The sequence below is a fragment of the Pyxicephalus adspersus genome, chromosome 1 (genome assembly GCF_032062135.1).
Source record: "Pyxicephalus adspersus chromosome 1, UCB_Pads_2.0, whole genome shotgun sequence".
NCBI classification, from domain to species: domain Eukaryota; kingdom Metazoa; phylum Chordata; class Amphibia; order Anura; family Pyxicephalidae; genus Pyxicephalus; species Pyxicephalus adspersus.
In genome coordinates this window covers 64,848,339-64,971,920 of record NC_092858.1, presented here as the reverse complement: position 1 = coordinate 64,971,920, position 123,582 = coordinate 64,848,339, and the positions used below count along the sequence as shown (strand labels likewise).

The 123,582-nt window shown below is 36.7% G+C and overlaps 1 protein-coding gene across 4 annotated transcripts; it reads right to left on the bottom strand.

The window, feature by feature from the left end:
• Nucleotides 1–25,870: 25,870 nt before the first annotated feature.
• On the bottom strand, nucleotides 25,871–103,105 carry ARHGEF7 (Rho guanine nucleotide exchange factor 7). 4 transcript variants are annotated; one of them, XM_072412064.1, is made up of 22 exons: nucleotides 102,724–103,102; nucleotides 89,133–89,216; nucleotides 81,646–81,730; nucleotides 79,090–79,220; nucleotides 77,365–77,566; nucleotides 74,780–74,868; nucleotides 67,096–67,190; nucleotides 66,093–66,188; nucleotides 63,898–64,020; nucleotides 57,396–57,534; nucleotides 55,785–55,844; nucleotides 54,977–55,123; nucleotides 54,190–54,276; nucleotides 52,759–52,837; nucleotides 51,917–52,056; nucleotides 50,058–50,282; nucleotides 47,796–47,889; nucleotides 46,079–46,168; nucleotides 43,354–43,530; nucleotides 30,981–31,080; nucleotides 28,904–28,958; nucleotides 25,871–28,080 (listed from the first exon to the last, which is right to left on the bottom strand). In XM_072412064.1, the coding sequence occupies exons 1-22, from the start codon at nucleotides 102,886–102,888 to the stop codon at nucleotides 27,958–27,960; spliced, it is 2,586 nt and encodes an 861-aa protein (XP_072268165.1). In that variant the 5' UTR covers nucleotides 102,889–103,102; the 3' UTR covers nucleotides 25,871–27,957. The 4 variants fall into 4 exon arrangements, with proteins under 4 accessions (XP_072268165.1, XP_072268173.1, XP_072268180.1 ...); XM_072412072.1 differs by lacking the exon at nucleotides 43,354–43,530 and having other exon boundaries at nucleotides 102,724–103,099; XM_072412079.1 differs by lacking the exons at nucleotides 25,871–28,080; nucleotides 28,904–28,958; nucleotides 30,981–31,080 and adding an exon at nucleotides 35,764–37,286.
• Nucleotides 103,106–123,582: the final 20,477 nt, after the last annotated feature.

Genomic DNA, 123,582 nt, shown 5'->3' with positions numbered 1-123,582 from the left:
GCCTGTTACCAATCCTAGGGGCCTAGCACTTATGGCCTGTTACCAATCCTAGGTGCCTAGCAGTTGCCAGAAGTCACTGAGAAGGGGTAAATGTTTTTTGCTGCTAATATGAGCTAAGCCTAACTTGTTATACCACATTCATTATACTATTACAGTACTACAAAGGATTACACTCTAAAACTTAGAACACTAGTAAATTGGGTCACAATACACGACATAGGACAGCTGTGGCAAAATACATAGAATAGAAAAATTGGATATACCAACGGGGCAGGCATTACAAAGTTGTAACAAATAATTAGGAGAAGGTAGAACACTGAAACAATAAGAGGTTACTGGATAACCGTGGCATAAACAACTGGGAGCACTAAATTTGCCGTGTTTTGCCACACCCCCTTTTTTACCACCCGGCTACAGCTTCCTACCACCCGGCTGAAAAAAAAATTCTGGGGAGAACACTGAATGGTATCAGTGACACTGCTCTCTCTTGGTTTACTTCCTGTCTGACTGCTCCTTTCAAGTTTTTTTGGTACTTCCTCCTCTCTAACTCTCCTACCTGTTGGTGTTACCCAAGGGTCAGTTCTTGGACCGGTTCTCTTCTCTCTGTACACCTCCTCACTCGGGTAGTCTCATCTCCTCCTTTGGCTTACAGTACCATCTGTATGCTGATGACAATAAAATCTATTTGTCCACCCCTGACTTGTCTCCCTCAGTCCTGGATAAGGTCTCATGCTGCCTGTTGGCCATATCATCATGTATGTCTGACAGATTTCTGAAACTCAACCTGGATAAAACCGAACTCATCTCCCCCCCCTAAAATTCCAAATCTCCCCGACATTTTCTTAATGATTAACAACACAGTCATTCGTCCCTCCCCTCAGGCACGTTGTCTAGGCATCAACATCGATTCTGCCCTCCCTTTTACCCCCCATATTCAAAACAATTCCAGGTCCTGTCACTTTCACCTGTGCATCATCTCCAAAATCTACCCCTACCTGTCTCCAGAGACCACCAAACTCCTTGTACACGCTTTTACCATCTCTCCTATGGACTACTGCAACCTCTTCCTCTCTGGTATTCCAATCTCATTCATCCTTCCCACCGCTCTTCTTCTGCTGCCTCTCTTTTTAGTTCCCTTCATTGGCTTCCATTTCACCTGAGAATCAAATTCAAGCTCCTGTTCTTTGCCTTCAAATCCCTACACAGCTATTGTCCAACCTACCTTTCTGACCTGGTGGAAAAATACTCCCCTTGGCCGCTCTCTTCGCTCCTCCAATGACCTACTACTGACTTTCTCACTCATAACCTCATCACATGCACGGCTCCAAGACTTTTCTAGGGCTGCCTCAACTCTCTGCAATGGTCTTCCTCGTCCTATTCGGCTTGCTCCCACCTTCTGCTCCTTTAATAGAGCATAGCAAAAAATAGAAAATCCAATTTGGGACTTTAAAGGCCAAAATAACTGATAAAAAAATCAATACAACTTGTATTTAAATACAAAAAGACATTAAAGAATTACATAAAAACATGCACCATACTATTGAGTATCTCCTGCATGGGCACCCACTACTATATTCCTAATGTCGACGCGTTATGCGGAAACTATGTCTGCTTCTTCAAGACAGACAGGGAGGATCTATAGTGTGAACACATACTCATATCATAAGTATTTACAAATATATTGTTTCCATTGTAAAACACATAATTACATGGGATAGTAATGGTTATATGGGATGCTCATAATGGTACATGTATCTCTTTAAATTGCAATTGATGGACACAGAAGGACACCAGAGATGGGCCACTCCAAGAAGTTCTTTATATAATCATGGTTGATTTAGATGAACAAAAATCAGAGAGGGAACACCTTTTCTAAACACATAATTAGAATTATTATAATTTGTAATTAAATAATTTAATTGTAAGTGATTATTAAAAAAAATAATTTAGGTGATCAAATAAATTAAAAATAAATAAATAATACATTCTGGGTTAGTTGATATGTGAATCATTTATTAAAATTGTATATTAAAGATAACATTTAAAAAGATTATATATATATATATATATATATATATAAAACAAAAAATAAAATAAATGAAAATCTAAGTGCTTATCAAATAAAAAAATAAAGGGATGTATTACTGTGATAGTTTTTTTTTTTAAAACAATATAGTTATATAATTACTGTGCATATAATAATAACTAATATGTGTTTTTAATTTAAAAAGATTATATATATAAAAAACAAATGTAAAACTAAGTGCTTTTCAAATAAATAAAGTGATTTATTAACTTCCTCTATAAGGTATTATTTAGGAAATGAAAATATGGAAGGACTTTATAATTATATGAAAAGGCATGAATCTTTAGCAGGATTCATTCTCATATATAATTTAGAGCAGGGGTAGGAAAACTCCGGCCTTTAGGCCAGATGCGGCTGAGCCAGTAGTCCGTTCTGGCCCAATGGCCCCCTGGTCGATGCAGCCTAATCCCGGCCAGCAGAGGTCAGCAACCCACGGCTCTGGAGCCGCATGCGGGGGTAAGGGGCATTCCCTCCCCTTCATATGTATTGAGGATGAAGGAGAGGGATTTCCTTTCAGGAGTGTTCCCTCTCCTCCGTATGCATTGTGGAGGAGAGGGATTTCCTTTCAGAGGCGTTCCCCCTTCTCCGTATGCATTGCGGAGGGGAGGGATTTCCTGGTGGGGGGCAGAGCCATCAGCGCGGGACTCGAGAGAGAGAGTCTGGCCTAGTGTGCCTTCTTGACCTCCTAAAATGGCCTAGTAGGCAAAAAAAGTTTTCTGACCTCTGCTTTAGAGAGATTTACCAAGTATTCCATTGTATGCAATCTTTATAACTGCTTAGAAAATGGTTGTATAATATACATTATTGCACTGCACTTATGTAACCATGTAGCAATATATCCTGGTATATGTCAAACTGCTACCCAACTGTTTCTCTTTGCTTATTAAACATTTTCTACGCCTAATATGTTTTTTCAACTTGCAAGTAATCTGTATACAAGCTGTGACTTGGCAAAGGGGTCATCTTGGAGGGAAGACATATTTATCCTTGTTTCCTCTCCTATAGGAGAGATTAACCAGCAACAGGTCTGCTCGGATTCCAGACCTGGGTTTTGCATGTCACTCAGAAGTGTTCTGATCCAGGCCAGAGTATACTGCACAGCTGTGAGCAGCAGGTAAAAAGGGAAGGACCTTCCTCGGTAGTTCTCTCTGACCCGGGGCACAGGGAAGCTGCCTGTGAGAGCCATTGTTGTACTACATGTGAGTAAAGGTTGCTGGAACGTTTGTGTTGAGTTGGCTGAGTTAGCCACCAACTGGTAGAGAGGAATCAGCTTATCATGGTTATGTCAAACTGTTATCATTGATATATATTAATTATGTTCATACCTATTGGAATGTGACTTATGCAAATCATGTCTGATAACCTTGATATGTCCATTTTTTCTTCTTTTACAACATTTCTTCCTATTCCCTATTTCTATTCCAATTAATTATTCTACAAATCTATTTTTATTTTGTCTCCCTCCCCACTCTTAGCCCGCCTTACGAGGGTGCTCTTTGGTACGGATGCCCAGGCTGGGGTATGCTGGACCATAGTCTACCCGATCCACCCTCCCCTTATTTGGACACAGGAAATTATCCGGTGCCCTGAACTTACTTACCCCCAATGCTAGACAAATGAAGGCGGTCTATAGAAGAGGTTTTTCATTTATCCACACCCATGGGGAGGTGTTTTTTTTCACGTGATTTTGTAGATTAAAAATCAGTGACCAAGCCCCCCCTTGAGGGTTAAACACTAAAACAAATGGTGCCTTATTAGGCCTTATACGCACACGTGCTTTTGCGCTCGTGGGTCACCTGTCTGACTCATAGTATATTAAGTATTGGCGGAAACCCTTTGCCCTCATGGGATCTACGGCGCGTGTGCACATGCCCATCTTTATCTATATTCACCAGATTAACCCATGTATGAGCAGGACGCCAGTAAGACCAGTCCATTTGGCTGGCTGCTGACGTCAGGCCTTTGTCCACCGTCCACCAACGTTAAACACTGCATAATCTAACAACTAATCTGCAACTACCCCAAACCTCATTATGTTCTACACACGCCCGCGCTTTTGCACTCATGCGTTACATGTTTGACTCGCACACTATCAAGGGCCGAAGTCCTTCACCCTATCAGCCTCATATTATCTACAGTGCACACGCATGGGATCCTGCGCATCCACCAACATAAGCAAGTGAGCCTCTTTTCTTCTATATTAAACTTTTTTTATATGTATGTTTCAGTTAAACATTTTTACCTATATGTATAATCTATATTGTAACAAAGACATTAAGTAAATCCTTTAATTTTAATTTTATCTTTTTATGTATCAGACAACATGGAGCTTGTATTGTATCCTATTTTTATGCATTATCATTTACAAATATTAATAGGGCATGAAAGTAATAACCTTTATAGTCTTAGGGAGCAAGTTTGTAGAACCTCCAGTTTTTTATTATATATTTTTTGTACACACACATATACAAAATATGTACACATACACATATATTTATATTTATCTTTTTTGACAAATGGCATCTTTTATTTTACAAAATCTTTTTGCTGCTCTTTTTTTGTTTTTGTTTGTTATATGACCAATGTATATGTTTAACTTGCTTATATTTTACTATAAGCCATATTTTCTGAAATGTCCCATTTTTCAATAAACTCTTTATTAAGTATTCCATTTTGGCTGAGATAGGCCTGTTTTCTTATGTGGTTTCTAGCAAGTCTACAGAACTGTCTGTACAGAATGTTACATTACCGTTTTGGATGGTGGCTAGCATTGTTATGCAGATACGAATTACCTGCTATCTCTTTATAATGAGCTTTGGATATAATTTTTCCTTCCCATTCATGAAGGAAAAAATAATTTATCAGGGTCTGTGACAAAAATAAATAAAATATATTACCAAATGTATTATTGCTACATTATTACACAAAATCCATTTTGGGGTTAGAAGTATTGTCCCAAATGATCACATTATTAATACATCTTCTGTAATATATTAAACTTTCTGCAAAGAGATTATTTTTCATTTTGTGTCTCAGCACATAAAACATGATCATAAAAGATAAAACAAGCACCATATGTTAATATAGAATTTTGTTGTGAATACCATCCATGCTTCATGTAAAATAGTAATTTTCTATATCTGCCTAAAAACCTATTATTAAAGTAGCACTTTTACAACTACTCCAAACCCCAACGTGTTATTCTTTAATACATTTACTTAAAATACATAAATTAAAAAGAAAAATGAGAAGTCAGTGTTAAAGTGACTTGCTATAAACAGGTTTCCCATAAATGTCTATATTTTTGTGTCATCAACATATCAACATACCAGCATGCAGCATGCTTTATTTAAAGGATGTTTACAACCAATTTACTATACATCAGATACATAGGGAAGGTAAAAACACCTGTACCCTAGGGTAAATAGCTACAATTGGCTAGATATGGTACTTGTGATGTAGGCTGTGATGGATATAAATTTAGTGAGACCCATATGTAGATAGAAAAGATACTCAGGTGAGAGAAAAACAGTGCAATGTTTGTCCTGAGTGGAAGAAGATGCGATCTGAAGCAGTCACAAATATAGTATCTTATGCGAACATCCAAACAGTGTCATAAAAGTTGCCTAGGACTACAGAGAAAGAAAATGGTAATACTATGTGTGTATCAGTGAATGAAGTGTCTCTTTATAGACTAAAGCAAATTCACAAGCCAAAGCTCTCATGTGAATGTCAAAAGAGACACTACCAATGAAGCCTGAATCCAGTTCTCATAGGATCCACCACTTGTGTCGGGGTTCTAGAGCAGCACTCACAGCGCAGAAACTCCATCGAGAGTTCATCTGCAGTCACAGGTGATTGAAAGCACTCGCGTGCTTCCTATAAACTGTGACTGCAAGTTCCCACGCTCCCCGGGCTGTACTTATCAATGATAGCCCATAGACAATGACACAAAGAAAAGCTTTGTGTTCAAAATTAGCTATGTAAAATAGACAGTATAGACCTGATTTATTAAACCTCTCCAAGGCTGGAGAGGATACACATACTCCTAGAAGTGGCAACTTCCGGTCTTGTCACGTAGGATTTCCCTTATAGGGAGCTCCATTTACATAAGGAACCCCATTCTATTACGGACTGATAAGGCAGAGAGGAATGAAGGCATAGACTATTTGGTTAATTACAAGTGGAGAACTGATAAATCCCGAGCAACAATCGATGATGTATAAAAACGTTTAAGTCAGATGATACTCTGTGTGCATATTTAAATAATTTTCCAGATACCCATTATTATTTAAAGGAAGTTGGGATTAGAATGATGAACATATTGAGTCAAGATATTAAGATATTTTGATTCCTGCCTCTAAGAAATACCGTATTTTTCGCCGTATAAGACGCTCCGGAATATAAGACGCACCCAATTTTAAAGGAGGAAAATCTAGAAAAAAAGATTCTGAAAGATTATTCCCCTTCTGATCACTCATGTGCCATTCATACCGGTATTCCCCTTCTGATCACCCATGTGCCATTCAAATTCCCTTTCTGATCACTCTGTGTCATTCAAACTCCCCTTCTGATCACTCGGTCATTCAAATTCCCCTTCTGATCACTCTGTGCTTTTTTTCCACTGTACGGCAGTTAGGACAGGGAACAGCAGGTGGCGCTGTGCCGGCTTCTTTCGCTTTGCTTTACAGACAGGAGAGAACACGATGCTGGCAGAGGAGAGAAGAGAGACACGCTGCAGCCTGAGACACACGCAGGATCGGGTATCGGGTGAGTATAATATTTTAATTATTTTTTTTAACACATTTGTCGTATAGGACGCACTAACTTTTTCCCCCCAGTTTTGGGGAAGAAAAAGTGCGTCTTATACGGCAAAAAATACGGTAGTCTCTTTGTCACTGTCCTTTTCGCTTTATACCAACTCTTGTGCGTGTAGAATTGGGTATACCTTTGAAGTAAAACCCCAAAAGGAGTGTCTAGTTTTGTGACAAATTATTTTATTTGTGTATTTTAGATTGGAGTAATTTTAATGTTAGCAAATAAAACATGTTTTATTATATTATATATGTTTTTTTCTTTTTGTTTTTATTAAGTAATAGCTAAAAAAAGTGCCAAAAACTGTGGCATTCCACAAAATTTTCTTTGGTCATTAAAGAGTTACAAGATGTTGCAGAAGAGCTCAGTCCTTAAGATCACCCACAACCTCAGCCGTGTTTAGCAAAAGATTTCTTCTGCAAGTCATGCAAAGCATGGGGTGGCTGTGTCTGGAACTATGAACAGCTGTTAATTTTTAGTTACAACTATTGATGGTGCCAGTAAAGTGACAATACTGATATTTTACTGCAGATGGATGAACATCATTGGCTTATGAAGGAAACTCTTATGCCATTTTGCTGATATCTAGGATTTCAAAATGTTACAAAGTGTAGTTAGAAAAATAGAGAGCCCAGGCTTATTTGAGTATCTAACTACATAAGTAATAAAAATTCTAACTAAAAATAAAGGGATGTTTTGGTCACTTCCAAAAACGTTGTGAGGAATATATCACAGCACTTTACTATTCTTTTTACTATTGCTATTAATACTATTCTTCTATGTATTCTCTTGTTTTTATTATTTAGTAGTATTTTCTTTTTTGTATTGAAAAAAAGTGTTCCCAAGCAGCACCAATTCAAGACTACCTCTAGACATTACATTTAGCATCCCACATGTAGATTTCAAAAATCCACATGGCAATGCTGCCAAATCCTACTGCCTGTTGAATAAAGGATAACGAACTGACCCATTTGGTCCAATGTAACTATATTGTAAAAATAGCCTTCAGAAACCACAAGTCTGAACCCAGTTTTGGAAACTTTTACAGGTTAATCTACATAAAAAGAAATATTAGATTATTCCTGTTTATTATTATTGTATCTCTATTATCTTGATAAAGGTACAGTACCCCAAAATAACAGCCCATAGCTTACTGCTAGAAATGTGGAAAGCTTTCAGTTTTTTTTTTATTAAAAATTGTAATTAGCAACAGTCATTAGAAGATTACTTTTAATAAAATAGTACCATTACCTAAGTGTTTCATGTATAATACATTTATGAACTAACAAGCTAATGCATCTTAGTAGTAATTAGTTATTTATAAAAAAAAATATGAAAACTGCATGGACACTAGATAAAATCTTAGCCAGACATAATATGCCATTGTAGCACAAGATGTATGTATTGTTAAATATTCTGTTTAAATGAATGGTTATTAAAATGTTAATGGTTGATTTAAAATGCATTTAAACTACATTAACAAAAGCTAAACAAAAATTGGTTGTAGTTTTGTTTTATAGCCACAAGAGGCTGCTGTTGTCCATATATTTGAGGGAGGCTTTTAGGAAGTATATGGTAGTGTAAAACATCACAGTTCACACACTTAATAAGGTGCTAGCAGAAAAATAAATCTTTCCTTTTCAGTAAGGTTTTAGCCGTGGTCTATAAATAGTAGATCTAATATACAAATGTTTCACAGAACAACAAATAGAAATAGGAAGAACATATGAAAACAATTACAAATACAAATGCTAGAATATAAAAGCTGAAATGATGATTAACACTTATTTGAGTGATATAAGGGATAGATTTATAACAATACAAAATATGCATAGTGATTTTTGTTTATACTATACTCCTTACCTAATATACCCCTTAAGTATTTACTACTTTATCTTCTGATATTTTGTCCCAGTGTCAGAGCAGACACAATGGGCCAGATTTAATTAAAGCTCTCCAAGGCAGGAGAGGATACACTTTTATCAGTGAAGCTGGGTGATCCAGCAAACCTGGAATAGATTTCTTAACCACCTAGCCGTTAAGCCCGACCTTCGTACAGGCAAAAAAAAACGGCTAGGATGGTTAACCCCGAGATTTTTCCCATTCATACTTACCTGGTCCCCCTGTGCTCATCCAGCGTCGTTTTCGTATTCCAGCGTCGTCCTCCGTCCAGCGTCGTCCGTCGATCTCCCTCTCCATTCATGAAAAACAGTGGATCACTTTTGGTACAGAAATCTAGACCTCAGTGTAACGCTCAGGAGGTTAAAATATTTTGCTATTTGCTATCAAATGTTTTGAATCCTGGACAATGAGCCTGATTTAATAAAGCTCTCCAAGACTGAGGAGGATACACTTTCATCAGTGAAGCCGGGTGGTCCAGAAAACCTGGAATGGATCTGAAAACTTTTTCTAACAAATAGCAAATTATTTTTAAGGAACCCATTCCATGTTTGCTGGATCACCCTGGTTCACTGTTTTTTCCAGTCTTGAGAGGCTTTATTAAATCAGGCTCAATGAGGCTATTTTACTAAGACATTAAGATACTTCAATCAAAAATTGTGTGAATATTAACATCAATTATTTACATGTGGTTAGGTTAAATGGTCCCTTCCCAAAAAAGAAAAAAAAAAATGGCCTGAAATGGCCTGATTGTGAGGTCCTTTGGGGGGACCATACTAGTGACATAATATGTTGGTACTCTAAACATTCAGGTAGTTCTCGGGTTAAGGACAACCAACATGCGGAGGACTCCTAGATCTGGGCTTCCCTGCTCAATCTGTGCAGGACGAAGGCTTGAAGGGGGGAGGGGGGCGGATTGCATGACTTGCAGAAGAAATCTATTGCTAAACACAGCTGATGTTGGGGTTGATCTTAAGAGAGAAGTTGATCTGTAACATCTTGTAACTATTTATTGACCAAGACAAACTCTGCAGTTGTTTCTGTTTGCATATCAAAGCACAACTTGCTCCAGAAGTTAATGAATGTCTAGGCTCTATAAATTTTTCGGGGTTTTTTTTTGCTTTGTTTGTGATTAGCTCACATTGAGGATTTTATACAGTAACTGACACCACGCTGCCTAATAATATGTTGAGACAATTATCTGTCCTAATTGCATGTATTAAAATAATGTACCTGTTCCAACTTACATACAAACTCCACTTAAGAAAACACCTACAGTCCCTATCTCGTATGGAACCTGGGGACTACCTGTACAAGATAATAATGATGGGACAATTTTAGATATAAACACGAGACAACATCTTTCTCTCTTTTCTCTTCTGATTCTGGTAATTCATGCAGAGGAAGAAAAAAAAAGCCAGCCAGTATATTGGTTGGGGACAATGGGTATGTTTGCTGCCCTGTAGAGAGGGTTTCTCACATTTACCATTGATACATATATACACACACACATAAACATATTTTTATGGAGAACAGTAGGGTCATCTCTGATATTTGGAAACACACATGGCATATGGACAAACATAGCCTTAAGGGAAATGTTATATACTATACAAACTGAATAATATCCAATATATATATATATATATATAAACACCAGACCAATGTGGCCTTATACTATAATATCAAGAATTTGATCTCACCTGGCTGCCTCACTTAGTTTGCTGACGGCCAACTTTTCCCTGACAATGTGTTTTGTGTTGTGCACAGCATGTTTACATGTGACTTTGCTAAAAAAAAAAAAAAAAAATTAAAATAAAGTATAAAAGTTACATCTTAACAGCAATGTTAAATGTAATAATGACTAAAAAAAAAATTAAAATAAAGTATAAAAGTTACATCTTAACAGCAATGTTAAATGTAATAATGACTTTGTAATTTGTTCTCGGCTGAAGCTGTGGTACATGTAATTCTGTGTGTGTGCTCTGTTGTTAGTGAAATTGATATGCTCATTTATCTCACTAGGTGGAGTATTAAAAAAAAAAAAAAAAAAAACATTAAATGGAATTAAGTCAAATATTTTTCAAATTCTGCTAAAATGCCACATTTACCACACAAATTCAAGCAGGGAAAACGGGGGTGGGTATGGTGGGTGCATGAATGGCAACCAACTTTGTTGGTCAAAGCAAATACCGGTACTTAAAAAATGCTAAAATTAAGCCTAGTCACCAAAAACTCATAAAAGCTTGTACATGTAATTTAAAAAATGTTAAAATTGGAACTTTAATTAAAACATAACCTGGATATCCTGTCAAGAAGTTCTTTGTTTAAGCACTACTTGTTACAGGGGGACAAAAATATTTTTTTGGCATATTTTAGTTTAGTTTCTCTGTAAGGAAGTGGACAATTCTAAAGATTTCCCACGTGAAAACACCATAAAAATATCTTTTGATATAACGGAAAGCTTTAAAAAATATAAGTCTATGAAACTATTGAAAGTCTATAAGTCTATGAAAGCAGGCTGACACTTAGTCATTTTTGGAAGCTTGCAATTGTTGACTAAAAATGTAAACTCAAAAAAAAAATATATATATATATATATATTAGTAGAGTGAAATATATGATGCCAAATTTAGAGGATAATTTGCATCATCAACTTTACCCTTGCCTGGAAAAGGGATTACAGGGCCTGGAAGGGTGCATGAATAATTGTATTGCTGCAAATTTGCAGCTTTTTATTTGGGATCCAGGACTGGAGTGAGCAGAATGGAATGGAATGGATGGGTGGGCCAGGCCAGAAGATAAGTATGGTTGTGGTGCACCTGGCTATTGATAAAAAACATTTATCTTTGAATGAGGGGGAAGTTGCAGCTTGAGGCCAGGTGGTTCAGGTGCATAGGCTGTGTGGCCTGTGTGTTGGGAGATCGCAGAAGGTCTCTCTATGTTTAGGTATGTGGGACCTAGAGCTCTGAAATCTGTAGAGATTTTGTGTTATGGACTTTTTCTTTCCATGTTGTGATGACACTTATCCCCTTATTGAGGGAAAACCCATTTTTTTGTGTTGATGATTTTTGTGAATGTGTGCAGAGCGCCCTGAAATCTGAACTTGAGCCTGAAAAACCTCTATGCAGCCAGTGTATTTGGAGCTAATCTCCCACAATATTTAAATATCCCTGCCTGTTTTAGTTTTAGATAGCATTGGGACTTGCTGGAAATCACTGTTTTGTTTTTGTTACGTTTACATCCCACTGGAGACATTTCTCTTCATTTCCTGTCCAGGAAACAGTAAGTGATAGAAAGTATCGCCAAGTGATGTTAAATTCCTTTTAGATAGATGTCATAGAAACAGGTGTCTTACTGTTCTAGTGACAATATTCCCCAGGACAAACTCTGTTATTGAATCTCCCCCATAGGGGCACAGACAACACTCAAAACCAGACAGGAGTTCCAACACATAAGTGTTTCAAGTAATTTAAGGATGATGTTGACCTTACCATTTTTCCCCAACAGCTTAAAGCATACCTAAACTCAACATTTTTAATTTACATAAAAGGGTAGTGCAGCACGACCCCTTTAGGTCTTGATCGTCGCAGCACAGAGCCTTCCAGGATACCTACATCATGCATCCCGAGAGGCTCTGGTTGCTCATGTATGTGCAGAAGGGAAAGAGATGCCGATCATGCGCAGTGAGATCAGATCTCCTTTTTTTTCCTTTTACAGCGGCTACATCACCCAATAACGGAAGAGAAGACAGAAAAAGGGGAGGGATTGAGGGAGCTGCAGGATTAAAGGTAAGTGTACATTTTTTACTTTAGTTCCGTTTTACCTATATTATGTAACTAAAATATAAACAAACCAAAGGAAACAATAGAGTCACAAGAACAAGATTTTAAATTTTAAGACTTAAAAAAAAAACTTATTATGCAGATAATTTACAAATTGAGGACATTTCATATCTCTGTTGCTCTGCTACAGAGTAGGCATTCTACAAGGGTTTTGTATAATCTGGTAAACCATTAAATCATGACCAAATAAATGTATTTGTGTAAATAGTACATACAGTATTTCTGAAAAGCTTGTACTGAAAATTGTCTGTACACAAAGTACATAAAATCCTACAACTGTATTTACTGGAATGCTACACAAAACAGTTATCAATGACTTAGAAGACAATATCAATATCATCAGTATCATTTTCAGTAGATGGAACTTTTTCATCTGAAGAAAAAAGCTATATTAACATCAAAGACCTAATTCTCTTTATTGCCTGCTTTTTACTTTGCTCCAATATAGGTAAAATCCACAAAAAAACTCCCCGTATTTTTCTGCTCCAGTTATTACTCTTGTCCTAACATTCATTTGCTGTTTAGTAGGCCCTTATAAAATGTTATGTACCACATTTGTTTGACATAATTTTACTTTTCACAAAACTTGCACCTTTTTCACATATATGGTAAATATTTGAACTAGAAAATAAATCAGTAAATATTTACAGACACACACATATACATTATATATATATCAAATTAAATCAAATATATTCAATTCTTCCAGTCTTGTTATGTTGGTAATACAATCTTGAGGCCTTTTTTTACATTTTTGTTGATATATATTGTTATATAAATATATGATATATTGTTGATGTATGATATCCTTATTTTTTGCCGTATGTTGACGTATTTACCAAAAATAAAAGATTATAATATTTCAGCTTCTGATTGGTATATGAGAATACTTACATGTAAGGCTTATACCTCTTCACAGGGCATGTACATGTTTTAAACCTGCTGAAAACCACCGGAATTGGCTAGTTAGGGTTTAATAAGCAAAACAGAAAGGAAAGTTAACTGCCATTGGTTCAAGAGTTTATTTGATATACCTTGGAGCCATGCAGGTAAAGCAGTTCTCTATTAAACCATTCTTAGTCACCACATTTTCACAGGTAATTCTAGCAAATCACAACATGTTGACATACACACCAGACAAGCTATCTTTATCTCAAGCCTCATAACGCTTAGGAATTAAAAGCTATCAATAATTTTCACACGTATGGAAGAACAAGGTATTCAAATATAAGTTACCATTTGACTGTGAGAAGTCAATATGTTTGACATTACCCTAACCTGAAAATTAGATAAGTAAGCTTCCTAAACCAAATGCTATACTTTGCTGCTAAATATTTTAGCACTTTTCACTTTACAGTCCAGTAGATTCTGGAATTATTACCTGAAAAAAATTAAATATCTATAAGAGAAGTAAAATGTAGTAATGTGGCAATATATTCATTTTGCATGCATTCTACTTTCCTAAAGTTTAAGAGCTTTAGGAGGGTAAAATACATCAATGCATTCAATATGCCCGTTTTCACACACAACATGACAATCCACAATGTCAAGCAGAGAAAAGTAAATATATTTTTAATTCATAAAATTTTAACATAAAATATATCATATGAACAAATGATTTGCATTCACAAGCCTGTCAAATAAGGCAGAAAAATGTGAGAATGTGTAAAGAACAGTAGTAAGCAGATTCTGGATACTTTAGTATGATTCATGAAAACAGATTTTTTTTGATAGGTGGCAGATATTCACAACATGATTTCTCTCTACATTACTAACAGTAGGTTTTTAATAGTACAATAGTATTGAATTATCATATAACACAAACATATGTTAAAACAGGATAATACTATAAATAAAATTCAATAAAAACTACTTATTTAAAATCTTGATATCCAAAAATCGATCGCTTCTATGTATTCAATTATACCTTAAAACATCCAGCAACCCTTGACAATTTAATAGTTGTACCTTTTACATTGCAAATGAAAAAAGGTATTAGATTCAATAATAATGTACTAGCTTTACATCATTTATAAATTGCTGGTAAACCAAATGCAGAATACAGTTTCCATTAGCACCATCTCCAAGAAAGTTATAAAAGTAATCAAACAGCCACAGCAGGTAGATAAACATGCACTAGAATTAACATGAGATATTTCTAATCTAAGGACTACCACCACCTCTGAAAACATCAATGCATTGATTCTCTTACAGTTTAGCAACAAACACACAACAGCAAAAGTATGCCAAAACAATGTTGCACATTGGATAAAGAAGTAGTGCAAAAATATTACATCAGCTCAAAATTATATTAAACTATATATAAACTGCAATAGATTTAAACAGCATTTTAAAGAATCAGTTATTACCAAAACTATTGCATTCACGAAATGCTGAGTATGTGTAATGTGGAACATTTCTTCAAGGTATGTGAAAAAAAACCATCAGGAAATAGAATTAAAATAATAATATATTAAGTATAACTCACATGGTCCACTCTAGTCCTCAGCTCAGTGTGCAAACACCAGACTATCCTAGGCTGAGGGATCTAGGTAAAATAATCCTTTCCCCTGGTTCTTTGTAATACAAGGAGCTTGTGGCTGCAAGTGCTGTCTTGTCCAGTTGTGTAGCAGAGATTGCTCTGAAGCTGCTGGAGCTCTTGTGCATGACAAACATGTAGCATCATTCCATTTCCAGCAGCTGGCAGTAGTCTTTCTAGATACAGTGATGAGCACAGCTTGAGGTCTTCACTAATTAACCAAATATTGTATAGCAGCAACACATCAACTGCTAAACCCCAGGCTTCAAATGAAAGAAAAGTGCAATTTCATCACCAAAGAGAAAGCCCTTGTAGGATTGTTCTAACAGAGCTCCTTCCTCTAGTTCTTCACTGTACTACAATGCCATAGGACTGGCTTTTCCCCTTTAGAAAGAACATGAATATATTATAATCCAAACAAAAGAGTAGGTTATTGTTTATAAATTACCAGCCTTCCCTGCAACAAAGGCTATTTTCATAAGAAAACTCAATTTCATTTCAGCTCCAATTTGATTACTAGCTAAAGAAAAGAAGTCTATGCAGAAACCTCAAAGGATTTTTATTCATACTATTCAATGGGCTTTATTGCTTCCTTTTGAAACCTGACGCAGGAAGCACTTGGAGTAAGAGAGGAAAAAAAAAAACTGACAAAAAATATGGCACCGCTATTTTGTACCATAACAGAGCTGAAGAGGGCCAATGATTTTTCAGTCATCCTCCAATGTACTTCAGAACAGTAAAGGCTAGAATTAATGATAGGCCAGTTACAGGAGCCAAGCTTAGTTTTCACAATACATGTCAAATCTAAATGATCACTATACATTGAAAAGAACCAAAAGGGTCTGCAGCTGATTGATTCATGGCTTTGAAAAGAAAAGGCCTGAAGAGTTTATTACACTACAATTTACTGTGAATTATCATAAAAAATGAGACTCAATATCACAGTGGCTCGCCTCCAAAATAACATTCTAAGCCAGAGCCACAGGAGGTTACCTGTTACTTAGTTAACTTCTATTAAGTGCTATATTTTTTCTCTAACACTGGTTATAGATTAAAAGAAAAGTATACAGTGGCTTAGTTAGGTCATCGGGCTGGACATAGAAGGACAGATCTTTTAGGGAAATACATAACCCTTGTTAATTACTTGCATTTCCATAGCATTGTAAATTACGCAGTGCTATACAGAGTCCATAGTCATGTCACTGTCTCTCAGTGGAACTTACAATTTGAAAACCCTAGCATACATTTGTATTTATAGTACAAGGCTTTTTTTGAGGGAAGACAATAAACCTAACTGCAATTTTTGATATCTGGTAGGAAACCAATGTGCCTGGAAGAACAGTCATACAAACACAGGGAAAACGCATAGTGATGTCATTGTCCCTCAAAGTAGATCACAGTCTAATGTCCCTAGCAAAGTTGTACAGCATTATCAGTCTAAAACTAATTTTGGGGGAAAGCCAATTAAGGTAACCACATGATTTTTAGATTTGGGAGGAAACTCAAGTGCCCAGATAAAACAACATACACAGGGACAACCTACAATCTCCATGCAGATAGTGTCCAGGCCACAATTTAAACCTGAGACACAACACTACCAGAGGCCAGAGTGCTAGCCATTGAGCCGCCATGCCACTCCCTAAGTTGCTTTGTAAAATCGGCCCCTCTGCATACTCAGCAAAACTTTTGCCATTTTTTTCTTTGGAGAATATTTGATTTTTACAGCATACTAAACATTTTATTTGAGCTTACATAAATTTAATGTTATTCAAACTCTGCCAACGACAGAGTGATTCCCAAACTGGTTTAATTGTTTTGTTTGAAGATGTAACACTAGATTTAAAAGTGTGTTGGATGAGAAACGTGGGTAAACAGGCATTGTGGACACATGCTAGTTATAATAACAACAACATAATGCTTAAATAATGACAAAGCAAATGTTTTCAGCCCAAGCTTTTTACTGTCCTTATAAAACAAAGGACAGCTATTACTGCACATCCTGGTTCAGAACAAGTAAGTACAAACATGCAGATAAACTTGGGTTACAGGTTAGGTTAAGGTTAGTTTAAAGTTAATTTTAATATGTTTTGGTTTAAGGGTTGTAAACTGATATATAAACATTGTTTAGGATAAAAGCAATTGGCTAAAAAAAATGTATAATGTTGTCTGTATGTATGAGCATCTGTACACAAAATCATACACATATTCTTTTCAAAACATTTTATACATGAATGTATGCATAAAGAGTATTGTATTTCAGATTACTTTTATTTTATGGAATAATAACAATGAGGTTTTATATATTCCAGAATTTTATTATTGTGTGCTGTTAATTAAAGAGTGATTCAATTACCTGCAGAGTCATATTACTTTTCAGAGCGCATTTATCACCATGTTGATCTTAATTTTAAATATAAATCAGACAATCATTTCTGCCTCCTATGCTCTTTGTATTTATTCAAGAATATTTAACAGTAGACAAAAGGTGACTTATTCATTATTCATCCCAAACAAGGCAAGTGTGGCAATTTGAAAAGCCTGACATTTGAGCTTTTTGCCAACACTAGCAAAATTATATCCTTCCTATTGTAAATCAATGAAGTAGAATCATTCTGTTCAATAGAAATAAATTGCCTTGTCACTTTAATAAGGCCACCTTATATACAACCTTCAACCAGTGCCATTGTGCAGAGAAAGGGTGCTTCCTTTGCTTCAGCTGCCTTAGATCTCAGTTGGCTCTCCAATTAAATGAACATCATCTAAGTCTTTCACTTCACTTTTTTTATTGAGCACCAGTGTCAGAATGTCACAGACATAACTTGCTCTCAGGCTGTGCACGCATCACAGAGGATTAACTTCCCTAATCATCCAAAGTCTTCCAATACAAAAAGTATCGTAAGTTATATTCAAAAGTATATTTATGGTGATCAATTTGTGTTATTCCAGGTATTAAAGGACCAGGCAGCAGGGTGATATTTCAGGTACATGATTGGATGTTAAAACATCTCTTACTGTTCTAACTATACTGAAAAAGCCTTAATTGGGCGACAAGATCTTCCCAATTCATGTAGCCCACACTGTCTCAATTTTCATATTTACAGTTTTGGGTGGAAAGACCATTACTCCATAAGCAAGAAACAGACAATTAGGTGTAGGAAAAGGTGGATGGATATGAACCATACACACACAATATATATGGTATATATACTACCACCTTGGCTTAAAACCTAAAAATGATACTGTTCACTCAACTTTAAAAAATGGTTCTCATCCCTACTTATTCCCTTGAATAGGAAAAGTTTGAATAGGAACGTTTTGAGTTCATGCCCAAACAAAAACCTATATTTTTGAGAGATGTTCATGTGGGTACTGCACCCACAAAGTATAACTACCTCACTCTTACATGAATAGTAATTTCTCCAGGCACCAAATTTACTACATATGAAACAACTGCCAGTTTACCTGGGATAAGGCTTTTAAATTCCAATTAAACCTTTGAGTAAAATCACCTAAATTCATTCAGTGTTCATGAAAACTAAAGGAATGGTCTCTCTGGGACAGTCAAACATGTGCTGAGTCAGAGCTTGAGGTTTCCAGTAAGAAAAAATAATGAACCCTGCTGTATCAAGTGTTCTAAATCTATATCAGCAGGGGGTTTTTGTACCTCTGCAAGGGGACCTCTGTTTCACATACTGCAAACAGCACTTCTTCAACTGTTCTGCATACTGCTATGGGTTTCTGTGGCTGCTTTCTAAAGTAAAACAACATTAAGATATTTAAACCTAATTCTTCCTGAGTCTATTCCTCATTTTCACAGCCTTTACTGTGACGAATCCCTGGCATATGTGGAGACTTAAGCTGCGTACACACGTGCAATTTTTGTCGTTGGAAATGATCTTTCACGATCCTTTCCAACGACAAGGGACTACCCGATGCATGAACGGTGCTGTACATACAGCACCGTTCATGCTGTATGGAGAGGGAGGGGGAGAGCGACGGAGCTGCACCCTGCTGCGCGCTCTCCCCCTTCCCTTTCATTAGGATCGGTTGTCGTCCATCGTCCGTGGATCCGGCAGGACGGTCGTTCGGACGATAGACGACTCCGACTGTACACACGGCAGATTTTCGCCCGATATTTGGCCGATGCCGATTATAGGGCGATAAAAATCTGCCGTGTGTACGTAGCTTAAGCCTATTTTCCTCCAGAAGAAAAGGGTGTCCATTTGTCCTTTGTAATAACCGTAAAGTCAATACCTTTGTGGTAAGTTTTCTATATGGATCATATCTATTTTTACATGGTGGTCATATTCCTTCTTCAATTCCACTTCTGTTCAATTCAGTTTTTTTCGGAGTTGATCTCTTCCATGTCCCAGTTTAGTTGCTCTTTTCTGCATTCAAGTTCCACAGCTTTCCTTTTTGTGAACTGACACCCATAACTATACTGCATAATCCAGATGAGGTTTGTCTAAACTTGGGCCTGTCATGTGAATCCAGTATGGATATGCCTTAAACCTAGGTAAGAACAAACCCACAACCTTGTTCCTCTAAGGTCTTCCAGGAATCATAGAAGCTTGTTTGTGACCCTAAGGCTACACATGTCAGATGAAAGTATTTTGGTATTGTTTTCAGCGACAGATGAACAAATTAGTACATAGCCCATTTTGTTCTATGTGGAGGGGAGGATGAGCAAGCACCACCCTGTATTCTCTTCCATTTAAATACTCAGCGGTCATTCTTGATCTGTTGCTCATTGATCTGGCAGGAAAGATCAATCAACAACATTGGGAGAGCATTGTACACTTGTCAAATTTTTGCCTAAGATGAGCATAGCCATTTATCTTGGGTGAAAAAAAAAATTGATATGTGAACGCACCCCAAGTGGAACTGGTAAACCACAACAAAAAAGGCATCAAACAGGTAAGGGCAATGCTGTTGTTGTTAAAGTGTATGCCTGATCTGCAGATCAAGATGGTATATAGCTGACAATAAGCAAATGTTCCTAAGCATTCACATAAGTGGTTCTCCTTCTTTCCTGCAGCACTAGTAAAGTGGGGAAGGAAGACTAAGCAGTCTTCCTAAGCAGACTAAATTCAAACTAGTATAGTGTGGACCTAGACATGAACGTCTACATTCATTTGGCCATTTTGATTGCTAAGTACAATTTCCAGGAAATTGTTCGAATTTAAAACAGCTTAAACGGCAAATTGCAGTGGGGAAATTGATTATATTTTTTTTGTGACTTTGTGAAAGTAAATGTGCTGGTTATTTAAAATACCACCATTGAACTTTAGAGTTAATGTTTTTAAATGTTTATATTTTAAAAAAGATTAAAAAAAGGATTCATAGTATCGCTGACTAATAACATTTGGTTTGCTTTGGGATAATATTTTTTTTTTCATGTTTTTATAAAAATTCAAACAGTACCACATCTTAGAAGGATAATCTGTAAAATACAACACAAAAGATAAATCTACTTTAAAATGTCTTTCTTCTTTATCACACAGGCTAAAATGCATGTTTTTTCTACATGTAAGCACACTGACCTCTAAAAGCCCTTACAATGAGCATTGTGGAAATCAGAAGGGAACCATGGAACAATGAAAGAAGGTAGTCTGGTCCACTAAATCACATATTCCTTCAAATCATGACTGGCTGGGTGTGTGCTTTACTAAACTGGGAATGAGAAGATGTGTGATACAGCATACCTGGAAAGGATCTCATCCAGGATTAAAAACATTTGCTAACAAATAGCAAATTACGTTAGGAAATCCATTCTAGGTTTGCTGGGTCACCAAGGTTCACTGAAGAAAGTGTATTCTCCCCAACCTTGGAGAGCTTAAATAAATCAGGCCCTATGTCTCTGTTTTAATTGTACAGGGGGGACCTATGCAGTGTTAGATAGTTAATGTATGATCAGTGTATTTATTGCAAATACTAATTGTGTTCATAGAAACTGTTGATTTAAAGCAGTGAAATTAAACTGTGGTCAGTGTAACATTATTTTTGAAACCTGTGTACATTTTAGACCAAACTGCAGGTATCATTAAGTTATGTTGTATATTGCTTTTAAAACGTGTGACCAAGTTGTTTATTCAAACTGTGTACAGATACGGAAATGGTAATCATTCTGTGCCAACATGACCTTACTCGCTCTCTGAGGTGGGCAGGCATATTGTGCTGATGTGAATGCTCGAACTAATAACTTTCTCCAGGGGTGACTTGGGATAGAAAAATTCTATATTCTATGCAGACTTTTTATTACAGGCAGCAAATGGAAACACATTTTAATAATTGCAATTCATTCACTAGTCATCCATAAACATAAATATTGTGAATTTTACAGCTTTAAACTGTTGCATGATGGGTGGTATTTTTTCTAAAACACCTATATTATTATTTTTTTTTACAGTAGACTTTCTTGTAGCATGCAAATACAAAGCAACTAACATACATTTTGCAGTTCGGAGCTGTCTGTAGTTACTAGCTGCAATAATTGTTTTATATGGATTTATGAGAGTGAACTGGAATGATTTAGCCCAATCTGTTTAGTTACTGAGCCATTTTGGCACTTGACGTGACAAATATAAAAAAATAAAGCAATAGGTTGAAGTGTCCTTTACTAATTGTTACCAGTCTGAGAGCTGTAACATTGGTGCTCTAGATCAGCAGTAACAAAAGTAATATTCTAATAAATTCTTACATTCTGAATGACAATTTTCACATTTATATATACGTACTAAATTCAGAACTGTACTAGAGAAGGAAAAACAAGGGAGGTGCAGCGTACCATCAGTGTGGTCTTAAGTTCTATGAGGCGAGCTGTACGCTTCAGTATTGTTTCCACCATTACAACAGTCACCCCGCTCTGCTAATACGGATTTTCATCCAATTGTTTTATTTTATTTATTTCTCAGATGCTCTTTTAGGGGAGTATGATCTTAACTGTGTATTTTCTTCAATGGTTATATTTAATGGCATCAAATAGTCTGACTTTGATAACTATCATTTCTTGTTTGGTCTAAGATTCTAATGAAATAAACCCATAATGAGTGAGAAAAGGCAAACTAATATTTTGCATTTCTTTAGTAATACTAAAGATAATGTAACTAATGATAATTTTATTATTACTTCACTGAACCGTGAGCTGATCAATAAATCAGAGACTCCACAGTCCCTGTCAGGCACTATTAGGAAGATTGTTATTTTACAAATGTATTTATCTTTTTTTAAAAAATTCATATTATGGTCCGCAGGCTTTAAAATTATGAATTTAGTGGTCCATGAGGTCAGAAAGGTTGGCGACCGCTGCTCTGGATTCCTTTATAATTTTCTCTTACACAGACAGCATTTCCCTTTTGAGACAGGAGTGCACTTTTGAGATTGGCCAACAGATAGCAGAGTAAAGTCATTTTTTATTATAGGAACTGAAAGGATCCTCCTAGAGAGATACGACCATTGCTCAGCCAATTTCAGTAACTGTAAACAGTTTTCTTGTATGGGAGTATTCTGTACACCGATGGTTTATTGATATTACTAAAAATGTAATTTCCTGCCCAATGACCACAGCAGTATGTCCTAATAAATTACTGAGACAGGTATGTGGTTATTGCAGGAAGACCCACCTGCTTAGGAAAAAAGATTAGTTGATGAAAGTTGTACGGATCTGCCTGAGAATTCCAGTACAAACAGTAGGACTCTGCAAAGAAGTTTAGGAAAATCTTTGAAATTTATGTAACTGAAAAAGGGACACATGTATTTTCTAGTAGAAGTATATGTAGGCCTGTGTTCGTAGTTGCAGTTTAGTGTAGATAGCTCTATACATTTAGCTGCAGCGTGTGTATAGATCTCTATCCTTCATAATATATGTGAATCAAGCTGACTTCTAACTTTGTAAAAATGAATGTACACGTTTATTGCTCGCCATACAACCTCAGTTTTTGTCTAGTTTTGTTGCATTAGAACTTTGAAATAAAATATTTGGTTTGATATATACAATATACCACTTTACAGGTACAAAATATTTTTTATGGCACAATACTTTAGAGAAAAAAAAACTGAATAAATGTATGCACAGGTATTCACTACCTAAAGTCATTACTTTGTATAGCCACCTTTTTGTGCAATCACTCATGCATCACTCTTCCTTTAATGCTGATTAGTTTTCCTGTCCAAGGAGAAAACATCCCCAGAGTAATGCTGCAATTATTCTTCACTGTGTTAATGGTGTTCTTGGGGTGAGCGGAAATGTTAACACACATGGCATTTCCCATCATGGCCAAAGTTTAGTCTCATGTGACCAGAGAAACTTCTTCCATGTGAGTTCTGGTGGATGGTCTTCTCATGACAGGTTTGTAGTGGTAAGCTAAGAGATATGATGAGTCAGAATCCCAATTTTATAAAAAAAAAAACACAAAATGTAGGTGACTAAAAATGTGTATAAAACATTATTGAACAGGTACTCTTTAAAATCAATTCTAGTTGAAAAGAAGAAAAAAAAAAACCTTTATTTGATTATATATTAAAATTGAAATATTAGGAACAAAAGTCACACCACCATTAGGCTTGTTTCAATTGAGCTTAATTACCTGCAATCAAATTTCACTGCCTGAAAGCAGTGATGATTATCCAAATGGAGAATATAAAAGCAATCTTCATTAAATATTATAATTTGCTGAATGATGGCAAGGAATAAGGTGTGAGAGGCACGTCACATGTTGGGACCATGCTTTTTCATGAGTGCAAAAAGGTTATTAACTACACTTTTAATTCACCTGGAAAGTCCTTCCTTATGGAAGCTGCACATGGAATAGGTGTTACTGTTGTTTTATATTCTCCACGACAAGACCATCTGGACTTACCATTGGTATACATATTGAATAAGTATTGATATAATTCAATAATTGTGAATTCCAGGCAGTTTTGACAGGATTTTGAAGACCTTATTTACCATGTGGATCAAACCTGGGCTCCTATTCATACCTTGCTGCCAATGTCATACACCATCAATTTACTGAAGTAAAAGTATACTGAATACACTTGCATTTTGCATTCGTGACAAAGCACAGTCAACATGCAAAATAAATATGGTGTCTCACGCAACTAATTTACCTGCCATCATACAGCAGAATATAATACCATTTAATGCAGACTATGTATAATACATATTCTCCATTTGCATAATAATCACCTCTTTCAGGCAGTGAAATTGGATTGCAGGCATTAAGGACAAATAAAAAAAAGCCGAATGGTCGTTGGTGGTGTGACTATTGTTCCTAATATTTAAACTTTAACACACTGTCAAATAAAGCTTTTTTTTTTTATATAATTTTTTTCGTTTGCAACTAGAACTGATTTGAAAGAGTGTCTGTTCAAGAATGCCTTTGCAGGTATCACTTTTAGTCACCTAAATTTTGTGTTCATTTGCAGGTTTTTAGTGGTTCCATAATAAAAATTGGTATAATAAATTATAGTCAGAGGCAGGGGAAACTAATTTATAAAAAGGTGGACCCTGATAATTCATTGAATATACCAGATCTTATTCAGTGCTTTTAAAACAAATGGGCTGAATGTATATGCAACATTACAATTTTTCAGTTTTCACTTTGTTTTAAAGAGGAACTCAAAAACTAGTCTTTCCACTTATTATTCTAATCTTACTTACTTGCACCAAAATGTCAGTCTTGCCTGGTGGCACAGGCTGGGTCAGCTTGTATCCATAAAAAATATAATGATTTATGAAGTGTTTAGAAGTGGCCAGCTTCTGACTGGCAAGTTTACGTTTTCTTCCTCTCCTGACCTTCTCCTCCACCCACTCCCTCTTCCACCCCTCCCTCACTAGCTGGAGCCCTCTGCAAGGAGAGCTCACAAGCTGAAAAGAAGCAGGAAGCAGCTGCAGACTGAGCAGTCGCACTTGATTGACATGAGAGTCCCAGGAGGAAAGGAAAGAAAATCTGCATATTTAGGGCAGTGGGAGTGGATTAGAAACTCCCACCAAGGATGTCATTTCCCAGATTGCAGTTCACCACCTAGGCAATGGAGAGACCTGGGGGTGTGGCTAGAACACGTTTTTCATGTTTAAAGGGCAAAGCAAGCTGAAAAAAAAAGTATTCCGATGATTATAACTTTGGCTTATGTTATCCATAAGCTGAAGTTGATTTTGTGAGCATAGGTACGCTTTATTATAGATAACAGGGCCTTTTTTATTTTCATTACAGTTCAAAAATGTTAAATATATTGTTAGGGCCATTATATAAAATGCAAATGGAGATCTATTTTAATTCCAGGTGCAACAAAATAGGACAAACTACTAGATGATGAAGAATACTTCTGAAAGGCACTGTACACCTGTGCCATCTAAATGGTGCTTGTACACAAAGTCCTAGAGAAGGTATGTTCCCAAACCCTTGCAGCCTCCATTAAATATCGCTAATACGTGTAAATGTCATAGCTGATCCAAAGTGAAGAGAGTTGTGATGAGTAAGTTATTCTGACAGTATACCCTACACAAACCATTTAGGAAACCATTTTAGGAATTCTACTTTTCAGCCTTTTGTGGCCATGTTCATTTTTATCTTAAAATGACAAGACTACATACACCAGTGAATGGTAAACTCTTCTTTACAGGTTGTACTGACACAAAATAAAGCTTCAAACCAGAATTCCAAATTACTGAGCACAATGTAAAAATAATAAATAAAAAAACAAACAAGAACACCTTTATTATTGAAATAAAAGGCTACATGTAAGGTTATATATCAAGGGAACACCTCTCATCATTTTCTTTAAACTATTAACAGAATCTCATCACCAGGTTTTTCAATTCAAGAAAAAATATTCCATCCAACTTGGTCACAGTTTAAAATAAAAAAAGAAATAAAACCTTAAGCCAGTGGCACTGCCACTGGTTTTTTACTTTTAAACACATTTTTTTTTACAATCTGAGTAATTCTCTATATGGCTTTCGATGTACTGAGATAAGAACTTTTTGTAGCATTACATCTCTGCATACAGTCATATTGATTTACTTTAGGCAGCTTGGATATCTACCGTAGTAGAGAAAAACATCCTGAGAATGAAAGAAGTTGATTTTATAAACAATTTGAGCAGCCATATCTGATGTTATTTAATAGCAAACAAAAATTATATTTTCAAAAAGAAATGGATTGTCATTTCTAATTATAAGCAGAGTGGTACAGAGTAGTTTGCCTCCGTTTCCTTTCAATGCAAGATCCTGTACCCTTCTATAATTTGTGGCCAGTGAACCGAGGGGCAAGGTGACAGACACTCTAAATGGAACATGTATAAGTTGTACCGGTATTTTCTGCACTCTACTAAAACTGTGGAATAAAAAGTACACTTGTGTGTCATAAAATACATGTACTGAAAAAAATACCCTAAAAAAGTTAGTTAAGAGTCTATTTTAACAATGTACTCTGCCAAACTAAACTGTAAAGTAATGTTTTTTTCTGCAGTAAATAAAATGGGATGAAACAGGAGGTAGAGGTGCTGCAGCAAGACTACTCCAGAAGACCTAAATTTAACCTAGAGAAATATATTATTAAAGACTCTGGCACAAGTAATTAAGCAAGGCATTCCATACTAGTATCTCACCTTATAATATAATTCTAAAATATAATTCACTGTACTTCCCTTCAATCTACAAAGGTATCCTGTACTTGGTGTCCCCCATATTCACAGATTAGGTAGTACATGTAGTCTTACAAAATCCAGCCTATTGCCTGGATGTGTAGGAAGCCATGCGCTAGAAGTGGCTCCAGATGCTTTAATATTGCATGGGTATGGATTGGAAACAAAGGTTTAAAGTTGTTCAGATATCACAAAATATGTAATATGTGACATGATATGTTATGAAAACAGTCGAATACGGATAACTACAGTACTTAACAAAGGGAAAATGTGCTCCAATTGAAAATCAGGTTATAGCTCATTTTTAATTGGATTCAGGGGAAAAATCATCTTGCAAATATCCATTGGGATTAGATATAAACTGGAACAAAAAAAAAATACATATAGATATATACAATTTTAAATGCCCCCCAAAACATTAACGGAAAACAAAATAAATATATTTATATATAATTATATATATATTTGTATAAACACAGGTCATAAGTTGTTAGTGACATGTTTAACATTGAGAGAATTTGGACTCCCTTGGTTTGCCTGTCCCATGTTGTTGGGATATAAATAAGGCAATAAAATTAAATACACGGCCCTACTATGCAAACATGTAATGGGAAACATAGTCTGTTTATCTACTATCAATGTTTTTTTTTCTATTTGTGTAAAGGTAGACTTGATTTTCAGAAATATGTACACTTGACTGTTATGCAAAGTAACAAAAACAAGTAGAAAGAGGATTTAGTGCCTTTTACATAAGCTTTGAAAACATTATATACATAAAAGGTGGAATACAGGTCTCTACCAGTTTAAAACACACCGGTATTTAAAAAGAAAAAAAAGTCAGACTCTTAGCAGCTGTTCTTTCTGCAAAATGAGGTAATTATTATGTATAGTTGATACAGTTTGGATTTGGTACTATTCAACATTTCCCAAATTTACACCTTGCAACTGATGAAAGGGGTGTGTATAGACAACTAAGTTTAAATTTTGTACAGTACAGCTGAGAGTCATATTACAATCCAGTTTCATCTTAAACTGCAGTGCTTCTGCTTTCACATGGACACGCATGTAACCCAAGTCCAAATATTTTTGATCCCTGGTATGGAATAAGGAAGACACTGAGTGCAGCATTACAAATTGGTTTCATCCCACGAAGGGTCATTCATATTCTTTAGGACTTTTCTGATGAGCTTCTCAAGTTCCTTTCTAGCTCGCTGTTCTTCCTCTAAAGATTTCTTCATTTTTTTGCTGTCCTGTTAATTGATTTAAGAAACAATTTGCAATTTAAAACATTGGCTGTATATGTGCTTTTTTCAAACAAGGATGTTCTCACACAAATTGTTACGTAACTGAAATACATACATTTATCATAATTTTGCCATACTTGATACAATCTGAATTAAGCAACAATGTCTTGTCATAGTGGATAGAAATTATTTTGGTCATTAAAGTGGACCCTTGAGCTCATTGTTAGAAATCTTAAAGACTGCACTCATATGTGTGGCAAGCTTAAGGCGCTCTTATTTACAAGAAATGAGTGAACATAGAAATGAGAGCTATATTAGAGAAAAGCTGTTGCAGCTTTTAAAAAAACCTTTTATTTTTTATTAGATTGCAAAAAAAGTCATCTAAAAAGAAATAGCAAATGATAGAAAGAGAATGTCTTAAAATGCAGATTTTTGCAGGACCACTGTCACATTCCTTGCATACCAGCATAATGCACATATTAGATCTTTTTAGAAATGAATTGTATAGCTTTTATATACAGACAGGTTGCTGCTGCTGATCACTTTCTAAAACAAATATGCTGATTACCATATTTATTTCTTGGCTTAAGTATCCAGAACAAGATGATCAAGGGTTCAGTCTTCTTGCCGCATTGTTCAGTGTCAGTGAATGAAAGTACTAAGTCAGAGAGTCAACATTTCAGGAGAAGGCTGTTGTGAATATTTATCTGACAGCTTTTCTTTAACCCAACTGATATAAACTGCTACCATACTATGGGGATTCGGGTTATCAAGTTAATAAACTATAAAAGCAATAAAAAGGTGTAAAACTGTATTAAAGCATACAGACCTGTTTTAGTTCTTGAACTTCATCTTTTAGTGCATACACTGTGTCAACAAGACTCCTTGAAAAGAAGCATATATTGCACATTAGTAATAAAATCTCTGAAACTTTTTAATGTTTTACAAAGGCAACATTTTTTAAAACTACAATTGAAAAAGGTTTTGCATAAGAACATACACCTATTTTATCTTTCAATATTTTTATTGAAATTTACAAGTGAAGTTACAAATAGATAAAACATTAAAAACAAGATAATAACAAAATTATAACGAGGGACAAAATATGATGTGTGTAAGCAACTTAACAATGATTTTCAAATCAAACAATGCCTGGACCATATAATTTCTATAGTCCTGGTATATCTAAAAAGGTGAAACATCTTGGAGTCAAATAAGTAGGTAACGTGATATACCATCTACAATCATTAGTAAAAGGCAAAGCCGTACACAGCTAAATTTAAACAGTAATTAAACCAAGCCAGCGTCCCCGTTATGAAACAAAGACATGAACAAACATAGAACGAATAGACTACAAGGAAGGGGAAGGGGGGGAGAAAGAGGAAGTTGATCGGGCAATTAACACTAGTGTGGTATATCCCATTAGGTTAGCTGAAACCGTAAATTACTTATTGTTAAATACAATCCAAGGCTCCCCATATATCTTTGAATTTGTCCAACAAGTTCTTTAGGGTGTGAGTTAGTCTATCATTGACCATAATCCAGTTCAATTTTGCATACACCTATTTTAATTACTAAATCAACACAGTTATCCCACACCAACTGAATTAGAACAAGAACAAGTAATTGTTCTACATGGTACTGCATCTGCTACATTTAGTTGCAATGACTGCAATAAATTTAATAATTCAATAGCAATCTTTCACATAGCCAGAACATTTTTTCCTCAGAATTCTTTTAGAAAAAAAAAAACATGCCATCAATATTAGGTACATATATAGAATTTACCTAGCTGTAAGTAAATTCTTTGAATTTACTGGAACTTTGTGAGGCCTTTAGGCTTTAAACACAGAATCTCTATTGGTTTTAATACTAAACATTAAATTACATGATGAGGTATTAACATTAGATTTGGTAATAAAAGATCTGGTAATAAAACAGCTTCTTGTAAAAAAAAAAAAAAAAAAAAAAATCACAACATAATAAAGCAAAAGTTTAAGAATTAAAAAATGTTATAATGGTGTTCAATGATTAACAATTAAAACCAATGACTGTACCGTCAAATAGGCAAAACTGAAAATCTGTCCAACATAAATATCAATGCTGCCCAGTGAAGATGTGTCCTTTGGCAAGCAACTTACAATCACACCTAATATGTATACTTCCAAGGAAACTAATTTTAGAAACCAACAATGAAAATAATACAGGTTAATTATGCTTATTGCATGAAGACAAATTGCTCCAGTATGCAGCAATCAACTGATTTTTTTCATTTCATTTGACCAATCTATCTAACCTTTTAGGTCGAATTCCCAAAAGTTCAGGACAGGTTAGTATAGAGCTGTTTTCTACAAATACACACAAGAAAACATGCTCAGGAAACATTATAGAAGTCAGCGCAAGCGGATACTGTTAGCTGCTTTATTATATGAAGCTAAAAGAAATATCTGGAGAAACTCTTAAAATTTTGCTTACCTGTAGGTTACTACAGATGTCCTATCATTTAACTGAATGATGCACTGTGCTTGATCACTAATCTACTGGCTACTAACTGGTTGTCTTTCTCAATAATACCCTATCCCTCCTTTATCCATAGTACAGAGTAAACTATTCAGCTGTAGCTGAGCAGCCTAACTGTACACAGATAAACACATCTCCTGAAAAAATCCTGAATGTACAGGTTCTTGAAAATTGTTGCTTTTAGAAAGAGTTGAGAGCACTTTACACAAACAGTTTTAAAGTATACCTAATTTTATTTAATGTGAACTAATAGAACCCTAAGGTGAAATGTTGGGTCATTTACAAACTGTGGGAATCTGACCAGGTGGCGCTGCGCCCTTGTCACTTAGTTCAAATGTATAAAGAGCAATATCAAAACCTCATTGTTTTAAAACAGCCGTACTCACTTTTCTTCTATAACGGTCTGGCCATTACTTCTTGTTTCTTCTACAATTATTTTCTCCTCTTCTGGAAGTAAAACCTGAGGAGCCAATTCTTTGCGTGAACCTGACAGTAGGAAAATAAGAATGACAGGTGAACAATGCGTTCGAGAAAGAAAGAAAAAAAAACATATCTATGTTTTATGAGACACAGCCATCTTCTTTGCCAAAATGCCTCTGGTATTAGAAATATGTGAAAACACAGGATGATGAGAAAAAAAATATTACGACTATACAAAAATATGGTGCATGTAATACCTTAGGGCATCAGTAGACAGGAGTAAATTGTACACACAATTTCCAAAATAATAGGCATGAGTTTAAATTAAAAAAAAAATATTGCAAAATGGGAAAAATTGTGCTGTCATTCCACTTTTATTTCCTAACATATACCTTTTGCTGTACTGAATGACAAATTTTACAAATGTATTTACAACACTCAAACGTTTTACAGTAAAGACTTACCTAAAACAGGAATTGTAAGGAAACACAAAATGTGAAACAGAAAAACAACATTGTTACAATTTGTAAAGCTGGCTCTGGTAACATGGACACACATTTACCAACATAAAGGAGAAAGTCTCCGACAGAAATGATGGTGAAGCTGTAGCATGCAGGACAACCTCATCAACGCTGAAGAGACCAAAGTGTTGTTTAAGGTTACCCCTAAAAGCTTAGTCAGTTCCAAGTGAACTTTCTATGAATGGGATCAATGCATCTCCGCTTTTCTGTTTGCAGACATCAAAAAACCTACAAGAATAATGTAGCAATCTCTAGGGCAATGCAAACAAGTATCATTATTAAGCTTTCAGAATCTTTAGAATTCTAATTTTTCCAATTAAGAATGGGCAAAGTTTAGAACTTCTGTTTGTGTGCGAGAAATTTTTTGTTTCCTATAGAAAAAAAAAATCTCTTTAAAATGAAGGAAAATCCCACATTTACCTTTGGTCACCAGAACAGAATGAAATTCCTTACTTTTCCTGTTGTGGTTCAGGGACACATAACTAATGCTTTACGGTAAAAAAGAGAGATCCTCGTTAGATTAGGCTCTTGTGTGCAGCTGCCACACATTCAGTTTAAGGAGGATACCCCATTTACAAGCCTTTCCAATTGTCTTCCCTTAAAATAACTGCATTTACAGGATTAGACCAATATCATATTAAAAGGTTCAAAAACTGGGTGAAAGTTTGAATTCACGTGTAAAATTTTCGAGTAAAATTCCTTTAGATGGTCTCTTCCGTTTCGTTTAATGATATTTAAAGAAAAAATTCAACATGAAATCATATGTTTATTTAGACAACACAGATTAGGGAGCAATGATAACCAGCTAAAATTGGGTCCTAGCAATCTAGTATAAGTGACCTACTAAAAGGATATTGCTGCATAGCTGCTGCAAATGACTGTTCTTCGTGCAATTCCATAAAGTTCAATTCATGGAGCCAAACACATTTCCATCAGTCTGGATTTAACACTAGAGATAAAGATCTTCAGTTTTATTAGCTGGAAAGAACAAAGGGTATTTAAAGGAAATCACAAAAACATTCTAAGGATTAAAAGCAACACCCTTTTGCAGTTGTGGAACGCACTGCTAACATTCGCCATATGTTTTAAATTATTTGTCATGATCATTAAAAAGTCAAGTTGTGTTATGTTTCACTGCAGTTGCAGTAAATAATTGTGTAATCAACCTGCAAGTGAACCTCCCCTTCTGTGATATAAATGGCAGATACAAAATTAAAAAGTCCCTGATATAGCAATTGATTCAAAGGGTGCTGCAACCCTTACAGTACACAAATATCAGTGTGGATGATGTTGGAAAGCTGAATTGGCCATACACAGAATAACGTGTCTTTTCATGATGTTTTAAAGCAAAATAGTTTAATATCTGCTCCACCTTAAAGTCCAACTTTTTATTTCAATTATCTAAATACATTTCAGATCATATCAAAGCAAAATACTGTGCAAAGTCTTAAAATTTGTTTTTTTAAGAGTAGCCACAGATTATCATACTATACAACCTGCACTCTCTGACTGGGCTGATATAATCATATGAATTTACTGTACCCATTGAGGTGTATGAACAGCTTTCCAATTTAAAAATTGCAGAAATTGACAACCAGTCGTCCCCACATCTACAAGAGGCAGTATTCCTTTCCTAATCTATTTAATACAGGGATGGTATCCTGTTGTTGCATCAAGCATTGTAAGAGTAACCTATTTTTGGTGAAATCTTCTTTTTGTTAAGTCTGGTGTTGGCAGTTTAAATCCCCCCCCCCCCCCTTCCTTGATTGGATGGATATGTTCTCTAATCCTTTTTTATCTTATGCACAGTTTCACACTTTCCAAGAAGGAAAGTTCGACCCCTACCTCCAGAGTAAGGCCCTTGTTCACTTTCCAGATGCTAAACCAGTCAGAACTGAAATCAGCAGGAAACATGAGCTTTACTGACAGCAGATGTATAGAGATGACCCAGTGAGGAGCATGTCAGACTATTGCACTGTTTACCCACATAGAGCAAGGGTCTAACTCAGTATTTGCAAGCAGTGGGCAAGCTTCTCTATTAAGCTATAACAGCTTCAAAACTAAAATAAACAGTAGAATGAAGAACAATGAACAATTAGTGGTTGCTAAGCAATCTGGGGATGCATTATGAGGAATGAAGTTGGGGGACAGTTGAACTAATGCTGGATTTGCTTAAGAGACAATCATGAACAAAAATGATTAATTGGAAAATGAAGATCAAGCTGCACTACAAAGTATAAGATATTGCAAACCTTTAGTTTTGAAGTACCTGTAATGTATTTGGCAAAATTAAATAGATTGGACTTTAAAGAAAAATTTTAGAGGTCTATCTATAAAGCAGCAAATCTGACATTTACAGAAACATTCCCTGGTGGAGAATCTTCTAGATCGACAAAAATGTCCAGTAATTTTCTTTAAATAAAACCAGCAAATTCAAATACTACATAGGAACATTTCATTTTTAATGTTCCTGTCATGCAATGTTATTTGAGTTCTGATATTTAAGAAGTTCAACAAGATAAATGTATTGCTAAAGGGGCTAGGCACTGGTTCATGAAAGAACAGGTCAGGATTACTGGAATAACTTGCATTAACATACTTAGGAGAGGTGCATGCTCCATTATTGTCACCTAAATCATTTGGAAAGTCATTGACCTGAATAAGGTTTTGGAACACCTTTGAAGTGCATTTTTTAGGTAACATAATAAAAGAATAAGGTTGCAGCTCCCAGATTTTTATCCTAATAAGGTTCTTTAAAGTAGGCCTTTGAGCACAAAAATATGTGAGCCACCTTTGTTGCACTGTTCTGTGAATTCCATAAAAGTGAGTGGAGTGGGATTCTTTAAAAAATGTAGCGTAACACATTTGAAAATGAATGGCAATGCTGTTTACAGCAATGCATGTTGGCATATTGCCACATACATCAATATGCCAATTTAACCTTAGGTTGGCTACAAACCAGTAGGTGCATTTCTTTTAGCTCATTGCATGTCATAAATGTTATGTGGAAATTTGGGAGCTAAAAAAAGAGTTTAGGTATTAAAGGGAGTGTAAGTGTTAAGGCCTGCTACAATTTGGATAAAACATCTATACCATAAATTGTTGACAATGCAAAAAGTTACCTACTGGTGAGCCTAATCTGAGGGGAAAAAAGTATCTATATGTGCAGGCTCTGGGGACTGTCCTCATTTTCCCTTTCTTTACTACACTTACACAAAACAAATGAACACACAACAAATGTACACACATGCGTTTTTGGGATTGTGACTCATCAATGAAAAAAAAGAGAGCCTCAGAACCTTCTTTAACAAAAAGTAATAAATAAGTCAGTTTGCTTATTTTAACCTGACAGAATCCACAACTAATTTTTAAGCAAATAGATGGTGCTTCATATCATAAGGAGGTGTAAGGTGTTTTTTTTTTTTTTTTTTACAAGTGAATGTGATTAGAAAGCCCGATATGCTTTTTAAACTTGATTTGATGATAAATACATTATCTCTAATAGAAATTCATAGAAATTATTTAAAACAGTTTTAAACCCAAATTTTTTTAAATCATAAAATTGACCAAAACTTACTTTAACAAATTACAGAACTTTCTGGTATGCAGTGCGCTCTTTATAAAACAGGGAATCAGACATTTCTGCAGGTCCATGTGTTTGAATGGCAGTATTTTATTTTCAACAGGGAATGTCTGATTGCCAGTTTTATAAACAGAGCCCAAGATGTGTTCTTTTTGCCTACTGTTTAATGAATGTTATGATAATGTAAACATTTTTTCTGTGATTGCAATAATTACCTTGCAGGACTTTCTAACTTTATACCAAGAACTGCATATTAAAATATATCTCTAATGAGATCACTTTTAATTGTAAAAAAAAAAATAGGTGACAGATGTTCTATCTATTTATTAATATTATTTTATTAGGTTTTGATCCAAACTAAGGGGATCTACCTTCTCATTTTCCTGATTACTATGGAAATCCCACATTACTATATAATGTAAATGCAATTCTTTATTTACACCTGTCACCAGTTTATGTTAGACATACGCTTTTAATGAAAGTGTAAATTAATAAGACAGCCAAAAAAAAACTCTGAGTTCCAGTTTAAGTAATGGCAAATTTATCTTTATGCCCATTTAGAATGGTTCTGCTTCTACCTGGTGAGGTTTGCCAAACTAGGTGTTATTCCTAAAAAAAAAACACAGTTTAATAAATGTTTAGGCATTTCGGAGGATCAACAATGAATATATTCTGAATATACTCAAATATAAACAAATCCAAATTGAAACTGAGGCACTTATTTTACCTGAGAATACAAGCAACTGCTTTGACTCAAGTATAAACATAGGGCACAAAATGCGACTGTCCCTGCCGACATTCAAAACAGTAAACAATAGAAAAAACAACTTAAATAAAACCATGGTATGTTATTTTTAAAACTGTTTCTTAGGGGGAAAATTAAAATGACCGGGGCTCAGTCTGAAGATCTGTCTTTACCAGTAGATGGCGCTAACCGCTTTTAAATCAAAATGGCAGGATTTTGTTACACACTTTACACAAGGAAACCGTACCACTTACTGGTGTGTCTGGAGTATAAACCAAGAATACTTTTCTAATGAAATTTTGAGGGCAAAAAAAATCTCCATACACAAAATACTGTAGTGTATGCTGTCAAATACTAAATGTGTTATAATTCAAGTTTAACAGCAAAGACTCAATGTATCCTATTTCTGTTTGATTTGAAAGAAAGTAGGGTTATTCACTAAAGGAATAGAGAATGTTCACTCAAATGTGATTGGGTTCTCTAAGTGAAGACATGTTCACCTTCCAATATTCGTTTTACTATTGTAAACAACCATTACACCTTTAGTAAATAATTTGTTTCTGCAGATTTCATAAAAGATTACATACTGAAAAAAAGTAGAGGAAGAGCTTCATGGATATTTAACTAGTAGGTTTTTCATAAAGGTGACCTCTGATATGTGTACTCAAAAACAAAAAACTGCATTAAATAAAAATGAAAGAATGTCAAGTTCTATAAACCTAGGTGAACTAGGAGTTTACAAAGTAAAACTCTTTCTTTATAAAAACCTGAATGAATGTAGAATAACTTTTAATAGAAACCAGACAAAAGTGTTCTGTGATAACACAATACATTAAAGTGGCATTTACTCCCCACAAGCAATAATTCACTTTTGAAGGCACAGACTAGCAAATGCAAAATTTATTTCAACTGTACATGACAAAAACGCATTCTCTCTGACGTCGCTTATTTATATAAAACAATACTTCGGCTTCATACTGAACCACAAGGCATATGAATACTGTACAATACAACATTCAGAAATACATGTGTATTTTTTTTTTAATCTGTTGTCTTAAGAAGGCAATGTCCCACTAGACATGGCTTTTCCTTTCTGCAGATGAGATGCAGAAGTTATACCACTGAACACTAAGTAATGTGCTTGCCTCAGATAACAAAACACTCAACACAGAGATGACCACTTTATAAAGCATGAGAAATACAGTGCAACAAAGATCATTTCGTTCAGGCAGAAAACGATTTAGACCATTCTCTAACCACTATTTGGATCCGATGCCCTTGGTCTCAAAGCAGATATATGTACATGTATATATGTATATTTCTATATGTATATATGTTACAGAACTGTATAAAGAATTGCTCACTTAACTCCCACAAAAATAGAACCACTGCAGATTTTAAGACCATTCATATACTTAAGTTCCTAAAACAAAAAAAAACAAAAAAACATGTTTATATAATAATTTAGGAACAGTTTACAGTAATAAAAAATGCACAGATCATATTTTGTTTTCAGGAAGAACCAAAAGAACCTATTTATTAGGGTAGTGCAATAAACTGTAACCCATAGAACATGATAAATAGAAGGATTTTGCTTTGCTGCTATGGCTTCCTTATATTGCTCTTTATTTTATAGAATAAGCTGAACAAATGTCCCCTCATCATGACTTGAAAGTATAAGAACATACCATCAACTGCATATGTATAAATATACCATAAAAAGCTAAAATTTAAAGTAAGCAGCTTATTACACTGTTGAGCTACATATATGTTTTACCTGTGAAATATTTAAAATTCTGTGGTCAGGTCTGTGATCCAAAAAAATAGAATCGCCAGATGTTCTACCTCCATTGCAGCATTAGCACAGCTTGGTCAAGAACACTGGTCAATATAGCCAGTTGATTGGACAATTAAGGAGAGGTAGCATGTTGATATCGGTCAGACTGCTTTCTTCCCTTACCAGCATGTTTATGTAAGCAAACAATTTACTCATTGACAACAGTTTACTTGTCTCACGGTTAAGTATAGGCCTCACCTTTCTGTTGCTGGATAAAATCTATTAAAATTGGTTTCCAGTGACAGTAGGGTGAACTAGCATTATGCACATAGAGCTGTTCAGGTCTGTGGGAAGGGAAGGAAGAGAGGGAGGATGCTAAAAAATTACGGCATTTGTCCATGGTCAGTTGTTTATTGATTCACTGAGAAAAGACAAATGATGCCAAGAGACTACTATACACATAACAGCAGGTACTTGCAGCTTGGCCTCATACATGATTATCTTACTATTTCAGTGTAATTTATTTTTTTTAAATCACACAATGATGCAGTTTTACTACTTTCAGTATAATGGGTAAAATGGCCAAGTGAATGAGTCAAATTATTGGATTTTTTTTTTTTGGGGGGGGGGGGGATAATGAAAAAAATGTTAAGCTTTTTGGATTTCTGAGTTTAAAACAGCTTAAAAAAGAAAGCATAAACTTTAAACATATGTAAAGGATTTGTTCATGTTTAGTGAATATGTCCTTTACTTAACACGTTACTTAACACTCTAATCCCAGGCACAGCGGGATCATGAAGATGATTGCAATGCAGAGGAAGTCGTGTATTTAACATTGAAGGCTGCATTCAAAGGGGTTTGGGATACTTATGTGCATCTCCATAATACATATGTATTTCCGCATTTGTTAGCCCTTTTAAGACCATGCAAATAAAGAAAATTATCTTTACTTTACAGTACTGTTGTAGGATGACATGACGGTTTGAGATAACTTAGGAAAGATCAGATATTTTTGACGTGCTTAATACATGTTTAAACAGATAACAGGTAAACAAATAATATTAAGCAGATGGTAAATAGAGTCTTTGCATGTTGCATGATATCTGCTCAATTATTTGTACCTTTTTTTTTTTTTTTTTTTAGTAAAGAGAAATTTTATTAAAGCGGAACTAAACTCAGTGGATGGTAAGCTTCTGCCATAATCAGCAAGTATGCATAGCATACTTGCCGACTATGGCACATACTTACCATGTGCCCTCGCCTGCAGTGACCTATCATCCCTCTATACTAGGGAGCCCCCATCTTCAACTCTAACTTCAATGGAGACGATGATCCCCCATGCTGGTTGGATGATGTGTGTGCAGGAGTTACATTATCTCCAGCGGCTTCCGGTGTGTGTGCAACAATTTTGCACAGAGCCATGTTCCATGTTCTGCTACATGCCGTATGCAGAAACAATAGGTCACCAGAAGGTAGGGAGTTAGTTTTTTGGAAATGTTGCACTAGGTAGGACTGAACAGTAAAGAGATTCCTTCCAGCTACTCCAAATGTCCACACAGCATGTCTCTTTTGTCAAATAGTACTAAAAAAGACTTTTTTTTTTTTTTTTTTGTTTTGCCAGTTTAGGTCGCTTTAAGCTTAATTTTAGTGCACATGATCACAATATAAGCTTTTTTTGTAAAGTATAAAAGGTGTTATTGTGCTGAGCATATAGATACCAAATATCAAGCCACCACACAATAGTGTCAAACTAGTTGTTAAAGTTTTAAAAAAAATTTAAGTTTAAAGAGTTACCAAAAGTAAAAGCACTGGATGTATTCCTCTAATAGGAGCTTAGAACAAGTATATACCTAATAAATGCTGCTTAAGGTATTGTATGTGCTGAATTCAAATCTTTAAACAAGTGTGCTCTGCTGAACTGTGCCCAAGTAGACTAAGCACAAACTGTTTTAAATCTGCAATTTTCTTGGCCACAGCCAACCAGGGTCCAATAGCTGTGAACCTGGTAGAACCCAGTACAGAGTGCGCCCAGGTTCACACAATAGAGAAGACATCAATAAATGAATCTCTGCTATACCCACCAGCTATCCTGATGTACCAAGCTGTTCACTACTACATGTAGGTTGAAGAGTTTACATACATTTTCTGTATCAAAATAGTACTAATTTTGGAAAGCATTGGCAAGTATGTAAAGCACAGTCACTGTGACTACTACACACCTGAAGTGTGGAAATCCTGTTGAAACAAAAGTAAATGAATTTGGAGTACTGCTAACAATATATATTTACATTTAGGTTTGTAAAAGTACCAACCAGTTAAAAGTATACCCCGGTGTTAGGAAGGTTCATAAAAGTTACAAAGAAGGTAATTTGTATAGCTTTTCTACTGATTCCCAAGTATAGGCATTGTTTATTTTTTGTCTGCAAACCTATTACAACTAATAAGAAAAAACAAACACCTGGATAAGCAAAGGTCCCATTTGAAAATTTCCAAAACTGTACAGCATGTTTTTGTAATTAGATGGTGTTTATGATGTGTACAAGATTCAAGAGTAAAAATACTACAAGAAATCTTTGCCGGAGATAACAGGAGGGGAGGGAGATGATTCTGAAGAAATTATGGGCAAAATAGACCCCTGCACTTCCATATTATTCCCAATGTATTTTATTTTTTTTAGGGGGGTGGGGGGTAAGTGCGGTGGGCAGAGGGTTGGTTAGCATAATCCCTGGACCTTGCCTTTAAACAACAACCTAATTAGGAAGAGATAATGCCTTATGTTCTCTGTACCTAATGTTCTCTGTACTCTGGAAAAGTATCCCTTTATATTCCTCCTTGACTTAGCAAGAAAGAAACATCTCCCACACCCCATGCACAGGACTGATATTAATAGTCATATCTAGGTTCTAGAGCAATCTAAATAAATGCAAATATTCACTCTGGGACATGATGGCTGCATTTGCATTGTGTATGCTGGGGTTTTTATTTAAGACCACTACGAGTAGCTGGGGTGCAAAATGGCATGTAACTGTCCTATGGTATGCAATTTACTTTTGGCAATTTGGTCCCTGGTGTTCCAGTAATTCAATAAATAAAAAAAGTACATTAAAAAAAAACAATTGGCAGTATTTTATTATTATGTTATTATTATGACATTATTTTATTATTTGTTGTAAAAATTCCCATCATGAGAATTTGCTAATGCGTTTTCAATTTAAAAACATTATAATTCTATATAGGGATTAATGCTTTTCAGGGAAACACACACATTAGACTATAAAATACTTAGTAAAATGATAAAGGTCCCTTAAAATTGACTGTACAAGGGGTTTCACATCCAACAAACATATCCCTTATAGCAAATGTTAGCATTGCTTTGACAACCTCTGCCTCAGCTGTATAGGCTGCTCCCAGTTATCCTAATTACTGTCTCAAGACCGTCCATTCCTGCTAACAAGCTGAGACAAGCATTTATAAAAAAACAAAAAAGAAAAAAAGAAAATCCGTAAAAAAAGAAAATCCTGCCAACTGGAACTGTCATCAATATCAAAAACTTGTAACGGTTTCAAAACCCATCTTAAAAACAAAAAAAAATGTGGGAAGAGAAAACCTTTAAACTTTCAATGTTATATTCATCTGCAAATTATTTTGCACTAACTGAAAGTTTAAAAAATTGCAACATGAAAAAATGAAACTCTGTAATTGAAATATATATTTTTAACAGAAATATAAATACAGGTTATAGAGAAATACCTTAGAAGCTCAATTCAAACAATTTCTTTTCTGTTTTAGACGTTATAATACTTTTGTCAATTTTTAAGGCGGTGACTGTTTAGGAAATGTTACCACCCTTTCCACCCTTGTGACAGTTTGGTTGGCACAAGGACGGGAAAACTAGAGAGAATATATTGTGAAATATACTGAGAAGTATTGTGAAAATATGGGCCTATTCCTTCTGAACTTGATTGACTATTTTTTTTCTTTCTCTACATATTACATTTCCTGTAGTCTCTGCCATGGGCTGAAGAATAGTACTAATTACTCTAAAAAGTATATTTAAAAAAAACTAAATTCATACTAAATACGTAATTTAACAAAAGTCTGTTTATTATGTGCAAACTGGGATGGGCGAATATACTGTATTCGAGAGTAAAGTGTTCACACAGGTTTATGTTTGCTTCAAACAGGCAAAACTAAACATTTGGCAGCCAATCTCACTCACTGTTGTTGAGGGCAAAAAAAGTCACCAAAAAGGTATCATTAGTAGTGATCTGTCTTCATTTATATCATTCTGCAGAGTAAGCACTTTGGTTTGTCTCAAACTGATGCTACTGATAACTTTATGCAAGTTTGTATACTCATCATAAAATGTCAGCAATCATTCAGGATGAAGACAAACTACAACTAAAGCTGTCCACCCTGGCAGGATTCCATGTAAGTAGATGTTAGTCCTAAACACGAATCAATGATCAAACAATCATGGATTCTCAATAGATGACTATCCACTGTGCAGGGGTACCATTAGGGTTATACATGGCACAAGGCAAGTTAAAAATCTTGGAACCATTTCAGCAGAGAGTGCATATAGATCTAGAAAATCTTCTTGTTTCTGCCATGTCATTTGTGATAATAATAACAATAAAAATGATAATAGAGCAGTTTACAAAAGGAAATATAGAAACCTGCCCCCCTTGCCTTGCAAAGCCTGCCATGAAAAAATACCAGGAGGCTCTCGTGGGAAATTGAGTATGTTCCGTTTAGTTGGCGTTTGAAGGAAACAGATTGGCACCATCCCTGGCCTTTTTAATTTTTATTTACACCCCACTCCAAAATGCCCTTTTTTGTTTTTTGCACCTGTACCTTAAAATATAAAAATAATTTAAATACTTCCAAATAATTTATGTCAATTTGCAAATATGAAAGAAAAAAATGTTCGACAGCAGCCAAATAACAAGACATAAAATTGTTTCTGTGTGCTACCTATAAAGTATATGTACACCTGACGTACTTGTGCCATGTTACTTTAACACACAGCTGTGCAAATGCTGCCCAATGTGTCATGTTAGGTGAGCAGCAGGATCTTTCTACACAACAATCTTTTCTGCGTAACTAAGGATTTATGAATTATTTCTATACAAAGTTATATATTCACAAAAAAAATCCCCACAAATCTGTATGGTTTCAATTTCTTTAAATTACAAAAATGCACATAAAATCTATCACTTCAAAAGAAACATCAAAGACAGATTGCTCAATCTGCCAGTGTAAAAAAAATCCTCACATTATGTTACATAAAACCAATATAGGAACTCAATGCAGGCATTGTGAAGAGTGTGAGGTATATTTCCAATGTACACTTTACCTTCGTGAAATGAGTGTGTGTGTATGTATACATGAATGTATGTATGTATGTATGTATGTATGTATGTATGTATACATACATATACACACACACACACACATACATACATACATACATACATACATACAAGCACATACTTTTTTCCTTTTTTGTTCGACTTAAAAAGGAACCTGGATTCACACATATAAAGAACCAGAATGATCTCAGTTTTTAAAACAATCACATTAAAAGGAGACAGAAAACACAAGTAAACATCTAAGAAAAGTAGGTTGTGGTATAACAAGCATTTTGTTAAGAAAAAGAGTTTAGAAGTGCATTAGTTCTGGTGAGAGATATATGAGCAACAGCTCTTACGAGAAGTAGACCCCATTCTGTAACTATGGGCTGTCCATATACTGTCATAGTCAGAGTCTTCGGAGAGGTCTGAAGGCTCCAAACGAGAAAGACTACTGCGACGACCCAAGGAGTCTAGACTTGATTGGTCATCATCAGCCAAGACGTGATTATGCATCAGATCAGTGCCTTGCCATGCTAAGGATGATGTATGGGTGAAATGAAATGGCAAATGGGTAGGCAAATATGAAAGGAAAGAACAAAAAAGGAATAGAACAGGACAGGAAAAAGCCACAACCAAAACAGTAACATGAAACAAAACAAAAAGCAAAAGGAGGGGTGATGGGAAGAGAGGGGAAAAAAAGAAAATATTGTTAAAAAAAGGAGAACAAAGCTTTGCAGATTTCATTAGTTACTTGTTCATGAGAAAAGACAGTTCCAGCAGGAAGAAGCATAGACTATTTTGACGGGTGAATGCATTTTGTAAACTTGCAGTGACTGAGGCTCTGAAATGCATTCTGGGTAAAGGATCATGCCTAGTCTAGGGGGTTCCGTTTCATAATCAAGTTTCTAATGGTTCTTCAGCAGTATGCGTTATAATAGCACGGGAAAGTGCAATGAAACAAGCATTGTTTTTTTAATGATGAATGAACATATAAGATCTTTACTGTAAAAAAGACTTTACTGTAAGTAAGGCAAGCGTTTTATTCACTTTGATGTCAGTATTCCTGTCAGTACAGTTCAGTACAGATAGATGAAAAAGAAAAAAACAATGTACCAATCACTTACACACAGTACTACATATTTCATGATTTAGACAATATCACATACAAAAATATTCATATGTAAATGACTGGTAGATTAAACTGCACGAATATTGAGGAAGATCATATATCTGTCCTTTGTAACAATGTAGAAACAGTGTAATAATGTACCAACCCTTGTCATTGTCTTAGGAAAACAGTGAAATTTGATATGCTAAATGTTCCCCTTCTGCAAACTGGAAGCCATATTTATTGGGGGGGGGGGTAAGGCCATAGCACTATATTGTTACTAAATGCCTTCCTCTACTGTCCATAGGCAATAGACTGATTGTGTTACTTGCTTCATAGCTGATCTGCAAGCTGGCACTTTTGGCAATTTCCAATTAGGAAAAAGCATGAATGCTAATATGATTTGAATTTAATGTTTTTGAGAGAACTACTGTAAGAAGGTGGCACCAGAAACAGGTGTAACAGGTTGAAAAGACATCTCAGCCATCAAGGAGCAGGATCAAAGGTATAAAACATGAAGGGTAGAAGCATAATGGAAAAGCTTGAATTAAATATGGACGCTTTTTTTTCTGTGGCTGACAAAATTATTAGTCAAACTTAAAAACAGCATATGCAAAGCACATAGAAAAGCTGTTTAAGGCGGTGACAGTTAAGCAAATCAGAGGGCAGTAGTGACATAAGAGACAGTACTGTATATGAAAATCTAATGAAGTGGGATCCATTTCCCTAACAGTATCACAACAGACATCTCTGCTTACCTGCTGCAAAACAGTACTGAAAAACAAACACTTCCATCCTACCAGCCATAAGAAATAAACAGATGTGTTTAAAACACTTACCACTGAGTCTTTAAGAATGGTACTGTACAAGTTATATATACATTTATGTAGGAAGATTTATTCACATGAAATACCCCCTCCCCCCATCCCAAAAACAACAAGTCACCCTTTAAGCCATCCTCTCTCTCTAATCGCATCTCATCATCCTGACATAACCCTAATCACCATCCTCTAATCTTTCCTCTCAAACCCTTGCATCACTATGCAAGTCCTTCCTCTTTCTTGGTTCAACTAATCCCTCTAGCTACTGAGTTTTTGGACCAAATCACCCTAGAGTTTACCTACCTGATCTATCGAGATCTATTATTCTTGACCTGATTCACAGTTATACCCTCCACACTCCTCTCTTGCATATAAAGCCATCATTTTACAATATGCATTCTTGTGCATTATAGTAACCTTCGTATATCTCCCACTCTTCTGTCCTAAACATGCTGGCTGTAACATACTTTCCAAAAACGGTGAGCCTTTTCTTTCCTTCACATACTACCCACTAGAAATAGTCGTTTCCTATTTTTTGGAATCCTGAACCATATCTGTTCTGGAAAGGGCACACTTTGCTAGACAAGGAATAAAAATACATGCATATCAAATAAAATCAATATACTATATTTATTCAACACAAAATGGGCAACAGTTATTTATAAAACATGGCATGTGTATTATGATCTTGACAGTTCATGATTAGCAAATTTGGGGGATTTCAATGCATCATAAGTGTAATATCATCTGTAGCACAGTGGTCAAAAAACGTAGGCCAGGCTCCTATAATTTGCTGTGGATGCTGGTGTCAATTTAGGTTAAAATAATCAAATTATTGTTGCAAAATTAAACTTTAAAACATGAAAAAATGTATCAGTCTTAATAGGTAGAGCAAAATGTGGAAGAGTTTTCTCAGCTGCTATTTTATTTCAGTAATATACTTACACACAAATCCACACATGAGCTCACATTATCAAGAAGCTGTAATTATTTTTTTAAGCAATCAAATTTTACAGTACAACAATCCTTAATAATTTAAATAAAACCAAAAAGCAAACAGAACACCACAGCAAGTAACACTGTAAAATACAAAATGTTAGATCACATCTAAAGTTTCACCTGACAAGTAAGCGAGACAAAAATAACACTTACTGGAATTTAAGGTTTGGCGTGTTTTGGCACTTGTACAATAGGCTTCAATAACCTTTAATATCTGGGCATCTTCTTCTAGTGCTGCTGTGCCTGATAAACACAAATCCTTTTTAGCAAAATAATATATTCATTTTACAGATAGACTCTCTAAAATACTTTAGCACTTTGTACTTTTAAAGAAATTTTTAAGGAAATTACTGGGTACGCAAAATACAGGAGACACTGCTAGATTAACCCTGGAGAAAGATAGCACAAAAATGGTATGGTAATACATTTTCTCCCACCTGTTTGCATGAGTTTCCTCTGGACATGGTGGTTCCCTTTTCACAACTGGTCTTGAACAAATGGTAGGGAGATTGGACTGTGGAAGCCCCTAAGGAACATCAGGGCTGATATCGGACGAGAATCTGGCATGTGTACAGCGCTCGTCGTCCGTCATTTATGGATCCGTCCTGGCGGATCCATGGAGGATGAATGATTGTAATGGAAGTTAAGGAAAGAGCAGAGGGGGGGCATTCCGTTGGTATCACCCCCTTCCCTCTCTATAGAGCAAAACGGCGCTGTATATACAGTGCTTGTTCATTCATCGTTCAGTCTTTTGTCGGAATTTTTGAACATGTGTACGCAGCCTTTGGCCTCATGACATTTCCAGATAAAGTATTTAAGATTACTTTATCTTAAGGAGACATAAGGTTTAAAGAACCATTGTCAATAAATGGTAAAACTATTAGCGGCTATGGAAGTATGACTCCTTGAACAGATGGCATTTGTATAAGCCTACATCAAGTAAACAGTTGGGTGATTCAGTCTCTTCAAGTGTTGGATCTGCCAGACAACATTTTGTTCTCCAGAAATACATAAGTAAAAAGGAGAAAAAAAACTCCAACTGCCTTGCCACAAGACAACAAACAGATTTTCTTGGAATTTCCTGGAGTTTTACCTGTGTATACGGTCAAAGCCCAATTCTCTGCTGTTACTCCCTGACAACACAGGGCTTTAAGCCCATTTAGCCTTACTACCAACTGGCAGGACTTGCAGAGGTCTACACCTCACAGTTGCAGGGCACCGTTCTACTTTAGGATTGAGGATTTCTATTTTTCTAAGTTAGAATGTAGTTTTGGCTGGTGTGGGGTTCTATCAAGCTAACAGACAAACCATAAATGGTTCCCTGGACAAAACAAGGATTATTTTTTAAGCATCCTTCTGTGATAACAAACAGGTCAAGCTTTCTTGATTACAATACACAAACTGCTTTGTCTGTCAGAGTAATCTATATATCTCTGCATTTAATATAATAAACAAAATAAAATAGTAAAAATGATTTAAAAATTACTCAAGAAAGAATAACTTTCCTCTTAAACACATGAAGTTATCCTATTTAGCCTCTTGCCCTGATCTAAATTAAATCCCCCCCGATGCATACTGGTTACTGCCACTCCACTGTTTATATTGGGTACTGTCTTAGCCTCACCTGAGGATTACAGCCCCATAGGCTTACATGGCTTCCCAACATATGTCCCAAGGCATGTAAATGTGAAGAAAGTCCCATTAAATTTGAAGCAGTAAAACACAGGTGCAACCAGGACAGGACTGTGGCCCAACAAGTATGCACCTGAGGAAGAGTTGGGATGGGTTAGTTCAGGTCAGGGCTAATTAGGTTGACTGCTGAACATGGGTCAATACGAAGGTTCTTTCAAAAGTCAATCCAAAAACTTACTTTTTCTGAGTGCAAATTCTTCATCAGATGGTTTCCTTTCAGGCTTACGCTTAGGAAGTAATTTTTTCATTGTTTTGGGACTTTTACTGAGATCCTGTTAAAAACAAAACTGTTTGAAACATCTTAACAAAAAAACACCTCACATGAGCCCTCCTTATAAGCTTTAGAATATTCAGGTATACACAGACTAGAAGGCTAAAACAATGATGGTGGTGAATGAAACACAGAATTTTTTCTTCTGCTTAACCTCTTTAGCCACCAAGAGCATTGTGAGTAAGTGTTAGAAGGTATACTACAATGAGTCAGCTACACAAAGGCAGCCTCATGCTCACTGGGGTTTGGTGAATACTGCAAGTGATGGATAAGCACAAAGATAGCATATCAAATTCAAGGATAAATTTAATTCAACTATTAAGGAATAAAGGTAGGAGAGATGAGGAGTGAGGGTCTTTATTAGGGATGGGGCTTGACACATTTTGTTTACCATATGTGGAAAACAAGTTGTCTTTTCAGACAGGGAGGAGACCTCTGTAAAGGTGATATAGTCACAGTGTGCAGAGATATACTCTACAGCATAACATGCCATTCCAAAGGGGACAAAGGTAGGTTTACCCCTTACCTTAAGAATACAAGACATCCTCTAATTCAGAGGGAAACAAAGAAACAAAAACAAAACAATGAACACGTTGGCTGGCAGCTACTGAAGGTATTTATTCTTTTATGTAAATCACAGTCACAATTCAAGTAGTAAAAGGATACATTTATTCAGATCCCTTCCCAAAGGGAAAACAACATGGGTCACTATATAAGGACTTCCCTTCTTTTCATGTTCTGGTGACAACTCAAAATTTTGGATTAATCCTCCTGTACAGTACTGTCAAGAATGACTACTGGATAAATAAATTCTGAATCGATCACTTTCCCACTTTATCAAAACTTAAACAGTTTGGGGTTTGGAATTTTTTAATTTTATGTTTATAATTTATTGAAAAAGGACGCACCGGGTTTAAAAGACAACTTTAAACAATACTAGGTTGGGGTGGAGTGTAAATGCTTATACCACCCCAGAATGACCAGTCACAGTTGTGAAATTCCTATGCCACAGCTCCACCGAATACATTATTGCTTTCTATTTAGTTTAAAAATATTTGAATAATGTTCAAAAAAATGTTTTCTTTAGGCACACAGCTGCTGGTAATGCATCCAAGTCCTGATAATACTTGGCTGTTACTACCCCAGCCAGAAAGAACCTTCTAAAGCTGTTTAGGAATTCTATTAATATCATTAGCAGTACGACCATAAAATGTATAGTAATGTACATATGTCATCTTATCAATATAAATTACATTTGACAATTACAGTTTACAGGTGGTGTATACTATGGGAAAGGTACTGCAAGGTTTCTTTGAGCAACCAGGGAAGCATATTTAGGCTAATCTTTTAGCTTGTTGAAAGCAAGGAGTTGACCAATTTTGGTTACTACGTCAGTACCTATAGGCAGCATAATGGCTCAAAGGTTAGCACTTTGCCCTTTCCAGCATTAGATCCCAGGTTTGAATCAGACAGGACACTATGTGCATGGAATTTACAGGTTCTCCTTGTGTTTGAATGGGTTTTCTCCCACATTCCAAAAACATGCAATTAGGTTAATTTGCCACCCCCGGACTATACCTTGGACTGTGGTAATGACATAGGATATTGATGGAGATATTAGATTGTAAGCCCCTTTGAGGGACAGCTAGTGACATGGCCCTACACTGAAAAAATTATTGTTTAGTTTTGAAGAATCCAATCAAATAGCTATACTACCAGCAAATAAATCCTCCTAATCAGTTATCAGATGAAAGTATAAAAAGAACCCTTTAACATTCACTAATGTTACATAAAGTGTAAATTCAGGGAAGAGTAAAATAAGCAAAAACTCAAAAACATTCATCCAGACAGCTTTGAGATAAATAAAATCCAGTCAACCATTTCAGCTGTGTACTATCATGTTAACTACATAACTTCTGATCAACTGAGTAGTTACAGACAGGTAATCTAGGTAGATGCAGAAAAAGAAGCTGAAATGTCACATTCATGTGCAGTGTTGGTAGAGGCTGTGACTCAATACTGGCAAAGACAACTACAAGTCATTTTACAGGCTACAGTTTTCACCTATGTATTTAGCTGTCATTTTGCATTGACAAAGAGTCAATGACAGGTGGTCTTCATAAAGCTGAAAGTTTTTTTAACCCTTTTTTTACTCCTATTTTTTCTTACCTCTTTGTAACAGAGTGCTGCAGATGGTCGGAGTGGAGGGGCAGGGCGCAAGCAACTCAAGCTCCAAGGTTTTGATGTTTTTGGTGGTTCAAGTGGACTCCAGCTGATGGTACTGTGCGGCGTTCCATGGTGCGAGAGGTGTGGCAGTGTGTGATATGCAGGGGTGTGAGGTGCTGGCTTGAAGTCTGAATGCTTACTTGATGGGGTAACTGGATGAGAGGGAAGCTGGATACAAAAAAAAAAAAAAAATTTAGAAACAAGTGCTTAATGGGCTGAAAAAAAAAAAAAAAAAAAATTTAGAAACAAGTGCTTAATGGGCTGAAAAAAAATTTAGCTGTCTGTAAAAAAAAAAAAAGAAGTTTAATATCCTAACTATGCCTAATATCCTAACTATATTGGATGATTTATGATCAGTGACAACACCTACCAACTGGAAGAGCTAAAGAAGTGGGTGAAGAAAGGACAAGCTCAAATTGCATAGAAAAAGGTTAGGATTAATGAAAAATTTCCACCACCTTACTGGATGTACTTGGGTTTTGATGCATGGTATCTAATACTTTGTAGCATGGACAGCATTGTAATACTGAAATAATTCTGAACACCAGGTTTTGACCTATTAGAATGGACACATGTAAATGTAACCTTTTCTCTGTGGATTAACAAATACAATATGTTAAATGTTAATGTTCACCCAGAATTGAGTTAACAAAGAAAAGATCACTAAGCATGCGTTTAACCAAAATGTAATACCATTAAATATAATGTCAATATATTTCTGATAATTATAAGAACTTTATTTTCTCTTTGAAAAACAAATCTATTCTAATATTTAGACTGTTTTAGGCTAAAAGAACCCTGATCTCACATTGTGGTCTGCAAGCAGACATCAACAGTTAAAAAAACCAACCTAAGGTTGAGCATTCACATGCACAGGATACACAGCAGTAGAGCGTTGCTCAGAGAATACCAGATGCCTGCCATTACATACAGTACATCTTTCAGGATAAAGAAAGGAAGTTTGTAGTTGAAGCAGAATTATGCACACAATTAAAAAAATACATACAATGTAATAAAGTTATTCTAGGAACTCTAATTTGGCAACTATTGCTTTTCTAACCATGACAGTTACACGGTCAAACTTGATGGTCTCTTCCACTGGCTAAATTTGAAGAAAATAGCTGTGCAAGCACATTTCAGCCATAAACCAGATCTTCTTTCCAGCACTTTGTTTCTTTACACTTGTATATAAACTTATCAGTCTAACTGGTACTAGAATTTGCTGTGTTTAATTTGTTTGCTTACTTGGATTTATTGATTTACTAGCCCATCTTAGACAAGACTATCCACATGGTGACAACACTGTGTAATTTTAATTCAAAATAAAAAGTGGTGTCATCTTGTTAAAGAAAGTATAATAAAATGGTTTGATATGTGTTGCTCCTGTCAGTAGATCCATGTTATAAAGGAGATTTAGAGAAACACTTTACGGGTTGAGGTTTTGAGGTTGGGGTGCACCTCAACAACATTTCAGAATGCCAGACTACAATTAAAAATGCACATTGCTTGTTTAGAAGCTCTGTGTGTGCCCAGGTTTTTTGAACACACATTTTTTCATATAAAGATTTTTAAACCTACTGTGTGCATAGACATTGAAAATGGGTTCTACAATAAAAGCGAAGGAAATAAAAGAGAAGGAAAAAAAACTGAAAATACAAAGAAATAACATCTGGAACTAAACATTTGGTGCATAACTTAAGGTAAGTGCACAATCACTGCTGTTTTACACAATTATAATAAACACAGGATAACAGTTTAGAAAGATACAGTGATATTTTAGAAGGTTAAAGGGGGTTGCTTACAGTATGACAGGGCACAGAGTGAGGCTTTATTGTGGGATTGGTCATAGAGGTAAACTTAGTTTGTCGGTGTAGATGGTCCACCCATTCCAGTAGATCTTGCTGATTATTACATGACACAATTATCCTTTCAATCATGTTACCTACAAATAAAGGGAAAACATTTAAAGTTTTCAGATATAGCAAAAAAAACATTATTCTACCCAAGATGATCAAAAATGCTTCAAAAGAGGCTTGCATACCTTACCTGTTATACCTATCTTATCTCAGTCTGACATACGTGTTGGCCCTGTAGGCTATTACAAAATGTCCTAGAAACATACCTGTCTGTCCTAGTTCATTGCATTATTGGGCGTTATATAATGTGCAAATGTTGCTTCATTGTGTTAAGGCAGCCGAATTCAAAAAAACAAGCTACTAATGTACCAGCAGAACACACACAAACCAAAACGTCCCATGAACTAACATTTTTGCATTGCAGTGCATAGTAGAACATTACCATGAACCCTGTTGTGTTGCCAATGCATCTCTGTTGATTAATGCGTTGAGGTGCAATTCACAAGGGATAGAACCGCAACAAACGTAACATGCACAAACATGTGTTAAGTTAAAGTGCATTTCTGCAATGCACAGGAATCAGCAGGACACATGTGAAAATTTCCTAGGTCTTGATTTTATTAAACAACTGTACAGCGAGGTAATATACTAAACAATTTAAACAAGTATGATAACGGTATTATCATCCACAGCTAAGAAGTTATTAGCATGAAATGAAGACCTTTTCAATTTACAAATTTCACAAATTTTAAGGGGATTTGCTTAAATAACAAAGAGTAAAAAGTTACCAGAAATTTCATAGGCATTCTTATGATTTTCATTATCTTCCAACTTTGTGATGCATGTTCCTGTTAGAGGAAGTTTGCCCTGGGGGAAAGAAAATTAACTTTACACTACAGAAAATTCCATCTATCAGTTAAACCTATTTATTTGCGCCAAATGACTCTGCACCTTCCCTTTAAGACAAAATTCAGGCTTGGTGATTGACTACCCCTGCATTATTGGAAAAGTATAGCTAGCTTTATAAACTTACTGTAAATTGAACCTGTTAGTTTGTATAGGAAAACACAGGCACACTTTAAAATCTAACAGAGGATTAGTAAAAATCAGATCTTCTACTTTTTGTTTATTTAGTGTGGGACTTACTCCAAGGAAAGAGGTGTGTGCTTGACCAGAAAAAAACATTGTTTTACCATTGTGCAGTGGTTAGAAGAGTGGTGGTAGGGGTTAGGGCCCTTTAGGTCTGATCCCATGGAAGTTACTGTACAACTGCTAAAAATGTAACGCTGGCCCTGGGTGAAAGGCGGAAGAAAAGTGTACTGTAAATCACTGCTTACTGCATATGGGGTGACTAAAATGTGCAAGAGATTTAGAACTAGAATTTTGTTTTAGATTATATGAATGCCTGTGTGTGAGCCATTTGGTGCACAGATGCCAGAAGAATGCACTTTAGGAAGAAGGCAGGCCAGCAAAAGAGTGACAAATGATCTACTGCGAACATCTTGGTGCCAGAAAGGGTGGGACAGTTTCAGAGGTCTGGTTAAACCAATGCCTGGTCAGGTTAGTACCGCTTTGGCCGCAACAAAGAAAACCTACACTTCCACAATCCAAGTGTATTGGGCAATTTGCACAAGCAACAAAGTGGCACAGATGTGGAGAGAGGAGGATTAGAGCTACATCATTAAGAATAATAATCCTAAAATCCTTATTTTACAAAATACAACATTTAGTTCTTATAATACAAGTAGCCATTGAGCACACAATATTAGAGTCTATAGGGTCTATTTGTCAGTTACACAACTTTCAACCTCCTTTCATACAGTTTTCAAATAGGAAAATGTACGATTGTGGGGTAAAAGTTGCATATTGTTAGTGAAAACATGAAAAATTTATACTCCACACCAAGTAATTGTTTAAGCATGCTCAAACATTCCCGGGGTTTGGGTGCCACTAACAAATATGGCTGCAAGATTTTAGTGTCACCACAACATCAGACCAACACAAATCATGTTTCTAAAGCCCAACTATAAAGATTCATGTGATGTTTTAGAATGCTAAACAGGCCAATCATAATTCAAAGCTAGCCATTTCAAGGAACAGTCACTGCAGGTAGATTAAAAATAAGCAGTAAACTTCTGGCAATAGTGAAATTAAAAGCCTTACGTCAATTCATCAAATTGAATTACTTTAACAGGCAAGAAGTACAAACCTCTACATACCTGATAGATAAAACCGCTCATTCTTGGGCTTGCAGACAGCATTAATAACACATTGGGAAAGAGTAGAAGATACCGTTCATTCTTCTCCTGGTAGATGAATTGAAAACAAGACAGTATGTTATTTCTTATCAATATATTAACAACACTTTAACAATATTTAACAACAACAATCTTACATACCAGCACAAGCAGCTCTAGGTGTGTGCAAGTGGTACCAAAAGTCTATGGAGGCGGCAAACTGCCTTTGAATGCTACATGTAATGTTGAGAAAACTCAAACCAAGCAACCATTAACATTTCTTTGCATTTAAACTGTCCGAATAATTTCACCTAAGTTTTAGATATTAATACTACGATAATACATTTTTGGTATGAATCTACAGAATTATAGGGTGGCAGCTATTATGATTTCCTTTTTAATAATGTCAGAATACAAAATTTGAATAATGGATGCTGAGCCTCCACGTCATTTATTAAATGTGGCTATCAACAGTTGGCGTATTTAATTCTCAAATACACAGCTGGAGTGTAGTTCATGCCACAACCAAAACAAAGCACAATACACTAAAAGTGAGAAGCATGGAAAGAATTTAAAGACATTTTTTGCCTTACCTAACAGATGCTTTGCACTATATAAATTGTAGTACCAGTAAATACTTGAATTAAAACATTTAAAGCTAAGTTAATAGGATTAAATGTAATAATAGTCCAGTTTACAAAAATAATCTTTAAAACAGAAAAAAATGTAAATTTAAATTTTAAGGGTCTTAATTAGGTTCAATAGTTACCTCATTTCCTGCACATTGTATCAATACTTGTGACATATAAAGAACAGTGCCTAGTGTCTTGATATCTTCCCCTTCCCAGCCACGAATAGCTTCATTCAGAATCTGAAGTTCCAACTCCTTTCTTTTCCTCACTTCTTGGCACTGTGCCTGAAAGCATAAAACTTTTGAGTCAAAATTCATGCTCACAATCGCATTCCATATTACCAGATATAGTTCTGGTAACTGCAAATATACAATATGGGTTTACTGAAGTAAAAATTAAGAATTCTCAAGTTTGGATCAAGGAAACCAATTCAATAACTAGTTAATAGGAGCATATACCTCTTTCCAATAATGTAGCAGTTTTGGATATTTTTAAAACATATGAATGGATAGGATTCAATATGGTACATCAAGGGAAATCCCTGATGGAAAAGTGATATATTCCTAAAGAAGTCCATGTACAGTCATGATAAAAAAGAAAGTACACCATCTTTATTCAATGGTTGTGTGTATCAGAACGTAATTAAAAAATGTTTGCTAACTGTAACTCATCACAAGATCTAGCCCATTTGCTGGATGCAGGTTCAAAGCTCTTGAGAGTTGTATTGAAGCATGGCCCTGTGATATTTTCAGGAAGCCCTAAACAGGTCCTGTTTATTACCAATTTTAAAAATTCCCATACCTTTTCCTCAGTATGTGTGCAAAACAATGTTCCAAAAATGATCAGGCAAATTCACAAATACAAAAGGTATTATGTTGGATACAACCATCGTCAGAATACCAGGATTAACAGAAAGGAATTCAAACAACCACAAATGGTAATTACCGACAGGTTCTTGAAAGCAGTCATTGATTTCTGTATGTCCGGTCTATCTGGGTGATAATCCTAAAATGGAAAGACTCCAGTCAGTTCTCCTCAAATCTTTGAAAAGATTTTATAAAAATATTTTACATTTAGAAACAAAATGTAAAAAAGCTTTTGGAACTTTTGAAATGACTCTGTTTCGCCCCTTCCCGGCCACACCTCCATTAATGACTGGTGCTAGGTATGGGCTTGTTTTTGTAAAAGAAATCTACATAGGTTAATTTACATAGATCAGTGGACAACTTACATTAGTATGGAAGCTCTAGTGTCCACACATGACCTGAGTATACCACAGTTATCCTATCTATTACCCACTTTTCCCACCATTTTAAAACAACAAAGAGGAAAGTGGTTGGATATCCCAGCACCGCTTTAAAACAAAACGTGGGTTTAGCAGGTTCTAGCATTGGAACCACCTGCTGTCAGTACAAATCAGACAGACTTTAAGCCCTGGAGCTAAAAACTATTAAGTCTTGGGCTTGTATTTTCTGATCTTGGCACAGAGTGCCCCATATGCCTTTCCACCGATAGTTTATTTGTGAACACAAGTTTTACAGTCATGTGCTTTTGTCTGCAAGTGCACTAATGTGGATAAAATCTCCTTAACCAGCTTTTTATTGTTAATTCTAACAAAATTGAAGAATTATGTGGCCAAATATTTTATAAGCACAAATCAGCTAAACAAACATTAATACAGTGCATTTAGCATTAGCTTTAGAATTTTTTTATCAGTCAGACAGAACATTGTATACTACTGTGTTTCCCTGAAAATAAGACCTACCCCAAAAGTAAGCCCTAGCATGCTAATCATGCAAGGGTGAAATATAAGCCCTCCCCCGAAAGTAAGCCCTATTGGCTTCTTCGGAGGGTGTGGTCACGTGGTACACGGAGGGATACCAAGAGGAAGGAGGGAGCAGAGAGAGAGAGAGCAGGAGATTTCAAAAGCACTGGAGCAAGGGGTGAAGAAATCGCAGGGTTAATTAACCTACAGTACTCTGGTGTGACACTAGCAGAGGTTGGTGTATTTTGTTTTGCTTTTACTCAGATTTAACATGTAACTCTATGAGTCACATGTTCATTGTCAGCACATTTTCTTGTTATGTTGCACTTGTTTGCTTATGAAGCTGTGTTTCTTTTCATTACTCATTTATGTCAATTCTTATTCATGACTTCTTGTATATAACAGAAGAAATCTGTGATTTTGACAGGTCAGAGGTAACACAGAGGTATCTTTCTGTAGTAATATTGGTTACAGGTTTTGGTAAATACAGATTTTTGTACATGAATAAATATAGATTTTTTGTGAGAAAAAAAAGACATCCCCTGAAAATAAGCCCTAATGAGATTTTCAGAGGTAAAATAAATATAAGACACTGTCTTATTTTTGGGGAAACACGGTATTAGCCAGTAATACTGTTGCATTTTTTCTTTGATCGTAGCAGTGAATAATGTCAGGGGCAGCAGTTTAACAACGGTGGAATTGCAAAATGGAGATCCTTTTATTCATTACTGCAGAGTAAAAAAACTTCAGCTAATCTGATGTTACAAAAAAATAAAAATTGCATGTAATACCTCCATATGTCGTTCTAACTCTTTAAGTAATGTTGGATATTTGTCCAGGCGCATAAATGGCTTACTCAGACCAGTCGTTAACACAAGAATACCAGGACTGTTGGCACCTTTCATCTCCATGAATTCCCCAAGCTCTTCACTAAAATTATAGATAGAGAAGAAAAATATTAAAATATTTGTCAGCACAGGTTACAAACACTCTGTCATTCTCTCTTTTAAAGCAGTTTCATTTTTCTGAATACTTCCTTTCAATTTATTGTAAATCTGCAGAAAAAATGTCATTTTCCTATGATCAATTAAAAACAACAAAACATCAAATTACTTCAATGCATCTTAATAAAATACAGCAAGGAAGGACACCTCAAACTCACCTAAAATTCAAAGGTTATATGTATCAAGAAATAATTTTAAAAATCATCTAGTCTTTAGCAGTGTCTAGTTTTTTTAATCTCATATCAAGTGTTAAAACACACAGCAGACTTCACCATATTATTTATTTACCAAAAAAAGAAATCAAAATTGAGTATCCATGTGACAAGAACCCCCATGATTAATTAGTTGCAGATCCACCTTTAGTAGCAATAACTTGAATTAATAGTTATCTTTTTGACTTTTTTAGGTTTCTCACATGGCTGTGGAAGAATTATGCCCCACAAAATATTGCTTTAGTTTATGAAGATCTTTGTTTATGCACAGCGACTTTAAGATTCCAGCACAGCATATTTTAATCGGGTGGAGGTCTGGACTTCTTTTTCAACTATTCTGTTGTAAATTTGCAGGTGTGCTTGGGATCATTATCCTGCTCTATATCACCCAATTTCACCCAAGCTGTAGCTGTGTTTTTTAAAGAAACACTATTTTTGTTATAGTAAAAGCTAATTAGCTAAACAGGGATTTTCAACAAAACCTATACCCATTCAGACATAGCAGCTAAAATAACATATTAGATCATGTACAAAATAGCAGTTTAGTAAATGCAGATCAGCAGCATGAAAAATTTACTGCTTTAAAGTGTGATGCTGTGTGAACAACAACATTGCTAGCTCCCAATGCCGCCATAGCACAAGAAGTCCTAGACTTCAGCAAGCAGTACAGCCCACAGACTTCCGAATCATCTTAACAAAGGGCCTTCACATGCAGAAGCCTGGATTGCAGGACTGGTCAGAACAGAAAATAAACAAGATAAAAAACATCTTTTGATTTAGATAGAATGTAAAGTCCGTGTATGTTTAATAAATAAAACACACCGACAATCCATACGTTGCAAATCATCCTATAGATTACATTAAATATTGCTTAATGCATTTTGACAACTAGTCAGGTGGGAAACACTGCCCTATAACAAAGTGCCAGAACAAGGTGCTTCAATACAGCATTACCAGATATTTTAATAAAATTTAATAAAAAGATTAGGAATTATTTTTGATATTACATGAAGGTTAAGATGTAAATTTTAAAATAGGTGATTGGGTTACATACTACTCTTTAGGTTAGATTTGTCAACCAGGAATAATTTAGGCACTTCTGTGATACTGCACCAGTTACCAAACTATTTTTTAATGTTATTGCAATTTTTAATTGTTATTTAATGTAATTATTAATTGTTTTTGTTAATAAGTGTTTTTACTACTTTGTATATTAATACAAATGTTTGCTTTTTTTTTGTTCAGTAAGAGATATGTGTCTATTTTGGAAGCATTTCATTTTTTGTTAAACAGAGGGAAGCAAGATATGTGGACAAAGCAGCATCCATAAACCAAGAGCTTGAGGCACTAATTGGTAAGACTTTCTAATAAAGTAGTATGTATTAGGAAAATCCACCACTACCGTGCAAGCAGAAGTATTAGTACTCTGTTGGCACCATTTTATCAGTTTGCAAACGTTTACTGAATAAAGCTACATACATGTCAGGTGATTCCCGCCCGATAATCACCACAGGGCTGATATCAAGAATATGGCGTGTGTACAGCGCTCGTCCGACGTCATTCATAGATCCTCCCTGGTGTGAAGAGGAGAGAGCGCAGCGGGGTGCCGTTCTCTGTTCTGTATGTACAGCACTCATTCATGCATCATTTAGTCTTTTGTCATTGGAAAGGATCATGAATCTAACGCATGTACGTAGCCTAAGGCTGTAGATTGTGTATACACATTACCTTTTAGTAGAAGAACATGCCAAGTATACTATGATGGTATTGTGGAATCTTTTGTAAGTGAAGCAAGTAGTAGGAGGAAGGAAATTGAAATCAATGTCTAAAAGCAAAGGGGAAATTACAGATTCCCCAGTGTGTTGATTGGGTATTGAGTATAAATTTCAAGTCGCACCACAAAAGGACAAAATATTCTTTCTTGATTTTGATTCTTGTAAAAAATGCCAGACTATCTCCTTTGTAACTAGCTTGCAGACAATGCAATATATGGATGCAAAACATGGAAAAAAGTACACATGTAACAAGCAAACCACCTACAAAAAAAGGAAAAGTTCCTTTGACCACCATAGAGAATTTTGTCAGCAATTCCATTTTTTTGCATCACCACAAAGAATGGTCTAATTATGATAATATTTCAGCCGATAATTACTGATGTCAGGAAGGTGCAGCTGTGCTCCGTCACCCGTTTATTTAAAAATGTGTCTTTGGTTTAACTACCATTTGTGCTTTAACTTTCATAGACCTAAAATGCATATCAGTTCTTTAACAAGTCAGGTAATAGTGTAACTATGATGGGTCTGATGGGCTATGCTCTCCAGCTCCTGCAAGTCTAATCTGCTACAACTGATCCATTTACTTACAAATAACCTACAATTTTGCCCAATACATTTGGTGTTAAACCAACAGTTTGTTTAGCACAGCTGACAGGAAGTGTGTAACACACAAAATAAAGGAAAAATATAAGGACAATACTTTGTACAGTACCATACACACAGCAGTATAATTCATCTTTTTGGAAACCTATTTGAATCCAGCTCACAGTTTATGATTAGAAAATTTGTTGGTGAAAATAAAATAGGTGGGTGAACATGCAAGATTGTTAAAGGAAAATAAACTGACATCTGTGCTATTTCTGCACAATAATTGGTTTTAATACAATTAATAAATTGCTTTCATAGTTGTACAAGTTTTTGCACATACCTACAAAGTCCATTATATTAGCAATTTACAAATTTTCTTTAAATTTATTTCAAGGCTATGCAGGCTTCATGAAATATTTGTTGTAAATGTGTATTAGTGAAGGTATGGATTACTCAACAACCGTATGCCATCACAGTTGAAAACACATAAGTAGATAAATTGATCAGAAGAACACAGCACATTAGCCTGGGAATGACTCCCAGAAGACATGATGTAGGATAAGGACATCTGTTATTCCAGGGGCAAGAGAAGGCCTTACACAAAGTAAATGTGTTAAGCAACTTGCACAAAATAATTTTACACAAATTTTATGTACAACTCACACTTTTGAAGCCGACTGCTGCTTGTAGTAGATGGAGCAGGAACTTTCAGAGCTAACAGGCCTCAGGATGGCACACAAGCACCGCATTGTACAGAGAGAACCAACGCACAATGCTGCAACAGAATATGAGCAGTTTGTTTTGTGTCCTGATAGAAGGCTGGGGCTCCTTTCTCTAGAATCTGATGGGAGGATGACATCACCTCTCCAGCACAAGCTTGGGGAAGGCAGCGAGCAGGAGACACAAAGAATTCTCTGCCTTGCTTATCCATGCTCCAGTTACTCCACAAACATGCTGTGCAATTAACTCACTACACATAATATGTATGAAAAGAAGGTAAAACATAGCTTGCCATTCAGGGTCTTATTAACTTTAGCATAAGTGCCAAAAAGATAAGCTATTTTAGTGGTAACCACTTTAACATATAGAAGTAAAGCTTCCTGACAATTATGTGTTGACCCAATAATCATCAGGCAACAGACTTGAATATAAAAATCGACAAAGAATAGATTGTAATATTTACAATAAGATGCCAATTTATTTTTTGTTGCACAGCCTTCCAAATATAAACATTGTAGACATTAAATAGGTGCAGCCTAATAAAAATCAAAATGCAGCATTAACAAATATCAACTGTGTATGATTGCAAATCACATACAGAAAAAACGCTAACATTGGCTGTAATATGAGCACTATTACTTTGACAAGCATTGGCCAATACCTCCAATTTTCCAACCCTGTATTCAATCATCCAAAATAAAAAAGATGATTGGGAAAATGTGAATGCCGAATACCAAGAAGCAACTGGGGACTGATATAGATGTCCCAAAGTGCCCCAGTATCCTCATTTACTGTAGCATACTGTAATGCAAATTGATTTGTGCCCCTTAAAGCTGCAGGGAGTTCAACTACATCCCTATAATACTGGCGAGGGAAGAGCCTGAATCACCAGACCTCTAAAATCTAATCCCTTTCTCTTTGACCCCTAGACCTAGCAAATTAATTATATTTGCTTTCTGAAATTTTCTTTTTTATTATGGATACACAGATTTGATTGTAACTAATACATTTTAATGCGTTTTTTTTTTTTTTCTTTTTTTTTTTTTCAATGTTCATTTCTAAATCATAAAATATTCCTAAACCACTTTGGGAAAAAATGAGAATAATACGACTTGTGATAGACAACTAGATCACAACCACTGTTTGAGAAGGTGGAATGTAAAAGAATATTGTTAAGAGAGATTGGAAAGCATTTACCTAGCCTGATGTCACAATACCCGAGTGTTACATATTTAGGGTTTTTCTAACAACATATGTACTTCCCAGATACTTTGATATTGTTTGCACAGCATAAATTTACATTTATAATGTAAAAGAATTATAAATACAGTGGGGTTTCAAATGTCAGACCCCCACTACATATTTTTTCATATTTTTTTGATTCACTTATTTACAGAGATCAAAATCCGGTCTATAGATATCTACTGTTTGCAATCATAAGTAATACACATTCATTCATTAGGGTCATTAAAGGGGGCTTAAGTAATAAAACTTCTTCAGCACTATAAAAAATAGCAATAAATTAGAATAGTTCAAAAGAACTTTAAATTAACCATTTTTAATATATAACACACATCATCTCTGGTATGTAAGGGGCCTAGACATGTATCTCCATATAGCTTTATAACCAAATATGTGAAGTTGCAGATCTATGGCACTGACCCTATTAACTGCTAGTCTCAGGAAATTGGGAGAGAAATTTAGTTATGCCGCTACTGTACTGCTCACTGTTGCTTGCTTGGGACTCTGAGACAAAGAAACAAAGACATAACTATATCAATGCCTGCCTTCACACAGAGACACTGTATAGAACAAGGAATGATTTGCCAGGGTGTCTAGTTTTTAACCCTCCTTTTTAATTTTGAGGACAGCTACTAAAATAAATTTTGTCCTAAATATTAGTAATGAAAACATTGACAAAAACAACCTTTTGTTCAGAAAAAAAAATGTATTTTCTTTAACTTTTACATCAGTGCAGGGGTCTTTCATTTGCAGCAAATTACTGCTTTGCAGATTTTTGGTATTTTAGCTATTGGGCTTTAACCTCCCCAGCAGTAACCCCGAGTGTGACTCGAGGTAGAAAAAAAGATGGTAGGAGCGGTAACCCCGAGTCACACTTGGGGTAGGTAAACCTATGGGAAAGATAGTAAATACTGCGCTTACCCGATCCACCGACGTTGTTCTTCCATGTTCCTGGCGACGTCGGTACGAGCAGTTGTTCAGTTCAGGGCGGGGCGAGAAATTCGAAACCGTTTGTATTGCATTCAATACAAAATAACTGTACTGAATGCAATACAGTGGATTTTTTATGTGTAAAAGCATTACATTGTTTTTTATGAACATTTATTTTACAGTATATTATAAAAGTATAATATTTAATTTTTTACATTTTTTAAATTTTTTAAATGAAAAAATAAAATACTTTTTTTGTTTAATTTATTATTTTTACATGATTTTGTGTTTCAAACTTTATTATACTCAAACTATTATACTGTAAAAAAAAAAAAAATTCACAAAAAACAAATGTACCCCTTTTAGACATATTAAACCGGAGAGAAATGAACCGCTCAGGAGGTTAAATATTTTCAGGAGACCATTTAGCCCAGCTTTTCCTAGCTCTTCCCAAAGAACAGTCAAATTTATAGGGCACTGCCACCCAAGGAAAAACGATTTGTTTGGTTTTCTAAAAAATCACGATAACAGGTTTAAGATGTACCACAGATTACAAAGGCCTCTGCAATAGCCAATTACGAAAAAATGACTGCTGAAACTGGGACTTTGTGAGCACAGGAGAATATAAAAATATTAAGCAGTCATACCAAGTATAAATAATGATTTGAACACACATGCAAGTATGGTATTTCTATTGCATTTAAAATTTTAGTCTCAAGCACAGTTTCTGCTCTACCAGAAGGTAGATTAAAAATACACTTCTAATAAAATACACCTTTCAATTTCAGTGTGATCAAAAAACATGTTTATATCAAGCCTTACCTATGTTGTGTGAGGATATTTACAGCTGATGGGTGATTGGCACAATAAGCCATATAAAGATTCTTCATCTTCGGCATGAGGTTCATAAAGCATCCTCCAACTCGCTGCTGACCTTCAGGCAATCTAAAGTGAAAGTCCAATATGAGTAATATTATTACACAGATTAAAACAATGTTTCATAGCAATTTGTTGAATTTGCAGGTATTAGGCAAAGAAGTTGCACAAAGACCAATACTAGCCATTTTAAATAGCTTTTAATCATACACAAAGGCAACCTATCATCAACAGTTCGTAAATTTTTTTATCTTTACAGGAGGAATAATGGAAGGTTACATTAACCTAGTCATCTTTGTGCTAAGTGGTTAAGAGTGTATGAAGTCACTTGCGAGTTGATTTTAAGTTTAGCCAGCATAAAAGGGTGGATTAAGATTTAGAGTTAAGGGTCTGGTTAACAGACTGGGCTTAGAGATATAATGACTATACAGTCAATTATATTTTTTTAGGGGTATAATTATTACATATTATATTTGCACTAAAATCCACATTTTCCCCGTTTCATTTAGATGATTAACAGCATCCTTAAAAAAAGGCAATATTCTACTAGAACTATCAATTGTATAACTCTAAATCCAATGTATTAGGAATTTCCACAGTTCAGTAAGTATGCCCATGGAAATAAGTGACACGAGATTACAAAGCCAGATGACTGTCAGACAACCACTAGTATTAAGAAGGAAGACAATTGTTTTAAATTGTGCCATGTCTATTCTAAATACTATGTAAAGTCACTGCAAATTCTCAGTTAAGGTCTACTGGCTTCAATTATGTGAAACTACTTAGATGCTGACTTAGTGGTCACAGGCTGCCGAATTCGGAAACTTACTGGTAAAATAATTCAACATCCACAATATGTAAAACATTTTTCTGGGAAAAAAAAGGTTTATACTCAGGGAAAACTTTTTATTCTCCTAGTTTTTAACAAGGATTAGCAAGTTCATCAGGTTTCCATAGCAGTCTACATCTAGGCTGGGAAGACCACTATTTCTGCCCTGATAACTACTGTTCCCTGTATCTTTGAAATATAAACTTTTATATGAGTAGGGAACCTGTTCTGGCGTCAGATCTCATGTCAAGTATGCACAAGATCCAACAGAGATTCTAAAGCACCATCAACCAATACTTTTTTTTTAGATTTCAGCTATATACAACTTTAAAGTTAAAAAAATGTTACTAAAGTTAAGTAAAAGTTACTAAAAAACTAAGTAATGCTAAAATAATTTTTTCAAACACCAGTGTTGAAGCTTTATAAAGGTAGCAATATGGAAGTAAAGAATTACATTTACATTGCAAACACCAGGCAACAAATGTATACTAGACAGGCAACACAACTCAACACAACACAACACAACACACACTATGCATGGGCACATAATTTTTTATACAAACAAAAAAGAAGTCCAAGAAAAATGCTGAGACACAATTTCTGTGTTATATATAACTTACTGTGAAAAAACCCAGGCTTCAACCACATAATACGCTTTTTCAAAAAATGCAAATTAACCAAATGCAACTTGGTCACATACAAAGTGAGACCCTTACAATCATGGTGCACAATGTACTCCAATGTATACTGATCATTAGCATAGCCTGTTTTTGGATGGCTTTATTCACAGCTGCAGTAGAAAACTTGTTACATTTGCTGTGTGGATTTCATGGTCAAGTCACACATAAAATGATTACAATCATAAAGGAGTTCCAAAATAATTTGTCACAGAACAGAGTGTGTGCTGTGCACAACATGAACAGGGACAGCTCTCTAATGTTTTTTGTGGTTTAAACTAAAGTTTTCATTCTATAGCGCAAAATACATCTGTTGCTAGGGGGTTCCTTGATCAATGAGGAATATGTGTTTGTATTTAGCTAACACCAATTATATTTTGTGTATTTGGCCAGCAATATACCAGGCATTCTTTCCGTTGAATACCATATCTGCACTGTAATGTACTGTGTGTAAGCTGTAGATAAAATGATTATAGAAGGGGTTCACTAAAGACCTGAAAGTTATTTCAAGGGTACCCTATTTTATTAAGGTTGAGAAAGGCTGCTTTAGAAGAACTAAGCCAAACCCTAAGTTTTCCTACTGAAACTAGCACATGGTTCACTTGGCACAGATAAAAAATAAATAAAAAACATACTTGGTACATTCTTCCAGTGACTGAACCAACATCTGCTGGAAGGTGCAAATGTCCTCCAGATTTCCCATCAAGTAAGAGATACTAGTTGGACTAAGCCTTAAAGAAAAAGAAAAATACACAAACATCATTGCATTGGAGAACATATATACATAGGAGAAGTATAATTATGTATTATTGTAAAGCTTGTTATATATTTTCAGCTGGGGTACAATCTTTATTGATGCAGAGGTTCTCCAGGAGGTAGGAAGAGAAAAGAGAGAAAAAAAAAAAGCGTAAAATGGGAGAGATCCGTATAATTATTACATTTGGAAAATATGACTGCTATTCCAGGTAGAATATTCACATCTGAGAGGTTAGAGAATGCTCATTCTGATTTCTCAGCTTGTGGAAAATATACACTGACCAGTTACTTTATTAGGTAAGCCTTGTTAGTATTGGGTAGGGCCCCCTTTTGACTTCATAGCTAAAATATTTTTCATGGAATAGATTGAACAAGATATTGGAAACATTCCAGTATCAACAACAACACAGGGATTTTGGGTTATATTGACATGATAACTGTTTGCTGCACACTTGAAAATATGCACTTATGAGGTTCTGACTGGTTTTTGTGGAGCAGAAATAAATTCCTATTTTTATAGACCTTGATCAAAAAGCCTAATATTAGTTCAAATTCCTTAATTAAAAAAACAAAGTTAAAACCAAAATGTAAAACTGGAACGAAAAATTTAGGAGGCAAATTTAATGCAAAATGAAGAAAAATATTACCAATGGATTTGTAAACGGGCCTTACATTACATAGTTGTCATTACAAAGGAGATTGTACTATACAGCGTATAGTCAGCTTCAGTTATTTTTAAGTAGGTAAAACAATTTGAGATAAATTTATTTGAAGTATTCCACTCCATATACAATTTAGTATAGTAAAGCGTAAAAAGAAAAATAATTTATTCAACACCTACAACTTTAACCTAAGCAAAAGGTTATAGATCAGAAATCTTACCGTTCGCTGGATTGTAAATGGCGAAGGTAATTAGATAACAAAGTCTGGATCTCCTTGGAGTATTCATTCTCAGTTTCTAAAATGTTTTGTAGCACCTACAAAAATCAAAATAGATTTATTAGATGTGTCAAAAAATCATGTTAAGGTTATCACTTGACAAAAGTGGTATATCAATTTTTTTTTTACTTTCACTGTGTAAAAATGCTAATAGATTCTGCATGCATTTTACTATGCCACATGTAAGAGGTTTTCCATCCTGTCCTCTAGTCAGGATCCACACACACAGTTCTAGTTTCCTTGCCATGTTGATCTGTCAATTTTGTTGCTGAGAATGATCACAAAAGTTTGTTTCCAGTGACAAAAATTGCAGGTGTGTACACAGCCCAAGACATCGCTGCAGAATCAAGAAGTAAGGTGACAGCTCTTTGGCCTTTGTTTGTGGGCTAGTACATACAGGCATCATTACATACAGTGCAAGGCTCCTAAACTTGCACTAAAGGGAATGAAGAGGTCAGACTGGGGCTGGCCAGGCAGTAAAACTTACAAAAAGTCTACAGGGTACAGATTAAGTGCAGCAGAGAAGAACGGACTACTGAGCGGGTGAGGTCTAAGTTAAAACGGACCTATCTCCAAAATTTTTACTTTGAATAAAAAAGGTAGACAATTCTTTTATATAAAGCAAAAGTGCGAGATCTGGTAATTTAGTGACAGAATGCAGAAGATGGCGGTGCCCGATGCTTCCTGCACTGGGAGGAAGGAAGAATCCCAGGTGGAGCAGGATTGAATTGGGGCCAGGTGTGGAGGGATCGGGGGGCTCTGCAGAAGTAAAATTAAGAGGGATTTTTTATTTTATTGAAAATTCCGCTTGAGGTTTTACTCCTCTTGTATCAAGCTGTGGACCAATTTAGCAATTAACCCTTGCACAGTGGGGAGGGGAAGTACAAAATAATTTTGCCTAAATTCAGTTTAAAATGCTACCCAGACTATTTTACTGCCAGCTTTGGATAATGAGGGTACATTCTATGTATTGATGTACATAATTATGCATTTTTTACATATTAATATTAAAGGTTGTCTGAAGTTTATACTTGAACATCACTGGGAGTAAGCAAAAAGCCATATCATGTTTGTGCCAAACCTTTACAGGATTATGACAAATGAAAGAACAGGAATATTTTTTCTTACAAATACTATATAGAGGTTATGTTACCCAATTAGTTTAGATCCAAACTGTGCTTAACGTATCCTAATTCACCACAACACCCAACAGACTGCAGTCGGACTTTTCACAGTATACTGAATTGATATAAACTTAAAATGCAAATAGCACCTACAGATGGTGGACACCACTAACATTTTGATGGTAGGCACAATTCCATCCCACATGACTTACAGGACATCTGATATGTTTATAAATCTAGTTATAAAGCTTGTCAGACTCGGCATACATCATTTCCATCATTTCCAAAATTAAATGCTCCCATTTCTGACTGTGCTGGGTATAGTGACTGGACAGCATTGACAGAAAGCCTTGATGTTTTATTCAACAAGTACACTAAAGGCTGTTCATTTTCACTGAATGCTCCCATTCATTTCAAACTTCACAGAAGGAAATAAGAGCATTTTGTTGCATTTTGCAAGTTCATTCCCAGCTGAAGACCTAATTATTGACCTCCACAGTAAACTGGCCCTATTCTACTATATTAGTGTGCATCAGAAATGTCACAAAGTAATTAGTTGGCTAAAGCAAAGATGACACAGGCCACTTGGAGACAGCCTTAAGAAGCAAAATACACAAAACATACCATAAACGTACCATAAAGGAAACAATTATTTTTCTAAACATGAAAATAGAGAGAAAATATTATATATATCCATGTAAGTAAATACACATACTGTTGTATTCCCAGATTAATGCTAAGTTTCAGATCATTAATTTAAGTGTAAAGTTATTCAGTACTTTCTTCGGCAACAAGGGTAGAAGGTTATAAAAATGCATAAAATAAAGAATTCATGAAAAAGAAGTCATAGGGTACAATCATTTCCTATGCAGACATCAAAGTCAGCATGCTTTCTAGGTAAAATGCTTGCATTTAAGATTTTTTTTTATTGATATGAAAGGGGAAAAAAATGTCTAAACAGTTAACAGTTTTAATTTACTTAACAGTTTTAGGTTTTAATTAATAGACAAACATAGCCTGACTGGTGGAGCAACAAACAGAGAATTCAAACATGGTTATGGTCCAATTGTTCCAAACAGGTTCACAAACACATAGGAAGATAAAAATACTTATATATACAATCTCTGAAGATGAAGTGCAGGCTAAAGCATATATTTAATCTGAGAATTGTAAATCAAGTGAATTGTAAATCAGTTCAGCTGCTTTAATTATCCAGGTAAGTCTGCCAGAAAGCATGGCCAGGTCTGTGACCTTACTGGATGAACACAAGGTAACTATGATCTCTGGCTCTAAATGAACCTGCAAACTAATAGTGTTTCTCCTCTCATTGTCTCTATTGCAATGCTGAGGATTGCAGAAAACCAATATAATACATGCAGGTTTGTGGCTATACTAAATTAATTGAATAATACCTTTGTATACTAAATGGTTTTTGTTTGGTGTGCCTGGAGTTTAGCTTTTCCTGACCTAAGTAATTCAGAACTGTTTAATACAAAATTAAAAAAAGGAAGAATAAGAAATACATATATTCCCCAACAGTATGTTAAAAGAGCATAATCACATAAATACATAGTGTTACAAGCTATATATTACTAAAGAAAAAAAATACCATTTAAATATTCTTACACTCCCAGAGCCATTTCCCTCAAAATTAGTTTAGAATAAAGTACAAGCCAACCCTCAGACCACACACACACACACACACACACACACACACTTCAATACAGAAAAAAGACATCACCTATGACTTATGTAATAAAACATTTCTGTGATTTTATCACAGAAGCAAAAAAGGGCATGTCACCTCTCTTGCAGTCCCCTTCTGCCATGTCCTTCTGCGTGGATTACAAGCACTGTAGCTGCTCAAAGAAGCGCCCATGACACTGCAAGCACTTAGTCTCCCCATTCCCTTACAGCACTGGAGGAATTGACAAGTACTAAAACAGAGGCTTGCTGTTGAAGTGCCGGATAAACAATCTATGCCAAGCAAGCAATGAATAGTGAAGACATCTCAGCTTAGAGACATCCCAGTATACAAGAAGGAAGATTCTCTCAAAGAGTTCACAGTTCTCTCAAGAATAAAGAGTAAACACAAAACCCCTGACACAGGCAGATTTTTTTCATTATTTGAAAAAACAACTATGTATGAAGTTCAGAAACTATAGTAACCAGTGAGTGGATTTACTGGAGGCAGGTAGGTTAAACATGACTTATGGTTGCTATGGGTTATGGCACTTTGGAAATGGAACATTAAAGAAACCTTTATTCTCAGGCCAGCAAGCTACAATAGGAAGACACAGCTAGCAAGTAATACCTAAGAAATATATATTTGGAAGAGGGGATAGCAAAACCCAAGGGATACTTTTCACTCAGTTTTTCAGTTGCACCATAATTCCAGAATTATTAGACCTCTACATCAAGACATTTACTATAACGTACTGTTTTATTGTATCACTCACTAGCACCAACACATAGGTTTCTACCAATTAGCCTGGATGGAATTACAAAATACAGACTGCATACTGCCTGCCTTAAAAATGTAATGAATAATTAATATTTTTCTATTTGAATAGACCATTTATGCAGCAAGTGCCCCCATTATCCATTATTCTAGCAGTTATGGAATCATTGTGGTTTTAAAATATTGTGACTGAAACTTCTACAAGTAAAACATTACTGCACTCACAGACACATATGTAGGTCAATGTGTAGTTATAAGACATTGTTTATTTGTTTTTTTCATAATATAGTGTATACATATATCCTGAAGAAGCAGTACATTGACTGTGAAAAGAGTTGAGTGATCCATTGATCCTAATTTATTTGCCCTTTCAGTAAAAAGATGAAGCCATATACAGGTAGTCCCCCAGTTACATACGAGATAGGGACTGTAGGTGTGTTCTTGAATTTGTATGTAGGTCAGAACAGGTACTTTATTTTAATGTGCAATTAGGACAGATGTTTGTCTCAACATAATATTAGGCAGTGTGGTTACAGTTACTGTAAAAAAAAAAAAAAAAACCTCACTGAGTTAATCACGAAGCAAAAAAAAATAAAAAAAACTTTATGGAGCCTAGACATTCATTAACTTCTGGAGCAAGCTGTGCTTTGATATGCAAAACAGCTGCAGAGTTTGTCTTGGTCATTAAAGAGTTACAAGATGTTACAGATTGGCTCCACTCTTAAGATCACCCCCAACTTCAGCTGCGTTTAGCAAAAGATTTCTTCCGCAAGTCATACAAACTACCCCCTTCAAGCCTCCATCCTGCACACGAGTGAGCAGGGAAGCCTCGTTTGTATCTAGGCGGTGTCTGTATGTCGAATGTCCTTAACTCGGGGACTACCTGTGGATGTGATTAGAAGCAGAGAATATGCTAGGACCACATATGGAAGTCTGGTAGTTACATGTTCACCTATATGTACTCAGTGATAATCCATGGTATTCTGTATGGTATTGTTTTATTGTATGAGTAAAGAATTTGTAATAAAGTTAAAATATTCATTAAAATTATGTATTGTATTGTATTTACACAGTGAATAATTCATTATTTAACTAAAAAAAGGCAAAAGAAAGAATCATTATGTATTCATACAATAATTTATACATATTTAAATATCAATCAATTTGTACATTCCCAAGCCCATTATTTTGTCATGGTCTTGGGGTATCCATACTATACTTAAAACAACTACAGTTGTTTTTTAACTATTACAGTCTTAGTTACCCAACACTTTTCGTCTAACTTGGCTTCCTCAGGGGTATATAGTTGGGACTGTATGGTTTGGGTAAAGTAGATTACCAAAGTATGGGAAGAAGTTTAAAAACGGTTATTGGATAACATTCGGCTGGTATTGAACAATTGTGTAGACATTTTTCTTGAAAAAAGGATAAAGGAATCCAGGATATTTCTCAGATAGTTGCTTCAGCAAGCTAGTCAGAGCAGGAGACCTTGTGGGCTGTGACGGAGGAGCCGTCTGTTCTTTCTATTGCCTTTTTCCGTTTATTATAATATGTATTATTTACTATACACTAAGAAATGTTTAAAAAAAACATGTCAGAAACCTATAAAGTGGCATATTAAGGCAGTTTAAATGTGTTGCATGTGTTTACATAAGCATATGAAGTTCAGCCTTAACATCATTTAGGTAAACTCTAAAATTGAGCACCTCTTGTAAATAAAAATGTTCCCGACTGCAAACGAAAAAATATTCAGAAAATGTTTACAGTGCTATTTCCTAAAGTGGTGAATATGGACCAAGTTTCTGTTGGGGTAAGCCAGGTAAGGCATTTCTCTGTTTTTCTGTACCGGTTTATATTTTTACTGACAAAAGTGTCACATCCACCTCCAAAACTGTAACACAAGTATTTTCTTTCTATATATGTACGTAGCTTTAAGGTTTAACTAGGCAATAAAGATAGGTTCACCCTGGACATATTGTAGTATGAAGGCATCAGATTTACACCATTACCTAAGGTAGCCAGGATTGGCATTATTCCAGTAAAATATTTACAGGAATACAGCATTGCTGTTTATTGCATTTTACATTCTTTTGTTTTAACTAAAGCAACCTTTGCTTCTTGTACTCAAGTGTGTTACAATTGCATTTTGGCAACTTCTCTCTGCACATCATTGTACCGTATCCATAAAAAAACGTGATTCAGAAGCAAAGTCTTCTATTAAACTGTCACATTTTATAACAATCATGGTTAAACTTTAGGCCAGTATGACCCTTTACCCATCATTACCAATTCTTTACATCATTATTAGAGCACATGTTCATGTTAATAACCACATTTTTTATCTCAATTTATACCTACAAATTCTATCTGGTTACTGACTACTAACTACAATTATTGGTGTAAACATAATAACTAACCTTACCAAGAAAAAGTTATCAGGTTGCATTTTGTGTAACACAACAATGTGACAGATTGTGTTCTTTCAGTGCATTCAGTGTTAAGGAATTAGTAATTACCTAAGGTTAAAAAAATAGTAAAATAATGACCTTTGTTAATAATACAATTTTCTTACTTCATTAATATTTTCTTCCACTGGGTAAAAATGTGTATCCTTTATAACTAAGGAAGTAATAATGGAAGCAGCGGAGAGACCACAAACATTTTTAAATGAAAAAAAAACAGAGCATGTAAACATGTATAACTTTACACCACAAGAGGGCGTTATTGTCCTACCAGCTGATATGATTCATTGGCCTTGTTCTGTGGCCTTCACTGTCTCAAATAAACACACAGGTCTGCCATTCATTGTTCAATAGTACCAAGCCCACATTTGTGTGTGTTTGAGAAGCTGGCCAGACACGGCATATGAATTGTTGTCAGTTCTACACATCTAAAGAAAGCTCCCCATACAATTGTATTAACAAATCTCTGTGTTTTTTGTGGTACTAGAAATACAAGGCATACAAAATAACCCCATATGGCAATAAGGACATAAAATATTTAATTACACGGAGCTATTTGTGACATTCTTAGTGCCTAAACTCCATCCACTGTATTTCTACAGCCTTGCTTTACCATTAAAGCATAATGTAGGCTTGTGTCAACAGGCTTTGTTATTATTATTATTATTATTATTACACAGTATTTATATAGCGCCATCATATTACGCAGCGCTGTACATAGTCCATAGTTGTGTCACTAACTGTCCCTCAAAGGAGCTCACAATCTATTGTCCCTATCATAGTCATATGTCATTAAGTCTAAGGGAGTTAGTCAATTGTAAGGGAGAAGCCAATTAACCTCACTGCATGTTTTTGGGATGTGGGAGGAAACCCACGCAGACACGGGGAGAACCTGCAAACTCCATGCAGATAATGTCCTGGCTGGGGATCGAACCTCGGACCTAGCGCTGCAAAGGCCGGAGTGCTAACCCCTGAGCCACCATGCTGCTTACTTTGTTTACTTTGCATCCCCATACAAGCCTAAGAGACGGCTAAATCTACTTAAAGCAGGTTAATTGCAGGTCAGAAGCAAGTTCACTGCAGGTCCAATGCACCAGTCAATTAATTCAAAATAATCTCCAATATTTCTCCATGGATTTGTAAACCATTTATACATTATTTTGTACAACATTATATCTGAACTCTGAGCTATACAATCAACACAGCTGCAATATATTTGTCCTACACCGATCATACACAGATTCATTGGTATTGGTAAAAAACTGTAAAAAAAAAAAGCGTCTGAGATAAAGTCATCTGTTGGGGACAGGTTGTTATGACTGAAATCTGAAGGTAAGCCCCAAAAGTGAATCACTAGCATCACTAACAGGCTCCTACAAGCCATCAACATTCAACCCTGTCCATTGCGTGTGTAATGAGAACAAGAAGTGAGATTAAATGATGACAGGGAAAAAGGTAAAGTAGGTTTACATTTTTACTAAAGAAGAAAGCATACACATAGTTATCATTTTTAGAAGGACTTTCTGAGTTCAGGTACACTTTAGGATAATAGTACAAATTACACATGTACTCATGCTTACCACATTGTAGTAGCTTTTGTTGATTGCAGATGTCTCAAATCCTTTTGGTGGGCTTTTCAGTGTTGTAGACTTGGGTGATACTGGTTTCTCTGTGAAACAAAGCAGTGGCATGATCAGACTGCTTATTTCAAGAAAAAAAATTGTTTGATTTTTTTTTTTACTAGTTTTAGTGAAGAATGTATTTTAAAATTACTAAATCAACTTTTTAAAACTCTAGAACATTTCAAAGAGTAAATACCAAGCTTTATGTAAAGTGCATTTGTAAAAGGGTGCAGGACCTCCGCTTTCTGTCACCTTTTTGGTCACCATGGGAGGCTTTTGGCTGCTCCTTCTGCACATGCCCAGATCTCCAGCATGTGCAGAAGGACCCCTTTCACTAATGGAATTGCATGCATGCCCAGTGAGATTGGCAATCTTTTTTCCCCAATCTATATCACCCGATCTCGTACCTGCACAGTGCGAGATCGGGTAACGCAGGAAGAAGAACCCGGAAGAAAGGAGATGTCAGTGCCCTGGCACTTTCTCTGCGCCAGGTCGAAGACGGATACGGGGACCCAAAGAAAGAAACCTCCCGACGGATCTGTGGGATTAAAGGTAAGTTTTTTTTTTTTTGTTGGTTTAGTTCCCCTTTATCTGCTAAAAACCACTGTTCTCCGAAGCCAGAAACTCAGCACACCTTGGCTTCCCTTGCAGCTGCCAGGACTGAGCGATGATTGTCATCCTGGCCAATCAACATGGCTGAAGATCGAAACAAGAAAATGAGAAGACAAAGAAGATGGCGGAGCCCGCTACGAAACAGGAAGAGGTGAGTATATTTTTAAAAATTGCGATCAGGCAGGTAGGGTTATTTTACTACAGGCCATAACCTATTCCTTCTGCCATAAAGGACCTGCCTGACAGCAATGTTTTTATCGCCATTAAACAAGAGACTAATGCAGTTTCAGAACAAGCTAGTTGTGATCAAGTATTAACTCAGGTTTTTTTTCTAATTGCATTTTGAGTGCAAAAAATATATTAGGACACAATATGTCATAATACAATGGTTAGGAGCTCATCAGAAATGTATGCTGCGTTTCACACACAAAACAAGGCAGTGGGAAAACACTCTTCTATTATTAATCATTTTAAAGTCACATTCATTTTTTTCTGCTGTAGAATTTTCTGGGCTGCCAGTATATTACTACAAAAACCAGGAAGACAAATTTTAAACAAGCCAATGGCCATCTTGAAAAGTGATGATGGCGACACTGACTGCATGAAGTTTGTGCACTTGTTCCATAAATGCAAGTTTACATATACAAACTCTTATGTAGCATTTTATGCAGAAGTCTACTCATCTCATTGTCATTTGCTGGGTGATGTAGCCAGCATATTATGCCAGATGGAATCATTGCTTACACACTATCTGCTGTCTCATGTATTACAAGGTCAAGCCAGATGGTGGTCTTTCAAACAAAACAAAAAGCACATCAACCCTCAGAAGCGTATAATGAAGGAAAACAAAAAATAGGTCACTACACACTGCAAAACAGTACTAATATATGCAGTAAATTATTATGGAGCTGTACGGCTGCCATGTTAGACCTGCAATGAAAAACCCAGGAATTGGGGAATGTATTTACAGTAAAGGGTTTGTGTAAATATTTAGCTCAGTTTTTATGCCTATGGGAAGGAGTGTTGTTGCCCAACAAAGGTACTGCTGGCATTATCCTCCAGAAAACAAGAACCAGAGGGAGCTCTTTAAACTTTTCTTCTATTGACACGCATCAGTCATTGTCCTGTTACATGGGCAAGCTTTAGTCATATTTGACATATCTGTGTTTGTGCCAAAATGCTGTGTTGGTTTTCACCAAAATTAGTGCTGTGAATTATGGTCAAACATTTCCACTTTAGTTTTGTGTGCCTAAAGTATTAAGTTCCAAAAGTCCTGTGGTGTGTTCAGATGCAACTTTGCAAACCTTAGACATACTGGCATATTCTTTATTTTAAAGACAAGAGGCTTTTTCATGTCAATTCTTCCAAACAAAGCCATTAGTCCTTATTTTGCTAATTGTATTGTCATACAATAATGAACCTGCTTTCTCACATTTTTCTCCAACTTTTCTTTCCACTTTAAATAAATAATATAACAGTGTAATATGCTATGTCTTGTTCACCTAAGCTTGTAGATGATTTTTTACGCCTGGATGTGCAAAAACTTAAAAAAAAATAAAAAACTGTATTTGTTTCCAACCATGCAATTATGAGAAAAAAGTAAAATACATATTCTTGCAGTGTGCTACCACACAAAACCGTGTCATATGCTAAGGTCCCTAATGTGCTTCAGTGTACAGGGCTGCTATTTTTTCTGAATAGCATTCAAACATACCTTGCATTAGGGCAGCTCATTCATTTTAATAGGCTGCTTTAGCACAATGTTCGAATACCTCATGGTAATGCATAATGCGCTATTTCAGCCAAACATGTGAACCTGGATTAAGAGTTAAAATATCTTTCATTATTCTGCCAATATCTTGTCATACTTTATTATATGGATGATCACCTATGAGGATACATCGGCAATGGTAAATACAGGATCCACCTACCATTGGACTTGATTTCTCGGACATAGTTGCTTGGGAACCATCCTGTTTTACCACTATGTGTTCCCTCCCACCAGCCGCCCTCTTCCAGCCGTGTAACATGGATAATGTCTCCTTTACAGAATGACAGCTCATCTTCATTGGTCTGTTGAAAATTAAACTTTGCTCTCACCACCATGTGATGGTTGCTGTTATCGGTCATGTCCTGAAATCACATAAAAATAGATGGAGAAAAGTTTAATAAGTTATGAAGTGACAATTACTTGTGAACCATAAATCTAAAAACAGTATAGTGGAATAACAGCATCACAGTAGCAAACCAAAGCACATATCAGGTACTTTTTAACCTTATTGGTTTGACCAGACTTTTAATGTGTATCCCAAAATACCAATTAGGTTTGCATCTGTCTAGCTTAACACTACACTTTATGGGCTATGACATGTCACACATGGCTGTTGTGCAACCGTTACTTTCTGAAAGTCAGAACCACCATTTTTTTTAACTCCATCATGCAGCTCTTAAAGAACATGTTTGAAAATTTATTTCAGAAAATATGCTGGTGCTTCTCTTTTAAACCTACAAATTAAACTAAAAAACTACACTATGTGGTCCAAAATTAAAATTGAATGTCTCTACAGCTACATAATTTGATTGTCTCACTTTGAAATCAGTGCTATTTACATAGCAAAGTTGATTTATCTCCCTGACTATCTTTAGTGTTGTTATATAGATGTATACTTTAGCAGTATATATAAAAAGTAACAACAAAATGCAACAATATATCAGAACAAAAACCAGTCAAATGTCAGACAATTAAAAAAAAAAAAAAAAAAAAAAAAAAAAGCAGAAAAATCTACTATAAGCGACCGTTACTGGCATGTTTTCTAGCTTTCTCACACAATCCAAAAAACATAGCGCTGAGCCTGGTACATATGAGCAGAATCACTGCCAAATGCGAGTTTCACCGACTGTTTTGATTGATATCTGATTAGTAATTGAATGGTCACAAGTTGCAAAACAGTGTGTACTTGTGCATGTGTATGGAACCCATGTTGTCGTATTTCGTGTATGTCTTGTTTTCCACACAACACTTTCTATGTGTGCTTTTAAAGTCAGTTGTCAATAATTGATTTGTTGCAGATTTCTTTTCAGGTCTAATAGTTTTACCACATTGGCCATCAGATCAGAAGTGAAAATTAGCCTGTGTTTACCAGGACTTATGTTTATAGATTTTTGACCAAATTACCCGTAGTGTGGTTGATTATATGAAAAATACAAAAAAAAAAAAACACACACACAAAGCCAAACACAATCAAATAAAGCTCATTAGTTATCAAATTAAAAATAATTATATAACAATAAAATAATTATTTGATACAGATACAATTTTAACCTGCACAATTAATATGATGTATGATATTCTTAAATTGTACACATTGGCAGCATAATATAAACCACTAATTTCTAGAAGTTATACTATACTTTGTCTTTATCAGGAACACCTATCTATACATACAATATCAAGAAACCAAGTGAGTAGAACACATGGAAAATGAAGACTCTATGGTCATACAACACTACACGACCATCTGAGGCTGCATGTAAAATACACATTTTGTGTGGCTACTAATTTGTAATGCATTAAAAATGAAAGTGCATGAGAAGGTACCAGCAATACCCATGCAAGTATCTCAACATGCACAAGACACACAAATGTATACACTTACCAGACTTCGATATTGACCCTGTAGTAATTTTGATGAACGACTTAGAATAGACTGGGACCCAAGGGAATCGAAGGACTTTATCCGATGTGAAGAGGGTCGGGCACACACAGAATCACTTCCCAAGCCAATATCTAGAAACCACAATTTATTAAAGATTACATTACCAACACCATCAACAGTACTAAAACACAAGCGAGATATGCTAAAAAAAAAGCATAATAAATCAAATAATCATGTATTTCAAAGTCGAATGAAACTTGTTAAAATTTCTAATTGACAAATGGTCACGTAGCCGGCTAGATTTTAAAGTAGAAGTAATGTTCCGCTTTGAAAATTTGTGCTCAGGCAGGTTGTTTTTGCAGAACGGAACAGGCAAAAAAAAAAAAAAAAAAAAAAAAACAGCCTTTACAAAAAAGACACCTTTACAAAGAAACTTATATTGATAAATTGTCCTGCGATTCCTCATTGCTAGGTAAGCAGCTCTCCCACTGACCTACCAGAATAATTTTATTATCTTAATTAGTATTTATAAAGCGCCAACATATTATGCAGCTCTTTACAAAGTCGTATATTCACTTACAATAAATAACTGTACAGCTATTACGGTTAGGACTCCAGAGGTTCAGAACTTTTCTATGTGAGTGATTCAAAAGCAATACAGCCAGAAGATGATCAAATGAATAAGGAGGTAAAAATAGTAGTCAGCACACTTTTTCTTGGTTCTTTTAACCGAGAAAGTAAACTCCTTTTTTTTTTTCTCATGGATAGTAAAGAGATTCATCACTTTGGTCTTTACTGATATATGTGTCCAAAAATTTTTTTTTCATATATGTGTCCATCTCCTCTGATTTCCTGTCCCTAAAACACAAAGGGACATTTTTGGGGGGAAGAAAAAGTAAGTTTTTACTGTTTGAGACCCCAAAACATCAAAAGGCCAGTGGGAGGCTATGTTTATAAGAAAATAAACACTGGTAATAAGCACAGTAAAACAACCTCAAATAATATTACAGAATATTTATAATATTCTACTAATAAATATTCTTTAGGCAAAGCACTCCCATATCCTCAGGCAAACAACTAAAAATCTATTTAATACTACAGAGGGGTTTTAACTATTTCCTCTCTAAAATATATATATATATATATATATATATATATATATATATATATATAAAATAAAAATAGTCATAGGCGATAGTTACACGTTGACAAAGGTATTGTCATAGTGCAGGTAGAAATGAATGGAAAACAAAGGGTTAAGGAAATGGAAGTACGTAAGCGGATTAATATGACCAGTGTTTTCTTATGTTGGTGATGAACAGGATGTCTGTTTTCCACCACTGCCCCGACTTACTCATTGTTTATTATTAAAGATTAGAAATTGCTACTGGAAAAGGAAGCAGCTAGAAGACAAAGGAAAAGGCACAGAAAATGGATGGGAAAGAAAAGCAATCAGCCCAACTCCAAACACTCTATCTTAATAAAAGAAAAAATGTTCATAATGAAAGCAGGCACTCTGCCACTTTTCCTGGGAATGTATTAATATATTATACTTGCAAATGCAGCAAGATGCAAACCGTTTAAATCATTTAGTTTCATAAATATCAGAAATTTACTACAAGTAATGATATAAACAGCCTAATTCTTACACTGTCCAATTCACTGAAAGCAACCAGCTAAATACATAGTTGTAAGACTGTCTGAACTACTTTTTCTGTACTGCATAGAAAGGATAGTGTACTGCATTTGTTTTGAGTGGAACTTTGTGTGCCGCATCCACTTTTTGAGCTCAGGACCACTTTCAACTTAAATCCTTAGGAATTGTTTAAAAGGAAGGTGAAGTAGGAAGATACACAGCTAAAAAACAACATAGGTCTGTAACCTGCCTAGCATTTCGGCAGGAGTGTATCAATCTAAGTGTGACCAAATGGTCTAAATGTCAACCAAGTATATAAAAGTACAAAAGGAAAACAATTTAATTTTATTTTTTTGCCGGGTGAGAAGTATGTGAATCCCAATATGTGGCTTTTGTTTACACTAACAGGAAGAATAGGAAAAGAACTAGACATTTCCAATGAAGCCTGACATCCTTTCTTCTCACTTAGATGTTTTGGGTTCATTATATGCTGAATGTAGAGTTATTATACTGATGAAATGTATAAGAGCTGCATTCTGGCTGAGTGGCTAGCACTTTTTTTTCCAGCACGGGGGTCTTAAGTTCAAATCTCGGTCACAACGCTATCTATATACATTCTCCCATTCTCCTGCAACATTCCAAAAAGCATGCAGTTGGGATATTGGGTTTTCCTTAGACTGTGTTAATGACATAGGACTATGGTAGGGACATTAGATTGTGAGCTCCTTTGAGGGACAGCTAGTGACATGACTATAGACTTTGTATAGTGCTGTGTAATAGGCTGGTGCTGTATGAATGCAGGTTAATAATAAGAGGGCCTGAACTCTACATTTTAAATATCATCAACATATAGGAGGCAGCAAACCCCGGTATATAAAAAGGAACAATAATAGATTTACCCTTTGACACACTGTACATACCTGCTGTGACTTTATTTAGCAGAACAAGGGAATTCAGCACCTTGTTAAAGTTTTGTCCTTGATACAGGTCATTGGCTTCAAAAGTCTAAAAAACAAAACACGTATAAAATGGTCACCTTTGCAGCACTACAGGTTGTGAGTCTTTAACATTTACATCATTACAGTGAACATCACACAAGCTTGTCACTGTATTTTATTATCAGCTGACATCATTACACCTCAAAATATTGTGTTTGATTAGGGATGGTACCAGCCAACAGCCATAAAACATTATAGGTTATATTACCAACCTACAGATCTAAACAGAGATTTAAAAAAAAAAAAAAAGTAAATACAAATTCCACTTAACCTTCATGGTTAATTTTTGCATAAGAGATGCGGTTCCTCAAATCTCATCCAGCAGCAAAATGAATAACAGGATACTCCAGCTTTTGTGTGTGTTTCCTGTCTCTTGGGCATGCAGGCAGGGACACCTTGCTAGGAACAATGCAATTGGTGGAAAGAGTCTATCACAATCTGTAAGAACAGCCCCCTAAAACAGAATGGAAACTGATCTACACATGTTGATAGTGGCATGTGTCTTTCAGTGCACACATGGCCTTCCCCTCAAACAGAGAAGAAAGTGCAGAGTGTAGCAAAAATGATTCAGTCTATACTGCAATACTATAGATCAGGAATAGCAGAGCACCAAGAAAAAGGAAGGATAACTAAAATTAATTTATGAAAATAAACAATGACCGGAACAGACAGTATAGTAAAGACAAAGACATTAAAGGGGGTGAACTGGAGGTCAGTGTCGGACTAGGAATCAAAAGTATATCGTGACAGCCAGCTTCATATCTAAAACAATCCCAAATTACTAGCCATTTCTAGAAGAAACAGAACAAGTGCAACATAAAACTGCCTGTAAAACAACTAGAGCATGAAAACATCTTGTTGCCCTTTCACATTTTGTAAGCATGTAACTGGTTTCAGGTACTAGCTATGTACAAGTAAAGCAAATGTACCATGGCTTATCTGTATCATATTGTAAAACTATTGAAGGGGAAAAAAAAGGTTTTATATCTTATAACCATTACATTTATCTCACTCAGTGTTTAATTCCTATTGTAATGCAACACTTCTAGAAAATGGATGGAAAAGGCCACCAATACAATGTATTCAGAACAGATTCTGCGGACCACAGACAGGTGTCACATGAGAATAGGATCCTTAGATACATAGACCTAGATTGTGGAGTAAATTCCAGGTGTTGTCAGTAGGCAGAGAGCACAGAAATGTTTCTGATTACAAGATTTCAGAAGTACAATTTATGGCTCCTTTTATTTCTATTTCTATTCATTTTGCTGATTTTGACCTACAGGTCTTGAAAATCCAAAATTATAATATTGTGAAAAAGTTCAATATGGTGGACTCATGGTGTCTCATACCACTCAGCTAACTACCCCAAAATACCTACAAAGGTGTCCTGAGCCAATAAACAGTATCTAAGTCTGGATCAGTATGCCACACAATATTAGGGAAGACTGCTGACTTGACAGTTGTCCAGAAGACAGTCATTGACACCCTCCACAAGAAAGGGAAGCCACGAACGATCATTGTTAGGAAGCTGGCTATTCACAGAGTGCTGTGTCCAAGCATATTAATGGAAAGCTGAGTGGAAAGTAAAAATGTAGAAGAAAAAGGTGCACAAGCAACAGGGATACCCGCAGCCTTTAGAGGATTGTGACTGTGGACTATAGCTGGAGTCAGCACTTCAGGAGCCACCACACACAGAAGTATCCAGGACATCCAGCTACAACTGCGGCATTCCTTGTAACAAGCCACTCCTGAACCAGTGACTTCAGAAGTGTCTTAGTGTCTAAGGAGAAAACAGACTGGACTGTTGCTCAGTGTTTTAAAATCCTCTTTTAAAGTGGACGTAAACGAAAAGTTTTAGTTTACATAAAACAGCGTTCTGGGTTACCCACGTCAGGAATCCCAGGAGGCTCCTGGCTGTTCCAAGATCGGGCATGTGCAGAAGGACATGGGGAGGGGGCCATCTCACACATGTGCAGTGAGATCATCACTCTCTTTTTTTCCCCATTTAATGCAGGTTACGTCACTCAATCTCGCACCCATACATTGTGAGATCAGGTGACGTAGGCAGAAACAGGAATAAATAATAAAGTGAATAACCAGGTGGCATGGGACTCCATCCAGGAAACCTCTGCAGGAATCGGGAGATCTGTGGAATTAAAGGCAAGTGATCCCTTTTTTTTCCTTCTTTTTTTTAGTGTAGTTCCACTTTAAGATGAAAGTAAACTTAGCATTTTGTTTGGAAATCAAGGTCCCAGTGTCTAGAGAAAGAGTGGACAGACCCAGAATTCCAGTTGCTTGAGGTCCAGTGTGAAGTTTCCAGAGTCAGGGATTATTTGATTACTTTGGATTCTGTGTCATCTGCTGATGTTGGTCCACTGTGTTTTATCAAGTCAAAAGTCAGTGCAGCAGTTTAGCAAGACATTTTGAGGACATTCCTTACCTTTATAACCTAAGTCCCACTTTGAAAAATTCATGATCAGAGAGGTCATTATTGCAAAATGAAACAGGTGATGTCCCTTCTACAATAAAATGTCTTACCTGTTTGCCTGCCTACCTGGGCTCCTGCAGGTATAAGGTAAATGTAGAATGTTCCTTAAGGCAGGGGTTCACTGAAATTAGAGAGCAGTAACCTCATTGCAACCTCACTGCCAGTCTGAACACAGCCTTACTGCCTGGTCCTCCTAAAACATTAGTTAGAACATGAAATAAAATCAAGAGCCCACTTGACTTATACTACAGCATTTGTTGTTAGAACGCATAAAAAAGGCAAAGCCGTCTACTGTCCATAGTTTCAGTGATTCACATCACATATACATAACAAACATGCAGTATGCAAAGTCAGATCTCTTGATATGGGATCTACTGGTATTAACTAAAGCTGGAGCATAACTATGATAGCCAGGGAACTTGTAATTTCTGGAGGGCAGAGCACAAAGTCAGCACACAATCTATTCTAAGTAAACAAGTAAATTTGCTCTATGTGTGCCAAACTTGCATTACACGTGTATCTGTTATCCAGCATATCACATCTACCGTACATCTTTATGGCAGCCTTTTTCTGTGCTTATGAGGGGTAAGCTTTCAGTAAAAACTGATTTGTCTTGAACTTAAAAGGGTTAACATACATTATGCAAATTTTTTGATAAATGTTTGGGTGAACAAAATGACAGAGAAAAATGTTTTCTAACCTTCAAAGGCAGTAAAGCAAACTGAAATGCAAATGCAGCTTTGGCTCCCACAGAGATGTTGGTTATGCCCTAAAGCTGGCAGTCAGCCCAGACTCACTGCCTCACCTTCTACACTCCTAATGGAGATGAAAATGTTCCTTAAAGGGACAGTAATCCCACTGTAAAGACTTTGCTTATTTTCCCAATAACTTGCATGAAATTAATGAAGTGCAATCTACTAAAAGTTCCTATTTCTAAGGGTTCTTACTTTCAACTTTCTGAAAAATGCAAAAAATTACTGTAAAAAAATCTTATTTGCATTACACACGTTGTTTTAGATCCAGTCCATAAGTTTCTGCAAAGCATGCAGTTCCTTGGTGGAAGGCTGAACAGGGTGCTATATACATAGCTTCCCAAAAACAGAAACCTGTAGTACGGTATTGCCCACATGATGTTCAGCCACAGGGGTTTCTTGAGCAATGAGCAATTTGTGACAGTGCAGTGCTCCTTAACTCATCTGTCACTGAAAACTATTACGAAAGTTTGTTTCCAGCAACAATAATTGAACATGTATACAGAGCCTTAGTCGATTTGTGATAGGTTTACCAAAAAAAAAAATTGATTTCTGCATTTATGACAACTCTGAACAGATAGTTGTTGCACAGGGAAGGACCCTTCTTTGGCTTAGGCATAAGTAATACAGTATGTAGGCCTCTAAGCCTTAATTAATTCAACCTAGATATGACTTCATATCACAATATATATTATTATAAGTTTAGAAAACTTTATCAGACCCTCAAGTCATATTGATCACTCCATTATTTACTCAGCACTGCCATGTAGAAGGCATTTCACTGGAATTTACCAACTGAAAACCATTATTGAGGCAATTACTGTTGCAACTACAGTTTTTTAATGATATTTAGATCTACATGTGTATATAGCTTTTAGTATAAATAACCTAATCAGTAAAATGTTGTGTTTTAAACTTTAATACTAAGCTTTTTTTAACATAATTTTAAAAATATTAGTTATATACATAGGGTCAGACACAATCTGCTCATTTTATTTGCAAACTCTACTGCTTGCTTAGTAGCAAAGAACAAGTTGTGCTTCAAGGTAACTCAATTGCAGTGCAATTCTATAGGGTCTGGTCTGACAGGTTTGAAAACAATGGACATTTGTCAGCCAAGATAATTCAACTTGTCTGATGCATACAGTAGTTATAGGGATATTCTAAAAATCCCTATATGTATTACAATAAATGGAAATTATCTACATTAGGTATATGAAATTATGAGCAGAATAATTTATCAATAAAAACACACCCCTTCTGTTCTGTAAAACTAAAGTGTAAAAGGAAATCACCATTGCAAAAACGCAAATGCAATTGACTGAATACATTCTTATATAACTATATCAATTCAACAAGTAGCTCTAACTTCTGTACAGACCAGCCCAGTGTCTTCCTTGGTTCCCTGCATTCCATCCTGTACAGTCCATCATTAAAGCTGCTTACACACATGAAATTCTTGTCGTTGGAAAGGATCTTTTATGATCCTTTCCAACGATAATAACCGCACAATGCATGAACGAGTGCTGTACATACAGCACCGTTCTGCTCTATGGAGAGGGGAGGGGGAGAACGACAGAGCTGCACCCTGCTGCGCGTTCTCCCCCTTGCCTTGTGTTACGATTGCTCGTCTTTCATATGGCGTGTACAGCCCGCGTTGTTCATCATCTGCAGATCCGTCCGAACAACGTGGGGTGTACACCTGCCAGATTCTAGCTCGATATCTGCCCTGAGCTGATTATCAGGAGAGAAAGATTTGATGTGTGTACATAGCTTTAGTGTAAAAGAGCCCTCAATGGTGCCTGGCTATCCTGTGCTCATCTGTTTTCCCTGCATTCCCTCCTGTACAGCCAAGCATAAGGCATGCCCAGCCTTTACTGCCTTTGCATGTTCTCCCTGAAATCACATTTTGTGCTGTCCTTAAAAAAAACACCTACCTGTCACCTCCATGTCAGTCCCTTTCTCACCTTGTTCCTGTCACTCTGGCTCCTTTATGCCATGTCAGCTCAGCATGCTTCCACACTGGCACACAGCACTGCAGATTCTTGCTTGTGAGCAAGTGAATAGTAAGCTACATTGCTGACTTGGCTAGGGATGGAATCAAGGAGTAGTCTGTCATCAGCAACAGGGTCATGACTTACAGGGACATACAAAGAGAGAGAACAAATAGAAACAGAGAACTGGTATCAGCACAAAAGGTGTTGGCTCCAATACTGAGAGTACATATTCACTGCCAAGGCAACCCCCAGGGAAAGGGGCTGAAAGGGAGAGGAAGGGAGAAAAGAGTATAAAAGGTCAGGATTCCCCTGTTGAAGAAGACTCCTCCTGAGTGTCAGAATAAATAGCACACCGGTCATACCATATTGGTAGGAATTAATTGGCTGCACCCTCATGTTATGATTAAACCAGTCCTGCACAGTCCTCATGCGGCCTATTTCCACAATCTAGGGACCAGTAATTTTGCATACCATAAAAGAACCGTCTTTTTTTTTAACCTGTGTGCTAGTTACGTGACCAATGATGTAGCAAAATATTTGTGGTAGACCAGAGGTATCAACTACCCTATGATCAGCACCAGGGTCACTTGTGTCACATTGCCCTTAATCGAATGTCAGAAATTTGTTTTTTTTATCCTGTAAGCATGAATTTCCATGCAATCATTATTTTATCAAACAATTGTTGACCTTCTGGCCGGTACCTCATCCATGTGAGTGTCAATTTATAAAAACTTGTCATAGGAGAATGGTTGACAATACTTTATTCTTAAGGTTCTGTTGCCCGGTTTTGATCATTTGAATATTTGTTCCAGGACAATGCTTTAAAGCAGGTCTGCATAACAGCCAGGCAGTTGGTATTTTGAGAAGGTTTGCCTATATTAATTGAATAAGAACTTCTGTATGGGTTTGTAAACAGGGAGAAGACACTTATACTGCTATGACCAGGCAAAGCATTAAATAGAACTTGGAAGACCTGGCACTGAGGAGCTATTTAACCTAATTCTCCACTGCTCACACTATACCCTGATATCACCATGTACGTTCTAGATCATAATAACAAAGACACACACTCTGCATTGAGATACATACTATATATTTATTCATAGCAGTTTTCAGAACCCCTGATATCCAATACATTTTTTATTCCTTTATAATCCACCGCTCAGCAGCATTCTCCCCCCTGCTTACTCCTGAAACAAATAAATATACACATCTAGTCTTTTTTCAGAGAAAATTCAGAACCCTGCATACCTGGCAGGGCTATGTAAATGCTAAGTAAATCCTTACATATTTTTTTTTTTATTATTTGTAACGGTCACATTGGAGTTAACCCTAATCTAGGGTGCACATTTGTTTTGTTTGAATGTGTGGTCAGCAGGCAGTAGTAATTTGTCCCTTTTTTTTGCCCTATAGGCTGGAATAAGTATGCAAATAAATTAGAACAGGGTAACCAAAACTTGGACAACAAATCCAGCAATAGCAGCCGTGCTAAGTTTTCTAATAACAAGCTATAAAATTAACATTTGTATGTCATCACAGGCAGAAGGTCAAATTATCTAAAACCTGTTCATTAAAAACACCCCTGGCATAGACAATCATGCTAACATGATAAGAAACCTCTGAGATCAGTGTATGGACAGCATGACACAGGTGATCCTGTTGCTTATGACAACTTACCAGTGACAGGATCATTAAAAGACCCACTAAACATTTTTATGGCTTCTGAACCAACAACATACTGCTGCTCCCATGGTCACACGCAAGATTCTGTAGTGCCCTGGGTCAGCAAGAGGGCAATGCCCAATAGGGGACATTATTGTTGCATGCCACTGATTTGCGGCTGGCAAAAAGCCACCTAGGGCAAAACATCAAATCAAACTTATGGAAAAAAGGGCAAAAAAGAGAAAAATCCACCCTGGTAAATCTGTCCATTTTTCTTTTAGATCAGTGTGCCAGAGGTTCATAACTTCAGATCTCATCATCACAATCAGCTGGATCAGGTTTCAATTAGCTTAGAACAACTTCAAGTGATTAAAAGGAATACATGAAAGTACGAACATTGATTTAGTATAAAGAACTTTTTTTGTCTGTCTGATATGATGGGCACAGTAGACACCTGTGTCAGTATATCATATTCCTACATACAGAGAATGGAAAGAACAAACTCACTTCCAAGTTGAATGCACTGCAGCCCTTAAGGAATTCCTTGATGTTTCCCAGGCACTCAGCCTCTGTGCGCGGCTCCGGGTACACCTGTGGATATACATAGAGTTAGACATGTTTAGTGTGCTTCTTTACCGGTAGTATACAGTGTGTGCCCTCCTCATCTCTCCTATATATAAAACACTCCCTCCTCCCGTCTGCTTTATAACAGTTTGATCCCTCAACATGTCCATAAACAGTGTGTAACGGTCTCCTCTCTCCTATGTAAGGTGCACTCGCGTATTCTCTCTCATATAACCAGTGTGCTTCTTCTTTTTTTTAATATACAGTATGCACCTTCCTACTCTGTCATATGTACAGTGCACTCCCTTCTATAGACAAAGCATCCTTCCTATCCTCATCCTTCCTATATCAAACTCCAATATACAGAGTGTTACTTTTTCCTCTCTCCAATATACAGAGCAATCCCATCCTTCCACTTCTCAACTCTATGTTATCCCCAGACAGTTATTAAAGGGTAGATCACTGGACAATTTTCAGGTTCTGCCTGGCTGGCTGTCATTAGACAACCCCTCAGTCCAGGCTTCATGCGGAGAAAAATATCAGTGAGTCTAATCAAACAGCAAAGTTTTGCTTCGAAAATCTAGAACTTTTATTCTTTATATATTTTCCACTGCCAAACCTCTACTAGCAGAAGCTCCCAAAAGCTTTGCTACAGGTCATATCATTAGCCGATTGGTGACCGCAGGAGTACCAGGGTGTAGGTTTTCTGTATAAGGACAGGCTTCTGTATACAGACAGGCAAGCAATCCTGCATGACACCCAGCAGCTGGCACCTTGACAGCCACATGGCAACTTACACTGCAGAGTTCATTCTTAAAGAACCCGCCACTGCAGATTTAACAGCGGACTGTCGCTCCATCTATTCTGCTTAAGATTTTACTGCGTAAACATCTTGCAAAAATGATCAGCATTGGAAAATGAAGCTGTTTTTTTCAGGTGGTAGAAGGTACAGCATTGCTAAACATTTTTGCAGACACTACATACAACACTCAAGGGCACCCATGTACAGAATGCTACAATACTTATATCTAGGGTATCTCTGTGCTTCCCCCTCCTCACTCATATACAAGGAGATCTCCATTCCTCCCCTCTCCTATATACAGAGCACGCCTCCTTCCAATATGCAATGCACTCATTCCTATCTTTTAGTTCTCTCCCTTACAGTTCCTAAATTAGGTATTCCCCTCCAATATAAAGTACTCTCCATTCTCTCTCCTACATTAGCTACTCTCTTCCATCTCCTCCTATATATGTAATACTATTCCTCCTACATATAGTACTCTTTTCCTATATATACACACACACACACAATACTTGTCTTTTTTCTCCTACATATATAATACTCTTCTCCATATATATATATATATATATATATATATATATATATATATAAATAAAATACTCTTCATACTCTTCTCTCTTCTCCCCCTGTATATATTACTCTTCTCCTTTCTCCTCCTATATATATTACTCTTCTCCTTTCTCCTCCTATATATATTACTCTTCTCCCTTATTTTCCTATATATTATACCCCTTTCCTTCTATATACACTTCTCTTCCTCTATATTATACTCCTCTCCCTTCTCCTCCTGTATATAATAAATCTCCTCCCTTATCTTCCTATATATAATAATCTCCTCCCTTATCTTCCTATATATAATAATCTTCTCCCTTCTCCTCCTGTATATATTGCTCCTCTCCTCCTTTATGTAATGCTCTTCTCCTTCCTCCTATATACACACCGTTGTATATAGACACCCTGTGTCAGCTCCCCCGTCCTCCCCTCACCCGGCATAATATTTCCTCACCTCTCTGATATCTGCAGCTTCTTTTTATTACTACCAGGAAGTAAATCCCAGGTCAGGAAATGACGTGCTAGGAAGAGCCGGGCTCCCCCAATGCTGTGCGCAGGGCAGAGCTGGAATTCTACCTGACTCGGGAATGAGTGGAGCCGACATTTCCTCACAGCCAGCCCGACCAATCAGCAAGCGCCAAGCTTAACCCCCTCAGTGCCGCATCGCACGGCAGTGTCCATGTCCCCTGCCTGGAGACAGAAAACATCCCAAGCCACACGGGGACCCCACACTGCGTGACAACTACGAGTTTATGTACAGTCCACCACATATATGACAAATATGACACGTGCTTTGCAGTTGCTGTATAAAATGTGTACCTGGAAGATATAAAACTGTAACCAGGGGCACATCAATGGGGGAAGAGGGGCACAGCCATGACCCCCTGACACCAAATAAACCTCTGCATTTTATTGTCACTTTCAACCTGTTGATCCCAAAAAAGTAATTGGAAAGTTCAAGGCATCCTACCCGTATAGCTGCAATTAATAAAATACTTTAGTGCATTCTGATTATTTCTGACTAAAACTAATAAACTTGTCAGGAATGTCTATAAAATGTCTGTATGACCACCAACACATATCTCCTCCACCCCATTCATTGTGCTTGTGTAGAATGTCAGTATGAAGCACTACACATGGCAGGTTATAAATGTTGCAGGATGTTACAAGTTTATCATCGATATAAATCTTTATTATTACAGACTCATGATCTGTGGTCTGCACAACTAGGGGTAGTGTCCTTCACCTAAACACTTTATCCCTAGATGGATCTAAGCCTAAGAGCAGGCAGCTGTGTATTGCAGAAAGGACAGGCTGTGTCTCTTCTGTACAGGATTGTGTCCACATATAATATTACTTGTATACTTTTGTTTACTATTTACCAATATGTCCGATAAATTCAAAACGAGTTGGAACTTCCATCTCATAGGATTACAGGTAGTTCCTGGGATAAGGACATTTCTAGATAACTTCTAGATAGGAACAGGGCTTCCCTGCTGAGACTGAGCTCTTTTGCAAGCTCTTGTAACTAGTTAATGACCAAGACAAACTCTACAGTTGTTTCTTTTTGCATAACAAAGCACACTTTTAATTGTTAATGAATGTCTAGGCTCCATTAAGATTTTTTTTGCTTTGTTTGTGATTAACTCACAGTGAGGATTGTATACAGTAACTGACATCACACTGCCTAATATTATGTTGAGACAAACATCTGTCCTAATTGCATTTAATAAAATAATATACCTGTTCCAACTTACATACAAATTCAACTTAAGAACAAACTCAACTACAGTCCCTATCTCGTATGTAACCCGGGGACTACCTGTATATTGGCTGCTAAATTCCCTTCAGATAGCTTCAGGTGGAAAGAGGATGCATACACACTGGGGAGATTCTCTGTTCATTATCTCAGTTCAAAAGTATTTGAAAACAAACCAAATGTAGAATTTCACCTGCACACATGCATCTCCTTTCCGGCTTGACTGTCTATCAGACTCTGCAATGGAGTTACTTAAATTCTGACTTTGTGTCAGGCTGGTTAGGGTTGACTAGTGGTTGTCTGGGGTAGAAGCAATTCACTAAGCAAATGTGCATGTTATGATATATGGTAGTTATAACACAGTGAGATAATGGAGAACACAAGTATGATTTATACATTCATTGGCTCCTCAGTGTCAGTTTTTTGTGTTGCTGGGGAGAGTTGCTTCTTCTAGCCCAGGGGTCAGCAACCTTTACTATGAAAAGAGCCATTTTGCCTCCTCTTCCACTAAAGAAAAATAGTCTGGAGCCGCAAAACATAACACAGTTTATAAACTTTTAAAAGTTTTAATATTTTTTTAATTTTACCTGTTACAACAAGTGTGCATGTGTAGGCCTACTTTGAAATAAATTAAACACTGAATTATGCCCCTAGAAGCCTCCAGCTTCTAACGTATCATCCTGTTACATTAGAAGCTGGAGGCTTCTAACGTAACGGTAGATTTTTTTGATGGGCAGAGTTCTTTATGTTCTGACGATGCCTTAGCGATGAAATTTTAAGGGGTGTTAGCCACAGGTGTCCCTCATTTTCAGCTTTAATTTTGTTCACCTGTACCCCCCAATCTTGAGTAATTGGGGTTCAGGTGCTAGAAGCCTCCAGCAATGTGTAACAGGGTAGATTATTTTGATGGGCAGAGTTCCTATTTTCTGACGATGCCTCAGCGATTCAATTGTAGGTGGTGTTAGCCATAAGTGTCCCCCACTTGCACCTCTATTTTGGTCACCTGTACCGCCTCTCGCCCGTTCCAGAGAAATTGGGGTTCAGATGCTAGATGCTTCCAGCAATGTGTAACAGGGTAGATTTTTTTTTATGAATTTTTAGGAGGTGTTAGTCACAGGTGTCCCCCACTTGCACCTACATTTTTGGTTTTGTACATCTCCCCATTCCAGACGAATTGGGGTTCAAAGGAGGGGGATGTCAATGTACACACCCATTTGTACACACCCCGTGGTAGATTTATTTCACTGGTAGATTTTTTTTCATTAGAACACCGGATAGGGAATTCCCCGCCTCCACAGTGTCTTGGGAGGAAGGGGATCCCCCATCAGAGATCTCCCCGCGACAGCCAAAGGGAGCCACAACAAGGAGGCTGAAGAGCCGCATGCGGCTCTGGAGCCGCAGGTTGCAGACCCCTGTTCTAGCCTGTTCATGTTATGCGCTCTCAGTATGCCTCAGTGCATGAAAAATAATACACCTTCTCCATTTTTGCAATGTAGAGCATTATAATGTGGTACACTATGGTGCTGATGTGTTTAGGTCAATCTGTGTTTGCATTCAGAAAAATAGGTGTAAATGTCAGGGCGACATGAAATAAAGGGGGCTCATGAGTTTATCACCACTATACCACACCATTTCTCTCAAGATGAAGTCTGCCTGGGATGCTTGGGAGAAGGAGGCAGATGGTGAACCGAGTGAGGCACTCGATTGGTTGCAGATATTTTGGCAGAAAAGTCAACATGCAAACACAATGCCCACCTGTCTTTACACAGAAATCTCAGTTTGTACCTGTATGGGTAGGTTCAGACTTTCCTCTAAATCCTATGCAGCTCCCTGAACACTTGCAAGCAGTACTGGTTCCTAATGAACCAGTGTCTGCACATTATATGACTGGTAGGAATAGGCGGTATTAGCCATCCCGAGTTGGGGTTGCTGCACGTAGACCATGTAGAATTCCTAAAAGGCACGATTCCTGGCATAAGGAAGCAGTAAATGCACTCCAACCTGGGAGGTTGCTAATGGCAGCACTTAGAGCAGGGGTCGGCAAACTTTTTGGACTACTAGGCCATTTCAGGAGGTCAAAAAGGCACACTAGGCCAGAATAAACAAGGTGTCCAAGGGAAGGTTTTTTCCAACCGTGACTGCAAGCGAGCAGCCTTAGTCTTCCATTCATCTGGATTGTAGTCTGTATGTGTGCGCGTGCTTGCCATTAAAATGCCCCTTGAGATTCGACCGCAATAATCGTGTCACCACCAGCTGGAAGGTGAGAAGTTTTCAGCAAAGATAGCCCACAGACTTAGGAGGGCCCACAAACCCTCCATACAAGAGCTCCGCACCCTGGGATGGATCCTGCTGCCAATGCTGTGTCACCCCCAGACCCTGCTGTAGTGATACCAGCCAGGTCTCCCATCAGGTTCTACAGCAATTGGTGAGTTCTTCTGTGTCTCATTCATTTTATAATATTGTATTATAATCTAATGTTTTGCTGATTTCTCTTATCTTTGCGTATTCTATCAAATCTCTCCTTTAAATGTCTAAGGTTCAGAGTAACACTGCTCATTTTCTTGCTTTGATCGAAGTCTATTCAAGGTTACGAAGTCAAAATCAATTGGTTCTAATAACAAAGGTGCTTTGTGAATTGCTTAGTTCTATCTATGTGTGTACGTTGCTGTTTCACCAAAGCTTTGAGTAATAATTGTCCCTGAAAATTATATTAAAGCGGACCTAAACTAAAATTTCTACCTTACATAAAAGGGTAGACAAACCTCCGAAGCAATCGACAAATCTGTGAAAAAAAGGCTTTTTTTTTAGATTACTTCCGCTTTAAGTGATCCAGCCACAAGAGGAAGGAAGTTTTTACTGTATCCACCCTATAGGAAACAGAAGTGTTCATTAGCTGTTGGTTGTTCAGTGATCTGGCAGACGACACACAGTCCTGCTAGGGAAATACCACGGGCTGTTGAACACAGAATCTAACAGGTGGCGTAAAGGGACAGCTGTGCAGAAATTAGATTTTCCACCAAGATGATCACCTAAGTTTATCTCAGGTGAAGAAAAACTAGCTTCTGTCTATAGCTGAAGTGCTTTATGTTTCCAGCTTTACATCTGATTGAAAGCCAGTAACTTGGTATATAGTATACACCAAGTATACACACTTGGCCTGATATGTTAAAGCTCTCCAAGACTGGAGAAAACTATCGCGGGAGAACCTGATTGATCCAGCAAACTTGGAATGGATCTGGTCCAAGATCAAAAACATTTGCCAACTAATAACAAATGATTTTCAATAAACCCATTCTAGGTTTGCTCTATCACCCAGGTTGCTCAACAATAGTCTTATCTTCACCAGTCTTGGAGAGCTTTAATAATTCAGGATCAGTGTTTTTGCACAATATGACAGACTTAATTGTCAAAAGGGACTCCTCCAGCGCTGCACTGTCCGGGCTCCCTAGAGACACAGGTACATCCATCTTCTGTGTTCAGCCATTATCATTGATTGGATCAGTAAAATGTATGCACCTGAGAGTTGCAATATTTAAACCCAGAATCATGCTGAGGCTGTACAATGAGCTGTGCATGCTGGAATAGTTTTATATTCTCCTTTGTCAAGAGACCCTCTCTGCCAGCACTATTCATTAGGTGGAGTGACAAAAACAATATTTCTTATAGGTTTCTGATTTATTTGTTTGTGTTGAAGATAATATTTGTTCTGCATGAAAAAAATGACAATGATTGAACAGTGCATTTAAGTGGAACTAAAGTCCCATTTTAAACATTTGTGATTCAGGAAGTTGGTTATTGCCTGGAGATTGTTTATGGAGATTAATGGTGAATGCACACAGACACCTTAAAATCCCAAATGTTCTGTGTATGGGTAGCAGGTCTGCCACCTCCTCTTCACATTATGCAACAGTGAGCACGAGTGGCCTATTGTCAGACTCAGCTGCTGGTGATGGGTGTGGGGGGTATACCCAAATCTGTGATATCATTTCTAAAGCAGCAACTTGACATTGCATCCAGTCACAATATAGATACCAGGAAAACTTTTCCTTTATCCCACCTATAAAAACCCAGTATAGTCTATCAGCAAAAAAGAGAAGTACGGACATAAAGCGATCAGGGTGTGAGGACTTAATATTATGCTTTTCTGTCATGCAGTTTATTGTTTCCACATGACATTGGATTTCTCTGTAAAATGTTACATATACTTCAATGTTTGCTTAACAGAGTGATCATTGTTTCAGGACTCTTTTGGTGTTAGGCCACACATTATGACATCAAAAATAACCGAATCTGCCCCTTATTTTTTCAGTATGACCTCCTCTTGCCCCCTGATCACAAGAGGCATTACACAATAAAGACCTCATGCAAGTTATTATTAAATCAACTATGGTACTACTGTCCACAATCCACTGACTGATATGCCACATTTCATGTTTGATCCCCACTTCAGATGTATGCTCCTTGATCCCCCCACGCACCTACTAAGGACCACATACAGGATGCTTTACATAATGGAATATGTTTGCAGCAGACCTTATGAGTTTAGTTTGCTTTGCAAAATAAATAAATTGATAAATTAAGTCTTAATAAACCAGTACTGTTAATTTTTAATACACACCAAATTACATGCTGCTCAAATAAAATGACAAGCCTGCAAGTAAAAATGTATTTTCTAATATTTGACTTTATGAAGGACGTTAGCTATTTTTAAATGTCCTTTTATCAATGACACTGGCAATGAAATTGGACAGTCTGAAATGATGCCTACAGGCACATCAGTTCATCATGCTTACTGAAAATATACCCTACATAGAATTAGTGTGGGTCAAGAAAAGATCTGCAAGTCATTTCTAGTAATAGCAAAACTTCCAATACATCCGGCTGCCGTGAATCAAATGCATTCACAGAAATGCTTGATTTAAGCACTAGAGATCATGTGATCCATGAATGGAAAGATCAATGTTTATTCCATTTCATGATCCCAGCGCACTAATCTCTGTATTTGTAATAATGCTAGTAATGATTTATTGTGCCAATTATTAAAAAAGTTGACCTTATAAGCAAATGTCATAAACAATGAGAGTAAATTATATAAAGGAAAACTAAACTCAAATAGTAAAAAAAATGTGAGCAGTCAGGTTCATTAATACAGAAGGAACAGTGGCACAACTACACATGGGTTTCTGAATTTGAAGAGGTAATGCAAGTTCAAATTTGCCCAAACCATAAACATTAAACTATTTGCATATTCTAAGCAAGCAGTAGCATAGCCCTAAAGCATACCTAAATCCAAAATTGAATAAAGCAAATTTTAAAAATAATTAGGTTGATAAATGAATAGACTATAGAAAAGTCGTCAACAGAATATATATTTCATAGGTCAGATGTGCTTCCACACTGCACTTCAACTCATTCCCCTTATCTCTGGATTCAGCCAGTGGGGGGGGGCAATCTGATTTTAGCATGTGATTTAATTGCCAAGAATATCTGGCCTTATGCCCCCAGAATCCATGCAGGCAGTTGTAAACAATATAAACAATAGTGGATTCATCATCTGTTTACCTAAAAAAATATAGGTTTCTGGTAGCAAGGTATTTCTGGTAATATTATTATTTTTATTTTTATTATATAGCTCCAACATATTATGCAGCACTGTACAATAAATAGGGGTTGCAAATGACAGACGAATACAGACAGTGATACAGGAGGAGGAGAGGACCCTGCCCTGAAAAGCTTACAATTTCGGAGGTGATGTTGGAAGCATCCCCTTGACTAGCAAAATCTTTGCCCTGGACACCTGGAGCTCACTATCTGTCTACCTCCCAGCTTCCTTGGGTAGACAGGAGATGACAAGACTTGTTTACAATTACAGTCATTTAGGGCTGCACAGCATTTTCCTTTCCAAGTTAAAGGGACGGTACTATGGACCTTGACTTGAAATTTTCCTACAGATGGTCATGCAGGCAAATCTTGCTGTCATATAATTTGTTCCACCATACATGAATTTAATAAGTGGGGGGAAGAAAGGGACTTTCTTTTTAACAATGGCTTATATAAGAGCAATTTTACAACTGTCCCCCCCCCCCCTCAGACTGACCCCCACCTCCACCACTACCACCACCACAACACGGAGCTGATCACACTATTGGCCTGGTTTACTAAAGCTCTCCAAGACTGGAGAAGATACAATTTTATCTGTGAAGCAGGGAGATCCAGCAAACCTGGAATAGATCTGCTCCAAGAAAGAAAACATTTGCAAAACAAATTGCAGATTACTTTTAAGAAATCCATTCCAGGTTTGCTAGATCACAGCACCCAGCTTCACTTTATTAAACCAGGCCCTATACCTGAAAATGACCCCAGAGCAACCTGAAAACATGATTAGGTAACAACCATCCCATGTAATGAATTTACAATGCATATGAATATATATTGAAATGAACAGAACATTACTGGGCTTGTTTTTTTTTAACATTTTTAGTAGCTCCAGTCTATGGATTCCATGGATGAGTGGTAGGTGGAACGGTCTGACTGCAATTGTCACATGATCAGTTTCAGTATTGTAATAGGAGAAAAACTACTGGGGGAAAGCAAAGCACTGAGCCAATCACGTGGCCAGGAATCCACACTTATTCTGAGAGATGGATACAAATAACTAATATGTCCATGGTCGCAGGGAATTGATGTTTAATGATTTTGTAGGGTTTTGAAATCCTCACTACAACACAATATATAAGACTTTAATTATTATTTTATAGCAGGAAGTTTACTGGAGCCCCAGAAACCATTTCGATTTTAAAGAAATATTAATTAAAAATGTATATATACCTCAGGAAAGGTTTGGTGCTTTATTTTCTAAAAAGAGGGGCTTTGCCTCTGTCTGACTTTGCTCTGAAAATACTAATTTATGACTTCACATTCTTAAGCTGCGTACACACGGCAAATTTTTCTCGCCCGATAATCGGTATCGGCCAATTATCGGGCGAAAATCTGCCATGTGTACAGTCGGTGGTCGTCCATCGTCCGACGACCGTCCTGGCGGATCCATGGACGATGGACGACGACCGATCCTAATGAAAGGGAAGGGGAGAGCGCGCAGCAGGGTGCCGCTCCGTCGCTCTCCCCCTCCCCTCTCCATAGAGCATGAACGGTGCTGTATGTACAGCATCGTTCATGCATCGTGCAGTCTTTTCTCGTTGGAAAGGATCGTGAAAGATCCTTTCCAACGAGAAAACTTGCAGGTGTGTACGCAGCTTTAAACTTCTAATGTGTATGTTAAATGCTATCAGTTAGATAAGGACTGTAGTACAAAGAAAGCTGAGATATCAGATGCTAGGAAATATGATAAGAGCCTTTCTTTTCTTGTTTTGTTTGAAAATGATACATTAGTCAAATTCTTGTGCATTTCATTAGCAGCCCCTTTAAATGATGACTGAAGTAGCATTATAATCAAATTAAAAAGTCTCTTTTTGTACAAATATCCTAGATCAAATCCTCCTAGATTGTAAACTCTTCGGGTCCTCCTCCTGTGTCACTGTCTGTATTTGTCTGTCATTTGCAACCCCTATTTATTGTACAATGGTGCATAATATGTTGGTGCTATATAAATCCTGTTTTATATAAATAATAATTATAATAATAAAATATCCTACTGTATATTGTAATGATTACTGTAAAGAGTTGCTGCTACTACCACAATGTGTGAAAACCCAGTGCAAGGATACATTTCATGCGATGACCATTGCTGGTCTGGCCATAGGTACAACTTACTTTTGTGTATATATTAGGAGAAATGCCTGTGGACCAACCTCAAATAAACCAGTATATTATGAAACCTAACAATGCTGAATAAAAGCTAACATTTTGCATAGAATTTGCATTTAACTGCTAACTGAAAAACCCCAGTACAATTTTAGTAAGACAATATATAGACAAATATTTAACAAACAGTAGAAAAATATAGGATGTCATTGTATGATTTACTAAAGAAAAATACTTTACACCATCCTGTGTTCATTTTTAATTCTTTGATAGATACAGGGAAATGTTTTAATCTTCCGACCCTGACTAGGTATTTAAAGTAAACTACAGAAGAGAAGACACCGGTTCGTACATTTACTGTTACATTTTAATTCCTTATATTACCAAATTGGTGTTTGCATCCCCATCCCCCACCTCCCATTGACTTTAAAGGTTGCTCAGGAACCATGCACTGCACTGTACAACACAGGAGAAGAGTCTAACTACCTAAAACTTCTGATTTATAATGGGGAATACCCACAACAGTGCTCCAAGGACAACACATTTATAGTATCTGCTATCTAATGGAAAAAAACAACTTAAGGGCAAATTTTGTAAAGCTGTGAACAACCATTTTACCTTTAATTAACTACAGAGTTATTCACCATTATTCACAGTAGTTATAATGCACAATAAACTCACTGGCAGACATTTAGACATTCAAGATTCATTAAATATCTGGAGTTCTCATTCTTTATATCATACAAATGCTCATGCTATCTTCAGACCTCTGAAGAAGGCAATTCCCTGATTTCCTAATGAGGACATGCCATACTTGTTCCTGCACTCTACCTACAACACATCGAACATCCTCTGCAAGGATTTCCGCTTGTTCACTTATAAAACAAAAACAAATAGGCTCTGGGAATGTGTGTGGCAAACAAACAATAAATGAAGATATATGTAGGCCACTGGATGTGCCTACATACATCTGCTTGTTATAAACATGTCCCATGGTTCACACATAGTGCACAGGGTGATACATATACCAGTGTAAAAATCAGGCTGATAGTAAATTGTCCTATTTAACATATGTGGTATCCCTGCTTCAAGCATTTAGACAAGAAGAAAGTAGAGATGACAATCCTCCTGGGATGTCAGTGCTGAGCATATCCAAAGCTGGAGGAAAACAATTCAGTTCCCATTCTGCAATTGGTGCCTTTTGTACTTTGCTCTGTGTTGGCTGTAACTGACGTCAGTATGTTCCAAATGTGTTTTCCTCTTACTGCACAGAAATTGGGTAACAGTGCTTATGGTTATATTTAGAGATGATTCCAAACTTTTCACATTTACCATTAGATCATAAATAATCTTTATGGCATTTACAAGACATCCATGTGTACAATCGCAGCAGGAATAAAATGTGTTTCCTTTTTACCGCAACAAGGGAATCTTCTAACAATAAGAAATAGTTTGTGGTGCTGACCAGACAACAATAACAACCCCCTCCCTTTTAAATTCCAGGGTCACTCCCTGTGACCTTCACCACAAATCATCATGCCTCTATACCACATATCAGGGCAATGCTGGGCAGAAATTATACATACATTAACAAGTATTGATATTGTTTTGTATTATCTAAACAATTGGTAAATGCAGGAAATAAATGGACAACAAAAATTAATGAATTAATTAACTCCACACATATAAGTTATCCTAGGTTTGCATGACCCAATGGCATCAGGTTAATGTGCACCACGGCTAAAGCTATACCGGAGTGAATGAAGATCTGTGAGATCCAAGTATCTGGCAATATCAATAAACATCTATGACATCATTTCATGATTCCCCCTCTTTGTGTGTCTTATGTATCTGTGTGTATAGTGTGTCTGTGTGTCTTGTGTGTCTGTGTGTGTCTTGTGTGTATTGTGTCTGTGTGTAATGTGTGTATTGTGTCTGTGTGTAGTGTGTGTCTTGTGTGTAGTGTGTGCCTGTGTGTAGTGTGTGCCTGTGTGTATTGTGTGTCTGTGTGTATAGTGTGTATGTGTATAGTGTCTGTGTATTGTGTGTGTCTGTGTATTGTGTGTCTGTGTGTATAGTGTGTCTGTGTATTGTGTGTGTATTGTGTGTTATACACAGGACAGGAGCAGTGTGCATTTCATGAACTGCACGCTGTGATGACATGGGGCACGTGACCCACAAGTGTCCTCCCCGCTCCTGATTGGCTGCAGCGCGGATCTTGGCCAGGAGGAGCTGGGTGAGGACACCGAGTCTTCTCACTGACAAAGAGCTCAGCCCAGCTGTCATGCCCGTCTCTCCCCCACACAAGCATGCAGCACGACCCTCATATTTCATCCACCCCACACATGTGATTAATAAAGCTGCCTATGGACTTTCCTCTCATAGATCCACCATATATTGCATCTGTAGTCCTAATGTGAACCCCAAACCCAATGTATACGCCCATATAGCATGCCTCGTCTATATCCCGGGATACATATACATCGCCTTGTTTTATAATCAGTGACCTGGGGCTAGCAAAGGTTACCCGGTGTCTTTTTTTTCAAATTGTAACAATGCCCCTGATGGGCCGGGCCCCTGTGTGAGGGCAGTTCCTCCACCCCCATGGTGGCGCTCATTAACCCTTGTTCCCCCAGGGTAAATAGGAGAGCAGCCCTTACCTTGTCTATGGTGCCGGGCAGAAGCCTCTCCAGCAGCCGGCATAGCACCACCCCGTCCTTCAGGGAAGCCTGCAGGAAGCCCTCCGGGTCTGAAATGGTCTTCTTGGGGGATTCCAGCACCCCGAGTGTGATGAGCCAGGTAACGGTCTGCTCGGCTGAATTCATGGCTGCAGCCAGGCACCGCAAGAGCGAGGGGGGCAGGGGCAGCCGATAGAAGACCCCCCAAATCCAGCCCCTTCCCCCCTCTTCTACAGATCAGTGCTGCTTCTGTGTGCGGGCTCCCGGGATCACATTGAAGCCCAGGCTGTGCTGCCGCCGATCCCTCCTTTCTGCTAGATGCAGAGGATGACGCCTCGATGCTGTAGGAAATGCAGCAGGTCCGCTCCCTCGGTCCCCCTCCTCCTCCTCCTATTCCTGTCTCTCCCCTCCTTTCTTTCTGTGCTCCCTGGCAGCCTGTCAAGTGGCTTCTGATTGCACACACAACCTGCAGTCTACAGAGGATACAGTGCCCAGCCTACAGATCACTGGCACAATGTGGATGGAGCTGGCTTCTTTGTGAATGAAATGCTCCTTTCCCAGAAAGCTCTGCAAATCACTGCAAGGACATTCAGCCTGGCAGACTCCAGGAATTACCCTCAATACAGTGTTTCCTCTACAGCTCCTCAGATTGCTGCACACAGCTTACTATCAAATTGTATTGTAGAAATGATTTGGTATAAGTCCAGAGGTGTTTGATTCCTAAAAAACACCATGAGCACCATTGAGCATTTAGAATAATATTTTGCATGGTTTGTAATATTCCCTGTAAACTGTCACCAGATATTAAGTGGAAAAATCATTCATACATTGATCATGAAAGCAGATGTAAACTTTCACGTATCCAATGTTTTATTCACTCAAATTACTATATTTTCAAATTACTATAACTTTCCATTGTTTGTTGGTATTTTGTTTTTCTTGGTAACCCCATATCCTTAGGCAGGGTACACACAATTTTTGTCTCTGGAAATTATATTTAGTGATAGTTTCCACCAACAAAGGAGTCACCGATGAACGAAGGAGCTCTGTACACACAGCGCCATTCTGTTCTATGGAGAGGAGAGAGAGGAAAACAAGCGCGCAGCACCCCACTTCACATTTCACTCCTCTCCTTCTGGACAAACCCATGAACGACATCAAGCGACCGTTGTACACGTCAGATTCTCATCCGAGACAAGCCCGACCATTCATATCAGACGAGATCATCTGATGTGTGTATGATATTATTAAAAATCTTGAAATATAAACACAGATAGGAACAAGGGGACAATCACTGGCCACATAGCTTTTTATATCAGTGAGTGGTACAAAAGCAGTGTTCTGATCATTTTCAATAGGATTCCTGCTGAAATCTGGTATGAAATAGTGCAAGGCAATAAAATAGTCTCCAATAGATTTTAAATCAGTGAAATACTTATCATTTTCTAATCAAGCATACAGAATCATGTGTCCGATTTAGCATACAACTTGCCTTAGGTTAGTTTTCTGGCCCTTTAATGAAAGAGATCACAAAGAACACAGACTCACAAAGGGCCTCCATCTGCCCAGAAGTTCCTTGCAATGCCATTGTTCTCACCAGTCTTTGTGTTGTTCACCCTAATAAAGCAGTGCGGAAGTAAACTGATACTTGTGATTGTATGTTATTGGTATAAAACATCTCATTCATTATTAAAGAATGAATTATTAAAGTCATTTTTTGAAAATCATGCCATGATGAAATCTAAAATTACACACATTATCTTTGTTACACTGTTTAGTAATATTACAATGTTTATGTTCACAATGTATGTGAAACAAAGTTCAACAAAAACTAATGTGTTTGTTTAGAACAATCTTTCTCAACCTTTTTAACTCAGAGAAACTCCTTAAATATTTTTCCGGTGTCTTGGAGAACCCCTGTTAAATACAATGCATTGTCAGTGGGAAAGTGTCCATTACATTAGTGCACAGTTGGAAGAATGTTCCCCTTACAGTGGCATTCTAGTATAATGTGACTGGTTCTGCCAAGTGGTGATTATGCAGGTGCCAACAAATGGAAAGTCAGTTGTTCACAGCTCAAAGAATCCCTTGCAACCTCTGGAGGAACCCTGGGGTTTCACAGAACCCTGGTTGGGAATGGCTGGTCCAACTTCATGGCCATAGAAGACCACATTTTATAAACCTACATGTTCTAGGGCTGGTTACATTAAAGGGGGCTCTCACAGCACCAAAATACCAAAACCAAAATAACCATTTTGCTAATTCATGGATCAGCAAAATATATATACTGTATATATATATATATATATATATGCTCATACAAAAAGATTATATTATCATTACTGAAATGTACAGCTTTTCCTGCCATTATATCACTATAAATAAACACATATATACTCATTAAAAAAAAAGAAACACCCACTTTCAGTTCCAAAATTTTGCATGTCAGAACTCAATGAAATCTGTTGTGTGTTGTTTTGTATCTGACGTTGGATTTAAATAATTTTAGAATCTGCTAAGGATCAGATTTTTTTTTATTGTGTCCTGATACATAAAAACTTATATTTAAAAGGAGGTGTACTTTCTTTCTCTCCTGACTGTATATGTATATTGTTGATCGTGTATTGACAAGTTTTGGCAACAAAATTTACCAGGGACTGTAGGGTGACAGAACCCATATAGCTTCTTATAAAACCCAGATCCCCTCTCATCTCTATTGCAACAAACAGCTTCCTCGACAAGCCATATTACACATACACAAACACACCTCACCTCCGTTGTTACATAGTCACATGCTGATTATTGGTGATTGGTAGAACTGTGCAAATTTTTGGGTGGCAAAAGATAGTGGTGGTTCAAATCTGGCATGTCAAGAACCAATGTTAGGGAAGGATAGCAGTTAGTTAACTGTTGTGCACCCCAGTAAGTGGCCTGAAAGCTGGATGTTGCCTGCCAACCACAAGTTTGTCTTCGCTAATCTAGACTATTTTTTGGGTTATATCAGCATTAGTGCTTTCCATTATATCCAGGGCACACAATTGAAATCAAGGGGCACAAGTTCTGGATGCTGGGGTTTAGCAATGACCCTGATCAGGTTGTAACAGGGTTATGTAACTGCAAAAAACTGTAAGACGCACCTGTTATGCCCAGAAATTTTCTGAAATATTGTCCCAATAAAAAAAAGTAAGCAAGGATGTGAAAAGCAATGAAGTGGGGGAATTTGAGGGTAATGTAGCAAATGCTTTAGTTCAGCTGATGGCGAAATACTAAAGAAATGACAGTACACATTTAGAACTGTATAGACTATATAACTACACATACTAGTTGTGTGTAATAGTGGCACAAAGTGATTGTCACAACAAGTGAAAAAACAGAAACCTTCCATTTTAGTATGAACTGTAATTGAAAAAAGAAAAAATATATATATATTATTAAATTAAATAACATACTTATTAGCCTAGCAGTACGGGTTTAAACTGTTGGAGGAGACATACATAGTATACCGACCCAGACACAAGGTAGACATACAAACTCTATCCAGACAGTGTCCTGAAAATATCCTTGAATATATAGGTACCAAACAGTCCTGCTTTGTTCAGTTTCTGTATTATATGCTAATTTTGGGGATCTGGCACCCCAAAGTTTAATGTGTTTGCTGACAATGTTAAAAAATTTATAATGCACAGTCCACCAGAAGTCATCTAAGTCAGTGGTCCCCAACCTTTTCTTTTTCATTGTAACGCAGTTTCGTTTAACAAGATTTTTCCAGGAATGGGGAAATGGGGGGCATTAAACCGGTCCAGGAGGGGGCTAAACAGGTTACACTCATGCATGTTGGCTAGGTCACTTTCACTGTAACAGAAAGGATTTCTGTTCCCTCTCTTGCATTTCGATCAGCCAATCATGCAAGCCGGTAAGGGGACCCCTTTTTCTAGGATCTTCAATGGTTGCATATGTGCTTCAGCCCTGACTCCCTTTCAAGGTTATTCCTATCAAAACAAAGTTCAACACTCCTTCAGATTTCCTATATTGTAACAAAAAAGTCTGAAAATAGTGAAATACACAACTGAAATGCATTTATTGGTGCTGCCAATGATTTGTCAATCTGTCCTTACCAGGGGTGTAGTGGAGCGGGCACGGGTGGGAGCGCGGTGCCCCTTTTTTTTTTTACAAAGAAGTCTTTGGTGGTCCGCGGCTCTGGCTGATCAGTTACACAGGCAGGGGTGTAGTGGGGTGGGCACATGCTGTGCCCCCTCTTCTTTTTTTGCAACTACACCCTTGGTCCTTACACAACACTGAAAGACAGCACAGCCAGGTTTGTGGCTGCAATTTTCCTTGATGAAGTCAATACATCTTGGTCATCTCTTTGCTGACATGATCCTTGTTAGTGTTCTTATATGCAGGAAACATCCGATTAGTGTCTATTCCTGCACCTTCATTTTTTAGTTTTATACATTAAAATTGTACCGTCAAAAACTGCCATGTTTGAATATGGAATGCAGAATTTGAAAGAAATGTATGTGGACACGTACTCCACAGGCACCTTGTACTTTGCTACCGTAGGATTAGGCAAAACAAGTGTGCTTAATAGCAGCCACCACATGGAGTTTACATTTGCTTCTGTTAGCAGCATCACCTGTTTCCCATTAGCAGTGAAGTTTCACAATTTTAGGCATCCCCTGCACAGAACCTGAGACTGTGCACAGTTGAAAGGATTTCTGGAATTTGTCCTGCTATTGGCAGCTAGGCCTTTTTAAACCTCTCCGGTTCAAGGCCCTGGTTGCTGGGTCCTTTTCTGCCCCTCTACATGCTGGTTCTTCATTTGAAATCTTTGGATTTGTTCTTGTTCGACCTTGTATGATGCCTGCCCTGACCTCACAAGCAGACTCCAGTGTCCACATAGGACCCTGTGAGAGAATTCTCTGGACACCGCTTCATCCTCAAGAACCATGATACTGGAATCTCTCCAATGACTTTTGTAAGTACCACAGGCAGCCACAACAACATGCCCAAGTAGGGCAATCAGTTTCCTTACACCTTACAGGAGTTTTTGATTCGTACATCCTTTTCCTGTGCACAGTTGGATCTATACGAATCTTGTGACACCCATCTTCACAATTGTTGTACTACTAATAATGCAAGCCAATAATACCCCTGCGGAAACCTAAATGTCAGGTGAAACGCGTCTGCTCACAAAAAAAGACGGCTGTCCTTTCTTTACTTGGACTTTATAAATCGGTATCAATGTGTTTAATGAAGATTTCTAATTTGATATCTATTTGTATACATACGTATTTGGACAAGTGTTAAGTCCCAGATTTGAAACTTGTAATTAGTAGCCTAATGTCTAGTGCCATTTAATGGCCAAGTTATTTGTATTATGAATGAATAACCTGTTGACTGAATCATATTAATCAGTAAATATATTGAATCTTTCTCTGCCTGTTCAACTACTTTACCTTGACTTGCTGACTTGCTGTGCTCCAGCCTGATTGGCATTCCTACAATTAAGTCATCTGATCTGTTGCCTTATGATGTGGAGAGCCTTGGGGCCCCTGATCTTCTTGCAGCAAAGTAGTCCGGTGGCTAATAGGGTCAGTGGCCCATCACTCCTTACAGGGGTGCACTGGTGAAGACCAGGGGGTCACATAGATTCTGCACCTCAGGCGATCCTGTGTCACTGGCAATCGTTAGCTTCTTAGGCTACGTACACACGTGCAATTGCTCAGGACGGATATCGGACGATAATCTTACGTGGATACAGCGTTTGTCGTCCATCGCCTGAACGAACGTCCTGGCGGATTTACGGACGATGGACAACGAACAATTGTAATGGAAGTGAAGGGCGAGAGAGAGCGGCAGGGTGCCGCCCCGTCGTTCCCTCCCTCCCCTTTGTATAGAGCAGAGGGGTGCCGTATGTACAGCACTCATTCATGCATCATGCAGTCGTTAGTTGTTGGAAAGGATCGTGAAAGATTCTTTCCAACAACAATGATTGCACGTGTGTACATAGCCTTAGTGTGCTGTCATCACCCAAACCACCAAAAAAAAATCGAAGGTTACCAAAAACCTGGCAAGTGACTCTCCCTTTGCTTCCCACAGGGCAGTACTTGGTCCCTTACCGGTAGTGAAAAGCTACACCTGAAATTTGTGCAATGAGGTTGGTGAGGGATTCCTTTTAAATTGCTAAGCAAGTTTATTCTTTGAGAGTAAATGGGCTGAAATGGTGGATAATGAATGGAGAATAGCAAGAAAACCAAAATTAAACTCCATGTGACCTGCTTTAATCTGAAGAGGTATATTTTGGAAGGTCCAAGAACACCATGATACCTCATTAACCATAGGCAATTGCCATAACCTGGTCATATGCTGGTTTTGCGGCTACACAAAAGGGAGGTTTCAGTTACATCCACACTCCAGGCTGAGCACAGAGAACTACAAAAAAGCTATAGATTATTGGGGAGGTAAACTAAAGAAGCCTTCCCCCACCCATGAACACCATCTTTAGGCCTAAAAGCCATCAACACAAGCTGCTGAGCAAGGAAGGGGGTGGGGATGACAGTATTTATTTATAACCAAATGGTCACAGATTAAAACAGTATAGTGGAGGAACCTGTATGTTACATGATGGATTAGTGTCGCTTTCTATTTGTGGTGGTATTTGCACTGTTTCTGGATGGAATAGTCATCACTCTTGTCTGCTACCTCTGAAAATGTCTAGGAAATCTATTATGTTGCAAACTACTTTTACATTTTTTTTATTTAAATGTATTCATACTGACTGAAAATTTACAGTTCGAGCATGGAGAAGTTAGGTTGTTGTAGTAAGGCAGGACAAGTGTTTTTTTATCTTTAAATAGAATAATCTAAACATTTGATTAACATGAAATGCCATCTGCAAACAGCAAAGTGAAAATGAAGCACCACCTAGTGGTCAAGTCCTGCTTGAACAGATCATCTAAAATATACCCCTGCTTCCCTGGCTACAGAAGACAAGCAATTTCGATTGAACTGGGTGTTATTTGTAGCTGAACAAAGATGGATGAAACAAAGATTTATTTATTAAAGTATTTAGCACAAATTAGGAAAAATGTATGTTCCCCAAATATTATAAAATTTGGCCACTAAGCAGTGTACCTGACTTGGACATAGTATACATGGCAGAAGTTTGTACTATCAAAGGATTCTAATCTTAATAGCTCACTAATAAGTGTAAGTAATTGCTTTTAATATTTACACAATTGTGTGTAAGAAGTGAACTCAGTATTAAGTAAATTTTGTTTATTTAGGCAGGGATATTTCTTTTACCTAGTGCATATTCTAAAAATCATTGACCTATTACCTTGTGATGATGACACAAATCATTATGTGTACACATAGATCTTTAAGGTAAAGAGAACCAGAGAAAAATGAATGTGGGAGGTGCCATTGCTTACCTAATTTTAAATTAGTAAATCAGTCAATCTCTAGTTTGAATTTCATATATATGAAATATAGATATTGTGGATTAAAAACTCAATAAAAAATGCAGGGGCACTGATACCATATTACTATTAAAAATAATACATAAACTGTTGCAGCCAACTATAGTGAATTCCATATTGAGAATATATTTATTTTATATTTTTTTTATTAGACTCTTAGAAAGTGCAGTGACACTTATGCCATAATATCATTCTCTAGTTTGAAGGTAAAATGTTGTTACACATTCTTTGGTTCTCAATGGAAATTGCACTCAGAATCACTAACACTTTGTGAAACTTTATTGCCTAGTCCTTAATATCTAATTGCAATTTTGTTGCTTTTAATCACAATCCAGCTTCCAAATGTAACCAAATAAAAAGAAATTCGGTGAAAAACAAAAATTTCATTTAGAGTGGAATTTGGGTAGTATTGATCAATTGTCAACCCAATATTTAATCACTTGTTTGATTATTGTTTCTGAGCTTTGTGTTCGGTTAGAAGCCAACAGTTTTATTTTTTCCCATACATCCATGACTGATCTTGTTGTGTCCTAGGGACTTGCTGGGAAGAGCCCAATGTGCCCAAATATTTTTAAGCATGGAACACTAGTGGTGCTGGCTGGTGCTATATAAAGAAGCAATAAAATATGCCTTACATTCTGTAATGTCCTGTACAATGGACTAAGGGGAAATACATTTCTTCCCAGAGAAGGAAGAGGTTGTTCTTATGAGTCACAAGAACAACATTCTGTGTACTATTTTCAGCCTCCTGCTGATGCTTTGTCACTTATTAGTTGACTCATTTTACCATTTCTAAACCCAGCTGTTATACTAGAAGAAGATATTCTTGAGTTTTTCTTTTCATGATTCCCAGCATTATTTTTCATTTTTTATTGCGTGTCATTTTTCAAATTAGACTTCTACATATGAATATTGCAAAATCATTATGAATGCATGAGTACAATTATTATATATGTGTTTGTTTTGTATTACTTAATGGTGGTACTGTAATCTAAACCAGTGGAGGCCAACAGTGTGCCCTTGTACGAGACTTACCTGGGACCCTATCACTTTGCCAACAATGAGCAAAGATGGAGCAGTCTGCTATTTAAAGGAAAGGAAGCCTGGAAACATTTTAGTTGTCTAAATTTCATAAGCCCCTGAGGTTTTTACTGTTACTGATCCAAAAGTATGCAGATAAGAATTGCCGAGATTTCCCTGACATACTTTTTTTATGGGCCAGTAGTGGCAGCCCTTTGTTTTACTTTACTTTATTGCTAATAAAAGTGTTCACAGTGGTATGAGCACATGCAGAAGTGCACTGTAAGGATATTGATAACTGTGACATTAGACTGGGAAATCAAAACTTTTTATTGTACTCATTCCAGTAGTAGCATCTGGATCTCTTTGAGTTTTCTTCTTTGTTGCTGTACAAGAGGTGACACACCCAGGATCCTGGACCTAGTAGCACCAGCAAACCAACAAATGAGAACATAGAATTAAAAAAATTGGAAAGTAGAAATGAGTAAGTCAAGAGAAGCATAATGGATTTAGCAAAGGTGTTCAATTCTGCCAAAACTGGCTGTTTTAAATCAAGCTTCAAACAGGAAAAGGGAGAAAACAAAGCGCTGGCAGGGTCGCATTTTTAAAACAAGCCCCTGCATTATCCAGTAAGAAAAACACGGTAGAAACAATTAGGAAAAAACATTGGCAGGTACCTAGTTCATTGATGGAATAGTTTAGGTGTAAAATGCATTGGAAAACCCTCATGTTTAAGTAGCACCAAAAAGCAATGTCAGGAACATAAAAATTCAACAGTGGTTCTTATAATGCCTATATGAATAACATATGAGAATAAATGGCGTTGCAAAGCAGAACTTCGGTAAATAGAAGGTAGATATTCCTGCACTGTAGACTGAACTGTAAGGTCTCTTCGAATGTGAAGTAAATCACCTCTAGAAGGGTGTCATGGAGATGCGTGTCCAATGGAAGAGTTCCCTATCCTGTTCTAGTGGCAACTGGGTTTTCACTTTTTTTATTTTTGGTGGCATGGGTGAACAGGGCCATTAGAGAGAATAAATCTCCCTTAGTGAGATATAGACAGAAACAAAACTTTACAGTTTTTTTAAACTCCTCACAATTTATTCCACATCTAAAAAAGGTTGGCACTTAGTTATACTTATACTACAGGTAAAGTTTTATATACTATATACTTATAGGTATACTTATATCCAATTAGACAGGTCCTTGTACTACATGTTGGTAATCTAAAAGACACTAAACAGTCAAAATTACATGTAGTAAACTTTAGGATGGGTGGTGTGGAAACAGAGTAGGATGAATGCAGTAGTTTTGCACACAGTTTATCTAGTAAGTGATCATTTGAACCACTTTTTTATCAGTTTGCTAATCTCCAGGCATACTGAATTTTAAGCCAACATAATTGGTAAATTGCGCCTCTTTTCAAATTATTCCACTCTACTCTATTATTTCTACTATTGATTGTTTAAATGCATTGCTGTAAGAGCAACGAAGTGTTGAAACGTCTGGATAATTCCCTACAGGTACAACTTGCAATTTTTTATTTACACTCACTGGTCCTTTTTCGGTCAGTCTAGGCGTTGGATTCTTGGCCATCTTATTTGGCCAGGCCAGGACCCAGCATATCAGGCATCCTACACATATGCAGCATGGTGCACTTTTTAAAAGAAAACTGAGAAAAGACAGGTAAGTATGCTTTATTGCGGGGACACTGCCTGTTCCTTCTGCAATAAAAAAACCTACCTGCTCACAATTTTTAATTGCTGAACTTTAGTTCCACATTTTACCATTTTACCATTAAATACCATCTCTCCTTAGCAACTTCATGCTTTTTTTACTATGAACTTGGCAGAATGTTCATGGATGTCGGATGCTGTAGGTATCTTCTGCAGTTTTGGAACCTTATTGTAAACCTTTTGTTCCTAACGGGCTTATTGCTTGGTCCTCTGGTCACAAATAATTAGGTTGCAGCACATTATATGAAATGAAGCCAAATGACCCCATGAAACAGCATGCCTATAAAGCTGACCTTCACACAGATAAAAAGACCTAGATTATCAGACTGTATTTCTGTATTTATGCATATATGATAAAACAGAATGTTTTTAATTTTTTTTAAAGAAAACCGTTTAAGTACCCTAATGTGGCCTGGGATCAGCCTCTTTCAGACCTTGTACAACAGGGTTAAGTGAGAGGATGAAGCAGTACAATGAGCCAATTGGAGAAAACAGTAACAAAGCTTAAAATCATGCTTCTTTTAGTTTCACTGTCCGGGCAGAAGCTGACCACCTGGGCTCAGAGAACGTGATCTGAAAGACAATAACTAATAAATTGAAGACATCTATTGACAGAAAAATTACTGTTCAGGGAAGATCTGGATTGAAAGAGAATACTGCACAAACCCTGGGTTCATTATTTTGCCTTTTTTTGGGCTACTCTATTTCATGTTGTTATTTGTTGTTGGATTTTAATATTTTAATATTACTATAGTGTCAACATATTATGCAGCAATTTACAAAGACCTTAGCCCTGTCTGTAACTGCCCCTCAGAGGGGTTCATAATCCAATGTTTCTACCATAGTCATATGTCATTATACAGTCTAAGGCCATTTCCTGAAGGGAAAGCTGTGAAATTAGGTGCATGTTTTTGGGATATGGGATGTGAAACCAGATTGCCTGGAGGAGTTATGCCTCATAGAAAAAATACATTGTGGACATTCTGTGGGGGTGAAGATAGCCAGAGAAAAAAGGCATAATATGTGGCATATTACTAAAGAAAAAAAAAGTGTTGCTGCATAATAAAGTTTGAATTTATACTGTCACAATGGCTTTCTTCAGTTTGGGTCTGCTTTTAAAAACATTACCATTTCCCTATGTGATCCAATTTATAGTTCAAAAACAACTGACAAAATGCTTCACAAACACGTATCAGCAGCAAACATAGATGTTCATATACAGCAGTCATAAGTGTAAGCTTGAAATGTGCTATGGGCAGAAGAATAAATATCATTTTTCCCTTTTGAATTCTAGAGGCCACTCAACATGAGACAGTGCTGATACTGCTTTGTTCTGTCACATTGATCACTTGTAATCAATTATTTGTATTCAGTGTTCTCATATTGTAGCAAAAGGTTTGCTTTTCTGGAAGTGAGAAGCCTCAATATATTGGTATTGTTAAAATATATTGTTTGTGCAGAGAAGGTGCGCAGGTATAGATTTATTAGTATTGTTATGCAAGCAGCTGCAAGGCATTGCTATGTAGAGGAAGAAGAGCACGGATAGCAGCTTTCATTGTATTTTCAGTATCTAGAAATATGTGTCCTAGCAATGATGGGAAATCCTAGCTACCAGGTCACTGATCATAGCACCACAATAACTGCACAGTTAGGAGCCTTCCTACACAATGTACAATAAATAATGATCTAAAGTAAGGGGAGCAGACACGAAAAAGAAATTGGCCAAAATCTTCCATGGTCAACAATAATAACAATAAGAAAAAAAAACAAGAAAAACAAAAGCACAAAACAATAACTTCTCTCCCAATTACCCGATTATTCCAAAAACATTCTTGCCATTTTAAAACTAGATGTTTCAGAACAAACAAGTAAAAGATGGAAAAACGTAAAGTTAGGTTAATTGGCTTCTCCCCCAAAATTGACCTTAGACTGTGTTAATGACAACTATGGTAGGGACATTAGATTGTGAGCCCTTAGGAGGGACAGCTAGTGACATGACAATGGTCTTTGTACGGTGCTGCGTTATATGTCGGCACTATAGAAATAATGAGTAATAATAATAATAGTGGAACAAATCCCTGTAGGTTAAAGCAGCTTTATAGTTCTATTGTCAATCTGTGCTTTAGAACACACTCCAATTGGGAGCATCTAAAAGTCATTAACAGGCCCTCAGAGGCATCAAATTGTGAGGTAAAAAAACGTTGTATTCCTTTAATACTGCACACAAAGCTTACAGGGATACAACACTCTGCAATTGATGTAATTGATTATCCCTTTGTGGAGGAAACAAGGTTGCAGGATTTGCTGGAACATGTGGTTCCTCTTCAGCTGCAGAGGAGAGAACATTTATGTCCAGAAGACTACACACGGCTGTTTGTGTAGCAGCTGCTATGCAGCCCAAGTGGAATAATTCTAAGATAATGGAGATGCCGATGACAGGCAAAGACTTCAGATGGGCAGAGTTAAAAGGCTGCCAGCACTTCTTAGTTGGCATTAGCAGGTTGGGCAAAAGGCGTTGGGCTCAAGAAAAGAGAAAAAATGTGCAGTTACAACTATAAAAGCAGAAGAAGGAACTCCTACCGGTAGTTGTTGCATGCAGTCATGCTCACATTCTGCCTACACCCCCTCTACTGTAAGGTTAATGGACATTTTAACACCAATGAGCATTTTATGTGGATTTTTTGTATTGTTAATATCAAAGGGTTAAAACAAATTGCAGACCAACACATAATGTATTTACAAAAATGCAAGGTAACACAATGCACTGGTAAAACAACAAAAAATGTGAAAAAAAAGTTCTGCATTTAAACTTTTTGATATGGAATCCTTAAAAATCCTTCACAAACACAGATCGACAGCAAAACATATAAACCAGTCCTAGAAGTAAACAAAAATGTGCTGCAGTTGTATTTCTCATGATTAGTGTTTCTTGAATTTGAATGTATTCGATTCGTCCCGGCAAATCTTTGAGTCCAACAAAAATGAAAACCAGTGACTGCTAGCTTGCTGCCTAACCACCCCTGACAACTATCAGCCAACAGGAACACTGCCCGCTGTGTGCCCTAACAACAGTCTCAGCAAGACTTTACATTGGCAACCAATGGCTGGAAGTTTTTGCTAGGTGGGCAGCATTCTCTGTACCTTGACAACAACGGACTTTTCACCTAACATCAGGCTATTTGGTTCTTGTAGGATTTTGCTTTGGACCTAAACCCGAATAGCAGCACTAATGAAGAAATTGCAGAGGACTTCTGACATCTTTGTACCTTTTTGAAGTCTACAGAGCAGCAAAGGGGCAGTGCTGATTCAGGTTTGTTCTCCAGTATAGATCACTGGTGATCTCTAATTAGTGTTCCCATAATGCAGAGATGTAATGATAGGGCTGCATCTGGTCCCATCTAACCAAGTAGACAAGTAGTTTATAAAATCATAACCCCAAAGTCCATAGTTTATACCATAAGGATTACCATGATATTACACTGATATATATGATGCTAACATTGGCCTCCTGGCCGACAGAATGTTTAAAAAGATTTCATGGTTTCGTGGTCTGGTAGTAAACTTTTTTGTTTTTGTTTTAAAGGATTAAGTAATACCTATCAGTTTGTGACCAGTTTCTTGCCACTCATTTATATCTTATGGTTCTGGCAGGATGGTGAGGCCTATAGACATGCATGGCCAGGCAGGGACACATTTCACAGCACTTGGCTGGGTGCTCTTTACATGAGATCTGTTATTTTTCAATTGATTACTTCATGCACTAATCAGATCACTGCTGCTGCTGAGTACTGAGATACATACTGCATATTTCCTTTATGTCTCTGGGGAGTGGAACTTGTATTAGGACCTGCACTGGTTTGTTTTTTTCCTAATTGGTCACTTGCAATTGTCACAAGCTCACAATTGTGTGAACATTGCAACTCAGTCTTCACCCTTTGACAGTATGTACAGTTCTGAACAGGGAGTTTTTTAGGGAAATGAAGGTCTGTGTGCTTATTATTTTACTTAACACATTTTTTACATTTCTAAATGGGCAATTTTAATGCTTAATTAGGCAACAGGTTATAAAAAGCTATTTCACAGTTGTAAATTCTCCCTCCAAAAAATTAAAATATGTGTGAGTTATTATGTCCTCAGTTACATGTTGTCCTGTGCTTGAAAATGCCACTGGTTCTGAAGCTGTTTGGCTTATCACATCCTGATGTTTGAATCTGAACACCATTAAAGTAATTGGAGAAAAGATTTTGTGGTTTGCTATGGTTTTAGAAGTGTCACTATAGCAGCCAAATGCACCAAAATGGCATCTGAAGATCACCAAATATCTCAGGAATATTGTCTTAATTTACAAAAAAGGGGGGATGTGTGGAGCAATGAGGAACGTCAATTGTGAATGGCATACAGGGCAATATGGACAAAACCTTAATTTATAGCTTTTTGGGGGTCCATAAATCCTGCTCAAGTTGTAAAGCAGTGAATATTTGTATTTATAAATTTAGTAGTAGTAAGAAGGATATCAATTTTTTTAAGAACCATATGTCAGGATATCGACTTAAATGTTTTAAAAATTTCTTTTGGGGAGAACAGAAACACTCAGTCTCTGAAAATATAACAATTAACACAAAAGAAATGTTAAGGGAATAGCTCATCCCTCCTGAAATGTCAGAATAATACTATTCCCCCAACCATCCAAGGTTCTGTTGGACTGTCTGGGGTTTACAAATAAATCAGGGATTTGGCAATATCTTACAGCAGATAGGAAGAATGTTTGTTCCTACACCATACTGCTGCTCTGCCCAACAGATTCTACTTAGACCCAGCTGAGGAGAAAGGTTAGAAGGAGAGAACAGCATAGGACACACTTTAGAGAAAGGTAAGTGTTTTCTACTAACCCTGATAGTCTGTTGGTGAGATCTAGACTGGAAGCCTGTCACTGGGGGTCTATCACTGAGGTTTGAACTGGCAATCTATCACTAATAGATATGTCACTGAGGATTTGTCGCTAATGTCTGCACTAGGAGTATGTTACTGATGTCCACACTGGGACTATCACTAACAGATCTATACCTAAGGTATGCATTGGGGGACAGTTAGTGAGGTCTGCAGTTGGGGTCTGTTAACATTTTAGCATAGAACAGGTTCTTTCATTTGCATTTGTAAAATGTATCATATACATTTATATGATATGGTAAAATTATATCATATAAAATGTATCATATATATACTTTGTGATAACAATGCAATGCATATTTATTTATTTTATTTTTCTGATGAAAGATTTGAATAAAAGTAGGCAAAACAATAGTTAGGGGTTCCTTTTAAACTAGATGATTTTTTTAGTATTTTTATAGTCTTGTTACTAACTGTCCTTCTGGGGAACTCACAATCTAATATCCCTAATATACTCTAAGACAAATTTTGGGGGGAGGCAAATTACCTTGCCATAATCCCACCATAATTGCAGCAAAGCCCGCATAACAGTAGAATGTACCTATATAGATGAGGAGAAAAAATACTGCTGACACCAATGTGTCTGATTTTGGTTGCACACAACCCCCCCCCCCAACACACACCTGAAAACGTGTGATGTAATGCCGAACAGTGGGGTGGAGCATGCGTGGCAGACAGTAACTGATTAAAAAAAAGTTTTTTATTTTTTAAAAGCTGAGGAAAGACGTTTTTAACACAGGGAGAACATGCAAATTCCATGCATCCTAGTTCTGCAAAGCAAAGGTTATCCCCATTATCCCCAAATGTATACCTACCTCATCAACTTTGCTTCTAGTGCCTCCCCTTAACTTACCGGTATATATTCTCTCTCTAGATTATAATGCATTATGCATTATGTATTATGTTGTTATGGGAAAGGGGGGGGTGATTATGGATTATGACATGGGGGTCAAATGGCTGGAATGTGGACCTTTGGGGCTATAAATTATCATCCATTGCCATGAGCATGAAAAAAATGTGAGGATTCCCAAATGAAAACAATAACATTACAGTTTAACTACTCCCATTTTAGGTTACCCACACCCTAAAAGAAGCCATGCCCATATGTTGCACACAATACAAAATGCTGTTCGAAACACGCTAAATCTGGAGTATTAGTTGTGCTGCAATTGCTTTGCAATTGTGCTTAGTTTACTTTAATCTGAGGGGTTTACACATAGTTTGTCACAGATAATGAGGGGCTAATAGTGCTGGACAAAAAAAATGTCCCAGCATTGGTGGTATCAATAGGAGATAAAAACGTTACTGCAGTGTCCATGATGTTAGTGAGTTTCCCTCTCTTGTGACAACACATACATTAATATACATTCCTCCATTGAGATAATGTATATGGGGAAGAGACTAGTCACCCACTTCTCTCTGTGTCAGTTTGGTAATGGGAAGGTCAGCAGATGTCACATCAAGGTCAGCCAATAAAAAAAGTAATGATGTGCTGATGATGAAGGCAAACAGAATATGCATGCCTCTGGTAAAATGGAAATGTTATTGCTCCATTAAAGGGATCTATTAATACCAATAATGTTACTAATAGTTCAAGATGGAATATAGACAAGTACTTTTTTATTCACAGATTACATTTTTGATAGGATTCCAAGTCTGTATATTGACACAACCTCAGGAGTTGGAATGATAACCCTCCATTTTGGTATATAGACAGGTCCTCTTTCATGGCAGATTGCATAATTGGCAAGCAAGGGCACAATAAAATGTGTCCTTTACTAAAAGTTTCAGCAGTCAGTGGGCCTATATTACAGTGTAATGACAGGTCCCCTTTACTGTACAGAGTATTGAGTAATACAATGTAGCATGTTTGATGTAGCAATGGCCTGTCTCCTTCTGTGCAAGACTGAACTGTAGATAGCTGCTGATTCAGAAATTATCAGCCATCTATGATGGCAGAGAACCATGTCCTCCCTAATGTTAATATTAGCAGCTGGGTCCACTTTTTATGACACATTCTGTAATAAAACCTTACTACGGTGGCATGATAACAAGTTCTCATTACTGATCCAAAGACTGTTAGGTCTCTATAGTGCTGAAATGACAGGTCCTCCTTTTGGCGATCAACAGACTTTGCCAATTATATATATTCTGCGAGAAATATCTAAGACCGTGGTAACTAGATTTCTCACTTGCATGGCTGCATCAGGTTTTGTTTTGTGAATGCCCCTGCAACATAAAATTGTTCAACTGTCAATAGGTACTTTACATTTCCTATTTCTGTAACAGTCCTGGCTGTCCAGAAAAAGTAACAGGTGGAATGTTCGGGACAAACCATGGTAAACTAGTGGGAGTAGAGTGCTGAGGTTTTACTCAAATGGCTCAAAGGTTAGGAGTATGTTCCTGTCCAGCTATGCCTTATCCTCCTTCTCCACAACTCAACCTCCCTTTACTGATCTAAGGTTGTAGCGTTTCACCAGGGGCAATGGTTCACTAGCATGAGGTAGTAGTAACCGCACTGCAACCTCGTGCTTAGTCTGAACAGGGTATACCAATAAATGGCTCTTTAATAGAAGGCTATATATATAAGGCTATATGTGCACTGTACTCTGGATGTGCATATGGCTGAAAGACCGAAAAGGAATCATTTTCATGGCTTCAACCACTATCCTATAAAAAGGAATAATGCTCCTGTGTTGGGATTTGTGATGAAATTATACGTGAATACTGTGCTATGGTTTCCTACATGTTCAAATTTGTTAACTCTACTTACTGCAAAAGCTCCTCTAACATTGTTTTTCTGTTTTTGAATCCGTGTCTGAGCAGAAATTATTGTGCAAGAACAAACAATAAATTTAACAGTTTTAGATTTAAGATTTATCTCCAAATAGGGAGCTTCGGGGAACTCAGTCCATTCACTGGCAATCTTTTTTTTGGCAGTTTGCCCACTTTTAATAATCAGTGACACCATTGAACATTTGAGCAACACAGAAATAATCCAAATAATTTTCAGCCTCTTGGCTATTGAGATGCCCCAGCTTAGGCTGTTTGGACTATCTGCCTGTTTGTATAACTGCCTCTCTCTCACACGCAACTGTCTCTTTGTAAGGACAAATGCTCATTGCATATCCATTTCACAAGAAACTTATGATGTAAAGCTATATGACCTAGACTCTCCCAGTGATTCCAGTGCTATATATGCAAAAACTGCATCACACTGTCTCTCTAGTAGAGAGCCCTGACTCAACATGTCTAATACAGACATCCACACTCTTTTATTGTAGATTCAGGGACTTATTGTATCCTTGGGCTGACCATGAAACCTTTAAATGCTGAGTAAAGCATTATCTGTGACAGCTGCAACATTTCCACTAATCAGGTATAGAATTATAACAGGAATAATGCACCTCCCAGGCCACACTGATACTGGACCACATGCTCTCCTGTAAGAATTCTGATGTTCCTAGAGTACCAATGGCACCCAAATTGCACAAATACACCTATTATAGCTCAATTCCACTCAATGTGTTGTTATGGGGAGAATGGTCGTACATTTGTAAGGTTTGAACCCATAGCATGATGAGGTTCCCACACACTTCTTGCAGCAGAATGAGCCAGATTTGTTAAAGCTCTCCAAGACTGGAGAAAATAGACTATCATTAGAGAACCTGGGTAATCAAGTGAGAAAGAGAGAAGAAATCGTCCAATATGGAGCCCAAACTGCAATAAACATTGAGATTTTAAGTTTTGTATACTATTACTCATCAAAAGATTTTGATGGAATTGGGGCAGAAAGCCAAAAAAGTTATATGCATATGTACACAAATATACAAATTAGTTTCAGGAATATTAAAAAAATGAGAAAGTATTTTCATATAAATCTGTATAAACACATTGGAGTATTACATGATTTTTTTTTCTATCACTTTATTGTGCATCATATTAGCGTATTATACCACCAGTCTAAACACTTACATAATAGTTAGGGAATATTTAGACTAAAACTTTTTGCAAGCAATATTGAGCGGTTTACCATTAAATCTGCTCGCAACAATGGTTAACATTGGACCAAATAGGTCTGTTCATGATCCTTAAGTGAATAATGGCAGCATTGTTGCTACTTTTTTGGACACTACACACAGCACCCAGGGCGGTAAACACTGAAATATTTAACCACATATTTAAACATGCCCTAAAAGTGAAGCTTAAAGTAAAAGATGCTTTAATTTGAGATCCCAAAAATCCCCCTACCACTAAAAGAAGTTTGGCATTGTTCTTCTTGAGAGAAATGATAATGATTGTTTTATAAATCAATAATATCATCCAAAGACTATTCTTTGCTATAAAAAAATTTCTACAAGGACAATAGCAGTAGGCACAATAAAATGTATTGGCCTTTTTGTTTGCTGAACAATATTGTAATTATTCTTTTGCCTATTAAAGTATACTTCAGGTACTGCAAGTTACCGCCAGCTATATTCTGATTTTCTCTTTAGCAGAGTTGAGACATTGCCCCTGATTCATCATTGAAATCCGCGATCGCTGGAAGCGCGAACGTACGCGCGGCCAGCGATCGCGGATCACCGCGGTCCGGACTCGAGTATGCGCGTACACTCGCCTCACTACCAGCCGGATTCCAGCCTTCACAATAGTAGCGCGATCGCGCACGATTCCGGATCGCTAATACGAATGCGCGACCGATAATCCGATTTTGCTTGATGAATCAGGGGCATTGTCATCTATCCACTCCTTTAGCTGGTGCTACACATGAATGGTTTCGGATGACTTATGGTCCATTGCAATCTGAAACTTTATATTCCTTGAGCAGCAGAACAGTTCAATATCACATTTAGAAATAGCTTGCTCTTCAGGGAACATTGTCTGCTCTTCTATCAACTATATAAAGAAGGTGGTTGTGGTAGTAAAGATTTGCTATTAAGAGAAAGTGTTCATATCGGTATATTTGGTTAAAAATATGTCTGTATATTTTTTTTTACAAAAATGTCGTCTTTATTAAAATTATAAATGTTCCTATTTTCTGTATGCTTCCTTTATGAAAAGATTCAACATAAAGAAATGTTTTTTTGTACAATTATATCTGTGGTACAGGTCAACAAAACATGGACATTTTCTGTATCTTTCTTTAGCTGCCCCATGCAGTTATTTGATATGATTATCAGGAAACTTTTTTGTTAAACGGAAATTGAATTGGCCATCTTCTGGTACAGCAGGGGAACGCAGTCGCTTGTTATTCTGCAGGAATTACATCATAGCCTAATTTCTAAATTTAGCACAAGCTCGCAGCAGTAAAAATAAAAAAGGTCAGTCCAGGAAGGATTCCAGCTTTTATAACCAACTGTACATTAGTGAAATTACAATGATCTTAAGATTCAGGGTTTGGGTCATGAAGAGAAAGGTATATTTGTAACATATTAAATATATAGCATTTATTTGCAAATGGTAAAAAGCTATTACAAATTAAAAGTAATGGATCACATTGCAGAAATAGAACAGGAAGACATATGCCAATTACCAGTGTCACTGTAGAGGAAATCTGACCTAATCCACAAAAATAAAATAGCTCTCTTTGTGCCCACTGTATTTAAAAAAAACATACGTTAACCAAAACTTTTGTTATTTATTCTGAGGCAGCA

Excerpts from the sequence above, each read along its gene's own strand:
- ARHGEF7 (XM_072412064.1), bottom strand. The coding sequence starts at position 102,888 with ATGAATTCAGCCGAGCAGACCGTTACCTGGCTCATCACACTCGGGGTG. Across the intron at positions 54,277-54,976 it reads TACAATGTGCAGGAAATGAG|GAGAAGAATGAACGGTATCT; the intron begins GTAACTATTGAA and ends TTCATCTACCAG. Across the intron at positions 43,531-46,078 it reads ACGCCAAACCTTAAATTCCA|CATGGCAAGGCACTGATCTG; the intron begins GTAAGTGTTATT and ends CATCATCCTTAG.